Source organism: Oncorhynchus gorbuscha, linkage group LG05 (assembly GCF_021184085.1).
Source record: "Oncorhynchus gorbuscha isolate QuinsamMale2020 ecotype Even-year linkage group LG05, OgorEven_v1.0, whole genome shotgun sequence".
In the NCBI taxonomy this organism is placed as follows: Eukaryota; Metazoa; Chordata; class Actinopteri; order Salmoniformes; family Salmonidae; genus Oncorhynchus; species Oncorhynchus gorbuscha.
In genome coordinates, this window is record NC_060177.1 from 36772389 (window position 1) to 36915504 (window position 143116).

General features: G+C 42.5%; 3 protein-coding genes across 4 annotated transcripts; 2 read left to right on the forward strand and 1 right to left on the reverse strand.

The window, feature by feature from the left end:
• Positions 1-18361: 18361 nt before the first annotated feature.
• LOC124035909 (CD151 antigen-like) lies at positions 18362-74254 on the reverse strand. The gene is made up of 8 exons (XM_046349794.1): positions 74047-74254; positions 65611-65707; positions 52947-53138; positions 24357-24431; positions 23057-23161; positions 22369-22527; positions 21501-21587; positions 18362-19541 (listed from the first exon to the last, which is right to left on the reverse strand). Exons 2-8 carry the CDS (start codon positions 65704-65706, stop codon positions 19482-19484), a joined length of 774 nt encoding a protein of 257 aa, XP_046205750.1. The 5' UTR covers position 65707; positions 74047-74254; the 3' UTR covers positions 18362-19481.
• A 5286-nt stretch (positions 74255-79540) lies between these two features.
• Positions 79541-89824, forward strand: LOC124035105 (transmembrane protein 138-like). 2 transcript variants are annotated; one of them, XM_046348529.1, is made up of 6 exons: positions 79541-79670; positions 79830-79883; positions 86543-87182; positions 87480-87651; positions 88635-88710; positions 89095-89824. In XM_046348529.1, the coding sequence occupies exons 3-6, from the start codon at positions 86989-86991 to the stop codon at positions 89211-89213; spliced, it is 561 nt and encodes a 186-aa protein (XP_046204485.1). In that variant the 5' UTR covers positions 79541-79670; positions 79830-79883; positions 86543-86988; the 3' UTR covers positions 89214-89824. The 2 variants fall into 2 exon arrangements, with proteins under 2 accessions (XP_046204485.1, XP_046204484.1); XM_046348528.1 differs by lacking the exon at positions 79830-79883 and having other exon boundaries at positions 79544-79670.
• A 1427-nt stretch (positions 89825-91251) lies between these two features.
• On the forward strand, positions 91252-119230 carry LOC124035910 (DNA damage-binding protein 1). Its single transcript, XM_046349795.1, has 26 exons — positions 91252-91413; positions 92329-92477; positions 92760-92876; positions 93034-93255; positions 93567-93681; positions 93923-94020; positions 94202-94360; positions 94801-94884; positions 96161-96380; positions 100502-100577; positions 104582-104690; positions 106340-106518; positions 109912-110072; positions 111074-111181; positions 111814-112021; positions 112312-112407; positions 112563-112674; positions 113164-113287; positions 113476-113640; positions 114138-114232; positions 114889-115059; positions 115437-115546; positions 116458-116627; positions 117458-117560; positions 118418-118541; positions 118755-119230. Exons 1-26 carry the CDS (start codon positions 91353-91355, stop codon positions 118836-118838), a joined length of 3420 nt encoding a protein of 1139 aa, XP_046205751.1. The 5' UTR covers positions 91252-91352; the 3' UTR covers positions 118839-119230.
• Positions 119231-143116: the final 23886 nt, after the last annotated feature.

Sequence of the window (143116 nt, forward strand, 5' to 3'; positions counted from 1 at the left end):
CCAGAGAGGACTGCGGGAAGAGGTCCAGTCGGTGTAGGCAAGTCGGGATGACAACCTATCAATGGACGCCCTCATCGTTGGCCATCTGTCTGGATAATCTTCTTCGGGGAGCGCCGGTGCCCACCTCACCACTCGCCTCCCTCCTTTGGCTGTCCGGATACTGAACCCATGGAGGTAGGGGCCACACACACCTCTCCACGGCAGAACAGCATCGCCGGAGACAGCTGGGGCTCTGTCCCTATTGTGGCCAGAAGGGGCACCAGCTTCAACAGTGTCCAGTGCGTCCTAACCGAGGGTCCACTAGAGCAGAGGGGCGGCCCTGTGATCTTCCGTCTCCCAGGTAGGCCTGAGTATTTCATCATCATAATTTCCCGCCAAACCCTTTCTGGTTCCCATTTCACTGCTGGCTGTCCTTCAGGTGTTGTTTCTACAGCTCTAGTGGACTCCAGTGCTGCCGGGAATTTCATCGACCAGGCCCTCACCTCCTCCATGAACATAACTTCATACCCTCTCTCCTCTCCTTTTCCTGTCCAAGCCCTGGATAAGCGATCATTGGGATCCGGCACATCACACCTCCACTCACCCTCAATGTAGGACTCATGCACCAGGAAAGCCTTCCCTTCCTTATCATCACCGCACCCGTACAAATCATCCTCAGCCTCCCGTGGCTTCAACTTCATAACCCCACTATCTCCTGGTCAAGGATGAGAATCACCGCCTGTGGACCAGGATGCCGGAGGACTTGCTTGCCCGCACCCTGTGGTTCCACGTTGGTGGAGGGTCCTGTGAGTGTCCTCCAGCTCATCAATCTGTCCTCCTGTATATTTGGCCCCGTGTTTTGGGACGTAGATGTGAACATCCGTCTGGGTCTGGAGAGGGATCCCGCTCCTACCCTCCAGAGCGCATCTACGTCTCTATGGGGTGAGAGATCGGCTGTTGACCTGGGCACACACATCCCTCACCCCTGGACACCCAGCACCATCCAATCCCTCTCCGACAAATACTGTTGGCCCACCTTGGCGCAGGACGTTGCGCACTGTCAACTCATGCTCCGTATATTCCCAATCAAAGTCTCCCCTGAACGCTCCAGCAGGGATACTACTTCCCCTTCCCGTGCATCTGTGGCCTTGGTCACATTTGTCCATAGACTTTGTAATTGATCTTCCTCTTTGGTTTTCCACTATTATGGTTGTTGCTGACATAATCTCTAAATCCTGCTGTTTTATCCCTCTCTCTGACCTACCGCTCTCCAGGTCGCTGAGGCACAATTCCAGCAGGTCGTCCGGCACTATGGCCTTCCGGAGGACATCATTTCCGACCATGGTCCCCAATTTAACGTCACAGGTCTGGAAAGCCTTTATGGAGAAGCTGGGGGCCACGGTCAGCCTCACATCCGGGTATCGTCCTCAGTCCAACAGGCAGGGGGACAGGACCCACTGCAGTGAGGCGCCTGTGTTCCATCCTGGTGATCGCGTCTGGCTCTCCACCAGGAACCCCCTGCTCCGCCTGCCCTGCCGGAAGCTGAGCCCCTGGTTTGCGGGGCCCTTCAAGGTCCTTTGGATGGTCAATGAGGTAACCTATCGCCTAAAATTCCCCACAAACTACCGGATCTCACTCTCCTTTCATGTTTCCCTCCTCAGGCCGGTGGTTCCTGTTCCCCTGTCTGATGCCGTCCCCTGCGACACCCTTCTGCCTCCCCTGGCGGGTACTGTCATGCTTGCTCCTGCTCCCTCCCTCCCCCCGCCACTCGACGTCATTGGTCTACTAACCACCGGTCCTGGCAACTATTAATATGCACACCTGTTCCCCATCATTACACACACCTGGTCATCATTTACTCCGCAATTACTCGCCCTTTATTTAACCTTCAGTTGACATCAGTCATTAGAACTGTTATCTCTCACGTTCTGCCTGCTTCTCATGTTTGTTTTTTGATGTTGTTTCTTTATTAAAAATTCACCTTCTGCACCTGCTTCCTGACTTCCAGAGGAAGACGTCGAAACGTCAGTCACCTGTCCACATCCTATACAATGGATTAAAGTGAGCAATAAGAAATCAATCTCTGCCTTTTTTTTGTGTTGAGTGCTCCAACTCCATTTTACCTCGAATTTGTCCTTTTGGAAGTCTTGGTAAGCCCTTCTCATGATTTTTGTCATTGTTGTTGAGCACACCTCCTTTCCTTTGTTTGCTGAAGCGCGAAGGCCCACCTGAACTCTGTGATATTGTAATGTTACTCACATATTGGTCACAAGGAACGCATTTAGGTTAGAATTATACAAATCAATTCTTGGGAGTGCTTTAAAAATAGTGGACTGTACCAATATTGATTTTCAGGACTTATCTCTAGTTGCCCTGCTAGAGATTGGCACTTGAAATTATTTTACTATTCAAATAATTTCAGGGTATTTTTTAAAATATAAATTCAAAAAAATATATAAATAATTAGCTACTGACTCTCGAGCAATCAGAATAATGTACTGTAAATGCACATGGCAAAGGTAAACAGCGGACATAATGCCTCCAGACAAACTAAACACCTTCTTTGCCCGCTTTGAGTATAACACAGTGCCACCGTTGTGTCCCGCTAACAAGGACTGCGACCCCCTCCCCCCTCCTCTCCTTCTCCGTGGCCGATGTGAGTAAGACATTTAAACCTCGCAAGGCTACTGGCCCAGACAACATCCCAAGCCGCGTCCTCAGAGCATGCGCAGACCAGCTGGCTGGCGTGTTTACGGATATATTCAATCGCTCCCTATCCCTGCTGTCCCCACATACTTCACGATGGCCATCGTTGTTCCTGTAGCCAAAAAGGAAAAATAACTGAACTAAATTACTACCGCCCCGTGGCACTCACTTGTCATCATGGAGTGCCTCCACATCACCTCCACCTTTGATGGGCCGCCCCCAGGTGGTGAAGGTAGGAAACAATATTTCAACTTCGCTGATCCTCAACACTGGCGCCCCACAAGCGTGCGTGCTCAGCCCCCTCCCGTACTCCCTGTTCACCCATGACTGCGTGGCCATGCACACCTCGATCGGGAGCATTCTGTCGGGCTGTATCACCGTCTGGTACGGCAACTGCACCTTCCTCAACCCCGAGGCTCTGCAGAGGGTGGTGCAGTCTGCACAACGCATCACCGGGGGCAAACTACCTACCCTCCGAGACACCTACAGCACCCGATGTCACAGGAAGGCCAAAAATATAATCAAGGACAATAACCACCCGAGCCACAGCCTGTTCACCCTGCAACCATCCAGAAGTCGAGGTCAGTACAGGTGCATCAAAGCTGGGACCGAGAGAATGAAAAACAGCTTCTATCTCAAGGCCATCAGACTGCTGCCTACATAGAGACTCATATCATTGGCCACTTTAATAAATGGATCACTAGTCACTTTAAACAATGGCACTTTAATAATGTTAACATATCTTACATTACTCATCTCATATGTATATACTGTACCTTATACCATCTATTGCACCTTGCCTATGCCTCTCGGCTATCCATATATTTATATGTACATATTCTTATTCCATCACTTTAGATCTGTGTGTTTTAAGTAGTTGTTGGGGAATTGTTAGATTACTTATTAGATATTACTGCACTGTCGGCACTAGAAGCACAAGCATTTCGCTACACTAACATATGCTAACCATGTGTGTGTGACCAATAAAATAAAATAAATATATTTTTTTTTTACGGTAGTTTGAAAAGCAACAGCGAAAGAGAAGTCAGATTTTCGCCCTGATATAACTGACTCTGTTACAAAAATGTTTTCTGGTGAGTGTTTTGCAGTGTGTCAAGATTTGTGGAAACTCTGTTAGGTGAGCGTCCTGTGATTGCTATTTGAAGTGGGGGAAATAGCATACTGATGTCAGGGCCGCCTGGAGGGAATGTAGTTTGTCAACTACATTCAAAAGTTTTGTTGTTTTATTAAAGTAAGAATTTCAAATATTATGGTATGTCATTGTCAGTAAAAATGTTACAAGGATGATTCTTTATGAACACTCACTCAAGTAATTGAGTACTAACGTCCGTTCGGATATCCGGATATTCGATTAACCATGCCCATCCCTATTGCCCACTGCCAAGTTAAATGGGAGTGTCATTCAAATCTTGGAGCAAAGAGATACAACTTCCACTTCAGGGGACTGCCAACACCCCAAGGGAGCCGGCCAGCAGATGCGATCATCAGTCTTTCTGATACAATCAACCAATATTGGTCATTGCCATTATAAACTGGGTGGTTCGACCCCTGAATGCTGATTGGCTGACAACCAATTGGCTGTATACCAAGGTTATGACAAAACTTTTCTTTTTACTGCTTTCATTACGTTGGTAACCTGTTTATAATAGCAATAAGGCACCTCAGGGGTTTGTGGTATATGGCCAATATCCCACGGCTAATGGCTGTATCCAGGCACTTTGCGTTGCTTCATGCAGAAGTGCAGCCGTTAGCTGTAGTATATTGGTCATATACCACACCCCTCTGGCCTTATTGCTTAAATATATCAGTTGCTGTCTAACCTAACAGCAGCAGAAGGTGATGGATGGCCCCACTATCCTTCCTCCCCATTCTTAGTGATGCCAGCCCTTCTTTAGCCAATGTGTCTGATTGTTTTTTTTTGGAATAACACAAGATGTAATTTAATGTATACAATATGTTGACTGTAGCATGTACTGGCAGAGAAGGACTATGTCACACAGGCTTTCAGATTCAAGGCGGTCCTTTCGGCTCAACGGTCTCTCTCACGAAGAGTAGAGTACAAACTGAATAAATGTTTTCAGGTTACTTTTCAAAGCATGTTCAGAGACATTTATACAGTAAGCCATCTCTCAAGTCTCCAGGCTGCTTGTTGGATGAGATCAGTTTTATTTGCAGTATGCAGCTTTGTACGGTGTGACCAAAATCCGTTTGTCATCCACAGCATCACAATAAGAGCATTAGGAGACGACTGTGTGTTGTTGTGTTTCGTGAGACCAAAGGACACAGAGACACACAACAATGCTGCTGTTTGGTTACAGTTCGATGATCCCTTCGGGGGGTCACGGCTTGTATAACAGTTTTGGGATTCGGGGCCCTCACAGTGCGTGACATGGCCAAACCCTTGAAATAACAACTGTCACAAAGCCTGTCCTTCAAACATCCCATGAGCTGGATACAGTACACAAAGGGACAGGGGTCACTCTGGAAAGGAGAGCGATAAGTGTTAGAGGTCATAGGCTGAGAGGGATATTGAGTAGTGCAGGTCAGCTCAGTGTCAGAGGGGATGCTTAAAATGAGCTCAGTGGAAAGGATCAGGTTAAAGGTCATAGAGATGCACATACAGTACCTGTGTGTGTGTGTGTGTGTGTGTGTGTGTGTGTGTGTGTGTGTGTGTGTGTGTGTGTGTGTGTGTGTGTGTGTGTGTGTGTGTGTGTGTGTGTGTGTGTGTGTGTGTGTGTGTGTGTGTGTGTGTGTGTGTGTGTGTGTGTGTGTGTGTGTGTGTGTGTGTGTGTGTGTGTGTGTGTGTGTGTGTGCATGGTTGCGTTCGGCATGCATAAGTGCGTGAGTGAGTGAGAAAGAGAAAAGTAAGTAAAGCCCCCTACTCCTTTACTTAAAAAAAAATGAGGCCCTTCACCTAGATTTACAAAATTATAAATAAATGATATTAACACTGAATGATCTGCATCCATTCCAAAAAAAAAGAAAAACAACATTTAACATGATTGACAAATACACCACATCCCCTAGAATCAACACGACAAGCTATTAATCACAGCCTGTCATTTTCCTGGAATACTTCACCTTAGTTTCAGGAAAGAATGTGCACTCCCACAACACAGTCAAAGTCAAACAGATACTAACCTCTGGCTGTATATGCCCTAAAATCAAATGTACAAACACTAGGTCATCCACAAAGCAAAGGCGTTCGGAGTCATCCCTTGTACTTTGCACGACGATGTCATCTCTGTATTTTGAGGGACGAAACGATGCCTACACGCCGAATTGATTTGATTGACCCTGACAGAAGTGTTTCATAGAATAGTCTGCTGCCCTGTTTAAAAGTTACAAACTGCAGATGGGGAAAGGGCCCCTAAAATACAGAAATGACGTGTAAAAAAAAAAACACAGACAATGATGTTTTTCAGTGAGAGGAATGTATTGGTTGAACCCCCCCCCCCCCCCCCCCTAGACAAACTCAGCAGACAATCCATGGCCAATAACATCTGATAGCACAAAGGAAAGGGGCATGAATTCAAATTTCACCAAAGTACTGTATAATCTAGAGCCCCATTGACAATCGTCTGGATTTATTTAAACCTGCACTGCAGTTATCCTGCGCCTCCAGAAATCATTTAGCACATCCCCCAACTGCTCCTTTTTGTCATATCAAAACACGGTCTGTTGTGGTTAAACCAGTCAACACTGTCAACCTAATCACATTACTTGCCCATTAACAATGTTGAACCCTATACATAAACTCAGTATAGCCAGTCAGTAGCCTTTAGTAAAAGGTCTGGTCAAAAATAAAGCTTTCATCGTGATCATGATGCAAATGATTAATCGGAACCTACAAATCACACAATACTAGTCTTGCAAATGACAAAGAAGGTCAAAGGTGGGGTGAGTTATCGCGGGGTTGTTGTCGGAACCACACTCGGTGATGAGTAACCTTGTCTGGGACCTAAAAACATACCTACTGTAGCTCAGCAGGCTAACACAGTCCTGTGGCAAGCAGGAGAACCAGGTTCGAATCCTGATCAAACGCACATGAACAACCACATTGCAGTATTGCACCGGCATAGCACAATGTTAATGCATCTAAATATCTCCCACTGAATTAGCCATAATGACGTGAGTCATGTGTCTGGCTAGGCAGTTATACTGTCAATGCAGATAGGATGCACAACACTACGTGATGGATGGATGGAGGCAGAGTTCAATGAGCTGGGGACGGACGAAAGGATGGCAGTCAGGCTACTCCGTCAGAGTCAGCCCTCACATGTCTGGCGGTTTCCATATAGTCAGCCAGAGATATTTTGTTTTGCAAGGCTGATTCCTGTATGAATCAGCCTGACCTACATTAGATATCATTAGTGCCTTCTCTCTTCCACTTGTTCAAAATTACAGCCATCTAATTTGGCTTCTCCAGGGAGACGCCAGGGGCTGATTCCATGAGTCTGTTCTGGAACAAACCAACACAGCAGGCCAACAGATCCTCCATCAACAGGGTCGCATTCAGTGTAAAAGCACATGCAATGGAAAAGCGCATGTAATGGAAAAGCGCATGCAATGGAAAAGCGCATGTAATGGAAAAGCGCATGCAATGGAAAAGCGCATGCAATGGAAAAGCGCATGCAATGGAAAAGCGCATGCAATGGAAAAGCGCATGTAATGGAAAAGCGCATGTAATGGAAAAGCGCATGTAATGGAAAAGCGCATGCAATGGAAAAGCGCATGCAATGGAAAAGCGCATGTAATGGAAAAGCGCATGTAATGGAAAAGCGCATGCAATGGAAAAGCGCATGTAATGGAAAAGCGCATGCAATGGAAAAGCGCATGCAATGGAAAAGCGCATGCAATGGAAAAGCGCATGCAATGGAAAAAGCGCATGCAATGGAAAAGCACATGCAATGGAAAAAGCGCATGCAATGGAAAAGCGTTTTGAAACGTAATCCAGCCCTGTTTCAGTCCGTTCTCTTCCATTTGGTACCAAATGAATACAACCAATGCAAGTTAAAAATCTGACTTATTGTCGGAATGTATATATTTTTTATTACAAAAACGAATCAACTCAAAATGTAAGATAGCATGTGAGAAGACCTTGTTTTCAAACGCAATTAACATTTAGAGGCAGTCTCGACAATATCACTCTTGGAGGTCTAAAATCTAACTTGAGATCAGCTCACTCACTCCAAACTTAAATATGGTTATGCATCAAATGTCAATCGGTGCATATTTCAATAAGTAAGTATTTGACCCTCTATGAAATACTGTACCTTAAATTCCAAAGAGTTGGAAAATATCAAAATCAGCAAAAAAATATATAAGATCATTCCCCTTCTGCATACGATGCTGTGAGTCATACTTTTCATCGTTGACTGATTGACATCACAGTATGCTCCCTCTACTGCGAACAAAAAAAAATAGGCACTCACAACAGGCACCCCCCCCCCCATTTTGAAATAGGTCTCCAAAACGACAGAAGGGTATGACTGTGTTGGAAACAGCGCGGTTGTTTGAAAAGAAAAATGAGTTTGAACCAAGCATGAGTAGAGTGCTGGAGGCCACATGACCGAGTGAAATGAAATCTGGGGGAACTGTGGTCGTGTTTTCCATTGTGGACCACTAAACTAACCTAGCCCCTCGTACACCCTACACATACACACATTGGATAATAAAGCTGTATTATATTATATTCTGACACACACACATGCACGCCCACCCACCCGCCCGGGCGCACACACACTCCTCCTCTCAGTCTATGCTGATATCAGTCAGAGCAGTGACAGCTTCCAGCCCCCCCCCCCCCCAGTTTGTGGTCAGTCTAACATGTCTCAACATCACCATTGAGTTGGCTTTATCCAATGAATATCATGTTTTTATATATTGTCTGCTTTCCAAGCAGAAAGTGACACGAACAGTTTACGGCTCCGTTTTCTAATGCTGTTATTTGGAGTATGTCTAGATAGTTTTGTGCGCAACACAAAGACAACAGCATTTTTCTAGCTTGCCATTCTTTCCAGTTACCATAGGAAAGAATTCAGACCATGGAACAGTTTGGGAGTTTGATTGTACTGAATTTCCTTCCAAATCGTACGTTTCCAATGTTTGAACAGAAAATTGCCCTCTTTCACCTTTCAAATGCAATCTGCTGCTCTATTAAAAAAATATAGTCCGTTTACATATAATATCACACATTTAATATATACACTACCATCTTGAAAAAACACAAACTTTAAAAAATGACTTTAATGAAACAATTCAATTATCAACAATAATATCCCATTTATGTCGCTTCCTGCCTCCTCCTCTGATCTTGTTCTTTGAAACCCTCCAATGGGCATGCTAGTATCGGAGCGTAACCATAAACCGAAGGATAGAAGTCGAGCTAGGCTATAGGCTTACCCTACGCCTCCTACACACAGTCGGGTCGCCCTCCATCTCCCACTGCCTCAATTATATAATCTTAATGCAAGAGACAGCTTGACTAAGACGTCACGGGCCCATCTTGTGATTGCAGTTTAATTCAGCATGCTTTGGAATTCATTCATTACCATGTTGAGGGAGCCGATGACCTGTGTGTTCGGGAGTGACTCATGTGGAAGGGGAGGAACTGGCCTAAGGGGGAGACAGGCAGGCGGGCTCCCTCCCTCCCTCCTTGCCAGCCTGCCCTGCTTGACTACATTAACCTCCAACCCCCTCCTCCCTCCTTTCCTCATTTACCCTCACCACCTTCTTTGTGCCCCTGTACCATGCCCATGAGGGGGGTGGGCATGTGTGTGTGAAAAGGGGGGAGAGGGTTAGGGTTGTGGGGTTCACAGTGCAACAGGTCAGCCCAGCCCGGGTTCTGTGTGGCAGATACACAACGGTGGAGGTGCGGGCTCCCAGAAACCCTTGGTATAGCGTCCGTTCGGGCAGAGCAGCGGGCAGAACGGGCGGACGCAAGTCGTCTCACGGGAGTCGGCGGTGACAAATAGAAGCGGACGGGTTCTGCCCCAGTGGCATTCCCGCTCTCCCCTTTGCTTTCTCCCTCAATGACACAGAGAAGGGAAGCACTATAGTCAGATCTCAGCAGCTCTCTGCTACCCAGGGCAAAAAGAAACATCTGAAATATTGTTCTCAAAATAAATAGTATGTAAATTGGAAAAGTGAGTCACATTTGAAACATCTTGAAGTACATCTAATGGAGGCTTCATTAAACATACTATACAGAACTAGTATTGTCTCTGGGGGGGCTCTTGCAAAACTCTGAAATGGACACAAATATTGTCCGTAAATTACTTCATTGGACAGAAAGGGCCAGACCGCCCCACTCATGAGCAAAATATTTCACAACATCATAACATTTTACAATATAATTACATATCATATATATAGGTGACATAAACGTTATGCCACATTTGGCTAGGGCACACTAGACAAAAATACCTCGTGTCACCCTATCCTCTTTGTAGCAGTGTTTTGGCTCGTCTGCAGGGAGCTTGAGGGCTGCCATCATGGCTCAAACTCGAACACTTAGCAGAGCCAGTCACTCTCCAATTGGTGAAATGTAAATAAGTTACATAATCAGCAGCAAAATGTGAAGTCAGCGCTTCACAACACCCTTGATAACAGTGTAAAAATAGCCAAAAATACAATAAGTAGTCCTAATGTTGAGGCAGTCAACTGAAGTTGGACCAGACAGAGTGGAAGGAAATTGACGGATCTTCTTTCAGGGATAATGAAGCCTGTCCTATCCCCGGCCTCATGTTCATCATCCACTTTGTGTAGCGGACCCCTTACTGGGATTGTTTTAGTCTGTGTGTTAGTGATTTAAGTTCGTTTTTAAATGTGTGTGAATGCATTTGGTCTGTTTTTAAGTATAAGACATTGAGAGTATGTTCCGAAATAACGTGTATGGACATTTCTACTTTTTAATGATGGATAGTGTGTCTCTGTATAATAAACACGTGTATGTGGGCCTGTGTGTGTGTGTGTGTGTGTGTGTGTCTATTAATAGCAATGGCAACGTCTCTTTGGGTGAATGTATGTGTGCAATGTGAATGTAGTTCATGAGGCTAGACAGGCTGAGCCTTGCAGATATGTAGATTTATTTCACGACTAAGGTTGAAATAGATTTTCTTCACGCTAGATATTTCAATTAAATTTCAATTTCAAGTCTGCAGCTCGACAGCCAAAACAAGAGCATCCTTTTTTTCATTTTATAGACTGAAGGCTGCCATCTACAGGGCACAAGATAAACATACACAAGTCTCCACTGAATTATGCAAAAGTACTGTATCTTAAACAGTAGGCCTCAACTCCGTAAATCCTAAATAAATTAACACATGGCCAGCTTTTTCATAACGGTCTTTTAGTGAAGCTGTATAAAAAAAAATACATTAAAAAAATACAACGCTTTTAGAATTTAGAATAAGATGGAAGATATGCTTAGGTGACACACACCTCTGCGTCGACCCTCTTGCACACCATGGCCCAAGACCCCTCCCCCTGGCTGGTGAGTTACCCTGAGGGGGAATGCCTGCGGTGACACCGAGTCTCCGTCCCCGTTACCAACCCCTGACAACAACTCCAGGACAAATTATACAAGCACGTTATTGACCACAACACCTTCCAATAAAGGTCAAAGGTGAGGAGTATAGAAAGGGAGCCCCACCAAAAAAATAATTTCCAAACACGTTTGACCTACAGATCAAGATACACTGTTTGGCGTGGTGGGTGCAAATTACTGGACAACTGCCCCGTGAGGTATGCTTCTGTCCGGATGAAATATTTGCAAATTGTCATGCATGGCATTTCCAGCTTGCTGATGGTGCTTGATTTAGGGCTTCGGAGTGTTGGACAAGTAACCCGCATTCTACTGGCAGCAGGGCTTAGTGGGCTTTCATCCAGAGAAACAGCAGAATGGCAATATAATCAGTACATTTAAACTCAGATGTTCACAATTCCTGACATTTCATCCTAGTAAAAATTCCCTGTCTTAGGTCAGTTAGGATCACCACTTTACTTTAAGAATGGGAAATGTCAGAATAATAGTAGAGAGAATTATTTATTTCAGCTTTAGTTTCTTTCACCACATTCCCAGTGGGTCAGAAGTTTACATACACTCAATTAGTATTTGGTAGCATTGCCTTTAAATTGTTGAGCTTGGGTCAAACGTTTTGGGTAGCCTTCCATAAGCTTCCCACAATAAGTTGGCTGAATTTTGGCCCATTCCTCCTGACAGAGCTGGTGTGACTGAGTCAGGTTTGTAGGCCTCCTTTTCTGCACACACTTTTTCAGTTCAACCCACACATTTTCTGTTGGATTGAGGTCAGGGCTTTGTGATGGCCACTCCGATACCTTGACTTTGTTGTCCTTAAGCCATTTTGCCACAACTTTGGAAGTATGCTTGGGGTCATTGTCCATTTGGAAGACCCCTTTGCGATCAAGAATTAACTTTCTGACTGATGTCTTGAGATGTTGCTTCAATATATCCACATTATTTTCCAGCTTCATGATGCCATCTATTTTGTGAAGTGCACCAGTCCCTCCTGCAGCAAAGCACCCCCACAGCATGATGCTGCCATCCCCGTGTTTCACGTTTGGGATGGTGTTCTTCGGCTTACAAGCCTCCCTCTTTTTCCTCCAAACATAATGATGGTCATTATGGCCAAACAGTACTATATTTGTTTCATCAGACTAGAGGACATTTCTCCAAAAAGTACAATCTTTGTCCTCATGTGCAGTTGCAAACCGTAGTCTGGCTTTTTTATGGTGGTTTTGGAGCAGTGGTTTCTTCCTTGCTGAGCGGCCTTTCAGGTTATGTCGATATATAACTTGTTTTACTGTGGATATAGACACTTTTGTACCTGTTTCCGCCAGCATCTTCACAAGGTCTTTAGCTGTTGTTCTGGGATTGATTTGCACTTTTCACACCAAAGTACGTTCATCTCTAGCAGACAGAACACTTCTCCTTCCTGAGCGGTATGACGGCTGCGTGGTCGCATGGTGCTTATACTTGTATACTATTGTTTGTACACATGAACGTGGTACCTTCGGCTTTTTGGAAATTGCTACCAAGGATGAACCAGACTTGTGGTCTGCAAATGTTTTTCTGAGGTCTTGGCTGATTTCTTTTGATTTTCCCATGATGTCAAGCAAAAAGGCACTGAGTATGAAGGTAGACCTTGAAATACATCCACAGATACACCTCCAATCGACTCAAATGATGTCAATTAGCCTATCAGAGGCTTCTAATGCCTTGATTTTCTGGAATTTTCCAGGCTGTTTAAAGGCACACTTAACTTACTGTATGTAAACTTGACCTACTGGAATTGTGATACAGTGAATTATAAGTGAAATAAATCTGTCTGTAAACAATTGTTGGAAAAATTACTTGTGTCATGCACAAAGTAAATGTCCTAACCGACTTGCCAAATCTATAGTTTGTTTACATGAAATTTGTGGAGTGGTTGAAAAACGACAATGACACCAACCTAATTGTATGTAAACTTCCGGCTTCAACTGTAGATAGAATCCAAGACCAATTGTCTTCTTCCTTTTCCCCAACACCCCGAGACAGACAGATACACATTTTGAAAGCCACAGGATCAGTCGATGTGCAGCTCCCATGGATGGGGAGCACCAACCTGGTCTCAGGGAAATTCATAGGACTTGGTATGTCAATCTCTTCCCTCCATTAAGTACAGTGTAATTCAAACTTTTTCAGCAGGGATTCAATCTTTCCTGGCAGAATATCTGGGAACCCCATTTTAACCTCGAGAATTACTCTCAACCCCACCCCAAATCTAATGACACCCTAAAAATCTGTACAATTCGATTTTTACATCAACAAATAACCTTCTAATCTCTTTTCAAAATGAAAAGAAACCAATTAATGCATTTACTCAATCAAATTACATTTTTTCAAATATTCTTTCTTAAAATGTTTTATCTTGTTCCATATAGTAATCTGTACTGTTAATTTTTTTGTTCCCGAAACAAATTATACAGATTTCAGGGTCGCAACTCCACCTTTGAATATCACTAATTTAGTATGGTGTGTTAAGTCACATTATGAATTTAATAGGTGCTCTTACAATATCATACGAATTAGAGGTATAGTATCATACATCTTACCTGGTCGTACAGAAGCATATACATTGGTGACGTATAGTATTATGGTATATTTTATGTCGCAGGTTAGGTGAAAAGGGTTAGCTAAAATGCTACAGTTGTCCCCAATGTGACCCAAACACGCAACCTTTGGATTGCTAGTCGTTTGCTGTATGTATAGTATATTCCGCAGGGGCGCAACTTTCACTGAAATTGCATTTTTGTCCCCCCAAAAGCTTTATCATTAGAATGTGATACAAAATGAGGCAACGGTATGGTTTAGGACCATGCGGACGCTTCCGAGCGGTCTGGTAGGCTGTTTGTGGAGTGTTTATCAGACTTAATAAAATGTTATGTCCCCCCCTTTCTAAAACCAAAGTTGCACCCCTGATATTACATATGGCTCAGAGTCTAGGCTGGTTCTACAGATGGTCAGCCTCAGAAGGCATCCTACATTGGTCCATGTGCTGCATTACTTTTTATCCAATGAAAATTTAAAACCATTTTTCCCCCCTTTACACGCTTTGCCTCTAAGAAACTATTATAGTCATGATTAAGCAAACAATGACTCACCTTGCGGTGTTCACATGAATGTGTGCTATTCAAAAGACCTCGATTCATAATTGGCTTATTGTCAATAATGGACGGATATTGTTATTTTTTTCTGGACATTAGCACAGTAATAATTAGCGCAGTGTAATTTGACCTTTACTTAAAAGGTTTTGTCATATTACGCAGGGGGTATGTTCTTTAGCGTGTTACGCAGGGGGTAGATTCAACAGAGGAATTCCTTGTTCACCTACAGAATTCATATTGAAGATTTGGAGGCACTCTTTCCAGTTGTTTTCATCAGACTGTGTCACAAGGGACAAAGCTCGAGAATAATACTGTACGTTCCAAGATAATTATCTGGCAAGTGCTGCCTCCTGGTGTTTGGAAAGAGTGATTGCTTTTTGGGCTGCTGCTGAGTTCATTACAGAGACCCACAGGCTGTGTTTACACTGGCAGCCCAACTCTAACTATTTTGACCAACCAGATCAGCTCTGAAAAAGATCTGATCTTATTGGTCAAAAGACCAATTAGTGGAATAAATGTCAGAATTGGGCTGCTTGTGTAAACGCACGAGTCGTATAAGTAAATCGCATGGCCTGAAAGTCAACAACTTGTAATACAGCCGTCATCTCAACGTCGGCTTACATGTCAGTTCTCCTCTTGTCAGAGGAGACAAGAGGGACATGGCCTAAATGGCAAATAATACACAAGCACAGTGCAGTTGGATGAGCTTATTGATATTAGGGCTATTGGCTAATGTAAACTGGTTCAACTTCAAGAAGGCTGCTATGCCAAGGGGGGGGGGCGGAACTCAGCACCATTAATACAATTTTAAAAAGACTAATAAATATATTTTCTGTCAACTTATCATCGCATACTAGGCTTGGGCGGTATACCGTGCTATTTGGAAGTCGCCACAGTATGGTTTTTCCAATTGCGTCAATACTGTTGTAACTATTTTTTTTTAACTAAAAAAAGGTTCCTCTACATTTAATATTTGTAGCTACTTTTTAAGTAAATACCTGCAATCAACTTACGAAATATGTTAGAAGATAAAGCAGATTGCGTTTTTTCAATTCACTGGTCACATTATTATACATTATGAAGTTTACCATAGTTCCCCAGAAGAGTTGAGTCAGTCACGTCTGTTTGTCAGTTTCACAACTGGAGAAAGCAGGAGCAGGTGAATCCTGCTGTGAATTGACAGGGGTCCCAGGAGCAGGTGAATCCAGCTGTGAATTGACAGGGGTCCCAGGAGCAGGTGAATCCAGCTGTGAATTGACAGGGGTCCCATTGTATATTGACAGACCAGTTTTGTTGTTGTTGTTGTTGTTGTTGTTGTTGCTTCAATCGAGTGATCAGGGACATGCAACGACAGTTTTCCTTCACAGAAAATACATTAGTGCAACACATTGGAGAGAAAATATCTTCAGTTATCAGATGACAACAGAAGTGCAACGCTTTTCGTCTGGCAGCCACACAAGTAGGCTAAATCAGATTACAATGAAAAAGCAAGGATTTTTTGTTGCATATTTCTGTTTATCATAGAAAGAATGTAACCAGCTACTTTTCCCTAATGTTTTTCTTAAAGTTAGAAATCACAATAAGCATTTTAGATCTGCGTTTGCAAAACAAAGCAAGATATTTCTTATGAGTTTAATATTTTGTTTCCTGCATGAAAAATGAAGAATTCTGAAAGTTAAACTAAGTTATCTAAGTGGCTGAATTATTAAGGTGACGGGGGAATCATATTGTGTTGGTTTTCCGCCATGTTTGAGAAGTCAAAGCTCTTTGGATGAGTTATCTGTACAGCTGCCACTGCTATCTTTTCAGCCTGTCTGCACCCCCCCCTCCTACCAAATAATATAATATATGACTTTGACTCCCTTTGACAGTTAATTTGACATACCATAGCTACCTAAAGTGGGGCAAAAAGTATTTAGTCAGCCACCAATTGTGCAAGTTCTCCCACTTAAAAAGATGGGAGAGGCCAGTAACTTTCATCATAGGTACACTTCAACTATGACAGACAGAGTAAGAAGAAAGAAATTCCAGAAAATCACATTGTAGGATTTTTAATGAATTTATTTGCAAATTGTGGTGGAAAATAAGTATTTGGTCACCTACAAACAAGCAAGATTTCTGGCTTTCACAGACCTGTAACTTCTTCTTTAAGAGGCTCCTCTGTCCTCCACTCGTTACCTGTATTAATGGCACCTGTTTGAACTTGTTATCAGTATAAAAGACACCTATCCACAACCTCAAACAGTCACACTCCAAACTCCACTATGGCCAAGACCAAAGAGCTGTCAAAGGACACCAGAAACTAAATTGTAGACCTGCACCAGGCTGGGAAGACTGAATCTGCAATAGGTAAGCAGCTTGGTTTGAAGAAATCAACTGTGGGAGCAATTATTAGGAAATGGAAGACATACAAGACCACTGATAATCTCCCTCGATCTGGGGCTCCACGCAAGATCTCACCCCGTGGGGTCAAAATGATCACAAGAACGGTGAGCAAAAATCCCAGAACCACACCTAGTGAATGACCTGCAGAGAGCTGGGACCAAAGTAACAAAGCCTACCATCAGTAACACACTACGCTGCCAGGGACTCAATCCTGCAGTGCCAGACGTGTCCCCCTGCTTAAGCCAGTACATGTCCAGGCCCATCTGAAGTTTGCTAGAGAGCATTTGGATGATCCAGAAGAAGATTGGGAGAATTTCATATGATCAGATGAAACCAAAATAAAACTTTTTGGTAAAAACTCAACTCGTCGTGTTTGGAGGACAAAGAATGTTGTTGCATCCAAAGAACACCATACCTACTGTGAAGCATGGGGGTGGAAACATCATGCTTTGGGGCTGTTTTTCTGCAAAGAGACCAGGACGACTGATCCGTGTAAAGGAAAGAATGAATGGGGCCATGTATCTTGAGTTTTTGAGTGAAAACCTCCTTCCATCAGCAAGGGCATTGAAGATGAAACGTGGCTGGGTCTTTCAGCATGACAATGATCCCAAACACACCGCCTGGGCAAGGAAGGAGTGGCTTCGTAAGAAGCATTTCAAGGTCCTGGTATGGCCTAGCCAGTCTCCAGATCTCAACCCCATAGAAAATCTTTGGAGGGAGTTGAAAGTCCGTGTTGCCCAGCAACAGCCCCAAAGCATCACTGCTCTAGAGGAGATCCGCATGGAGGAATGTGCCAAAATACCAGCAACAGTGTGTGAAAACCTTATGAAGACTTACAGAAAACATTTGACCTCTGTCATTGCCAACAAAGGGTATATAACAAAGTATTGAGATAAACTTTTGTTATTGACCAAATTCTTATTTTCCACCATAATTTGCAAATAAATTCATTAAACATCCTACAATGTGATTTTCTGGATATTTTTTTTTCATTTTGTCTGTCATAGTTGAAGTGTACCTATGATGAAAATTACAGGCCTCTCTCATCTTTAGTGGCTGACTAAATACTTTTTTGCCCCACTGTACACCTTGTTCATTTACCCGAAAAAATAGTCAAACAGGTTAAATTGTGTTTATTTCAGCTAAATACTTCCACGTATAGAGGAAAACCGACAGAAATACAGCAGTTTATTTGTTTGTGGCGTCTTTGAGGCACACTTATAATAAAATCCTCCTATTGGTCTGTTAAATACACAATAAAATAACATTTATGGTTTGAATAAAAGCAAAAGTTAATTTAAAAAATTATCTTCAAAGGCACACAAAGACAATCAGAATATATACTGAACAAATATAAAAATGCAACATGTACATGTAAAGTGTTTCATGAGCTGAAATAAAAGAGCCCAGAAATGGTTTAAATTCCTTTTTGTGAGCATTTCTCCTTTGCCAAGATAATTCATCCACCTGACAGGTGTGGCATATCAAGAAGCTGATTAAACAGCATGATCATTACACAGGTGCTGGGGACAATAAAAGGCTACTTTTAAATGTGAAGTTTTGTCACACAACGCAATGCCACAGATGTCTCCAGTTTTGAGGGAGAATGCAATTGTCATGCTGACTGCAGGAATGTCCACCAGAGCTGTCGCCAGATAATTACATGTTCATTTCTCTACCATAAGACATCGCTTTAGAGAATTTGGCAGTACGTCCAACCGGCCTCACAACCGCAGACCACGCCAGCAAAGGACCTCCACATCTGGCTTCTTCACCTGCGGGATCGTCTGAGGGGGAGGGGTGGAGTATTTCTGTCTGTCATAAAGCCCTTTTGTGCGGAAAAACACATTCTTATTGGCTGGACCTGGCTCCAGTGGTGCAGGAAGGGGTGCAGGCCCACCCTTGGCTGCACCCCTGCCCAGTCAAGTGAAATCCATAGATTAGGGCCTGTTGAATTTACTTCAATTGACTGATTTCCTTCTATGAACTGTAACACAGTAAAATCTTTGAAATAGTTGCATTTATATATTTGTTCAGTATACATGAAAAAGGCATGCAGGAGTAGTCAGTTTGATATGATGTTACACAAAGTCAGTGTTGATGACAACTTTGGCATAAGTGTAGAAATCCCTTGTGTTAAAACATTTTTTTTAAAAATTCAAATCAAATTCAAATTAAAAAGTTGAGAGGAACAGTGTGAAAGGCGTGTGTAGATGTATAAATAGCTACTTGATGAAAAATAACGTGTTGCTATGGTAATCGGCCCCAGAGGTCAGTTCTCGCTCATTAAGCCACAGTCATGAATATTGCAATGTTAAGGCAAGCTGTTCTCATGCACGGGCCATTTTGGTCCACTGATCTTTACATCACACTAGGTTACACCAACTGCTCTGTTTGTTGCACACTTCCAAAATATAGAGCATTGTGGATCCGATAGCATGTAACGGCTTGCATAAATCTGATTCTCCATTTTATGGGGAGGAGCCCTTGATTTTTTGAATCAGGGGAGTTAGTGCGAGGCTAGAACCAAAATGGTCCCCCCAAGGAATGGATTGAGAGACACTATTATAAGTGCATCCTTGACCATTACACATATCGTCATCTTCTGTTTGCATGGCACAGTGGTAGACCCCATGACTAAACGGATCGCTGGAATATGATGACACTGGGTGGCAGAGACTAGACCCCTCCCTTTTCCTTCTCTTCGTGTTCTACTCTCAGTAAGGCTCTGCCTTCAAACTCCGATATAGACAGCAAGTAAACACCATCCCCACAATCTGAGAGAGAGAAGAGAGAGGAGATAAATACACACACACACACACACACACACACACACACACACACACACACACACACACACACACACACACACACACACACACACACACACACACACACACACACACACACACACACACACACACACACACACACACACACACACACACACACACACACACACACACACACACAGTTGAAGTAGGAAGTTTACATACACTTAGGTTGGAGTCATTAAAACTAATTTTTCAACCACTCCACACATTTCTCCACAACAATTGTTTACAGACAGATTATTTCACTTAAAATTCACTGTATCACATTTACATTCACGAAGCTGACTGTGCCTTTAAACAGCCTGGAAAATTCCAGGCTTTAGAAGCCATGGCTTTAGAAGCTTCTGATAGGCTAATTTACATAATTTGAGTCAATTGGAGGAGTACCTCTGGATGTATTTCAAGGCCTCCCTTCAAACTCAGTGCCTCTTTGCTTGACATCATGGGAAAATCCAAATAAATCATTCAAGACCTCAGAAAAAATTGTAGACCTCCACAAGTCTGGTACATCCTTGGGAGCAATATCCGAATGCCTGAAGGTACCATGTTTATCTGTACATACAATAGTATGCAAGTATAAACACCATGGGACCAAGCAGCCATCATACCGCTCAGGAAGGAGACGGGTTCTGTCTCCTAGAGATTAACTTACTTTGTTGCGAACAACAGCAAAGGACCTTGTGAAGATGCTGGAGGAAACAGGTACAAAAGTATCTATATCCACAATAAAACAAGTCATATATCGACATAACCTGACAGGCCGTTCAGCAAGGAAGAAGCCACTACTCCAAAATCGGCATTAAAAAAGCCAGACTATGGTTTGCAACTGCACATGGGGACAAATACCGTACTTTTTGGAGAAATGTCCTCTGGTCTGATGAAACAAAAGTGGAACTGTTTGGCCTTAATGACCATCGTTATGTTTGGAGGAAAAAGAGGGAGGTTTGCAAGCTGAAGAACACCATCCCAACCGTGAAGCACAGGGATGGCAGCATCATGTTGTGGGGGTGCTTTGCTGCAGGAGGGACTGGTGAACTTCACAAAATAGATGGCATCATGAAGCCGGAAAAATATGTGGATATATTGAAGCAACATCTCAAGACATCAGTCAGGAAGTTAAAGCTTGGTCGCAAATGGGTCTTCTAAATGGACAATGACACCAAGCATACTTCCAAAGTTGTGGCAAAATGGCTTGAGGACAACTAAGTCAAGGTATTGGCATGGCCATCACAAAGCCTTGAACTCAATCCCATAGAAAATGTGTGGGTAGAACTGAAAAAGCGTGTGCGAGCAAGGAGGCCTACAAACCTGACTGTTACACCAGCTCTGTCAGGAGGAATGGGCCAAAATTCACCCAATTTATTGCGGGAAGCTTGTGGAAGGCTACCCGAAAATTTTGACACAAAGTTAAACAATTTAAATACTAATTGAGTGCATGTAAACTTCTGACCCACTGGGAATGTGATGAAAGAAATAAAAGTTGAAATAAATCATTCTCTCTACTATTATTCTGACATTTCACATTCCTAAAATAAAGTGGTGATCCTAACTGACCTAAGACAGGGAACATTTACTTGGATTAAATGTCAGGAATTGTGAAAAACTGAGTTTAAATGTATTTGGCTAAGGTGTATGTAAACTTCCGACTTCAACTGTACATCATGTTTCAGTTGGTGCCAGCACATTTCAACATATATGCCTGAGGCCACATAAGAATACACGCTTAAGTGTTTCAGTGTCCACATAATTCAGAATGAAACTGAAAAATGACTTTTGGTTGCTTTACACTTCTACCATTACCCCTGAATTTCCAGAGACCAGGGCAAGGATTCTGATGTTTACGGTGGCCATCTTGGGTCATCTCTGTGCTGTCAAACAGTGAAATGGCTTATTTTTGCTCACCTGTACACAGGCGATGCCCACGCCCACCGCTCCAATGATCTTCAGGTGGTCCAAAATGAAGTTTTCCAGTTTAGTGATACAACCCCCCTGGAGAGACAGGAAAGGTGTGTGTGACTTAAGGTGACTTTCAATCTTGATGTTAGCCACGGGAAGTAAGGGGGCTGAGGGTGCTGCAGCACCCCCCGAAAAATCGGAATTAAAAAGATGTATTAACAAATACAAAAATATATACTGGTACTGTAGAATTGTTTTGTTTTACTAAAGTAGTGCACTGGGCCTTTACTAGTATCAGAGGACCGATATAGATGTCCGTAGCGCGGGCAAAAACCTATTTTCAGCATCTGGGCTTTGTCAAAAAAAAGGTAGTTGTATAATTAAGAACAGTATCTTGTGGGCTTCAATAGCTGGAATTGTAAGAGTTGTTGCCCTGTCTTTTCCTCTGTGATTGTCATTCTAATGGAATCCAGAAAGAACAAAACCCTGTCCTCAAATATTTACGTCAAAAGGTGCAAAGTTATGGGCAAAAGACACAAAACATCCACGTCAAATGAAATACAACCACGTTACAATACAACCAACCATGTTGAAGTGTGCCCCTGGCTATCTGTAAAAATACAAATAAATTGTGCCGTCTGGTTTGCTAAATATAAGGAATATGAAATTATTTATACCTTTTCCCTTTACTTTTGATTCTTAGGTATATTTAACCCCCCCCGACGAAAAAAAATGACAGCACACCAACCCCCAAAGTTCTTCCCACAGCTATGATCTTGATTACAAAAACCTGAACTCAAGCAGAATTTGCACTATGAATTGCAAGCACTCTAACACTCAACAACACCAGCTGCTCCCTGTATCGGACGCTCACCTCCACTTTGTAGATGTTTGACGGGTGGTCCCTGTGGCCGCAGCCCAGCGTCTGGGTCTTACAGCAGCTGTCCGGCACCAACCTGCCATCCGCCTCATTGGTGCGGATCCACACGCTCTCGCTCCAGTCCGACGAGCTGTTGCTGCCACAGCACTTAAACTGGCGGGAGAGGGAGAGGAGAGGAGAGGAGAGGAGAGGAGAGGAGAGGAGAGGAGAGGAGAGGAGAGGAGAGGAGAGGAGAGGAGAGGAGAGGAGAGGAGAGGAGAGGAGAGGAGAGGAGAGGAGAGGAGAGGAGAGGAGAGGAGAGGAGAGGAGAGGAGAGGAGAGGGAGAGGGAGAGGGAGAGGCATTTCACAAACAGGGTGGTGCATTCTTTCCCAGTTGTCTTGCAGTTGTTTCAGAAGATGAGCTGAATGATACTCAGTTCAGGAACCAAATCCTTATACAAAACAACGGGCTCTCTTTCAAATCAGAAGGTTTCATAATGACGAGATACGTGTAGGGCTAATAACATACTGCAACCATGCATAATGAAAACACATATCAGTGCCCGTGTAAATAATAGTAGATTCAATGAAAGTAAACATAAAAAAGCTGAATATTAATGCACATTGGAGAAAAATCGACAAATTCCCGCAGGAATATTTCCAAAAACATCCAACCAAACTGCTTCTGGTGCCTTCTCTTACCTCCTGCTGCAGCTTGTCCACTGCTTTGGTGATGTGCTCCTGCTCTGGCTGCCTGTACTTCTGCACTATGGTCTCCCGCAGGTTCTGTTTCAGCTCCTCATTGAGCTGCAGAGGAAGACGGGACACAGGGGATATGAGAGAACGGACACAGTAAACATGACCTTGGTCAGACTACAACACAGCTATCCAGCAGACGGTAGAAACATAAACATATACAATACCGAGGAAGGGGAAACTATGGTATTTGAGCGCAGGCTTTTGTTCTAGCCTAACTCTAACACACCCTGTTGATGACTTCAATCAGGTATGTTAGCACTAAGCTGGAACAAAAAGGGACATTTGTCTTTCTGAATAGGACTAAGTGGAAGCATGAACATTGAAAATAAGGTAGTGGGAGAAGCAGACATAAGCTCACCAATGACTGTGAATCTTCTATCAGTAAAGTAATACTTGAAGGAATGTAATGCATCTCATTGTCGATTTAATAGAATAGAATGATCCACTGTATCAAAAGGTCCAGAATAGCTAAAACTGTCATTACAGAAGGAACTTCTCTTGAAAGAGGAAATGATATACATAAAATGTAAGAAGAAGTACATTTTCATTCATTTATAACAGTAGTGCAAAACTTAGGCAAGAGCATAGGCCTACATCTAGCTGGTCCACAGTTTCTATGGCAACCACAGAATGTAGAGGCAAGTCCGAACGTAAAAAGAGAGATAAAGGGAATATATGAACGAGGGAGGGAGAGGAAGAGAGAGAAATATAATAGGTTTCTATTTGACCTGTTGACAGCGTGGGAAACATTGCAGCAGTGAGATGAAAACAGGGTGACGAGGCCAAAGGAACATGAGCAGACAATTACACAGAGAGAGTTCAAATGACACACAACAAGCTTGGTAGGATAACATTCCTTCAGGTCTAACATCGACACAGCAGGGGTGTGTGGTAGTGACAGGGACAGTAGTGGGAATCACATCTTAGTGCTATTATCACACCACAGAAATGCTACAACAAGATGTGGCAGGCATGGGAAAGCAGAGCTGGAGAGAGAGAGAGAGAGAGAGAGAGAGAGAGAGAGAGAGAGAGAGAGAGAGAGAGAGAGAGAGAGAGAGAGAGAGAGAGAGAGAGAGAGAGAGAAGCAACAGATGGAGAAAGAGAGTGGGGAATTATCCGTGAACCTTTCCTTGTTTGGGTTTCAGTTTGTACAAACAGACACTCTTCTGTCTCTGGACAGGCTCTGGGAATAGATAGGTGTTCCTGGCGGTGGAATCAGGTGGTGAATCAAGTCATTCATTACCTGCTGGTAATAGATGTAGGCCAGGACACCGGCGAGGATCTCCAGGAGGAAGATACACAGCAGCAGGACAAAGTACTGTGGGGAGACAATGCAAGGTAGGGGATTAGGTTGATATGGATGGCCCTCTGTTTATGGACTTCACAGGTGAAACAGGCAAATCTAATTTAGACGCACTGGAGTTCAATTTAGCAGAGCAGTCGATTGGTGGTAGTGGGGATCACCATTGTCGTTTTGTTATTATGAGAGAATGGACTAAGAATGTCCGCCAATCGTAGTTTTAATTTGTGGCGTATTGATTATGTGGGGAAATGTCAACGGAGCTGTACAAACACTATGTCGCCCTTAAAGGGATGCTTCAGGATTTTGGCAATGAAGATCCAAAGCCAGATGAACTCGTGGATACAATTTTTATGTCCCTGAGTGCAGTTTGAAGTTACTGACTGGCGTTAGCGCAACTGCTAACTAGCGTTAGCGCAATGACTGGAAGTCAATGGTAACATTTATAGCGCAATGACTGGAAATCAATGGATGGTAACAGCTAGCATGCTAACTGTTATCTTAGACTTCCAGTCATTGCCTTAACGCTAGTTAGCATTGGGTCGCAAAACTAACTCCAACTGCCTTCACACTGGATGCAGAGACATACTGTAAAAATTGTATCCATGAGTTCATCTTCATTGCCAACATCCCTGAACAACTGGCCCAGACAGTTTGCCCTTCGATGATAATGGTTAGCTAAGTTTAACAAGTTGGTAGGGAGATGATTCAAAATCAGTTATGAAAAGGCATAAAGTTATCACAACTCCTCTGGGTCCAAGCTATGGTTAGAATCATGGGAAACATCTGTTTATCGGGCTGGAAGTGCACAGGGTTACTACGCAAAGGAGTGTGAGCGAACACTCCTTTGCCTGAATGGGCGTGTATTTGTTCCCAAGACATCTCCTTTAAAAAGTTTCAATATTGTTAATTCAAATAGCTCTAAATGGCCATAATAGAGTGGCAAGGATTAGAGGATAAAATGCTTTCAAGATAACATGATATCTTTAGACCACAGATCAAGACAGTCATGGTCAACAAGCATGGACGACATTAGCTATGGAGAACACGGAAAAAAAAGTTTAACCAAGGACTATGCTGTCAACATCAGACAGACATTTACATTTGAGTCATTTAACAAAGCAATTAGGGTTAAGTACCTTGCTCAATGGCACAGACAGATTTTATAACCTAGTCGGCTCTGAGAATCGAACCAGCAACCTTTTCGTCACTGGCCCTACGCTCTTAATCATAAGGCTACCTGCTACTTCAGACAGCAATAATCTGCTAAAAAATAAGTTTGGTCATCCAAAAGGTAGTTTGATGAAGGTTGTGGAAAGAAAGACCAGGGTGTGATCGGATGGAGTGGATAGCTACTTCGGTCGGGAACTGATGGACCGTAACATTAGTGCACTAATGTTAGCTTACTAGCTATTCCTCTCTGTTATAAATCATAGCTTCTACACTGAGTACACAAAACATTAAGAACACCTGCACTTTCCATGACAAAGACTGACCAGGTGAATCCAGGTGAAAGCCATGATCCCTTATTGACGTTACTTGTTAAACCGGCTTCAATCAGTGTAGATGAAGGGGTGGAGACACATTAAAGAAGTATTTGATTGTGTATGTGTGCCAGAGGGTGAATGGGCAAGACATAAGACTCAAGTTCCTTTGAGCGGGGAATGGTAGTAGGTGCCAGGCACACCAGGTTGTGTCAAGAACTGCAACATTGCTGTGTTTTTCACACTCAACAATTTCCCATGTATATCAAAAATGTCCACCACCCATAGGACATCCAGCCAACTGGACACAACTGTGGGAAGCATTGGAGCCAATATGTGCTAAAAATCCATGTGAAACGCTTTAGAAACCTTGGAGTCCATTCCCTGATGCATTGATGTTATTATGAAGGGGGGGGGTAGTCATCTAATGTTATTTGTACTGTTTCAGCAAAGCGTTAGGCTATATTTTTTTTTCTTACACATTGAGTGATTTTTGACAGATTGTAGAAAGTTAGCCAGCCTACTTTGCTTAGCACCACATGAATTCGTTATGCAGTCTGTCGTGTAATTATATTGACAAATTGGATCTTTATTAGGTCAATTTCAGCCCATGCAATGTATTTAGCTAACTAGCTTCCGCATTTATACTTCGCCTCAGCCATAGTGGTGACTGAAAGTCAAGTGGGGCTAATTACACTAGTTAGCTATAGTGGTCTGGAAATACAATGACATTGCTGAAGAATACAAATAGTAAATAGGAAACAACTTTGCCATCATTATGATGTGGTCAAATGTACTTTAGAGAGATGGCAAAGTGTGTCAAAAATAGCTAGCAACGCTAACATAAGTTAGCTAAAGTTATACTGCATCTACAGAAAATCTTGCGACATCCCAATGATGACAAAAGGTTTTCATACTAAATTATTTTCCTCCTTTGGAAATATCTATATTGAATCGAACGCTCAGTCTTCAAAATAACACTCATTGAAACAAACGTGCAAGCCATGAATAGCAAGTGTTGATGTGTGAAGAGATGGTCTCTGTAGTAATGCAGAGGGGATTCAATTTTGAGTCGGTATTTCTATATTCCAGAATCAGACCCCCATGTTGGCTACGCAAGTGCTAAATGTTTGCGTTTGCCTTCTATCCTCACTGCTGCCACTGTTGAATTATAACCACCACAGATCAGCCAAACAGAATTCAAAATGTCTAGCGCAGAACATTCCTAAATAGTCAGAAATACTAGGATGTTGAGTTGTGGGTGGTGGAGAGTTGACGATCTATTGTTGTGTATCTGTATACTTTGAATAAAAACGAAACAATGGACTTGCTCATCTTCTTTATACAATCTCTTTTTCATGCAATATAGGCCCATACGGCTAATAATGTATTGACCACTTGTAATTTGAAAAAAGTTAAATCATTGCTAAAGTACGAACATATTTGGTATTAGATTGGGCTCATATTAAGAGGTCTTCGCGGGTCAAACAGACCCAAAATTCCAAGATCCGACCCAGGAGCCGAGCGGGTCCGGGTTCTAAATTATGACTTTTGTTTCAGACCTAAGTCGGGTCTGATATAGTTGCCACGGGTTTCGGGTATGTGCAATTCAGATGTATTTACCGACTGGACCAGTCCTCTGTTAACTTCATGTGTGAGGTGATGAGAACTGTGCGAGCTTGTCATCTGTGTCAGCCAATTGCAACTCAATAAAACGCATAGCTTATGTCCAGCTTAAACTGGTTCCCGGCTGCTCACCTCACATGCGGCTGCTGCTGAGGAGAGATTAAGAGAACGCAAGTGAAAGGAGCCTTGGCCTAGGTTACTGTTGATTGTCAAGATGGACTCCTTTTTCACTTTCTCACTGAAGTAGAACGAAAGTTAGAGGAGAAAGAGTATAGCGGAAAGAAGCAGGGGCCTGTCCGCTACGTACTTAGGTTAAAAGTAGGCCTGCTGTACATATGATTATAATAAGCCTATTGTTGTCATTGTGGGGTAGGCCTATAGGCACTCGCCTTTGTTTAATTGCTGCAATATAGGCCTCTGTTCAAAACTATTGTGAAGGTTTAAACCAGTTCTTTAAATATGGAACAATTGTTTTGTTTCATTCTTGAGCCATTTCCTTTGGCCAAATTAAGTTCCGCTGTAAAAGAAAAGGAAAAACCAAAGATGTCGAGATGCAAAACTTTATTTAATGCTGAAATATAATAACCTGTTCTTATTTTCCCCAAAACAACAATTTGATTTTATTAGGGTAATATCAAAAGCAAGAAACGTTTGTGAAAGTTTGGTGTGGTACGTCTATTAGGCTTAACTACTGCAGGCCTATGAAGGCAGTGCGAACCAGCGCTCCAACTACCCGAGTTACTCCTTTAATCTAACAATATAATGTTCATCTTTATAAAATATTCAGATAATAAAAAAACTAGAATTAGCATCTATGCATATACAGTGCATTCGGAAAGCATTCAGACCCCTTCCCTTTTTCCACATTGCTATGTTACAGCCTTATTCTAAAATGGATTACTTTTTAATTTTTTTTATCAATCTGCACACAATACACCATAATGTCAAAGCAAAAACAGGTTCGTAGAAATGTTTGCAAATTGAAGTCCACCAATGGTAAATTCAATTGACTAGACATGATTTGGAAAGCCACACACTTGCCTATATAAAGGTCCCACATTTGACATTGCATGTCAGAGCAAAAACCAAGCTATGAGGTCGAAGGAATTGTCCCGTTGAGCTCCGAGACAGGATTGTGTCGAGGCACAGATCTGGCGAAGGGTACCAAACAATATCTGCAGCATTGAAGGTCCCCAAGAACACAGTGGCCAACATTATTCTTAAATGGAACAAGTTTGAAACCACCAAGACTCTTCCTAGAGCTGCCCGCCCGGCCAAACTGAGATGGGACAACCATCTCTGCAGCACTCCACCAATCAGGCCTTTATGGTAGAGTGGCAAGACGGAAGCCACTCATTTTACATTTACATTTAAGACATTTAGCAGATGCTCTTATCCAGAGCGACTTACAAATTGGTGCATTCACCTTATGACATCCAGCGATACACCATCCCATCTGGTTTGTGCTTAGTAGGACTATCATTTGTTTTTCAACAGGACAAAGACCCAAAATATACCTCCAGGCTGTGTAAGGGCTATTTGACCAATGAGAGTGCATCAGATGACCTGGCCTCCACAATCACCCTACCTCAACCCAATTGAGATGGTTTGGCATAAGTTGGATCGCAGAGTGAATGAAGAGCCGCGAACAATAATTTTTGGTTACAACATAATTCCATCTGTGTTATTTCATAGTTTTGATGTCTTCACTATTATTCTAAAATCGTAAAAATAAAGAAAAAACCTTGAATGAGGTGTCCAAACTTTGACTGTTACTGTAGGTGTACACACACACTAATGTGCATCTGTCCTGACTCTCTGAATTCCTAAACTAGACCTCATATCATCACGGACACCTAATCGTCCACAGCTTCCAATTGGCTCATTCTTCCCCAGGGTGTTGCTGTAGAAGAGAATATGTTCTTAGTCAATAAATACATATGTTACTGTCTATTGGCTTGGAATGAATGCCTTCTGGGAAAATGTGGGCATTTGATTATAATTTTAATTAATACATTTACTTTTAGAAAATAACTTGACTTTATTTTCCGGATATCCTGAGAGTCTAAATAAAAATGCATATGACACTCCTCAGTAAAAGGCACATGGCAGCCTGCAAGATTCTCTGGTCTGATGAAACCAAGATTGAACCCTTTGGCCTGAATGCCAAGCGTGACGTCTGGAAAAAACCTTCCGCCATCCCTACTGTGAAACATGGTTGTGGCAGCATCACGCTGTGGGGATATTTTTCATTGGCAGGGACTGGGAGACTAGTCAGGATCGAGGGAAAGATGAATGGAGCAAAGTACAGAGAGACCCTTGATGAAAACCTGCTCCAAAGCGCCCAGGACCTGCGATTGTGGCGAAAGTTCACCTTCCAACAGGACAACAACCCTAAGCACACAGCCAAGACCACGCAGGAGTGGCTTCGGGACAAGTCTCTGAATGTCCTGGGGTGGCCCAGCCAGAACCTGCACTTGAACCCGATCAAACATCTCTGGAGAGACCTGAAAATAGCTATGCAGCAACGCTCCCCACCCAACCTGACAGAGCTTGAGAGGATCTGTAGAGAATGGGAGAAACTCCCCTGTTACTTTCCCCAGTTTCTGTGTTGTAGTTTGTGTATTTGCATGTGTGTATTTCAGGAAATGGCTTCCTGAAATCCCTCAAGTAGCTGATTGGTCGACTCCATGGCTAATTGGTGAGCTGACCCCGCCCCCTCGTCAAGACACATCTGTCTCCAATTACCCATTCCTTCTGAATCTATATAAAAGCCAGTGTTCTGTTCAGAAGGGAACTCATTGCAGAGATATAGATTGCAGAAAGATCATTGCTGCGAAAGGAGGCTGAGGGTGATATACTGTGTTGGTTGTTCTCATAGGGAGATGATTAGTGTATCCTGTATTGGTTGATTGAGAGAGCTGATTGGTTATGTCTGTGTGTCAATAGGACGCAGTGTTTTGGTTATTGAAATTGTTTGTGTTATTCTGTTTCATTTGTTCCCAGGGGGGGAAGGGACCTAGGGAGTGCTTAGGCAAGAGGCCCGCAGGCATAGATATACCCGTAGTGTTTTCAGTGTCTAGGCACACTAGGTAAGACCTGGGCGGACCATCCCCTTGTATTTTGGTTAGCGCACCAGGTGGTGCTAAGTTAGATAGGTAGTGAGTAGGCAGGTTAGATAGGAGAGGGGGGGCTTTGACATGTACTTTCTTTGCTTTGGTTCCGTCCAGCCCCTTTTCCCCATATTACCGTGTGACGGAATACATTCCTTGTAAACGGTACCACATTCTGCCTTTTGTCATCCTTACTCGCAGGGTGTTGCGTTCCCTCTTCACAGAGGCGTAACATAATGGGGGGCTCATCCGGGATCATTCCAATAAACCCACCGCACCCTGCTGCTCTGAGCTCTCTGTGATTTAGTGATTGAGGTGTGATGGTAGGTTTTGAGTTTGGATGACTCATTCAGTTTATGTTTAGTAGACTGCATTGTACAAGATGGCCTCCTTCAGCCATCCAAGTGTTTTGAAGCGCCCTCTTGATTGTTTGGTGAGGTTTTGTAAAGTAGACCTTTTTAGCTGTCGCTGTCCATGGATTCATTATCACTGAGAAAGCCCTAAAGGCTGAGCTTTTGGTGCTAGTCAGGGTTTAGTGAAAAGGAATTATCTCGTTGAAAGATGACGAGACGGGTAGATCTTCCGATGACAAGGCGGAGGAAGGGGTTGCTCGTACCCCCTTTACATTGCCCTGATTTGACCCTTTAACTTCTGCTTCAGGTCATGCCAACCTTATGTTGGCACGACCTTATGATGTTCGATTTCAGAATGGGTCCAACTTTCTGGACCTCTACTTCAAATCTATATTGATAGATATATTTTGTTACAAATGCAGGTTGACGTTCATTCTTTAGTTTAGCCAATGTTGTAACGACAGCCCCTCCACGCAAAGATTTACAAATTTGTTGTTGACAAATGCCCCTCAGTTATGGTGTATAACAGATATTGTACCACATTCCAGGCCAGATGTCCCCTGAAGGATGTCCAGGAACACACACTTTCTGCAGACCATCTTTGAGTTCCATGTGTTACTGGAGATTACGAATTAAACTGTGTGTGTGTGTGTGTGTGTGTGTGTAGGGGGGGGGGGGGTATTCTTCATGTAATATTTTTCTAACGATTTTTCTACTATGCCTTCAGAAAGTATTCACCTCTATTTACTTTTTCCACATTTTGTTGTCAGACTGCATTTAAAAATGTATAACATTGACATTTTGTGTCACTGATCTACACACAATACCCCATAATGTCAAAGTGGAATAATTTGTTGATTTTTTAATTATTATTAATTGTTCTGGCAAGCCTAAATAAGCACTTAACGAATCAGATAAGCTGCATGGACAAATTAAGTTCAATAAGTGGTAAACATTAATATTTTAATAACTATCCCATCTCTGCACCCCACACAAACAATGATCTATAAGGTACCTCAATCGAGTAGTGGGTTTAAATGACATTCAACCAAAGACCAAAAAGGGTTTTCAATGCCTCTCAAAGAAAGGCACGGCGTAGTGAAGTTAATTAGGTTTTAGATGGTACATAAATACACCCAGTCACTACAGGCATCCTTCCTAACTCAGTTGCCAGAGAGGAGGGAAACTTCAGCGATTTCACCATGAGGCCAATCGTGACTTTAAAACAGTTAGAGTTTAATGGTTGTGATATGAAAACATTGTAGTTACTCCACAATATTAAGATAAATGACAGAAAAAAAAGATTCCAAAACATGCATCCTGTTTGCAATAATGCATAAAATGTTGCAAATATTTTTGTCTGAACACATGGCATTATGTTTGGGGCAAATCAAACATCACTGAGTATCACTAATATTTTCAAGCATGGTGGCTGCATCATGTTATGGGTATGCTTGTGATTGGCAAGGACTACAGAGTTTCTTTGGTTGAAAATAAACAGAACCGAGCTATGAGCACAGACAAAATCTTAGAGGAAGACCTGGACCAGTCTGCTTTCCAATAGACACTGGGAGACAAATTCACCTTTCAGCAGGACAATACCAAAACGTCATTGTGGCCAAGTTACAGTTTCAAATTACATTGATCATTGCTCGACAGACATTTAAGACAATCAATCAATTTGATGGCGCTTGAAACTAAGAACAAATGGGCAAATATTGTACAATTCGGGTGTGCTAGACTCCTAACTCCTACTTACCCCAAAAGACTCACAGCTATAATCGCTACCAAAGGTGCTTCTACAAAGTATCGACTCACAGGTGAGAATACTTTCAAAAGACATTTCTTTATTTAATTTTCAATACATTTGCAAACATTTCTAAAAACATGTTTCATTGTCATTACATGGTATTGTGTGCAGATGGGTAAAATCAATCTATATTTAATCCATTTTGAATTCAGGCTGGAACAACAAAATGTGGAATAAGTCTAGGTGTGAATACTTTGAAGGCACAGTAGCAATAACTGATTGCCCTCTTAATATGGGAATAAAAAAATAAATCTAATCAAATCCCCTGTCCCTTTTAAGAAAGAAGCACAGTACTCATCTGTTCATTTCAGAATGTAGCGGTCCAATTCCATTTTAAATCCTTAGTGCTTAACGTAAGATACAAAGCAATATGTTTATAGCTCTACCTTGCCCTCTAACAAGCTCTGTGGAATTTTCACTTGATACCCATTAAATCCTTACAAATCTACACAAGAGCCAAGATGGTAAAGGGTATGATCCTAGGGGGATCTGCAGCAGAATATTGTATGTGGTCCTTCAATGTGTGCTCTGCATTTGCCCTGCAAATGGACTACATTTAAATTGTACGGATGCCTTGTACTTTAAGGGAGGCCATTTCCTTTCAGTCAGAGTTAGATTAGAGTTTTATCTCCCATCTGATTTAAGCAGACACAGAGGTAGGGCATGGGTCTGCATTCACCGCCAAGTTCCTTTAGCATTAGACAGACGGGCCGATAAAATCGAGGAAAACCTTGACCCAAATCTCCCGGCTCACCGCTGATCTTTGGTGTTAAGTGGAGTTGGTCTTTGTCTATTCTCAAAGTGGCTCTGATCTTGAATGCTGAGTAAGCAGACTGATCAATGCCTGTTGACGTGGTCACAAAGGTGTTGAAGAAACACACACAAAACACACTAGGGTCGGGCGATATCACGATAGCGTAGGGTCACTTGTGTGCTGCCCTGCTTTGCACTGCGAGAGACCGTTCTTTACTGCAGGGCGCCAACCATCGTCTGTCATCTCACGACGTCGTCACCGTTGACAATGGCCGTCAATCATCGTCGATGGCAACAACACCGTGATATGACAGACGATGGTTGGCGCCCTGCAGTAAAGAACGGTCTCTCGCAGTGCAAAGCAGGGCAGCACACAAGTGACGTTCTGAGTAATTTGACTATTCCTACTTGCTATTACCTTTTTAATATGTGACACAGAATGCTAGGAGCAATGTAGGCCAGACAGAGCGGAGAAGTCCGCCAAAGAAGCGCAAAATGTCCAGTCAGAAAACATTTGTTGGATGCATGGGCTTTAGACTGTAGCCTAAACTTTTTTTTTTATGTATAAATGTACACTCCTTAACCATCTTGTGTTAAGCCGTTGAAAAATAAATAAAACATAGCCTAGATTCTCTCCTCTCTCCATTCGATAGGCAAAATTAATATGACTGAAGGCTACGCTTCATCGTTTTATGCACGGCTTTTTATTTATTTATGCAAATCAAAGTGATTTGAATAGCCTAAAAACGTAACGCAGACAGGGGACTAATAATGATAGAGAACAAACAATATCAATAGCCTATAGTAAAATGTAATCAAGTTGCGAGCTGGGAAAATCCCTCCAAGTGTAGTATATAACCAAATGGCCAATAACCTCTCATAAAAGCTTTAATTCAGGTTAAAGTTATGAACAGTTGGCTTGGGCGGTATACCGTATATATCTTATACAGGGGTATTTGGAAAAAAGCCAAGGGATAGTTTTTCAAAACCATCCAGACAACTTATTTGAAGTTTTTCAATAAATTTGAATATTTGTGGCTACTTTAAGTTAATACCTCCAGTTAATACCTCCATTAATTTGTGCAATAAATTAGGTGATAAAGCAGATTGGGTTCTTCATTTGACCTGTCACATGATTTTATCTTATGAAGCTTACCATAGTTCCCCAGAACCGTACATCCAGTCGTGTTTGTTTATAAATAGCACAAAGGGAGACTTGTAGATACCACAAAGGGAGATGGCGGAGTCTGTTGTGCAGTGCACATCAGGTGATGAAGTATATTGCCCGAGATGGCATAGTAGTTCAGGCGTCTTTTGTCCTCGTCTTGTCTTGTCGTGTCCTGTATATATATATATATATATATTTACAACTTTTTTCACATACATTTTTTTTATTTTCCATCAACTCATCTTCAAAACACTCTCCTGCAACCCACCTCACCAATTTATATTTATAAATAAGTATTATTTACCTCAAATCTGCAATCCTCCAAGAAGCTAGCCAGAAGCTAGCCAGAAGCTAGCTAGAAGCTAATCAGAAGCTAGTTAGCTTCTTTACTGGCAAGTCGTTAGTGTTCAGCTAACCACGGTTTGTGGTCATCAGCTATTCTTTAGCTCGAAAATCTATCGCCAGTTTTGTACGGTGCAGCGCGGCTCGGAACGGAACCTACCGGACCAATTTTTCTCTCCATGTCCTTGGATTTCAACCGCTAACTCTGGACATTCATTCCCGGATCTCACAGCTAGCTAGCTGCTATCCGTGTGTCTATCTGCTCTCGTCGATTCCGGAGCAGACATCAATTACTCCGGAGCTAGCCAGCTCCGTCAATCACTCCTGAGCTCCGTCAATCACTCCTGGGCTGCAGTCACCTATCCGGACCCGTTTTACGGCCTACGCGGAGCCCCACCGGGCCTTCACGGCTGGACTGCCGACGTTATCTACCCGAAGGAGATCCGGCTGGCTCCTCCGTCTCGACGTTACCTGAACGCCCATCTGCGGCCTGCTAACCGTTAGCTGTCTTACCGGCTGCTCTCAGAATAGACAATCGGACAATTTATTTATTTTTATTATTATTATTATGTTTATTCTTGGGCCTCTATAACTATATCTATTGTTTTTATTTTATTTTTGTTGTTGTGTGATTTGGACTAATCCCCTCTACCACACGGAACCCCACTAATCTACTGACGGAATGCAAGAGGTGGCTAACAACAGACCCCCTTCCTATGCTAGCTTGCTACCGATGTCCTGGCTAGCAGTCTAAATCGCCTTGACCCCGAAACCAACCACTCCACTCACTGGACTCTTTTTTGATCACTCGACTAAGGATGCCTCTCCTTAATGTCAATATGTTTTGTCCATTGCTGTTCTGGTTAGTGTTTTTTGGCTTATTTCACTGTAGAGCCTCTAGTCCTGCTTACTATACATTATCCAATTTATTAGTTCCACCACCCACACATGCAATGACATCTCCTGGTTTCAATGATGTTTCTAGAGACAATATATCTCTCTTCATCACTCAATACCTAGGTTTACCTCCACTGTATTCACATCCTACCATACCTCTGTCTGTACATTATACCTTGATGCTATTTTATCGCCCCCAGAAACCTCCTTTTACTCTCTGTTCCAGATGTTATAGACGACCAATTCTTATTGCTTTTAGCCGTACCCTTATTCTTCTCCTCCTATGTTCCTCTGGCGATGTAGAGGTGAATCCAGGCCCTGCAATGCCTAGCTCCACTCCTATTCCCCAGGCGCTCTCTTTTGATGACTTCTGTAACCGTAATAGCCTTGGTTTCATGCATGTTAACATTAGAAGCCTCCTCCCTAAGTTTGTTCTATTCACTGCTTTAGCACACTCTGCCAACCCGCATGTTCTAGCTGTGTCTGAATCCTGGCTTAGGAAGACCACCAAAAATTCTGAAATTTTAATTCCAAATTACAACATTTTCAGACAAGATAGAACTGCCAAAGGGGGCGGTGTTGCAAAGATAGCCTGCAGAGTTCTGTCCTACTATCCAGGTCTGTACTCAAACAATTTGAACTTCTACTTCTAAAAATCCACCTCTCTAAAAACAAGTCTCTCACCGTTGCCGCCTGCTATAGACCACCCTCTGCCCCCAGCTGTGCTCTGGACACCATATGTGAACTGATTGCCCCCCATCTATCTTCAGAGCTCGTGCTGCTAGGCGACCTAAACTGGAACATGCTTAACACCCCAGCCATCCTACAATCTAAACTTGATGCCCTCAATCTCACTCAAATTATCAATGAACCTACCAGGTACACCCCAAAGCCTTAAACACGGGCACCCTCATAGATATCATCCTAACCAACTTCCCCTCTAAATACACCTCTGCTGTCTTCAACCAAGATCTCAGCGATCACTGCCTCATTGCCTGCATCCGTAATGGGTCAGCGGTCAAACGACCTCCACTCATCACTGTAAAACGCTCCCTGAAACACTTCAGCGAGCAGGCCTTTCTAATCGACCTGGCCGGGGTATCCTGGAAGGATATTGATCTCATCCCGTCAGTAGAGGATGCCTGGATATTTTTTTAAATGCCTTCCTAACCATCTTAAATAAACATGCCCCATTCAAGAAATTTAGAACCAGGAACAGATATAGCCCTTGGTTCTCCCCAGACCTGACTGCCCTTAACCAACACAAAAACATCCTATGGCATTCTGCATTAGCATCGAACAGCCCCGTGATATGCAGCTATTCAGGGAAGCTAGAAACCGTTATACACAGGCAGTTAGAAAAGCCAAGGCTAGCTTTTTCAAGCAGAAATTTGCTTCCTGCAACACTAACTCAAAAAAGTTCTGGGACACTGTAAAGTCCATGGAGAATAAGAACAACTCCTCCCAGCTGCCCACTGCACTGAAGATAGGAAACACTGTCACCACTGATAAATCCACCATAATTGAGAATTTCAATAAGCATTTTTCTACGGCTGGCCATGCTTTCCACCTGGCTACTCCTACCCCGGTCAACAGCACTGCACCCCCAACAGCAACTCGCCCAAGCCTCCCCATTTCTCCTTCTCCCAAATCCATTCAGCTGATGTTCTGAAAGAGCTGAAAAATCTGGACCCCTACAAATCAGCCGGGCTAGACAATCTGGACCCTTTCTTTCTAAAATTATCTGCCGAAATTGTTGCCACCCCTATTACTAGCCTGTTCAACCTCTCTTTCGTGTCGTCTGAGATTCCCAAAGATTGGAAAGCAGCTGCGGTCATCCCCCTCTTCAAAGGAGGGGGACACTCTTGACCCAAACTGCTACAGACCTATATCTATCCTACCATGCCTTTCTAAGGTCTTCGAAAGCCAAGTGAACAAACAGATTACCGACCATTTCGAATCTCACCATACCTTCTCTGCTATGCAATCTGGTTTCAGAGCTGGTCATGGGTGCACCTCAGCCACGCTCAAGGTCCTAAACGATATCTTAACCACCATCGATAAGAAACATTACTGTGCAGCCGTATTCACCATCTCATCATTTCCATTGGGCTTCAGGTCCACTGCTGAGAACCCATGCACTTTGGATGAGGGGCAGAACTGGAAATTTGATCTGGCCAAGGCTTTCGATTCTGTCAACCACCACATCCTCATCGGCAGACTCGACAGCCTTGGTTTCTCAAATGATTGCCTCGCCTGGTTCACCAACTACTTCTCTGATAGAGTTCAGTGTGTCAAATCGGAGGGTCTGCTGTCCGGACCTCTGGCAGTCTCTATGGGGGTGCCACAGGGTTCAATTCTTGGACCGACTCTCTTCTCTGTATACATCAATGAGGTCGCTCTTGCTGCTGGTGAGTCCCTGATCCACCTCTACGCAGACGACACCATTCTGTATACTTCTGGCCCTTCTTTGGACACTGTGTTAACAACCCTACAGGCAAGCTTCAATGCCATACAACTCTCCTTCCGTGGCCTCCAATTGCTCTTAAATACAAGTAAAACTAAATGCATGCTCTTCAACCGATCGCTACCTGCACCTACCCGCCTGTCCAACATCACTACTCTGGACGGCTCTGACTTAGAATACGTGGACAACTACAAATACTTAGGTGTCTGGTTAGACTGTAAACCCTCCTTCCAGACCCATATCAAACATCTCCAATCCAAAGTTAAATCTAGAATTGGCTTCCTATTTCGCAACAAAGCATCCTTCACTCATGCTGCCAAACATACCCTTGTAAAACTGACCATCCTACCAATCCTCGACTTTGGCGATGTCATTTACAAAATAGCCTCCAATACCCTACTCAACAAATTGGTTGCAGTCTATCACAGTGCAATCCGTTTTGTCACCAAAGCCCCATATACTACCCACCATTGCGACCTGTACGCTTTCGTTGGCTGGCCCTCGCTTCATACTCGTCGCCAAACCCACTGGCTCCATGTCATCTACAAGACCCTGCTAGGTAAAGTCCCCCCTTATCTCAGCTCGCTGGTCACCATAGGATCTCCCACCTGTAGCACACGCTCCAGCAGGTATATCTCTCTAGTCACCCCCAAAACCAATTCTTTCTTTGGCCGCCTCTCCTTCCAGTTCTCTGCTGCCAATGACTGGAACGAACTTCAAAAATCTCTGAAACTGGAAACACTTTATCTCCCTCACTAGCTTTAAGAACCAACTGTCAGAGCATCTTACAGATTACTGCACCTGTACATAGCCCACCTATAATTTAGCCCAAACAACTACCTCTTTCCCAACTGTATTTAATTTATTTATTTATTTTGCTCCTTTGCACCCCATTATTTTTATTTCTACTTTGCACATTCTTCCATTGCAAAACTACCATTCCAGTGTTTTACTTGCCATATTGTATTTACTTTGCCACCATGGCCTTTTTTGCCTTTACCTCCCTTCTCACCTGATTTGCTCACATTGTATATAAACTTGTTTATACTGTATTATTGACTGTATGTTTGTTTTACTCCATGTGTAACTCTGTGTCGTTGTATCTGTCGACCTGCTTTGCTTTATCTTGGCCAGGTCGCAATTGTAAATGAGAACTTGTTCTCAACTTGCCTACCTGGTTAAATAAAGGTGAAAAAAAAAATATATATATACTTGTTTGTTTTTCTGCCAGAAGTCAAAGAGCTCTGGGTGAGTAATCTGCACAGCTGTCATTCTTTCCCTGTGCTTCCAACTAGCGTTTTATTCCTCCTCCGAACTTTTCTCCTCTGCTCCGTGTACACATGCTGCTATTACTCCAGAAAAGCTTCATAATTTTCAGTCTCCCTCTTTCAATTTAACTTGTAAAATGTCCACACTCACCGAAAACGACATTCGGCAGCTACTAGCTATGCTTGTATAACTTTATGAGCTGGATTTGCCTGTCTTGATGTTCGTTTACGCTCGTTAGCATTTATTTAACAGCGTCGATGTGAATTCGCTATTAGGTTTTGCTAATTTTGTTAGCATTTTGGTACTAGAGGCACAATGGGCTTTTCTTGCATTATTTGAGCCCTCGTGTGCTATGCCGGTAATAACATAAATCCTGGGATGAGCGAAGGACAGTTTGACGATATGAAAATCTGGATATCGCCCAAGCTTAATGAGCAGTTCTGTATTTCCCAAATATTCTAGCCTATAGTTGTCCTAAAGTTGTGACTTTCAGAAATAACAATGAAAGTCTATAGCTTTGGCTATTCTCAATAAAAGCTTTATGATAGAACAAACTAAATTATCTTCGTAGATAGAAGGTGCTCTTTGGTAAAAGGGGTCAATTTGTCATCAAAAAGAAAGGAGAATCAAAGCACTCTTCATATAATTCATTAAAATACCTTTATTTGTATGGCATGTTCAATGGAACAAAGATTTTAAAACTCCAGCGCGGTTCAGCGGCATGGCCGAGACTTCTTTTGAACAAAGCATTTTCCACCCCTGATTGAGGAGGGAGTGGTCACAGAACAGCCAAAATTAATTACACAACACCTAGTAAACAACAATGTACATTCAAAAGTGAAAAAAGGTATGGTATCAAAATGCACATCAAAATCGGAAGCATTAGAACCCCTAGAAGAAGAAAAAGTAGTTCTAGCCTTGAATAGAAGTGGGCCAAAGTGAGAAAAGGTGAGCCATACATTTCATACACTGAACAAAAACAAACTCAACGGAAAGTGTTGTTCCCATGTTTCAAATAAAAGATCCCAGAAATGTGGTTCTCTTTTCTTTTATGAGGCAAATAGCAATAAATATTCAGTTCTGAAGACGGTAGACCAGTCATATATACAGTTGAAGTCGGAAGTTTACATACACCTCCGCCAAATACATTTAAACTCAGTTTTCACAATTCCTGACATTTAATCCTAGTAAAAATCCCCTGTCTTAGGTCAGTTAGGATCACCACTTTATTTTAAGAATGTGAAATGTCAGAATAATAGTAGAGAGAATTATTTATTCCAGCTAGAATTTCTATCATCACATTCCCAGTGGGTCAGAAATGTACATACACTCAGTCAGTATTTGGTAGCATTGCCTTTAAATTGTTTGACTTGGGTAAAACGTTTCGGGTAGCCTTCCACAAGCTTCCCACAGTAAGTTGGGTGAATTTTGGCCCATTCCTTCTGACAGAGCTGGTGTAACAGTCAGGTTTGTAGGCCTCCTTGCTCGCACACGCTTTTTCAGTTCTGCCCACAAATTTTCTATAGGAATGAGGTCAGGGCTTTGTGATGGCCACTCCAATACCTTGACTTTGTTGTCCTTAAGCCATTTTGCCACAACTTTGGAAGTATGCTTGGGGTCATTATCCATATGGAAGACCCATTTGCGATCAAGCTTTAAATTCCTGACTGATGCCTTGAGATGTTGCTTCAATATATCCACAATTTTCTTTCCTCGTGATGCCATCTATTTTGTGAAGTGCACCAGTCCCTCCTGCAGCAAAGCATACCCACAACAAGATGCTGCCAAACATAACAATGGCCATTATGGCTAAACAGTTACATTTTTGTTTCATCAGACCAAAGGCCATTTCTCCAAAAAGTATGATCGTTGTCCCCATGTGCAGTTGCAAACCGTAGTCTGGCTTTTTTATGCCGGTTTTGCAGCAGTGGCTTCTTCCTTGCTGAGCAGCCTTTCAGGTTATGTCAATATAGTACTCGTTTTAGTGTGGATATAGATACTTTTGTACCGGTTTCCTCCAGCATCTTGACAAGGTTCTTTGCTGTTGTTCTGGGAAAGATTTGCACTATTTCTTTTCCTGAGGTCTTGGCTGATTTCTTTTGATTTTCCCATGATGTCAAGCAAATGGGCACTGAGCTTGAAGGTAGGCCTTAAAATACATCCACAGGTACACCTCCAATTGACTCAAATGATGTCAATTAGCCTATCAGAAGGTTCTAAAGCCATTACATAATTTTCGGGAATTTTACAAGCTGTTTAAAGGCACAGTCAACTTGGTGTATGTAAACTTCTGACCCACTGGAATTGTGACGCAGTGAATTGTAAGTGAAATAATCTGTCTGTAAACAATTGTTGGAAAAATTACTTATGTCATGGACAAAGTACATGTCCTTTCCAACTTGCCAAAACTATAGTTTGTTAACAAGAAATTTGTGGAGTGGTTGAAAAACCCATTTTAATGACTCCAACCTAAGTGTATGTAAACTTCCGACTTCAACTGTATACTGCAGACATGGGTCTGCGGAAGATTGCTTCCATCCAGCCCACGTTACTACGGTAACACAGCCCATTCCTCATCAGACAGTCACTGCTCCATCACAGCGCGCCAAACTTACACACACACGCTCCATGCTTACACTCATCCACCAGAAAGCAATATTAGAAAAGATGTGCCTGCACTTAGCCTCTGCCCAGGCTTTCAACAACATATTTCGTTCAGTTGCATTCAATTTCCTCACTGTAGCCCTACTTTAATTTTTGCCATTTTTTTCATACCTAGAAATACATAATTTGGCCAATAGGGGGCGATCGCATCGTATATCACTGTTTTATTGGTACATGATCATGATAGGAAAAGACTGATATTGCCCAACCCTAACACGCACACAGAGAGACACACAGACACACCTGTGATATACATTGAGTTTGACAGAATGCCAATATAGCTGCTGAGTCAAACATCGGAGGTAGTTCACACAGATTCGACAGCAGTCTTCTCGCCTCTCGTTGCCAGGGTTAAGTCACACACACACACACACACACACACACACACACACACACACACACACACACACACACACACACACACACACACACACACACACACACACACACACACACACACACACACACACACACACACCTTCCTCACCATCTCTCCCCTCCCTCCTGACAAGTTCATTCCTTCAGCATGATTCATCTGCCTAATCGTAACTCCTTGGGATGCACTCTCCAACACACGCACTTGCACACAAAAGCCACAGCATATGTTTGGGATCAAAAGTGGACATACAGCAAAGGACCATCTAGAACAGGAGCAGATAACACAATAGTTTGAGAAGCCTTACCCAAAGTGAATGAAAAATACTGGATTAGGCCGTTTCAACTACTCCTCCCTTGTCCCTTCACTAAGGAATATAATGCACAAAAGGTCAGGGTAAGGACTGGATAGAGATCCTATTATTACTAAATAACTAAACTCATTGAGGTTTTAGTATTGGTTTCCTCAAAATTCCATGTTCAATTTGATATGGGAAAACAAATTGTCCTATGTGAATACCTAGATATCACTTAAATTCACATTTTTGCATGCAGGTCATCGCATGCCAAAATCACACGCACACCATACAGGCTCCGTTTACCTCGTGTCGTGTCTCTGACTGATTAAATTATACGACATGCTATTTTATCAAATCGATTGCCTAACGTTTGATTGATCACGTGATTGAATTAAACCATGCAACAATTAACTTGTTAATAACCTGGGGCACCACGGTGGCATTAGTTTATATAAAGCGGCTATCTCCCGAATCCACTCCAAGATCTTTTATATCAATAGCAGTCAATTATTTATCGTCACCTTATTCAATCTCATCTGAACGTCGTAAAATTCTTGGTTATCATCACGAACCAGGTCTAACGAGTTGAATCAGCAATTCAAAAATTGGCTTAATTATTTACTAACTACCTAAATAAATCACACAGATTTGCATATACACAGGATGGATCATATATCGATTACTAATCATGTCATAAAATAAAAAGTCCCTGGTGGACGAAACCGATATGAATGCTTGTTACACAAAGAAAGGGTGTTGGGTTTGAATGAAAGAACGGGAAGACTGAGGTAGAAAGGAGTTTGGGTCTCTATCGGACCTTAAAGCTATGCTGACGTAAATACAGAATCTTATGCATTATAATAACCGCCCATGCGGAAAAGGAAAATGCAAGATATATATTTACACTGAGCTGCGCTTCGATAGATGGGTCGAAGATGGAAGACTGGTTTGCCCAGCGGAGATCGCCTTTGTCCTTTGTAGAATCTGTCTGGGCTTAGCGGATACGTTGTACCCCGTCTTCTCAGGAGATGGTCTGTCCTTTCCTAGGCCACGTACGTTTACAGCTGCAGCTGATAACTCAACTTCTAGAATGTATTCTTCATAAGTGAATAAGAGTTCAAAGTTCATACCATTTTGCCATACTCAGCTAGTGCTGTATTCCGGCTGGTCTTGTCAGAATTCATCCTTCCAGCGTGGTGATCGTCACCTCCACAATGAAATTAGCCCTTTTAAACGTATGGGACACCAGTCCTCACGTCGTCGGTAACTAAGGTTTGACTCCCATCAACGGATTTTGTATCGGGGGAGAGAAGGGCATGCGCTTCATAGTTCTCAATCAATGTTTGTTCACTTGGGCATGGCCACTGAGTGAGCAGAGTTTACTTTATGAAAACAATTCTCTCATTTAGAAGCTAAAAATACATTTAATCTTTTCACAAATAGTTTCATATTTAAACATTTAAATTGCACAATAATTCCATCTGAATCTGATAACTAGAATGTGTAGACTTTCCAAGATACAATTTATGTCATCCTATCATCAGATATGTCCAAGACACCAACTGATCGGACATCATATTTTTTAAGTACCAAGGACACTTTCAACTGGTTGGATTACAGAAATATTGTACCTTTCCCAAACCTTTTGATGTCACCATACTCTCTCTATGTTAACAAAGGGATTTTCAAGAAACAATTCTGTAGAGTGGAGAGGGGAAAGGTGTTTATGGGGGTCATAAACCACCCCCAACAGGATAACGTCATAACACTAGTTATGTTCCTCACCGAATGAAAATGACTTGGCAACATGTTGTCAGCAGGCATTGGTGTAGACATAATTTACACCATGTTTAAATAAAGAAGAAAACAAGTCTACAGGGTATTCTTCTCATTCTGAGACAAGGGCACCTTACCAACTATTACTTTAGAGTAATCAATGTGAATGTTAGCCATGGCCACTACAGGCTAAGTAATGAAAGTGTTATTGTAAATTACAGTCATTCATATTGAATTACTTCAAAAGGTGAGGAAAGGAAGAACAAATTATGTCATTTGGGTGCACTACCTCTTTAAGTTTGGCTCAGCTTCCACCACAGTTCAGCTGCGTCTATGACAGCCTTGTAGGGCTCTGGTCAGTGAGAGTGTGCGGTCAGTTTCTCCACTCATTGCCTCTGGGGTTTTATGACTCAGCCGTGGTATAAATTGTGTCTGTTTGGAAGGGAAACAGGTTCCCTCCACTCTCTGTGCCACCTCCCTTTCAATTCTGCCCCAGAACAATGGACAGTGCTCATACCAAACCCCTCTCTCACCTTCTGTGAGCGCATGCTCTCCTTCTGCGAGCTCTCTCGCCCCCCTTCTGTGCTATCCTTCTGTGAGCTCTCTCCTTCTGCGAGCTCTCCTTCTGCGAGCTCTCTCGCCCCCCTTCTGCGAGCTCTCCTTCTGCGAGCTCTCCTCTCGCCCCCTCTCTGTGCTCCCTTCTGTGCTCCCGCTCTCCTTCTGCGAGCTCCCGCTCTCCTTCTGCGAGCTCCCGCTCTCCTTCTGCGAGCTCCCGCTCTCCTTCTGCGAGCTCCCGCTCTCCTTCTGCGAGCTCCCGCTCTCCTTCTGCGAGCTCCCGCTCTCCTTCTGCGCTCCCGCTCTCCTTCTGCGCTCTCCCGCTCTCCTTCTGCGCTCTCCCGCTCTCCTTCTGCGAGCTCGCTCTCCTGTGCTCTCCTTCTTCGTGCTCGCTCTCCTGTGCTCTCCTTCTGCGAGCTCTCTCTCCTGTGCTCTCCTTCTGCGAGCTCACTCTCCTGTGCTCTCCTTCTGCGAGCGCTCTCTCCTGTGCTCTCCTTCTGCGAGCGCTCTCTCCTGTGCTCTCCTTCTGCGAGCGCTCTCTCCTGTGCTCTCCTTCTGCGAGCGCTCTCTCCTGTGCTCTCCTTCTGCGAGCTCTCTCTCCTGTGCTCTCCTTCTGCGAGCTCTCTCTCTGTGCTCTCCTTCTGCGAGCGCTCTCTCCTGTGCTCTCCTTCTGCGAGCGCTCTCTCCTGTGCTCTCCTTCTGCGAGCGCTCTCTCCTGTCTCTCTTCTCGCTTCTCCTGTGCTTCTCTCTCCTGTGCTCTCCTTCTGCGAGCGCTCTCTCCTGTGCTCTCCTTCTGCGAGCTCTCTCTCCTGTGCTCTCCTTCTGCGAGCTCTCCTGTGCTCTCCTTCTGCGAGCTCTCTCTCCTGTGCTCTCCTTCTGCGAGCTCTCCTGTGCTCTCCTTCTGCGAGCTCTCCTGTGCTCTCCTTCTGCGAGCTCTCCTGTGCTCTCCTTCTGCGAGCCCTCCTGTGCTCTCCTTCTGCTAGCTCTCTCTCCTGTGCTCTCCTTCTGCTCTCTCCTGTGCTCTCCTTCTGCTCTCTCCTGTGCTCTCCTTCTGCTCTCTCCTGTGCTCTCCTTCTGCAAGCTCTCTCTCCTTCTGCAAGCTCTCCTTCTGCGAGCTCTCTCTAGGCATAGGCTAAGATGCAGTAGATGTAGTAGTGTAGTGTCGAATACAGTATAAACACAACAGTTCAAAAGTTTGGGGTCACTTAGAAATGTCCTTGTTTTTGAAAGAAAAGCACATTTTTGTCCATTAAAATAAACATCAAGTTGATCAGAAGGCCAGAATCCCGGAGTCGCCTCTTCACTGTTGACATCTATTTTGTATATCTGACAGATTTTGTATTCTCTTTTGAGCAATTTAGTTTATTCTGTGTTTTTGTTACATTTTTCAAATTTGTCAAATAGGAGGTCATGACTTTGGTTCTGGTTGTTTTTTTAATTGTGTGTTTCTAATGAGCTGAGTTTTTCTTGCATACTTTTTTGGTTTAAAGTAAAGTCTTCTGATGGAATTATTCCATAGAGACTTTCAAAGAGATCTTCCCAAATGTTGCCATTTTGAATGGCTCGGTAGTTTCTCTATTTTCCATTTACACCATTCCATTTCTCCCAGAACTGGTATGCATCAATGGAGTCTTCAAACCTCTTTCAGAGTGATCTCAAAATTCTTCAGTTTTTTTACATCTTAGGTTTTGTTTGTATTCTTTCGATGTGTCACAATATTTTGCTGAACGTCTCCATCTTGTATTAGGTGATGTTTTCTATTTGACAAAGATCTAAATAAATAGATGCACTAACGCCTTTCCATTGTTGTTCACTACCTGGTCAGGGCTTTTTCTATTACTAGGGATAGGAATCGGGTATAAGGAGGAATGTCCAAATATACAACATGTCTATTACCCTCAGGGTCTACACATTCAGGTTCAGAACCTGTTCTAGCATTAAAATCCCCATACAAAAGCACATTTCCCTCCACTTCAAAACTGATTGGTCTCTTTCTGGCGAATATCATCAGGGAGAAGCATACGCCACAACTATATATAAATAATTGTCACTAAGGATTGTTCCTTTGTTGAATTAACCAAATGTGGGTGTTACCCTTATGGATTTGGCTCCGTGAAAGGTCCTGTTTGCACCATATGATAATTCCTCCAGAGTCCGTGCCCCGTTTGATGTTTTGATGTTTTAATGATGGAAGTAGAGTTTCCCTATAGCCTGAAGGACATTGAGTATCTATAATCACCAAGAAATGATTCTAGAAGTATTAGCCGCCTTGACAGTTTTGCACACTCTTGGCATTTTCTCAACCAGCTTCACTTGGAATCCATTTCAATTAACATGTGTGCCTCGTTAAAGTCAATTTGTGGAATTTCATTCCGCAACACGTTTGAGCCAATCAGCTGTGATGTGACAAGGTAGGGGTGGTATACAGGAGATAGCCCTACTTGGTAAAAGACCAAGTCCATATTATGGCAAGAACAGCTCAAATAAGCAAAGAGAAACAACATTACTTTAACATTACTTTTAGACATGGTCAGTCAATACGGAAGATTTCAAAAACTTTGAAAGTTTCTTCAAGTGCAGTCACAAAAACCATCAAGTGCTATGAAACCTGCTCTCATGAGGACCGCCACATGAAAGGAAAACCCAGAGTTACCTCTGCTGCAGAGTGTGACAACCCTCCCACTCTGTCTGTCGTATTCTTTCTCTTTGCTCTTGTTTTCCTTATTAGGATGTCAGTGGGCGGAGCCGGGAGGGTCGCCCACCGACATCCTAATAAGGAAAACAAGAGCGAAGAGAAAGAACACAACAGTGGGAGGGCCGTCACAAGAGGACATGTTAATTAGTTACCAGCCTCAGAAATTGAAGCCCAAATAAATGCTTCAGAGATCAAGTAACAGACACATCTCAACATGAACTGTTCAGAGACTGTGTGAATCAGGCCTTCATGGTCGAATTGCTGCAAAGAAACCACTACTAAATGACACCAATAAGAAGAGACTTGCTTGAGCCAAGAAACATGAGAAATGGATATTAGACTGGTGGAAATCTGTCCTTTGGTCTGATGAGATTTTAGATTCCAACCGCTGTGTCTTTGTGAGACGCAGAGTAGGTGAACAGATGATTTCCGAATGTGTGGTTCCCATCGTGAAGCATGGAGGTGGTGTGATGGTTCCACTAAGCGCAGCAAAGCACCATTTGTTTTTCAACAGGACAATGACCTAACACACCTCCAGGCTGTGTAAGGGCTATTTGACCAAGAAGGAGAGTGATGGAGTTCTGTATCAGATGACATGGCCTCCACAATCACCCAACCTAAACCCAATTAGGATTGTTTGGGATTAGTTGGACCGCCGAGTGAAGGAAAAGCAGCCAACAAGTGCTCAGCATCTGTGGGAACTTCAAGACGGTTGGAAAAGCATTCCAGCTGAAGTTAAATGGAGAGAATATGCCAATGGTGTGCAAAGCTGTTATCAAGGCAAAGGGTGGCTACTTTGAAGAATCTAAGATATTTTTTGACTTGTTAACACTTTCTTGGTTACTACTTGATTCCATATGTGTTATTTAATAGTTTTGATTTCTTCACTACTATTCTACAATTAAGAAATTAGTAAAAATAAATTACCATTGAATGAGTAGGTGTGTCCAAACTTTTGACTGGTACTGAAAGTATTAAGACCCTTTACTCCCCTTGACTCAGTATTTTGTTGAAACACCTTTGGCAGCGATTAAAGCCTCAAGTCTTCTTGGATATGATGTTACAAGCTTTGCACACCAATATTTGGAGAGTTTCTCACAATCTCTGCAGATCCTCTCAAGCTCTGTCAGGTTGGATGGGGGGCGTCATTGCAAAGCTATTTTCATGTCTCTTCAGATATGTTAGATCGGGTTCAAGTCTGAGCTCTGGCTGGGACACTCAAGGACAGTCAGAGACCTGTCCCAAAGCCACTCTGGCATTGTCTTGTGTGTACTTAGAGTTGTTGTCCTGGTGGAAGGTGAACCTTTGACCTAGTCTGAGGTGCTGAGTGCTCTGGAGCAGGTTTTTATCAAGGAGCTCTCTGTACTTTGCTCCGGGATCTCACTGTACTTTGCGCCGTTCATCTTTCCCTCAATCCTGACTAGTCTCCCAGTCCCTGCCACTGAAAACATCCCCAAAGCATGATACTGCCACCACCATGATTCACAGTAGGGATGGTGCCATGTTTACACCAGACGGGACACTTGGCATTCAGGCCAAAGAGTTCAAGCTTGGTTTCATCCGACCAGAGAATCTTGTTTCTCATGTCTGAGAGTCTTTAAGTGCCATTTTGCAAACTTCTAGTGGGCTGTCATGTGGCTTTTACAGAAGAGTGGCTTCCGTCTGGCCATTCTACCATAAAACGCCTGATTGGTGGAGTGCTGCAGAGATGGTTGTCGCATCTCCACAGAGGAACTCTAGAGGTCTGTGAGAGTGACCATTGGGTTCTTGGTCACCTCCCTGACCAAAGCCCTTCTCCCCCAATTGCTCAGTTTGGCCAGATCTAGGAAGGGTCTAGGTGGTTCCAAACCTTTTCCATTTAAGAATGATGGAGGCCACTGTGTTCTTGGGGACCTTCAATGCTGCAGAAATGTTTTGGTACACTTCCCCAGATCTGTGCCTTGACACAATCCTGTCTCGGAGCTCTATGGACAATTCCTTCGACCTCATGGCTTGGGTTTTGCTCTGACATGCACTGTCAACTGTTGGACCTTATATAGACAGGTGTGTGCCTTCCAAATCATGTCCAAACAATTGAATTTACCACAGGTGGACTCCAATCAAGTTGTAGAAACATCTCAATGATGATCAATGGGAACAGGATGCACCTGAGCTCAATTTCGAGTCTCAAAGCAAACGGTCTGAATATTTATGGAAATAAGTGTTTTTAATTTTTAATTAATTTGCCCAAAACAATCTTAAAACCTGTTCTCTGTCATTATGGGGTGTTGTGTGTAGATTGCTGTAGATTTTTATTTTTTAGAATAAGGCGGTAATGTAACAAAATGCGGAAAAGGTCAAGGGGTTGGAATACTTTCCGAAGACACTTTATATCTATATATTATTTGCTTAGAGTAAAGTACATAGGAAAATAATACACAAGCAAATATATAACAGGACAATCCAAATGTGTGTGTGAGAAACCCCCCCCCCCCCCCCCAAAGAACTACAGAATCGTATTTTTCAATTTAGATAATAATCAAATAAAAAAGGTGTGTGTGGAATATTTTTTTTTTTAAAGGTTGGGGTGTGCGTGTGAGAGAAATACAAACACAATAATACAATAAAAAGGGTTGTGTGTGTGTGTGTGTGTGTGTGTGTGTGTGTGTGTGTGTGTGTGTGTGTGTGTGTGTGTGTGTGTGTGTGTGTGTGTGTGTGTGTGTGTGTGTGTGTGTGTGTTTTCCAGCAGTTGATGTGTCGGAGGATATATTAAGTATGGCATGTCTCTTGTATTGTGTGTGTGGTTGATGCACCCCCACAGTACTTAGACTAAGCTCACCAACCATGCCCAACGCAAGAGTAGATGTTGTGCTGTGTGTGTTTCAACAAAGAGCATTCTTCAGTAGCAGGAAAGAAAAATTATATAAATCGTAAACAATAAAATTATAACATACAGTGGGCAAAAAAATATTTAGTCAGCCACTAATTGTGCAAGTTCTACCACTTAAAAAGATGAGAGAGGCCTGTAATTTTCATCGTAGGTACACTTCAACTATGACAGATAAAATTAGAAAAAAAATCCTGAAAATTGTAGGATTTTTAATTAATTTATTTGCAAATTATGGTGGAAAATAAGTATTTGGTCAATAACAAAAGTTTCTCAATACTTTGTTATATACCCTTTGTTGGCAATGACAATGTCAAACAATTTCTGTAAGTCTTCACAAGGTTTTCACATACTGTTGCTGGTATTTTGGCCCATTCCTCCATGCAGATCTCCTCTAGAGCAGTGTTGTTTTGGAGCTGTTGCTGGGCAACACGGACTTTCAACTCCCTCCAAAGATTTTCTATGGGGTTGAGATCTGGAGACTGGCTAGGCCACTCCAGGACCTTGAAATGAGTCTTACGAAACCACTCCTTCGTTGCCCAGGCGGTGTGTTTGGGATCATTGTCATGCTGAAAGACCCAGCCACGTTTCATCTTCAATGCCCTTGCTGATGGAGGTTTTCACTCAAAATCTCACGATACATGGCCCCATTCATTCTTTCCTTTACACGGATCAGTCGTCCTGGTCCCTTTGCAGAAAAACAGCCCCAAAGCATGTTGTTTCCACCCCCATGCTTCACAATAGGTATGGTGTTCTTTGGATGCAACTCAGCATTCTTTGTCCTCCAAACAGGACAAGTTGAGTTTTTACCAAAAAGTTATATTTTGGTTTCATCTGATCATATGACATTCTCCCAATCTTCTTCTGGATCATCCAAATGCTCTCTAGCAAACTACAGATGGGCCTGGACATGTACTGGCTTAATCATGGGGACACGTCTGGCACTGCAGGATTTGAGCCCCTGGCGGCGTAGTGTGTTACTGATGGTAGGCTTTGTTACTTTGGTCCCAACTCTCTGCAGGTCATTCACTAGGTCCCTCCGTGTGGTTCTGGGATTTTTTCTCGCCGTTCTTGTGATCATTTTGACCCCACAGGGTGAGATCTTGCGTGGAGCCCCAGATCGAGGGAGATTATCAGTGGTCTTGTATGTCTTCCATTTCCTAATAATTGCTCCCACAGTTGATTTCTTCAAACCAAGCTGCTTACCTATTGCAGATTCAGTCTTTCCAGCCTGGTGCAGGTCTACAATTTTGTTTCTGGTGTCCTTTGACAGCTCTTTGGTCTTGGCCATAGTGGAGTTTGGAGTGTGACTGTTTGAGGTTGTGGACAGGTGTCTTTTATACTGATAACAAGTTCAAACAGGTGCCATTAATACAGGTAATGAGTGGAGTAGCCTCTTAAAGAAGAAGTTACAAGTCTGTGAGAGCCAGAAATCTAGCTTGTTTGTAGATGACCAAATACTTATTTTACACCATAATTTGCAAATAAATTCATAAAAAATCCTACAATGTGATTTTCTGGATTTCTTTTCTCATTTTGTCTGTCATAGTTGAAGTGTACCTATGATGAAAATTACAGGCCTCATCTTTTTAAGTGGGAGAACTTGCACAATTGGTGGCTGACTAAATACTTTTTTGCCCCACTGTATGTATATCCTACTACCAGTCACTTTTATGTATAAACCTACCTCAACCACCCCAGTCTCCCTGTACATTGAATAAGGTACTGGCTCTGACATGTATATACTTGCATTCTTATGTTTCTTTGAGTTTAAGTGTTTATTATATTCTTGATTATTATCTATATCATTCTTATCACTACTTTGTTGGGAAAGAGCTCCTCAAGGTAAGAATTTTACACCGGTTGTATCCTGTGCATGCCGCAAATAAACTTTTATATGTGTTACGGTGTGGAGGATTGGAAGTTTGCGTCCCGGTTGGGACAGAATTTCCACGTGTCACACGTGTGTGTGTGTGTGTGTGCGCATGCAAATGTCTGCATAATTGAGGGTGACCACTCACCACTCTCAGCAGCCTCCTCTGCTCCTTGAAGGTGGCGCAGCAGCCCAGCACTCCAGTCACCATGACGATGGCCCCGGCTAGGATAAGGATGTAGGCGGAGGCGGCGTAGGTCACGGAGGAGAGCAGGCTGATGTAGTCGCTCTTCTCCACCAGCGTCCAGATGCCCACCGCCATCACCACGCCCCCTGCCAGCTGGGAGGACAAAGATATCACATTGTAGAACTGCACAAGTGTTGCTCTCCACTTTCTGGAGGACTGAGTTATGAAATCAATGCAATCAAAATTCTGGCGTTTGATCGCAAATATGCAGATGGAGTCGAAAAGAGAACATACAGAAAAGTGTTGTATAAAACACCTGTCTCCGGATTATATCTTCAAACTAAGGGCAACCATGGCATCCGTGACAGAGCGGGAGAAGTGTCCATCCATGTATACAGTTAAGATAGTACACTTTAACTTGAAATGAAAACGACTTTTACCTAACTAGCTAAAGTTAGCTGGCTGGCTCGCTAGCTAGCTAAAGTTACGTGTATGATCTGTGTAGTTATATTATTCGTATCACAGAGCCATTTGTATTGCTAGTTATAGCCTAATGTTAGCTAGCTAACATTGAACCTGGTTGGTTAGTTACCTGCAGATTCATGCAGGGTAGTAACATGAGTTGGTATTATGGTTCATGTCTAAACAAAAGACTCCACTATGCAAGTAACGATTTTAATACAAATAGAATGTTCATGATGTCACTGCGACAACTGCCGATCGACGTGGCTGGTAAATTCACTCTGGCTATCTACTCTGATTTGAGAACACTCTCTTCTGTGTGCCAGAGTGCAGAATAACTGACGAATTTACGAACACATAACATCCATTGAATATGGCCAGTGTCAGTAAACATTGGCTAAACAAGCGTAATTAAATTGTTGCCAGCAGCACATTTGCAGTCACCAACGCTCTGGATAACATAAAAACAGCCTAACCAGCTCTGCTAGGGTGAGTAAAATGGTCAGAGTGAGCTGTTCTCTCATTTGTGTCTGGAAGTAGCTAGCAAACTATCCAACATTAGCTAGTTAGCTTGGGTGCTTGACTGCTGTGGTTAGGTCGGCCAGATGTGAATCCTTAAAAAGAGATGGGTGGGACTAAGGCTTTAGAGGGTGTGAACGATGGTGAATGGTTGTTGACAAAGAAGTGCACTCCAGTAGGTGCTGAAAGAATACAAAGAAGTGCTCTCCAGAAATAAATTTGCTGAAAGATCTAAAATCCTGTTTTTGCTTAGTCATTATGGGGTATTGTATGTAGATTGATGAGGGGGAAAAATATTTAATAAAGGCTTATTCTAAAATGTAACATAACAAAAAGTGGATAAACGGGTCGGAATACATTCCGAATGCACTGTATGCTCGAATGGAGGTTTTAAATAACAGCTGCATTTGCATATTAGCCAATACATATGACATAGCCTACACATATAGCATAACTTGCAATAAAATATTATCTAAAAACTGTTGTACAATGGGCTCTGCAATAAGATTCTAAACCACAGAAGTCCTCAAATAGCAGCTGGCCAATACCATGGTGGGCATTGCGTGATGTCGGATGCATTGTAATATAAGGAATAGCGAATGATACAGACCCTGTGGGATTATAGAAAAAGGAGTTGAGAAACTAATGTTTGAGTTTCAAATACTAAAATGTTTACATGCACACTAATCATTTGATATTAAACTGATTATGGCATTAGTCATGTAGACACCTTACTCTGCTTAAATCACATAAGGTCATGATCGAAGTAAGCATATGCTGATTAAAACCTGCTTTTCTGAGCAATATTTTGAATTATTAGGACATGTAAACACCTAAATCAGAGTTACAGTGGCTTGTGAAAGTAGTCACCCCCCTTTGGCATTTTTCCTATTTTGTGACTTACAAACCCTCCAAAAAGTCCAGGTTGTATCATTTGATTTACACAACATGCCTACCAACATGCTGGTGTACATCAATATTTAAGTCATACCACAGATTATCAATTGGATTGAGGTCTGGACTTTGACAAGGCCATTCCAAGACATTTAAATGTTTCCCTTTAAACAAATCGAATGTTGCTTTAGAAGTATTCTTAGGGTCATTGTCCTGCTGGAAGGTGAACCTCCGTCCCAGTCTCAAATCTCTGGAAGACAGAAACAGGTTTCCCTCAAGAATGTCATTGTATTTAGAGCCATCAATCATTCCTTCCATTCTGACTAGTTTCCCCAGTCCCTGCCGATGAAAAACATCCCCACAGCATGATGCTGCCAGCACCATGCTTCACTGTGGGGATAGGGATCTCAGGGTGATGAGAGGTGTTGGGTTTGCGCCAGACATAGCGTTTTCCTTGATGGCCAAAAAGCTCAATTAGAATCTCATCTAACCAGAGTACCTTCTTCCATATGTTTGGGGAGTCTCCCACATGTCTTCTGGCAAACACCAAATGTGTTTGCTTATTTCTTTAAGCAATGGCTTTTTTTGTCCACTCTTCCGTAAAGCCCAGCTCTTTGGAATGTACGGCTTAAAGTGGTCCTATGAACAGATACTCCAATCTCTGCTGTGGAGCTTTGCAGATCCTTCAGGGTTATCTTTGGTCTCTTTGTTGCCTCTCTGATAAATGTCCTCCCTGCCTGGTCCGTGAGTTTTGGTGGGTGGCCCTTTCTTGGCAGGTTTGTTGTGGTGCCATATTCTTTCCATTTTTTAATAATGGATTTAACAGTGCTCCATGGGATGTTCAATGTTTCTGACATTTTTTTATAACCCAACCCTGATCTGTACTTCTCCACAACTTTGTCCCTGACCTGTTTGGAGAGCTCCTTGGTCTTCATAGTGCTGCTTGCTTGGTGGTGCCCCTTGCTTTGTGGTGTTGCAGACTCTAGGGCCTTTCAGAACAGGTGTATCCGTTATATTGGGTTTATCACAGTAGGACTGGTGAGGTTAATATGTAGAGTCGTGGCCAAAAGTTTTGAGAAAGACAAATATTAATTTCCAAAGTTTGCTGCTTCAATGACTTGATATTTTTGTCAGATGTTACAATGGGATACTGAAGTATAATTACAAGCATTTCATAAGTGTCAAAGGCTATTCTTGACAATTACATGAAGTTGATGCAAAGAGTCAATATTTGCCGTGTTGACCCTTCTTTTTCAAGACCTCTGCAATCTGCTCTGGCATGCTGTTAATTAACTTCTGGGCCACATCCTGACTGATGGCAGCCCATTCTTGCATAATCAATGCTTGGAGTTTGTCAGAATTTGTGGGTTTTTGTTTGTCCACCCGCCTCTTGAGGGTTGACCACAAGTTCTCAATGGAATTAAAGCCTGGGAAGTTTCCTGGCCATGGACCCAAAATATAGATGTTTTGTTCCCCGAGCCACTTTAGTTATCACTTTTGCCTTATGGCAAGGTGTTCCATCATGCTGGAAAAGGCATTGTTCGTCATCAAACTGTTCCTGGATGGTTGGGAGAAGTTGCTCTCGGAGGATGTGTTGGTACCATTCTTTATTCATGGCTGTGTTCTTAGGCAAAATTGTGAGTGAGCCCACTCCCTTGGCTGAGAAGCAACCCCACACATGAATGGTCTCAGGATGCTTTACTGTTGGCATGACACAGGACTGATGGTAAGCGCTCACCTTGTCTTCTCCAGACAAGCTTTTTTCTGGATGCCCTAAACAATCGGAAAGGGGATTCAGAGAAAATAACTTTACCCCAGTCCTCAGCAGTCCAATCCCTGTAACCTTTGCAGGATATCAGTCTGTCCCTGATGTTTCTCCTGGAGAGATGTGGCTTCTTTGCTGCCCTTCTTGACACCAGGCCATCCTCCAAAAGTCTCACTGTGCGTGCAAATGCACTCACACCTGCCTGCTGCCATTCCTGAGCAAGCGCTGTACTGGTGGTGCCCCGATCCCACAGCTGAATCAACTTTAGGAGAGCCATGAATAAAGAATGGTACCAGCACATCCTCAGAGAGCAACTTCTCCCAACCATCCAGGAACAGTTTGATGAATTTGTTCTTAACTGACTTGCCCAGTTAAATAAAGGTAAAAATATACATTAAAAAATGTCATTAATTGTTTATGGTTCATTGAACAAGCATGGGAAACAGTGTTAAAAACCCTTTACAATAAAGAGCTGTTATATGAGTGGCGCAATTAATGTATTATGGATCGATTGTGACATGTGTAAAGAAGTTGTGCACCAAAGATGTTGACATTATTCTCAGCATGCCCTGGTGGATGGAGAGGGTGAACGCTGATCCTAATCTATTTGACCTATATCCATTTATTATTTTTTTATTTCACCTTTATTTAACCAGGTAGGCTAGTTGAAAACAAGTTCTCATTTGCCACTGCGACCTGGCCAAGATAAAGCATAGCAGTGTGAACAGACAACACAGAGTTACACATGGCGTAAACAATTAACAAGTCAATAACACAGTAGAAAAAAAAGAGAGTCTATATACATTGTGTGCAAAAGGCATGAGGAGGTAGGCAAATAATTACAATTTTGCAGATTAACACTGGAGTGATAAATGATCAGATGGTCATGTACAGGTAGAGGTATTGGTGTGCAAAAGAGCAGAAAAGTAAATAAATATAAACAGTATGGGGATGAGGTAGGTAAAATTGGGTGGGCTAATTACCGATAGACTATTGGGTGGGCTAATTACCGATAGACTATGTACACCTGCAGCGATCGGTTAGCTGCTCAGATAGCAGATGTTTGAAATTGGTGAGGGAGATAAAAAGTCTCCAACTTCAGGGATTTTTGCAATTCGTTCCAGTCACAGGCAGCAGAGAACTGTAACGAAAGGGGGCCAAATGAGGTGTTGGCTTTAGGGATGATCAGTGAGATACACCTGCTGGAGTGGGTCTGGCGACGAATATGTAGCGAGGGCCAGCCGACTAGAGCATACAGGTCGCAGTGGTGGGTGGTATAAGGTGCTTTAGTAACAAAACAGATGGCACTGTGATAAACTGCATCCAGTTTGCTGAGTAGAGTGTTGGAAGCAATTTTGTAGATGACATCGCCGAAGTCGAGGATTGGTAGGATAGGCAGTTTTACTTGGGTAAGTTTGGCGGCGTGAGTGAAGGAGGCTTTGTTGCGAAATAGAAAGCCGCCTCTAGATTTGATTTTAGATTGGAGATGTTTGATATGAGTCTGGAAGGAGAGTTTACGGTCTAGCCAGACACCTAGGTACTTATAGATGTCCACATATTCTAGGTCGGAACCATCCAGGGTAGTGATGCTAGTCTGGCGTGTGGGTGCAGGCAGCGAACGGTTGAGAGCAGATGGAGGCCATGGAGGGAGTGTTGTATGGCATTTAAGCTTGTTTGGAGGTTAGATAGCACCGTGTCCAAGGAAGGGCCAGAAGTATACAGAATGGTGTCGTCTGCGTAGAGGTGGATCAGGGAATCGCCCGCAGCAAGAGCAACATCATTGATATATACAGAGAAAATAGTCGGCCCGAGAATTGAACACTGTGGCACCCCCATAGAGACTGCCAGAGGACCGGACAACATGCCCTCCGATTTGACACACTGAACTCTGACTGCAAAGTAGTTGGTGAACCAGGCAAGGCAGTCATTAGAAAAGCCGAGGCTCCTGAGTCTGCCGATAAGAATATGGTGATTGACAGAGTCGAAAGCCTTGGCCAGGTCGATGAAGACGGCTGCACAGTACTGTCTTTTATCGATGGTGGTTATGATATCGTTTCGTACCTTGAGCGTGGCTGAGGTGCCCCCGTGACTGGCTCAGAAACCAGATTGCACAGCGGAGAAGGTACGGTGGGATTCGAGATGGTCAGTCACCTGTTTGTTGACTTGGCTTTCGAAGACCTTAGATAGGCAGGGCAGGATGGATATAGGTCTGTAACAGTTTGGGTCCAGGGTGTCTCCCCCTTTGAAGAGGGGGATGACTGCGGCAGCTTTCCAATCCTTGGGGATCTCAGACGATATGAGAGGTTGAACAGGCTGGTAATAGGGGTTGCGACAATGGCGGCGGACAGTTTCAGAAATAGAGGGTCCAGATTGTCAAGCCCAGCTGATTTGTACGGGTCCAGGTTTTGCAGCTCTTTCAGAACATCTGCTATCTGGATTTGGGTAAAGGAGAACCTGGAGAGGCTTGGGCGAGTAGCTGCGGGGGGGAGCTGTTGGCCGAGGTTAGAGTAGCCAGGCGGAAGGCATGGCCAGCCGTTGATAAATGCTTGTTGAGGTTTTCGATAATCATGGATTTATCGGTGGTTCTCCATGGACTTCACAGTGTCCCATTACCAAATTGCAATGTTTGATGATAATACTCAGGAACTATAGCAGGTTTATGCTACTGGGACATAGAGTCCATAGGTGGTGCCTTATGAATAGGAGGATCATGATGCTTGTCCTTTATCACCGGAAAAATGAAGCAGCCCCAAACCATGATGCTCCCTCCTCCATACTTTACAGTTGGGATGAATCCACCCATGGTGTAGATTCATCTGTCCACAGAATATTTTGCCAGTAGCACTGTGGAACATCCACGTGCACTTCTGCAAACTTCAGATGTGCAGCAATGGGTTTTTTTGGACAGCAGTGGCTTCTTCTGTGGTGTCCTCCCATGAAAACCATTCTTGTTTAGTGTTTTAGGTATCGAAAACTCATCAACAGAGTTGTTAGCCTGTTCCAGAGATTTGTGTAAGTCTTCAGCTGACACTCTAGGATTCTTCTTAACCTCATTGAGCATTCTGAGCTGTGCCCTTGTAGTCATCTTTGCAGGACAGCCACTTCTAGGGAGAGTAGCAACAGTGCTGAACTTTCTCCATTTATAAACAATTTGTCTTTTAGAGAGACTTTTGTAACCCATTCCAGCTTCATGCAAGGCAACAATTCATAATCTTAGGTCTTCTGAGATCTCTTTAGTTTGAGGCATGGTTCATATCAGGCAATGCCTCTTCCGAATAGCAAATTAAAAATTTGAGTGTTTTTTTATAGGGCAGGGCAGCTCTAACCAACATCTCCAATCTCGTCTCATTGATTGGACTCCAGGTTAGCTTTTGGTCATTAGCCTAGGGGTTCACATACTTTTTCCAACCTACACTGTGAATGTTTAAATGATATAGACAAGAAAAATACAATAATGTGTGTGTTATTAGTTTAAGCACACTATGTTGGTCTATTGTTGTGAAGATCAGATCAAATGTAATGTCCAATGATTGCAGAAATCCAGGTAATTCAAAGGGGTTCACATACTTTTTATTGCCACTGTAGGAACATGGTCTAGGAAAAGGAGCCAATTCAACAGCGACCACTATCCATTGCGGGAGAAAGTGCATTTGTTATTAAAAATATATCCTTTGTATTGGTATTGCACCATTGTTCTTATGTAATATAACCATATACATGTCTCAGACTGATGTAAACAGTGCCACCCCCACGGCCTTCACAATGGAACAATCCACTACTGCTTAACTAAAAAAATCTTGGTCGACCAACAGCCTATTGACAAAACAATAAACCAGCCGACTAAATGGGATGAACCCTATAAACAATATGCAAAAACCAACTCCTCCCTTGACATAGATCGATCATCCCGAACACCAAAGCAGATAACTTGCTACAGCACACCACCTACAGTGGCAAACAAATGAACCACTGTCGGATTCAACCCTTATAGCCATTCATTCTTGTGTAGTATTAAAAACTGTGGAATAGTTCCCATGAGTGTTAACTAAGATGCCAGTGTTTGGTGTGTATTCTTTAAAAACGCAACATAATAATTTCCTCTAGAAGTGTAGGCCTATATCAACAACTTAGAAAATACATCACCGTCCACCGTTTGAATATTATGACAAGTGTTTAAAATCGACTGTATAATACATATACACTTGTACTGTCAGCAGATGTTGCAGCACTGCGCCAGAAAACGTGTCCCCGTGCCAACTCAATCACTTACACAGATACTGATCTCCTTGTAATGCAGGGTCATTCATGCACTAAGGGAGCAAGAGGAGATGGGTGGCAATACACTCGATGTCAATGACATTCAGTCTGTGAAACATACACAAACACACGCGCAGACAGTCCTGCTGATGTTTATGTACTGTACACTGTAAGACTGTTCCCGACCCCCCTCCTCATCACATTTCTTTCCGCTTTCATGCTGAGTGGTTATCGAAAAGGAGAGAGCTGGAAAGATGGTCCAAATAGGCTACATTGAGGAATTATGGTCATTCTCAATGGATGTAAAAACAGACTTCGTTTACTTGCTGTTTGAGGCACTATTTGGTAAACGACCAAGTCCATATGGCAAAAACAGCTCAAATAAGCAAAGAGAAATGACAGTCCATCATTACTTTAAGACACGAAGGTCAGTCAACGCAGAAAATGTCAACATTTCTTGAAGTGCAGTCGCAAAAACCATCAAGCTCTATGATGAAACTTTCTCTCATGAGGACCGCCACAGGAATGGAAAACCCAGAGTTACCTCTGCTGCAGAGTTCAAGTAACAGACACATCTCAACAACTGTTCAGAAGAGACTGAGTGAATCAGGCCTTCATGGTCAAATTGCTGTAAAGAAACCACGACTAAAGGACACCAATAAGAAGAAGAGACTTGCTTAGGCCAAGAAACACGAGCAATCTTGAGATTTTAGGTTTTTGGTTCCAACCGCCATGTCTTTGTGAGACGCAGAGTAGGTGAACGAATGGATGATCTCCACATTTGTGGTTCCCACCATGAAGCATGGAGGAGGTGGTGTGCTTTGCTGGTGACTCTTAGTGATTTATTTAGAATACAAGGCACACTTAACCAGCATGGTTACCACAGCATTCTGCAGCGATACACCATCCCATCTGGTTTGTGCTTAGTAGGACTATCATTTGTTTTTCAACAGGACAAAGACCCAAAATATACCTCCAGGCTGTGTAAGGGCTATTTGACCAATGAGAGTGCATCAGATGACCTGGCCTCCACAATCACCCTACCTCAACCCAATTGAGATGGTTTGGCATAAGTTGGATCTCAGAGTGAATGAAGAGCCGCGAACAATAACAATAATGAAAAATAATTATTTCATAGTTTTGATGTCTTCACTATTATTCTAAAATCGTAAAAATAAAGAAAAAACCTTGAATGAGGTGTCCAAACTTTGACTGTTACTGTAGGTGTACACACACACTAATGTGCATCTGTCCTGAATCTCTGAATTCCTAAACTAGACCTCATATCATCACGGACACCTAATCGTCCACAGCTTCCAATTGGCTCATTCTTCCCCAGGGTGTTGCTGTAGAAGAGAATATGTTCTTAGTCAATAAATACATATGTTACTGTCTATTGGCTTGGAATGAATGCCTTCTGGGAAAATGTGGGCATTTGATTATAATTTTAATTAATACATTTACTTTTAGAAAATATCTTGACTTTATTTTCCGGATATCCTGAGTGTCTAAATAAAAATGCATATGACAGAGGTAAAACAGCAGACAGGCTGCATTTCTCAGATAATTTGTCAGCAACAGCCAAAGAAGAGTCTGATTTTCATCATGGTAGAACCGACACAGTGTTTCGCATTGATCTGTTTCAGGTCTTGTGGAAACTACGTCAGGTGAGCGCCTGTAATTGCTATTTGAAGTGTGGAAAACAACATACCGATGGCAGGGCAGCCTGGAGGAAAGGGATGGGGATCCGGATAGTAAAAATGACAGAAGTCCTGAAATTTGAAATGATCTTCTTTGAACGACTACATTGTTCTTTTGTCTAATTAGGCCTCATTTATTATGCAGCTTGTCAGACCGTGTAATGAATAAAGTAAGATGTCACATTCAAACTGAACAAAAACACAAAGTAAATTGCCGCTGGTGTTAGAGTCCAGGGAAAGTGGCAGTGCAAATTTCATGTTCTCATGGAGGTCTTTTAGACCGAAAGCTTAACAAATAACCTAAAACTGGCATCGATTCTATGTGTGCACAAGTCTCTTTCCTTGAAGTGTGCAGGGTGCACCAAATCACATCTCATCAAATTGCTGCGATACAGCGTTGTAAAATAGCTGTGACGTGATAATAACATTAGATTAGATTAATGCCCGACATCAAATTACAGCCACATGGTTCGCTTGTTAAAACTGCAATGTCGGACAAAACACACTTATTAAAGTGTCAGAAAAGAATTCTCTCCATCCTCGTCTGCCTTTATGCAGATGAAAATCCAATACACATAGATTTTGCACATAGTTAACAAAGAAAATGAATTACTGTGGCTAATGTGGGTGGGGTAGGCTAAATAATTACAACCCGAATAGTCCAAACTAAAAAAACTGTGATAAAATAATTGAAAAATGCTAGCTAGAGCATGTCTAGAGCTTGTGGCTAAGCCGTACCAGAACAAAAATGGAGCAGGAGAGAAGGCCGACACCATTTGTGTACTAAATCTTTTAAATAATAATAAATACATATATTTGTTTTACTTCAATGGGGACCTGCTTGCGCGACTCAGAAGAGGTGCACTCTGCCTGTTGTTTCAGCACAGACGTGTGGGGGAGAGGTGCGGGAGGAGAAGGGCCAGTATGTCTGACACAGAGGGAGATAGAAAGCGAGAAAGTAGCCTAACCGACTCATGCAAGTTAGATAAAAACTTGTTGCTGCGATAGTTTATCTATCATTTCATCTGGTAGTGTCGGTCACGACTGCATCAAATCGATTGAGGTTATTTTGCTGCGTCCCTGTGTTCTTGTCTACAACAAATCCATTTATATTAAACAGCCTACCGGTTGGTTGATCATTGTAGTCTACTCCTTCTCATTTATCCATTCCATATTGCATTGATTAGAAATCTCACTTGCTACACATGGAGCCTCTGATGGTAGTACTGTTTTGATTGACCAACAATAACAAGCTACACACGTAAAAAGTCTGTAGGCTACCGGTACATTTTTTTTGTTGTATTATAAAAATAAAATAAAATGGGGCACACTTACAAGAACTATCATAAAACAGTTGTTTTACAGATACAGTACAGATTTGACTGAGTTACAGATCATATAAGGAAATCAGTCAAAGGTGAATTTGTCTCCCAGTATCTGTTGGCTAGGAGACAACCAGGTTTCCTTAAGAGTTTTTCCTGTGTTTAGCTCTATTCCGTTTCTCTTTATCCCCCCAAAATCTCCCTTGTCCTTGCCGATGACAAGCATGAACATACCCTGCTTGAAAACATGAATGCTTGAAAACATGAAGGGTGGTCCTCAGTGATGTGTTGTGTGGAATTTGCTCCAAACATAACGCTTTGTATTCAGGACAAAGTTTCATTTCTAAGCAAACATTTTTTGCAGTTTTACTTCAGTGCCTCACAAATAGGATGCATGTTATTATGTAAAGGCTTACTTCTTTTCAAGCTGTCATTTAGGAAGGTATTTGTGGAGTAACTACAATGTTGTTGATCTATGCTCAGTTTTCTCCTTTAACGGTGATGGTTCTGTCAGAATATGTTATTGTTCGACATCAGGGATCCTATGGGAAGGAGAATGGCAACAGACTGGTACAAGTCAACAGGACAGCTGTGAGTTGGGGAGTAGTGCAGAACTTGGGCAGAGGTCAGGTCAGATGAAGTGAGGGAGTTCTGTCAAGCAACAGAGGTGTATTGCTGTTCAGATGTGCAAGGAGACTCAGCAGAGGAGAAAGGGTTAAATACCAGCAATTGTGTAAATAGTTTTAAACGCAGTAACTGTTTTAAAGTCACCACTGGCCTCATGGTGAAATCCCTGAGCGATTTCTTCCTCTCTGACATCTGAGTTAGGAAGGACGCCTGTATCTATCTAGTGACTGGGTGAACTGATACACCATCCAAACAGTAAGTAATAACTTCAACATGCTCAAAGGGATATTTAATGTCTGCTTTTTATATTTTTACCCATCTACCAATAGGTGCCCTTCTTTGCGGGTCATTGGAAAACCTCCCTGGTCTTTGTTTGAAATTCACTGCTCGACTGAGGGAACTTACAGATAATTCTATGTGTGGGGTACAGAGATGGGGACGTTATTCACAAGTCATGATAAACACTATAATTGCACACAGAGTCCATGCAACATGTTAAGCACATTTTTATTTCTGAACTTATTTAGGCTTGGGGTTGAATACTTAACTCAAGACATTACAGCTTTTCATTTTTAATACATTTGTAAAAATGTCCAATATCATAATTCCACTTTGACATTATGGCGTATTGTGTGTAGGCCAGCGACACAATCTCGATTTAATCCATTTTAAATTCAGGCTGTAACAACGAAATGTGTGTGGGGGGAAATCAAGGAGTGTGAATACTGTCTGAAGGCACTGCATTAGATATATTCAGAGGAAAATACAGTAGCTGCTGCTGACTTAAATATCGCCCAGACATAATGTTATCTTGACACTGACAACATTGTAAAGAAACAGATTCGTAATTGTAGTAGAATTTGAGATTTCCCTGGTGACTTCCCCCAGTGTGGCTGACGAGCTGTTCAGTCTAGTGGGCTGGGTAGCACAGTTGTGTGATAGGGAATGTGGGATGAAATGCCTGGTGGTGTTGTGTTGGTCTGTGGACACCGGAAAGCTTACAAAAGACCATATTTCTCAGAGGGGTTGTCTTCCCCAGCATGAAAGTCACAGGCAGGCAGGCAGGCAGGCAGACTCACCCAGAAAAGGAAGTTGAATGTGAATAGGAGGTACTTCAGACAGACGGTCCCACATGTTTCCTTCTTCTCGTCATAAGCTGTTGGTGGTGCCCCCATGCTGCAGGAGAAAGACATAGGTGGATTTGAAAATGTTCAAACAGTTAACCTTGAGTCTGTTGTTGTTTCTTTTTGGGCCAGTTTCCCCAGACACAGAGTAATCCTATTTTTGCTATCACAGTTCGTTCTGGCAATTCTCAAATAAAAACTTTATTGGAGTAAGGATGTTTAACATGCTTTTTACATTCGTATCACAAACCACTATTGAGAAAATCAATTTTTGACATATACAGGCCTCCTTTAAGGCCCTATGATCCGTGAGCCATACAAGGTAGGAACAACATCTTGGTGTCATTATACTCCTTATAGTGTGCTCTAAAATATGGGGTATGTTTATACTATGAAAACATGTTAAATAAGATTTATTCAATGTAAAAAATATGATTATTAATAGCTCAAAAGTGAACTGTTTGATTTAGCATATTTTTAGATAATGTCTTAAAATATTTTTAACACACTGCCCTAATTTTTATGAAATATACATTTTTCATGGGAACTTGTGACTTTATTTACAATATGATTTAATTAGACATACACATTTTTGATAATAATATATGAAAAGTCAGCAATGGGCTTTAAACCCATGGGTGTTCCAAATAAACCCACCTCTTAATAATCTATTTTAATTCATTTCCAAATGTTCAAAACTTAAACTGACATTTCTTATGTACAATTAGATTATATTCTAATCTATATTCTAAAGCTACTGATCATTACTTTTATCGTGAAAGTAGCACTCATAACAGGATCCAATCGTATCCACAGAGATCAATGTGAACTTAGGCTTATGTTCTTGCCAACCAGTACACATCTGATTCAACCAATGATATACTTCAATTAAGAAATTATTAGTTGAATTGGGTGTTATTGCTTGGTAAAAATAAAAATAATCTGAAAAAAAATAACTTTCTGGATAACAAGCCATACACCAAGACCATAACAACACACACACACACACACACACATTTATATGAATTAACTGAGAGCTCATTCACATTTGCTGCACTGCTATTTTAGTTAATTAGTTCAACTTGACTTCCCAAAGCCTATCTGAAGAAAGTTTAAAATCTCAACTGTTGTATTACAAAGGAATAAAAACAGAAACACCTGGGTGAATGATGACAATATAACAATGCCCCCAACCGAAGGTGCACGTGCAGTCACACAACAGTCATCTTCTTGTCCCTCGTTTGTTTGCATTTTTCTCCACCACTTGTCGGTCTTCTATCCCTGAACCCTGATCTAATTCTTCTCTCTCTGCATCAACTACTACCTGTCCACTCCAAACGTCATGGAGTACAGAAGTTTCTACAAGTTTCTAATTGTTCCTAATCTTGGCAGATGGCTAGATGTATTTTTGTTAAGATTTAAGTATGCATGTATGCTTGTGTTCATTCAAATATTAGGGATATCAACACACTATCCCAATGTTTCAATGCAAACTGGGCTTAAAGGGTAAGTTGCCCCAAACACACTTCTGGGCCCTTTATAAACATTTAAGTCATTTAGCAGACGCTCTTATCCAGAGCGACTTACAAATTGGTGCATTCACCTTATGACATCCAGTGGAACAGTCACTTTACAATAGTGCATCTAAATCTTAAAGGGGGGGGGAGAGGGAATACTGGACATTTGTCAGTAACGCTACCCCAGACAGTTTTTAGGTTTCTGTATTTTTAAAATGTGTGACAAACAACGTCTATTTATCGTAACATAAACAACCACTGGTGTCTCTGCATTGAACAGCAAAATACATTTGTTTAATGTAAAATGTAAAAAATAAAAGACATACTTTGTTCTAGCGCAAAGCTCTTCCATATTTCCTGTAATCCATTGATACGCTGCTTTGTGGTTCTAAGATTGATGATTAGAAGAGGCGGGACGAAGGAGCGTCTTACTAGACTTCAAGAAAAGAAGCCAAGACAACAGGAAGAAAACAAAGTAACTAATAGCTAGGCTAGTGGTTTCCGATCTCTGAAGTAAAGTAATAGGGGAATAGTAGTCGAGTCTGAGTCACTTTAGGGAACTAAGTAAGCAGAATATCTAGCCAAAATGAGGTGCATTGTATCCAGGCGCAATAACATCCCATTTTCACTCTTTTCCTGTCCGCGATAGAGCTTTGTGTCAGGCATAGCTGCAGTCCATCCAGCATCTTGATTATGGTGTAGATACAAACTCTGAAGTGATCCAACAGCTGCAGTTGTCCGTGTGCAGTGATCACTTTAAATCTTGGGACCGGTTGAAACCGGGTTCTGTTCCCAACTGAGCCAATTGATCAGTTCAGTAATTGCCTAAATTAAATTTCAGCAATTTCCAAACGCCTGAAGGTACCACGTTCATCTGTACAAACAATAGTACGCAAGTATAAACACCATGGGACCACGCAGCCGCCATACCGCTCAGGAAAGAGACGTGTACGGTCTCCTAGAGATGAACGTACATTGGTGCGTAAAGTGCAAATCAATCCCAGAACAACAGCAAAGGACCTTGTTAAGATGCTGGAGGAAACAGGTACAAAGGTATCGATATCCACAGTAAAAACGAGTCCTATATCGACATAACCTGAAAGGCCGCTCAGCAGGGAAGAAGCCACTGCTCCAAAACCGCCATTAAAAAAGCCAGACTACGGTTTGCAACTGCACATGGGGACAAGATCGTAGTTTTTGGAGAAATGTCATCTGATCTGATGAAACAAAAATAGAACTGTTTGGCCATAATGACCATCGCTCTGGATAAGAGCGTCTGCTAAATGACTTAAATGTAAATGTTATGTTTGGAGGGAAAAGGGGAGGCTTGCAAGCCAAAGAACACCATCCCAACTGTGAAGAACGGGGGGTGGCAGCATCATGTTGTGGGGGTGCTTTGCTGCAGGAGGGACTGGTGCACTTCACAAAATAGATGGCATCATGAAGCTGGAAAATAATGTGGATATATTGAAGCAACATCCCAAGACATCAGTTAGGAAGTTAAAGCTTGGTTGCAAATGGGTTTTCCAAATGGACAATGACCCCAAGCATACTTACAAACTTCTGGCAAAATGGCTTAAGGACAAAGTCAAGGTATTGGAGTGGCCATCACAAAGCTCTGACCTCAAGCCCATAGAACATTTGTGGGCAGAACTGAAAAATCATGTGCGAGGCCTACAAAACTGACTCCGTTACACCAGCTCTATCAGGAGGAACGGGCCAAAATTCAGCCAACTTATTGTGGGAAGCTTGTGAAAACCTACTTGAAACATTTGACCCAAGTTAAACAAAAAACCGTGGTTCGAGGCTCCGTATGGAGGGTGTGACGCAATTGCGGAGCCTCCGGAGGCATGCAAAGGCCAAATTGAGCTCCGTACCACATCGCCGTGCACCTCCCAAATTTTCTAACAATGCAGAGGGCTCTGCATTGATGTGATTGTTTGACGTTAGGTGGGGGCGGGAGGTCCTGTATAAACACAAACTCACCTTCTTGACAACTTCCTTCACAACATCTCTGCACTGCTCCGAAGTGCAAGACGTATGAATACTGTGACATCTGCCTAGGACGCATCAACGTAAATGCTGCACGGCCAAAGCAGACGTTAGATTGACCATACAGCACCTTTAACTCATCGGTCAAGTCTGGACCTGCCCTCTCCCCCTCCTCCGTCTGTCTCTCCCACACACACAGGCCGCACCAGAGTGTACTAGTCTAAGCTTTCTGTAATACAAATATAAGAGCCTTCTCTACTGTAATTTCACTGCCTTCTCTACACCACTCATGCACACACAGACACAAATGCAGACAGCCTTCTCAGAGCCTAATGTAACAGGCTACTGCCGGCCAGCATAGGGAAGAGGTTACAAAGCAAAAACAGCTGTGGAATGAAGACGCATTTGCATTGTGCTGTAACTGAGCTGTTTGAATGGGCTTACATTCACTATAACACCGAGCACAGCAGCATCATGCGTTCTCATGTTGCATGATCCGACCATTACCGTCTTTTACTGTGAGAGTGCATACTTAATTAATGTGACCAATAATTGATTTGGATTTATTTGATAAAAGGTCATATCTATAACATTATCTCTCCATATACAATATGAAAAGTTGGCCTGAACATATATAGTCAACACCCCAATGAGTTACACGCTTAGTCATTGAGTTCATTCGTGTCTGTGGATGTCCTTTCAGTTGGGTTGAGGAGCATAAAACCAGTGAGATCATACAGAGTTTATATCCACAGGCAAAAAGAGGGCATGGTCACCAAAAAAATACATAAGTTTTTTTTTTTTTTAAGTGACACACGGCCCACAAAGATGATGCGGGCATGAATAGGACTTGCTGACATTAACATCCCTATCACACTTGTGTGTCTCCAAAACCAAAATGTTAATACATACAGTAGCCAAAGCTATTTCTGGTGGAATAATGTTTCTGGCATCTAATATAGAGAACTCCATATCCAGCAACTTATTAAATAAGCACACCATGCTTACATTTGGCATTAGCAGACAATGTAGAGTACGTCATCAAGCATTCGTGGTTTTACAGTGTGTGTAGGCCTGTATTTGTGTGGGGGTCAGTTGACTGAACCTGCCCTGTGTCTGTTGACCATCTGTTAGGGTGGACCCCTTTAGTGTGTCCCTGTCGATGAAATTCAAACAAACCTTTGACAGGAACTCATTCTTGTATTATGTACATAAATGGTGCAGCTGAGTAAAGAAAACAAATGTATACAGGAGGAGGACAATGCACTAAAGAGGTCCAACTTAAAATTCCAAATCTGAGACATACAAAAATCAAAATGCTCTTTCAATACACAGGGTTCAAAACACTGAGAACGTACATGAATGTTCAAATTTTGAACACTGAAATCCCCCCTTTTCCTTCAAATCTTAATTGAGCCTACTGCTCAATACAAGACCGCTAGCAAGCAGAAATACCCCCAGACACACCACACCTGTATGAAATAGGCTCCCAACTTACCCCCCATGAGTAATCACTGACTTCTCTCCTGTGCATGACAGATCATTCAAGTATTTGAAGGCATTGAACCCTTCCAGTTCCAGACATGTTTGGGACTTGACGAAATTCCTTCAGAATTTGCATATTTTTATATTGGTTATAGGCCGGTACATGTTTAGTCAAACTAATATTAATTAGATTAATGATAAATAAAAGACATTCAAATAATTAATATATAGGTTTTGGGGTATTTTGTAAATGACTGGCATATTAAGAAATGGCGCTGAAGGAGATGGCTGACGTTTTACAATCCCGTAACCAATTGTACATGTTTTTTTGCATTATATGTGACTTATTTTGTACATAATGTTTCTGCCAATGTGTCTTATGACCGAAAAGAGCTTCTAGAAATCAGAACAGCGAGCAACATTCACAAGGCCGCAGGGCCATATGGCTTATCATGCGCTGACCAACTGGCAAGTGTCTTCAGTGACATTTTCAACCTCTCCCAGTCTGAGTCTGTAATACCAACATGTTTCAAGCAGACCACCATAGTGTTCTTGGGCACAGGGACTAAGGTAACATGCCTAAATGACTACCAACCTGTAGCACTCACATCTGTAGCTATGAAGTGCTTTGAAAGGCTGGTAATGGCTCACAACAACATTATCCCAGAAACCCTAGACCCACACCAATTTGCATATCGCCCCAACAGATCCACAGATGATGCAATCTCTATTGCACTCCACACTGCCCTTTCACACCTGGATAAAAGGAACACCTATGTGAGGATACTATTCATTGACTACAGCTCAGCATTCAACACCATAGTGCCCTCAAAGCTCATCACTAAGCCAAGGACCCTGGGACAAAACAACTCCCTTTGCCACCGGATCCTGGACTTCCTGACGGGCCGCTCCCACGTGGTAAGGTTAGCTAACAACGCATCCGCCACACTGATCCTCAACACAGGAGCCCCACAGGGGTGTGTGCTCAGTCCCCTCCTGTACTCCATGTTCACTCATGAATGCACGGCCAGGCACGACTCCAACACCATCATTAAGTTTGCTGACGACACAACAGCCTAATCAATGACAACGACGAGACAGCCTATAGGGAGGTCAAAGACCTGGCCATGTGGTGCCAGGACAACAACCTCTCCCTCAAGGTGATCAAAACAAAGGAGATTATTGGTATTTATAGCAGATTTTGAAAAGGCATTTGATAAAGTAAGCTTGGATTTTATTTATAAATGCCTGAATTTTTTCAATTTCAGTAATTATATATATATATTTTTTTAAAGGAGATTATTGTGGACTACAGGAAAAGGAGTTCCGAGCCCGCCCCCATTCTCATCGACGGGGCTGTCACGGGGCAGGTTGAGAGTTCAAGTTGCTTGGTGTCCACATCACCAACAGTCTAACATGGTCCAAGCACACCAAGACAGTTGTGAAGAGAGCATGACAAAACCTATTCCCCCTCAGGAGATTGAAAAGATTTGGCATGGGTCCTCAGATCCTCAAAAGTTTCTGTCTGGTTGGTATGGCAACTGCTTGGCCTCAAGGCACTACAGGGGGTAGTGCGTAAGGCACACTACATCACCGGGGCCAAGCTTTCTGCCATCCAAGACCTTTATACCAGGCGGTGTCAGAGGAAGGCCCTAAAAAAATTGTCAAAGACAATTGGCAAGTGGTACAGGAGTGCCAAGTCTAGGTCTAAGAGGCTTCTAAACAGCTTCAATTACCTCAACTAACTGGTGCTCCCGCACCTGTACCCCCTACATATAGCCTCGCTATTGTTGTTATTTTACTGCTGCTCTTTAATTATGTTACTTTTATTTATTTTATGTATTTTTCTTAAAACTGCATTGTTGGTTAAGAATTTGTCAGTAAGCATTACACTATAAAGGTGTACCTGTTGTATTTGGCACATGTGACAAATACAATTTGATTTGATACTTATTACAGTGTACAATATTTTCTTAACAATTCCAAACATAATTATTTTGATGGAGGTTGTAGGAAATTCAAATGAAGCGCCTCATTGAAACTCCATAAATGACAATTATAGCCTTTGAATTGCATGCAACTGTCATACAAAATAGGCTACATGACAAAGAACAAAAGAAAATAGGTTGGGTAATAAGTCATGTTCTCAAGCAGGGATCCACCACTGGCGGACAGCAGGTGATTTTATTTGGCCCCACAAGTTCTCATATTCTTATTTTGGAAATCTACACCAAAGTGTTACCACGCATGATAGAGAGATATACAGTGCCTTGCAAAGGTCTTCAGACCCTTTGGATTTCTTCACACTTTATTGTTTTACAAAGTGGGATTCAACTGTATTTGTTAAGCCGCATTGTACTCCTGAACTCATTTAAATGTCTAAACAAAGGGGCTGAATACTTACACAACGACGATATTTTAGTTATGAATTGTGTATTTACCCCCCCCAAGAAACAAAAAAATCTTACACTTTGACATTAGTGTTTTGCGTAGATTGTTGACAAAAAAAAAGACAATAATATACATTTTAATCCCACTTTGTAACACATTAAATGAAAATAATTCCAAAGGGTGTGAATACTTTTGCATGGCACTGTATGTAACCATACAACATGTGAGCCAAGGTTTGAAATAACGAAATGTTTTAGTCAAATATTATATCTGTTCTGGCTTCTTGCAGTCAATTTGCAGTCTACGAATTATTTACAATTATATGCTCCGCCCATAGAGGGAGTAATGTAGGCAAGCAATAAACATTTCAGAACAACAACTAGTCGAATAAGACATGGGGGAGATGACGAATTTTGCAAAGAGATTTATTTATAGACTAATACACTTGAAACAAATAGCCAAACCGAAAATTGCAGACATTGCTAGTGCCTCCCCCGCGATCAAACAGCCATAAAAAATGAAACGCAGCATAATCATTGACAGCTGCCTTGAAGGACACACACAACATGCTTTCTGCTACGAAGATCAGTGAAATGTAGGCTAAACTGACAACGGAGTGAAGAGCGGAAATCTCCACTAACAAGCAAGTCTGGCAGGGGGAGATTTAGTTGATGATCCCTGTTCTAAAGAATATTTGTCGTACCTAATCACAGCAGTTGACTGCGTAACTCCGATTCACAAATAATATATAATTACTGTGTTCCTGTAAACTAACCTAGCCTACATGCTAACGTTAGCTAGACAGTCACTTTCCCGCAGTAATACGTTCAAATTTACATTTAAACCTTGCTTGGTATCACTAAAATAATAAATACATAGGCTGCCTTACAATCCAAAACGGAACGTTTAAATTAAACTTTTCTGTGAATTGCAACATTGTGGCTGTCGAACATGTTCATGTTTTACAAAGTAACAAACAAGCTTGAAGCTGCTGCTCCGTACCTACCTGCGGCTGTGTTGTTACAAGTAGCAAGGCGTTGATGTATCCAAAATAATAGATAGAGACGTTTAAAACTATATTTTTTCAGGGATTCCTTCAATTGTCCAAACCAATGCGCAAAATGCTAAACTTGTGAGTAGCTAGTCCACTGGAGTCTGTGACTGCAGAGTAGGTCGTGTCGACTCCACCCCAATCACCTTGCTTTTTTTCTGCCCTGAGGCAGTTCTGTTCCTGGTTGCTGCTTTGCGAACGGGGAACGGATTTTTTAAACGTATTGCCAAACACAAAATATTGATTTCAAAGTTGAACAAACCATAGGCTACAACTCTATGCACAATGACTACTTTTAATAATGTTCACTGTAAATGTTAATATTTACTGGAAGAGCTGTGCGCTCTATTCTGTGTGTTCCCGTTTTTTCCCCAAAACTCTGTTAAATATCTGCTCTGAATTAAGATTCAAGGATGTCTGCAGAAATAATGGGGTGTCCGCTGGCTATGACATGACACATTGACTTTGAAAAAAATCTATTTTGCTTATTGAACTATATAGTAAGTGAACTGGATTTTCACCAAGTAACATAATTGAGGTAACTGAATTTCATCATGTGTCCCTGATTTATACTACACAGAAATGCATAGTTATGAATACGAATATCATTCTCTTAATGGTGATGTATCCTAAATAGGTACACAAATGTAAAAATATGCAATATCCTCCTTTGCATGTTTGGGTATTATTCTACACACTGGCTATTATTTGAACGGGCTCTGTCCCCAAAAAAGACCAAATTTGGTTGGACCAAGTCTGAACCAATCATAGACATCTATGTTTCACAAGTTTGGACATCCAAGAACAGCAAAGTAGAGTAGAGTGTGTCTCTTCATAAACACATCATGAAGGAAATCACAACCTTTTTCTCACCTGATATAGAATACCTCATGGTAAACTGCAGACCCTTTAATCTACCAAGAGAGTTGTCATCCATATTCATCAAGGCTGTATACATCCCTCCACAAGCCAACACCACTTTGGCACTCAACGAACTGCATGGGGCCGTAAACAAACAAGAAACCGCTCACCCAGAAGCAGTGTTTCTGGTGGGCGGAAACTTTAATGCCGGGAGTCAAATCCATTCTACCTCACTTTTACCAACAAGTCTCCTGCGCCATCTAGACCACTTTTATTGTACCCACAGAAACGCTTATAAGGCCCTTTCTCCTCCTCCCTTCAGCAAATCTGACCATGATTATATACTCCTGCTTCCTGTTTACAAACAAAAGCTCAATTAGGAAATATCAGTGATGCGCTCAATACAGAAGTGGTCCGATGAACTAAAAACCATGGAATACAGGCAATATCCGCGCGGGGCTAAACGCTACGATCTCCGACATCAAAAGGACAAATATAGGAGGAACGTGGAATTCTATTACACTGGCTCCGATGGTCGTCGTATGTGGCAGAGCTTGCAGACTAAAACGGATTACAAAGAGAAACCTGGCCGTGAGATGCCCAGTGATGCAGAACTCTCAAATTAATTAAATGCCTTTTATGCTTGATACAAAGGATACAACACTGAATGTTGTGTGAAAGCCACTGCGTTCCGGATGACTGTTTGATCTCACTCTCCATGACCAATGTAAGTACATCTTTCAAACCGGTTCCGTGGCAGACGGAATACCAGGGTGCGTTTTCAAAGTGTAACCGATGTGAACTGGCTAGCTAGTTAGCGGTGGTGCGCGCTAATAGCGTTTCGATCGGTGACGTCACTCGGAGACGTCACCATCCACATCGACATCGACAGGGCTGTAGTGGAGCTGATCGAGAGCTTTAAGTTTTTTATTGTCCACATCGCTAAGGACTTAACATGGTCCACAAACACACCCGCCCAGTCGTGAAGAAGGCTCAACAACTCCTCTTCCCCCTCAGGAGGCTGAAAGGTTTTGGCATGGGACACCGGATACTCCACAAGTTTTACAGCTGCACCATTGAGAGCATTTTGACTGGCTGCATCACAGCTTGGTATGGCAAATGCACCACTCTCAACCGCAAAGAGCTACAGAGGGGGATGCAGACAGCCCAGTATATCACTGGGGCCGAGCTCCCTGCCATCCAGGACCTCTGTATCAGCCGGTGTCAGAGGAAGGACCGAAAAATTGCCGAAGACGCTAGTCAGCCAAGCCATATACTGTTCACTCTGCTACCATCCAGCAAACAGTACCATAGCATCGGCTCACGGACCAAGATCCTCCGAGACAGCTTCTGCCCCCAAGCCATAAGACTGCTAAATAGCCAAACCTCAAATACCTCATACCCCTGCACATTGATCTGGTACTGGTACTCCCTGTATATACACTAAACAAAATATAAACGCGACATGCAACAATTTCAAAGATTTTACTGAGTTACAGATCATATAAGGAACTCAGTCAAATTAAATAAACTCACTAGGCCCTAATTTATGGATTTCACAGTACTGGTAATACAGATATGCATCTGTTGTTCACAAATACCTTTTTAAAAAAGGTAGGGACGTGGATCAGAAAACCAGTCAGTGTCTGGTGTGATCACCATTTGCCTCATGCAGCACGACACCTCTCCTTCACATAGAGTTGATCAGGCTGTTGATTGTGGCCTGTGGAATGTTTTCCCTCTCCTCTTCAATGGCTGTACGAAGTTGATGGAAATTGGCGGTAACTGGAACACGCTGTGGTACACGTCGATCCAGAGCATTCCAAATATGCTCAATGGGTGACATGTCTGGTAAGTATGCAGGCCATTTCTTTCTTCTTTTTTTCCCACCTTTATTTAACATTACATTACATTTAAGTCATTTAGCAGACGCTCTTAACCAGGTAGGCTAGTTGAGAACAAGTTCTCATTTCCAACTGCGACCTGGCCAAGATAAAGCATAGCAGTGTGAACAGACAACACAGAGTTACACATGGAGTAAACAATTAAAAAGTCAATAACACAGTAGAAAAAAAGAAAAAAAGGGGAGTCTATATACATTGTGTGCAAAAGGCCATAGAAGAACTGGGATATTTTCAGGTTCCAGGAATTGTGTACATATCCTTGCAACATTTATTATTATTATTATTATTATCATACTGAAACATGAGGTGATGATGGCGGATGAATGGCACGACAATGGGCCTCAGGATCTCATCACGGTATCTCTGTGCATTCAAATTGCCATCGATAAAATGCAATTGTGTTCGATGTCCGTAGTTTATGCCTGCCCATGCCATAATCACCCCGCCACCATGGGGCACTCTGCTCACAACGTTGACATCAGCAAACCACTCGCCCACACAACCCCCAGTACAGTTGAAACCGGGATTCATCCAAGAAGAGCACACTTCTGTGGCATTGTTTTGTGTGACAAAACTGCAGTTTTTAGAGTGGCCTTTTATTGTCCCCAGCACAAGGTGCACCTGCGTAATGGTCATGCTGTTTAATCAGTTTCTCGATATGCCACAGCTGTCAGGTGGATGGATTATCTTGGCAAAGGAGAAATGCTCTTTTTGTGTGTATGGAACAATGTCTGGGATCTATTATTTCAGCTCAGGAAACATAGGACCAACACTTTACATCTTGCATTTATATGTTTGTTCACTGTAGCTCAATTTTTCTTTTCATTATTATTTTTTAAGTCTGCATCATTGGGAAGGGTTAGTAAGAACGCATTTCACGGATAAGTCTACACCCGTTGTATTCAGCGCATGTGAGAAATACATTTTGATTTGATTAGTACAGCACAGAACAGTACAGTAGAGTTCCGTACAATACAGTACATTATAGTGTACTCAACTCCAGTGTGCTCTGCTGTGTACTGTACTGAACTCTACTCTATTGTACTGAAATACACTCTACTTTTCTTTACTGAACTCTACATCGCAGTATTTTACTGTCTGTGCTGTCCAAACTTATGAATCCAACTGTGGTTTGTGACTACTATGGTTTCCCATTGTAGCCAATTTAACAGCAGATATTCCCTTACAGATTTGTCAGAAATTTGAATACCGATTTGGTTTTAATCACTAATTGATATCCGTAAAAACACTATAACTAATTGATAGTTCTACCTTTACTTGTTATTTCTGTGAACTTTCATTATCCTGTTTCTTATTTTTTATACAATTTCAAAAATTTCTAAACCAGATTTTTCTCTGTAATTAGGGGGTATTGTGGGTAGATTGATGAGGGGGGTACTGAATTTTAGAACAAGGCTGTAATGCAACAAAATGTGGAAAAAGGGAAGGAGTTTGAATACTTCCCGAATGCAATGTATATACTTTTTCTGGTAGATGTTTTCTAAGACCTGTTTCCATCTGTTTTACCAGAAATCAAAGCCTTTGCTTTATTCCACATTTTTAGGATGGAAACGGTTGAAAAATGTATATTCCTTAATTTATTAATGATATAGACTTCATTTGACATGCTCCTATGAACTTCACATGTATGTGCTAATGGGTCATTTTTACATGGAAATGACTTGCTACTGATTTATGATCTTTCAAAAAGGTAACAAAACATACTATCAGATAGCCGAGTGGTTAGAGCGTTGGATCGTTGGTTAGAGCGTTGGATCAAATCCCGGAGCTGACAAGGTCTGTAGTTCTGCCCCTGAACAAGGCAGTTAACACAAAGTTGAAATTAAGAATTTGTTCATAACTGACTTGCCTAGTTAAATAAAACAAATAAATGATATACTAAAAGTAAGCAGGCAAACACAAAATACATTTATATCAATCGAAAAAGCATATGCGCCTAACCGTATAAAGAAAATTATACAAGCGAGTATGGGAGCCAACAGTTGGAACTGAGTATGATGGCATCTACATAATTATTGGTACTGATTTTGTGCACATTCTTTCTTTTTAGACTGACATCCCATATCATATCATTATGCTCTATGTTCATTTAATTTTAAAGGAGACAGATTGACTGATTGTTTCATTGTAAAATTAGACTGACTTGAAATGGGGTAACATATTGCCTATGTGCAACAATGTTTGAACTCTAAATGCACTGGAAGCACACAGCCTACTAATCGTCAAGTCTAAACGTTGTATTACCACTAGATGGCAATGGTTTACCTTTGGGTCGGTTTCATGTTATGCATTACCGTAATATTGTATATAGGGCCGGCTATATATGCAAAGCTACTGTCAGCATCATCTGAAATGTAAGGATATTACGTTTAAGATATTTGCAAACAGACCTTCATCACATTTGAAAACCCCATGAAGATACCCTTTTGTTTATCTTACTTTAAGTTTGATCTATTAAATGATAATAACCCATTTGTTCCTGTTGCTATACAAAAATATTGTTTAAGTAGGGCCTTGGCTGTTTGCCTATTACATTTGGAGCGCAATATATTTGCAATAGAAAAAGGCTGCAGAGGTTTGTTCCATAGTACAAAAATTAACGCCCATCTATTATGGATGTAGCGCGGCAAAAACCTGTCACCAAGGGAGACGCGCAGGTTGAGTATGTGCGGATGGTCTGTGCACTGCTTGTGTTGTGGATGGTCGGGAGAGCTTGCGTAATTTGGAGAGAATTAACGCGTGGGTAGACGCCACGTAGAGAAATCTTCAACATCTCAAAAAGGGACATTTCAGGTACTAGCTTAATTCTATCATGTGTTTTAATTTCAATGTGGTGCTTTTCAGAATATTTTAAACTTGACACTACTGCTCACCATTTCCCGTAGACAACAAGCTGTCAGGTTGCTTCTTAAGGAGATTAACTACCTAGCCCTCACAATCTTTTTTGCTAAGGCTTTGAAAACAAGGCAGAAGCCGAAAAGCAAAATTTGACAACATCGTTATCAGGTACAAGGTCAATATAAGGTTGTAGGCCTAACTAACTCAAATATAGTAAACTGAACAAAAATATCAATGCAATATGTAAACTGTTTCCATGTTTCATGAGTTGAAATAAAAAAATCCCAGACATTTTCCATATGAACAAAACTCTTATTTCTCTAAAATGCTGTGCACAAATTTGCTTACATCCCTGTTAGTGAGCATTTCTCCTTTGCCAAGATCCTCCATTCACCTGAGAGGTGTGTCATATCAAGAATGTGCACATCAACATGTGCACCTTGTGCTGTGGACAATAAAAGGTCACTTTTAATGTGCAGTTTTGTCACACAACACAATCCCACAGATGGGGGGTTGTGGAAGTGTGCGATTGACATGCTGACTGCAGGAATGTCTACCGGAGCTGCTGCCAGGGAATTTCATGTTAATTTCTCTACCGTATGGCGCCTCCGTCATTTTAGAGAATTTGGCAGTACGTCCAACCGGCCTCACAACCGCAGACCACGTGTAACCACGCCAGCCCAGGACCTCCACATCTGGCTTCTTCACCTGCGGGATTGTCTCAGGAGGGGGAGGTTTTGGAGTGCTGAGGAGTATTTCTGTCTGTAATAGAGCCCTTTTGTGGGGATAAACTCGTTCTGATTGCCTGGGCCTTGATCCCCAGTCTGTGGTCATGGCTGCCAAGTAGGTGGGCCTATGCCCTCCAAGGCCCACCCATGGCTGAACCCCTACCCAGTCATGTGAAATCCATAGATTAGGGCCTCATTTATTTACATTTCCTTATATTTATTTATTTATTTATTTTACCTTTATTTAACTAGGCAAGTCAGTTAAGAACAAATTCTTATTTTCAATGACGGCCTAGGAACAGTGGGTTAACTGCCTGTTCAGGGGCAGAACGACAGATTTGTACCTTGTCAGCTCAAGGGTTTGAACTTGCATCCTTCCGGTTGCTAGTCCAATGCTCTAACCATTAGGCTACCCTGTTACTCAGTAAAATCTTTGAAATTGTTGCATGTCGCATTTATATTTTTGTTCAGTATACATCGACATAGTTTAACAGCACAATGACAATAGTAAACCTTACTTGGCTTGGCTAGATGGCTTGTTTTTTGGCTTGTAACCAGTAGCTTTTCACTCCCTATTTACACAGTCAAGTGTTTTGTTGTTTGAATGAGAGTTGCTATTCAACTTCCAATCCGAATGGAAAATAAATTAAATCAATACATCAAATATGTAATTACAATCTTTGTCTTATGGCGTCAACTTTCCGTATGTATAAAATTATAATGATGATACAAAGTGTAGCCTATTATTGTTATTATTGGGCACAGTTTATTGGGATTTAGCCTATGCCACTGGTTACAACAACAGCAACAGTTTGTGCATCAGACCAGCAAGGCTTGGCCTAGAGTCTTCAATGTGTGAAACTAGTTCTAATCCACCTCACACCTGCCACAGTGTGAGGCTATAAATATGTTGATTGTGTCTCAGGTCATTAAAGTCCACGTGGAGTCATTAGGAGGTTTGTTGGGACAGTGAGCCAGCCTCACAGGATGCCATAACAGCAAGTGTAAGGACTATAGTGCTCTACCTGGCTTTGTCATAAGCCACAGTAGCACCAACACTCCGTAATGGTTTGATTGTATCAGTATGAGAAGGCGACAGTGGACGCTGCCTGTCTACTCAACAAGCAGACATCTCTGCGTTTACACAAGCAGGCCAATTCTGATATTTTATTCACTAATTGGTCTTTTGACCAATCAGATCAGCTCTGAAAAAAAGATCTGATTTGAAAAGATCTGATGTGATTGGTCAAAAGACCAATTAGGCTTTGTTTACACAGGTAGTCTAATTCTGATCTTGTGCTACTTAATTGGTCTTTTGTCCCATCAGATTGGATATTTTGCCACTAATTGGGAAAAAGATCAGAATTGGGCTGCCTGTGTCAACACAGCTTTTGACTGGCCAAGAATGATATGACTAGGGGCCTGTGTTTTGCACAATCATGTGATATAGCAAAATGTTATCCTGTATTTTAAGCCTTATCCAGAAATGAGAATTACACCACAAAACGAAAGCAATTGTCTGAAAAGAATACGGGACAGTTTCATGAAAAGCTATAAATAAATTCTGTGAGCATGGCATTGGGCAGCATAGACACACAGTCACAATCCGTTCACCTGTGTGAAACACACCCAGCGGGTGACAGCGGCAGTGAGGTTGCCAATGTGCCACTCAGACCAGACAAGTGACTTTTACAAGGTGCAAAAGCTCAGGTCTTGTTAATTGTGTTGAGATGGACCAGTTTACTTTAATTAATTAAGTTAAAGTATGCAGTGCCTAAACCAACCCTGTTAAGAAGTGATCTTAGTTTAGACAGCCAGTCAGACATGGGTCTATTGTATTTTTTTTTTTTTCAGTTACTTTAGGTGCACGTGGTTTAGCTCACCTGGTGTCAGTGTCGGATGGTGAGGGTTTGCACTTTTAGAACTATCCCATGGTTGCTATTGTGCCTGGAAAGCCAAATGAGGCACACCTAAAGTATTGTACACACCTACGGAAATACAGCATAATTTAGACCCAAATATAATGCCAGTTCTTGTTATTTGTATCTTGTCAGCCATGGACTATTTAGGGCCAAATCGTCAACATAAAGTATTTGCCATGTATCTCTTTTGTTTACACTTGACACTTACATGCGACATCTGCTATTAGAATACGAAGATTGCATTGAAAAGAGAGGTCTGAAAGTCGCTTTGTGGTCTGATTGTGTTCAGATCTGGTTGACCACTTCAGGAGTTGGTCTGGGATGCATTGTGTGCGGATTTCTCCACAGTCTGGATGCAATCAGGCTATCGAAAGTGCATAGGGTGGGCGACGTCATCGGTGGAATAGGCTAAATATAATAATGACACAACAACTGATGGGTACTGCTAACTACTGTAGCCAACTAATCTCTGGGAAAAATGTTCCTAGCGCGTGAGGAATCTGTTTGCTGGCCTCAGAAATTCTAGCGAATATTTAGAAGAAAAAAAAAGGTTTTGTTTGGCTAAAGTTATGCGAACCTGTTGCGATCCCTTTAGAATTGCTAGCTTGCCAGCTAGCTACAGAGGTTAGTTGGCTATTTAGCTACAGTAGTTAGCTACTGCCATCAGTTGTGTTATTATCATATTTAGCTTATTCCACCATTTGTAGAATGCATACTGGCATTTGAAAATACTGCGGGAAAAGGGAATCCGGACGCGGTAGACACATTGTGTATATATAGGTGTAGATGCATGACGCGTTCGGAATTCCGTGATCAGAATACTAAAGCTGCATGAAATGTCAAGTCTCGACACGGCCTTATAGCTCTACATCCACACATGTCATGTCACATTTAGTCCAGTTTAGGGTATTAATATTTTGGGAAATTAAAAACAGACTGATTTAAGATGCGTATGATTGGAGCACTCAACGATACTGTCCTGGATGTTGCAACATAGTCAGTGGCGGTTCTAGCCTGTATGGCTTCCTGTGCGACCCCCCCCCCCTTCAGCACCATTCTGCACTACTTGTAATTTTTATTCAGACATTTGGAACAACACAAATAAATAATCATAACATTTAAAACTATATAAATATAAAAATATATACAAAAATTAGACTCATACATATCAAAAAGAAGTAACAAAGACAAATAGAAAGCATAGCATATAAATACAAATAAAAAAGCAAATTGAATTATTACACTATTACCCTATTGCTAACAAAAACACACAAATAAAACTAAATTGCACAAATCCCAAATCACACAAATACACAAAATAGAATAACACATTTATAAAGAAGAGATCCTGGTTTATTTGGTAGCATTTCTTAATGTGACTTTTTTTACTAATTTGTATTAGTACTGTACAAAGTTAGAGGTGCGCTATTTGATAGATGACCCGCTCCCCCTACCTTCCAGTGGGGAGACCTGAGGTCAACCTACCCCTCCCCATCTCGTACTTCTGAGTGGGAGACCTTCCCAGGCAGTAGCCTGCCAAGCTCACAAAATAGAATCAGGGCGCCCACTCCAACAAGGTTAATTGACCCACAGTCCCACACAGTGACATGATATCATTGACGTGAAGTGCAAATGAGCAATAGAAAACTGACTCACTATTCCAAATGTGTTGCTGCGTGTGCTCCGTGCAGCCCCAGGGAAGATGCCGCCCTGGGCGGCTGTCCATGTCGCCTTTACCTCAATCCGCCACTGAACATAGTCATATCAAGTATCTTGAGTAACCCTTTGTGTGCGTGTGTGTACATGTGTTTGTGTTTGGGAAACAGACCTAAGCGCCAGGTAGTGACAGTAAGAAGGGGAATAGTTCATACAGTGAAGATTTTTCCACTCAGTGGGTTACACCTGTCATTTGCCTGCTTGCCTTCCTGCCTGCCTGCCTGTCTATGTAACAGTCTTTACCCTCCAGTGACCTTGTGTAACACTACAATATGTTCAAACAAAGTTGGATCAACCAAGACTATTAATCCCTCTCATCAATCAAATGTATTTATAAAGCCCTTCTTACATCAGCTGATGTCACAAAGTGCTGTACAGAAACCCAGCCTAAAACCCCAAACAGCAAGCAATGCAGATGTAGAAGCATGGTGGCAAGGAAAAACTCCATAGAAAGGCCAGAACCTAGGAAGAAACCTAGAGAGGAACCAGGCTATGAGGGGTGGCCAGTCCTTCTGGCTGTGCCAGGTGGAGATTATAACGGAACATGGCCAAGATGATCAAATGTTCATAGATGACCAGAAAGGTCAAATAATAATAATCACAGTGATTGTCGAGGGTGCAACAGGCCAGCACCTCAGGAGTAAATGTCAGTTGGCTTTTCATAGCCGATTATTCAGAGTATCTCTACCGCTCCTGCTATCTTTAGAGAGTTGAAAACAGCAGGTCTGGGACAGGTAGCATATATAGTGAAAACAATAGTGGTCCTAAAATAGAGCCTTGAGGAACACCAACATTTACAGTCAGAGGGACAAACCATCCACAGAGACAAACTGATATCTTTCTGACAGGCCAGAACTTGTCCGTGTAGACCAATTTGGGTTTCCAAGCTCTCCAAAAGAATGTGGTGAGCGATGTTATCAAAAGCAGCACTAAGGCCTAGGAGCACGAGGACAGATGCAGAGCCTCGGTCTGACCCCATTAAAAGGTAATCTACCACCTTCACAAGTGCAGTCTCAGTGCTATGATGGGGTCTAAAACCAGACTGAACCGTTTCGTATGCATTGTTTGTCTTGAGGAAGGCAGTGAGTTGCTGTGCAACAGCTTTTTCTAAAGATTTTGAGAAGAATGGGAGATTCGATATAGGCCAATTTAGTTTTTTATATTTTTTGGGTCAAGTTTTGGCTTTTTCAAGAGGCTTTATTACTGCCACTTTTAGTGAGTTTGGTACACATCCGGTCGATAGAGAGCCGTTTAATATGTTCAACATAGGAGGGCCAAGCACAGGAAGCAACTCTTTCAGTAGTTTAGTTGGAGTAGGGTCCAGTATGCAATTTGAAGGTTTAGAGGCTATGATTGTTTTCAGTAATGTGTTGAGTTATAGTACTAAAAAACTTGAGTGTCTCCCTTGATCCTAGGTACTGGCACAGTTGTGCAGACTCAGGACATCTGAGCTTTGGAGGAATAAGCAGATTTAAAGAGGATTTGCTTTCTAATGATCATGATCCTTTTTCTCAAAGTTGTTCATGAATTTGTCACTGCTGCTTTTTAGTTAGCTTTGCGACAGTATCAAAAATACATTTTGGATTGTTCTTATTTTCCTCAATTAAGTTGGAAAAATAGGATGATCGAGCAGTAGTGAGGGCTCTTCAACACTGCACGGTACTATCTTTCCAAGCTAGTCGAAGACTTCCAGTTTGGTGTAGAGCCATTTCCGTTCCAATTTTCTGGAAGCTTGTGTCAGAGCTCGGGTATTTTCTGTATACCAGGGGGCTAGTTTCTTATGAAAAATGTTTTTATTTTTAGGGGTGCGTCTGCATCTAGGGTATTGCGAAAGGTTAAATTGAGTTCCTCAGTGAGGAATTTTTGTACTCTGACCTTAACTGCCTTGGAAGTGAGGGATCTAACATTAAGTAGCCCTATTTTGAGATGTGAGGTATCACAATCTCTTTCAATAATGGCAGGAATGAAGGAGGTCTTTATTCCAGTAAGATTGCTAAAGCGAACACCGCCATGTTTAGGTTTGCCCAAGCTAGGTCGAGGCACAGACACGGTCTCAATGGGGTTGGCTGAGCTGACTACACTCACTTGTCTTCCTCTCACACTATTTCCACAAAAAAAAACATCTGGTCAGGGGGATAGATTTCCATTCTCTCTCTCTCTCTCTCTCTCTCTCTCTCTCTCTCTCTCTCTCTCTCTCTTTCTCTCTTTCTCTCTTTCTCTCTTTCTCTCTTTCTCTCTTTCTCTCTTTCTCTCTTTCTCTCTTTTCTCTCTTTCTCTCTCTCTCTTCTCTCTTTCTCTCTCTCTCTCTCTATATATATATATATTTCCATTCTCTCTCATTTAAAAAAAAACTCTACCTGGGTTATTTGGTTCTGCAGTTTAAAGGTATTACTGATTATTATAATTGTTTTACCACTGTATATTGTTTACTCTCTGCTCACTCTGTTTTTCTCTACTACAGAGTCTATGTGGAATGGATTTACAACCAGTAGAAAGATGATGTGGGTAGAATACCCTATTGGAAAGCGACTGTCGCCTTTGCCTGTAGGTTCTCAAAGCTAACACCATACCATAAGGAACTGTGTGCGACAACGATTTTACTGTGGGCTGGAAAGATGACCCTCTCCACTTTCAACATACTGATAGCTAACAATAGCATTTTCAGAGAGCTCTTCCAATGTCTCTGGCCGACAGCAGGCCTCCGAGCTCCTCAGTCAGTGGAATAGTCCTTAATTAGGAACAACAAGCGCACTGCACCGCCATCTGCTCTACATAAACAGATATATTGGACACATCAAGCTGCTGTGCAGAAGCTCAAACTGGCAGCTGGCAGCTGGCACTTCTGTATGTGTGCACCTGTGTCTGTATAGTTAGTGTGTATGTTTCCCTGTCTGCATGTGTGTGTGAATGTGCGCCACCTTGGATCCTGCTCGGAGCCACACACAGCCCGGGCGCCCAGCCTTCGGCCCGGAGATGCTACAGACCAACAACTACTCCCTGGTGCTGCTGATCCAGCTGAGCTTGTTGACCTTTGACCTGTTCGTCAACTCCTTCAGCGAGCTGCTGAGGGCCGCGCCCGTCGTCCAGCTGGTGCTCTTCATGTAAGACACGGGGAAGGATGGGAGAGCCAGGGGGTAGACTCTGATGTAAATTCATTATTCAAAGCTTCTTCATTTAAGAGGTAGAAAGTGTGGGAGAGAAAGGGGATTGGCACAATGTAAAAAAGCAGTGTTTCTCAACTCTGGATCCTCGGCACAGTGTGCATGTGTTCATTTTTGTGTCTTCGTTCGTTTAACGTGACTGTAACTAAATGGAAGCTCCTCTCTCTCTCTCTCTCTCTCTCTCTCTCTCTCTCTCTCTCTCTCTCTCTCTCTCTCTCTCTCTCTCTCTTTTCTCAGTATGCAGGACATAGCCATCCTGTTTAACCTGATCATCATTCTGCTGATGCTGTTCAACACCTACGTGTTCCAGGTGGGCCTGGTGTCCTTGCTGCTGGAGCGTTTCAGGGCCCTGCTGCTGCTCTCCGCCCTCTACCTGACCTTCAGCATCTCCCTACACTCCTGGATCATGGTACGCTGTGTGTGTCAATACAAATCAAACGTTTATTTGTCACATACACAGTTTACAGCAGGTATGAAAGGTGCAGCGAAATGATTGCGTGTTAGCTCCCTCGACAATGCAGCACATTAGTCAATATCAACATCAAAAAGAGTCAAGTCAAAAATAACAAGTAAGAGAGATAATATGCATAGTAATAATGGACTGTATTTACACTTCATTTAAAAATATAAAGTAGGCAGTGAGGGACTTGGTCTAGCAGTGGAATAAATAGTATTTAATAGAACAGCAGGGTTGACTGTGTGTGTTCCACTCGCACTTGTCTTTCTCCCCCCCCAACTAGCACCGACTTTGTGATTAGCTACTTTGAGGAAAAATGTGATTGTCCCACTATCACTAACTGTAAGTCCCTCTGGATAAGAGCGTTTGCTAAATGTACATACGTCAAGTGTGTGTGTGTGTGTGTGTGTGTGTGTGTGTGTGTGTGTGTGTGTGTGTGTGTGTGTGTGTGTGTGTGTGTGTGTGTGTGTGTGTGTGTGTGTGTGTGTGTGTGTGTGTGTGTGTGTGTGTGTGTGTGTGTGTACGTTTTTGTGTAAGGGATGGATGTGTGAGTAGTCGGTGCAAATAATCTCTAAAGTGCGGATCATCTCTGAAGTTCAAATAGTCTCTAAGGTGCAGGTCTGTGCAGGCAGACAGCTAGGATTAGCTGTTCAGCAGTCTGATGGCCTGGTGGTAGTAGCTGTCTCAAAGCCTGTTGTTCTGAGACCCGATGCTCCGATACCGCTTGCCAGGCGGTAACAGAGTGAATAGTCCGTGGCTCAGTTGACTAGAGTCATTGACGAGCTTAATGGCTTCAAGTTTTCTGTAGGCCGTCAGAATTGTTTATTACATGTGTGTTGTAATTTACTATCAAATTATGGTTCATTTATATGTTTTAGTGAAAGAATGCTATCCCTCAAACTGTGTGGTGTATTGGGTTGTGTCTATCTCTGCAGAATCTACGCTGGCTAAAATCAAACCGCTATGTGTGGACTGATGGTCTCCAAGTGCTTTTTGTCTTCCAAAGAATAGGTGAGGCTGTCTTTTCCTCACACGTTTACTGAAACACATTTTAGGAAACCTTTTAGGCCTGAAACGCAATCCATCTTGGGTGCCTTCATTGAATCAAATAAGGTGGAGATCAGTGCTACAACGGTAAATACTTATTGAAGGCGTGTACTACTACATCTGTCATACACACGTGCACAAACAGACGTACACCCAGCTCTCACACTGCTTATTTGTGTAGCGTCGTAGATGGGTACCAGGTTGACCCTTGAGGGCCATATGGGTCTGCTTTTCATTCCCTTCATCTCCTAATTGGTTAAGTGGATTTATTGTTTGTTGTCGTGTTTTCTGTTTCAAAACCAAATGACGTCTGTATTTCATTGGCGTGTGATGTGTGTTTATGTGCAGCGTCCGTGTTGTACTACTACTTCTACAAGCGCACCACAGAGTACCTGGGTGACCCTCGGCTCTATGAAGACTCGCCTTGGCTCAGAGACGCCTTTGCCAATGCCAGGGCCCGCCAGTGAGCAAAGAGCAGTGTGTGGACATGAAACTGGCATGGACAGGTCCAAAATAAAGCCCTCCCCATCCCGCGGACACAGAGAGACACTGCTACAGTATGTGCAGAGCTGAAATGGACGCTACAGTGCACAGGCCTGAGCTTATGTGGAGGGGGAAAACCAGAGGGAAGACCTCCGTGCTCTATCAGACATGGGTCAACTTTAACAAGGAGGGTCAAAAATTAGATTCTGCTTGGATACGGCAAGCCACTTTGCAGAGCAAGCCAGATGTACAGGCAAACTGGTTTAGGGCCTTGATTAATGGACAGAACGTTATACCATGATGACTTTGATGCTAACATGTGGGAACTCATAGTTTGATGTGACATTCACACAACAAGTTGTATTTTTGTTCACACTTTGAAACTGGGTTTGTCTGTGTCGTTTATCGATCAATGTAATCAGTGTGTTTTTTTTTATGTGGGATGATTTGTGAGTTTGTGTGCCAGATTTTCTTGTGAAGATAACTGGAAAAGAAAAACCAATAATGTTTTATGTGTTTTAAAATGCTTACTTTTTTCCCCTGCTTTTTGTACTAATGTATTAAACAAAACCCAGACAGTACATACACTGATAAACTGTGTCTGTGCTCAGTATTCCTTTCAGTAAATACTTCCAATGTTAATCCTATATCACGCGCATGCGCACACATGCGCTCAGCATAAGCACACATTTATGTGACACATCAATTTACGTCACAAGCACTCAGCATTGTGACTGAGCTTACCTTTTTCGTATGACCCCATGCAGTCATTGCATTGACGTAAACCCACTGGATTGAACAGATGGAAAAAGACAAACCGTTAAAGAGTCACATGCAAAATCTCAAAACAATTTGGGTGAACAGGATGTATGCTGTGCAGATACAATATGTCTCAGAATAGGGGACTAAAGACCTACGTCAGTCTATATACTACTGAAGGTAGAACTGGATGTTGTCAGTCAATTTATCACCACATCTCTCCTAACCCACCCCATAAATAGTGCTCTACAGTAAAAATACACACCAAAAACACACACCAATACACAGTACGCATGCTTGCTTTCAAGGAGCCACAGACAGGGCTCTATTCTTATAACTGGGATTAATCAGGGATTTAGTCTTTAGCCTACAGTCCACAGGCCAGTGTTTTTGACGGCTTTGATGTCACCTCAGGCCATGTGTTTATGAAGGTGTCAGCAAAGATGGTGGATAAACCAAGATGTCTTACTCAGGCAGTTTACCATTGGAGAAAATGGTCAAGGTTCCTTTCTGTGTAAGTGGGTGTTCCCTCTCTCGCGTGAGTATGCATTTTCCAGTGTGAGACCAATGGCGCTGGTCTACTTATTGTCCTCTCCCCACTCTCCTCATACACCCTGACTAGAAAAAAACTGCCAGGGAGATGTCTCGCTTCTGGCACCCCATCCGTGGGGTGGGAACAATAAGTAGACCAGAGTGGCCCGTGCCCGAAAAAAAATAAGGAGGGAGTTGTCTCGCTTTCTCTACCATATCTGGTGTCAGTCATTACATTTACATTTACATTTAAGTCATTTAGCAGACGCTCTTATCCAGAGCGACTTACAAATTGGTGCATTCACCTTATGACATCAGTCCTATGTTAACCTAACTGCGTATGTGCGCACACACACAGTAGTAGAATGCCTGCCACTTTGACCATTATGGATTGATACAGTAAGTCGATTAAGTTTCGTTTACAGGGGTATTTTGCTTGATCAACCGTGAGCAACAATGCCATGGCTCTGAAAGATGTCTAGTCCTCCTCAGTCACTTGGCTCTCTGCTGCTGAGGTTGACCATTTAAAGACCGATGTGAAAAAACGTCATATTACAGCGGGGTAAGCGAAATAATTGAAGTTATGGAGCCCTCGTCTTCTGTCCAATGCAGATGGACATTGCACACCGTATTATACAAATAAACGCACCAACGACAAAATTCGACATCCGAGCCACATGGGGCGCTGTGAAAGTAAATATCGATCTAGAGCTTTTAGCAATCCACTTCCGCTTTTTTATTTTTTTTAATCATCATTTTAATATCCATGGTTTCAACACTTGAGAAGGATTGATACAATTTCGCTGGTGTTTCTTATTCTGTCCTGGAACGCCATGTCGTATAATTACGTGGTAACAGCGCAGAAACCGACGGCAGTCAATGCCTGCATCACCGGTAAACGTGTTGTTCTTGTTTCTTGTTAGCTTCGCGCACCAGCATATCGTGGCAACCTCATCCACTACAACGTTAAGCTGAAGCCAAGCTACAGGCACTTGCAGGCCAGGCTCCCTTTGATATTGCCAGCAAGTCTATCAAGTCCCTTAAATAAACATTTTGAATAACCATCCACGGGACACATGGTCGACTAATATCGTATGTCTAGTTATCAATTGTCATTCAAGTGAGCACAAAATAGCACTAGTCAGTGGGTGCTCCTGCGCAGCCGGGATGTTTTGAAGCCAGCGCAAGCTGTCTTCAGTTGTTTGTCGATGTCAATTTGTTTGCTATCAAACGTCAGTCAATTGGATTGCAATTATCTTCTTGTTTATCAGTTTGCCAAGTATCTTAAAACATGTTTGGAACTTCAGTGTTGCTAAATTACACAGGTAGCAGACAAGCCACTGCAGTGCCAGTCAATATGTCCACCTACATAATACATTGGCAAATTATACAATCGGGAACACTAGCTAACGTTACCCTGCATTTATTTTGATTGCCAATATATTGGTTATAGCTAGATAACTATTCAATGTATTATTTTCTAGGTTAAAATCACGTGTGATTAAAAACAAAACTTAATTTAAGGCATTATGACACTAACAAATCCCATATTATTAATTCAATAAATCACGCTGTCAATGCAGTGCAACTTAGTGCATATTTTGTGAGTAGAAATGGTCTGCCTAGCTAGAAAAGTATTCCAGGTTTATTCCTAGTATATAGAAAAACAAATACTTGAACTCCAGAAATGTGCCTTTTCAAAATACAGGAACGAGATCTGCTAGTCATATGGAAAACACTCCTAAGAAATACTCATTTCACTATTAGAAAAAGTTAGTCCGACTGACCAGACCACCCTCTCTTCTCCAGGCCACTTCACCTCTGCGGAGGACCTGAATCTGCTCATAGCTAAAAACACACGCCTGGAGATCTATGTGGTCACAGCGGAAGGGCTCCGGCCTGTCAAAGAGGTGGGCATGTACGGCAAGATCGCCGTCATGGAGCTCTTCAGGCCAAAGGTGATTCTACTACTACCTGTATGTTTGTGTGTGCATGTTAGTCATTTCAATAGAGAGAGAACATTTTGAAACAGGGAGGAACTACCTGAACTTGTTCAATAAGAACACCAAATTATGTTTTGCGCTGCAGAAGGTTCCACTACGGTGTGCCCTTCTGAACAAGACCCTGGTTTCTTTCTGTAACTGCAATACTAAAACTTCTCCTGATGCCAAACGTGAACATGGACATATGTTTTCACTGACTTCAATGGAGAGGAACCTTTTTGTCTGTTTTGACTGCAGGGCGAAAGCAAGGACCTGCTGTTCATTCTCACTGCCAAATACAACGCCTGCATCCTGGAGTACAAACAGAACGGGGAGAGCATCGACATCATCACCCGCGCCCACGGCAACGTGCAGGTAGGAGAAAAAATAAATACGAGCATAGCCAGTGTCTTTGAGCTGTTGGAAATCAAAGTATGTTCTGCAAAACTACAACAGGAATACTCTGCAGACTGAAACAATAGGATGCCGTGAGACTCCTCTTAACTTGACCGGCTTATTTATTTTTGCGTAGGACCGCATCGGGCGTCCCTCGGAGACGGGCATCATCGGCATTGTCGACCCTGAATGCCGCATGATCGGCCTGCGGCTGTACGACGGCCTATTCAAGGTGATCCCGTTGGACCGGGAGAACCGAGAACTCAAGGCCTTCAACATCCGCCTGGAGGAGCTGCAGGTCATCGACGTCCACTTCCTGTACGGCTGTCAGGCGCCCACAGTCTGCTTCATCTATCAGGTAGGGAGGGGAGGAGAGGAGGTAAAATAGGGTGGGCGAGGCACAGGTAGGAAGTGGTGGATGAAAGGGGTACAATGTTGGAGCGGTTGTGTGTATGCATTTATATGGGTGTATGTTTAGGGGGTGGTTGTGGAGGAGTTGAAAACAATGCACGAGTAGGAATTTCATGCTGGTGAGAGAACATTGGGGAGTCAGATGGGATGTGGCTATGAGACAGAAGTGCCTGTCTGGTGAATGGGGGAATGTGTGCTTTAGTTAGCAGAAACATCTGCGAGTGTCAGTCTGATTGTATCTGTGTGTTTGTGCTGTAGGACCCTCAAGGACGGCATGTAAAGACCTACGAGGTGTCGCTGAGGGAGAAGGAGTTCAACAAGGGGCCATGGAAACAGGAGAACGTGGAGGCGGAGGCTTCTATGGTTATCCCAGGTGAGGAAAGAGAATGTTCAGGCAGGTTTCGACAATGGTCATCAGGGCTGTCATCCAATCCTCATGAGATTGACTGTGTTCTGATGTTCAAAACTCTTAGATGAGTGTTTAAAGATCACTTCCACTGGAACTGCAGCGCCCAAGGGTCCTCTTCTAATTCTTTCTCTTCGAGCGTATTTGAATGTGACTCCCTTGTTCATTGATTGACTTGGTTGTTTATGTATTTGTCTGTATATTTTAGTCCCAGAACCATTTGGGGGGGCTATAATCATTGGACAAGAATCCATCACCTACCACAACGGGGATAAATACTTGGCCATCGCACCTCCCACCATCAAGGTAAGGTCACCCTAAATCAAAACAATGCAGAGGCTTTCAACTCTTTTCCAACATCATGCACCTTCATAGCAAGGATGAATTGGATATGGAGTACGTCACTTCTCCAGATGCTCAAAGCACTTTACGTAGATCAGAGGGAAACTCCCCTCATCCACCACCTCTGTTCCTTTTCCCCCAACAGCAAAGCACCATTGTCTGTCACAACCGTGTGGACCCCAACGGCTCGCGCTACCTGCTGGGGGACATGGAGGGCCGCCTGTTTATGCTGCTGCTGGAGAAGGAGGAGCTGATGGACGGGGCCGTGGTGCTCAAGGACCTCCGCGTCGAGCTGCTTGGAGAGGTACGTGTTGTAGGCCTTCTGTCTCTTTCTCGTGATATGTCTCCCTTGCTCTGTGTTTCTTGTTGTTTTCTCTTTTTTTTGTGTGGTCTGTCTCATTTCTTCTCAACATCTGTCTTTTGTTCTTTTTATCTGTCCTTCTCTCTTGTTCTTTCTGATGTCTCTTGCTTTTTCTGTTTCCCTATGATCTCTTGTTCTTTTTTATCTGGCTCTGTCGTCTCATATCTTGCTTTCAATGATGTCTCTCTTGAACTCCATTTTCTCTGCTTCTTTCCTGTTTGACATTCAACCTCTACATTACACAATTGAGTCTCAATGGCAGACTTATCCTTGAGTGTGTGTTGTAAAAAACAAAAAGTGTACACTGGGCACTTTTTGTAAGTTGCTGATATATGAGATGCGCTCAAGAGTAATGACTGTGTGCATCCCTCCCTCCCTTGCAGACGTCCATTGCAGAGTGCTTGACCTACCTGGACAACGGTGTGGTGTTTGTGGGTTCCAGACTGGGTGACTCCCAGTTGGTCAAGGTAAGGCTGGTCATATAGGAAACCTCTTCAAAGGGTGAGACACTCTAGACCCAAACTGTTATATTCCGAGCTGGTCACGGGTGCACCTCAGCCACGCTCAAGGTCCTAACCGCCATCGATAAAAGACAGTACTGTGCAGCCGTCTTCATCGACCTGGCCAAGGCTTGACTCTGTCAATCACCGCATTCTTATTGACAGACTCAACAGCCCTGGTTTCGCAAATAACTGCATCGCCTTGCTCACCAGGCAATTTGACACACAGTGTGTCAAATCAGAGGTCCTGTTGTCCAGACCTCTCGCTGTCTCTATGGGGGTACCACATGGTTCAATTCTCGGGCCGACTCTTCTCTGTATATATCAATGATGTCGCTTTTCCTGCGGGTGATTCTTTGATCCAACTGTACGCAGTCGACACCATTCTGTATACATCTGGCCCTTCTTTGGACACTGTGTTAACAAACTTCCACAGGAGCTTCAATGCCATACACCACTCCTTCTGGGGCCTCCAACTGTGCTTAAATGCTAGTAAAACTAAATGCATGCTCTTCAACCGATTGCTGCCCGCACCCACCCGCCCGACTAGCATCACTACTCTGGACGGTTCTGACTTAGAATATGTGGACAACTATAAATACCTACGTGTCTGACTAGACTGTAAACTCTCCTTCCAGACTCACATTAAGCATCTCCAATCCAAAATTAAATCTAGAATCGGCTTCCTATTACGCAACAAAGCCTCCTTCACTCATGTTGCCAAACATACCCTCGTAAAACTGACTATCCTACCGATGTCATTTACAAAATAGCCACCAACACTCTACGCAGCAAATTGGATGCAGTCTATCAGTGCCATCCGTTTTGTGCCATCTGTCTTATCTACCAGTGAACTGAGATAAGGTGGAGCTTTACCTAGCAAAGACTTATAGATGACCTGGAGCCAGTGGGTTTGGCGACAAATATATTTGTCGCACTGCTTTGCTTTATCTTGGCCAAGTCGCAGTTTTAAATGAGAACCTTTTCTCAAATAGCCTACCTGGTTCAATAAAGGTGAAAAAAATTAAAATGGCCATCACTCAGTAATCGAAAGGTACAGATCAAACCTGTTTTGAAATTCAAGAGTATATGAAAGGGTAAGCAAGCCTCACTATATTTTTTCTGTACTGAGTGGTGGACATCATCCCCTTTGTTTCAAAGAAAAATAAGTATGGTCAAAGTCCACATGTTGTTTATCTGGAGTTGTCACATTATTGTAATGGAAATTATTATTCCCCTCCAGCTCAATGTGGACAGTAACGACTCCGGGTCGTACGTGGCGGTGATGGAGACCTTCACAAACCTGGGGCCCATCGTGGACATGTGTGTGGTGGACCTGGAGAGACAGGGACAGGGCCAGCTGGTCACCTGCTCTGGAGCGTTCAAGGAGGGCTCCCTCAGGATCATCCGGAATGGTATCGGGATCCACGAGCACGCCAGCATTGACCTGCCAGGGATCAAAGGTCAGTGTGAGGGCTTCTGGGTCCTCTGGGGGGGGTGCTGCTCTCTCTGGACAAATACCCAATGAACCCTTAGTCCCTATACCCCTGGACAGTTGAAGATCTGAAGGAGTTGAGTTGGTATAAGCAATATATGGAAGTGCCTCTACCTCTTGATACATTAGGGCCAAATTCGAGTTGGCTTGAATGGAATTCTCAAATTCAAGCTGGGTAGAGGGAAACCCAGGCCAGCGCAGCCCAGTTTCACAACTGGTGCCAGCTCAATTAGAATTGGGGGTTGGTGACGCGTTTACTATACAACCACCAAGCTGATCACTGCCCGAAGCTGACACAACATTTAGCTAGCTTGTCTGAGCTTGTTGCTGTTAGCTAGCACAGGGACATGCAGTTGTCAGACATGATGTGAGTTACCACCATAGCTGGATCCTTCATTCATTAGCTTTAATTAGTATTAGCTTGCAAATCAGTTGAAATTAGTTAACGTGAGCTAGCAGGAATTTTAGCTGACCAGGCCGTATTTAATGTTCGCTAGCTACATCATATCAAACCTGTCGTCTGGCTTGCTTGGTTAGCTAGCTAGCTAATAGTCAATGCCATGGTAAGCAAGGTAGGAATTAAGCTAGCTAGCTAGCCTCTTGTATGTCAATCCCATATATTTTTGGACCTTATTAGATTTTTTATTTGTAATTCAGTCTGGTATTAGAAGATAGCCCCTATCTGCAAAAGCAGGGTGTCTGTGGAAAGCTGAGTATCTTGGCTATTGATCTGTGCCTTAAAGTCTTTGGTGTGACTTACTACCATATATGAACATACGAATGTGTAAGGGCAGGTGAGCCGATGACCTCATTTCAAGATGGTTGCTACCTACAATCCGGTGTTGTGTCTTTGGCTATGCCGGATTAAGTGATATGACATGCTATTCTATAAAATAATTTCTCCGTAATTAATATCACCTGATTGAGCTAATCATGTACTAGAGTCGGGCACCACAAAATAATATTTATAGAGCTGTTATCTTCCGAATAAACTCTTCAAGACCTAGTAAAATATTACATCAATAGCAGTCAATATTAATCGTCGTCTTAATTCAGTCTCATCTGAAAGTTGTAAATTCTTAGTTATCTGCACGAACCTTGGCTAACAAGTTGAATCAGCAATACAAAATTGGGTTTAATTATTTATTTACCAAATACCTAACTAATCACACAGAATTACACATACACATATTTAAATCATAACTTGATTACAAATTACGTCATAAAGGAAAACGTCCCTAGCGGGCGGAACAGATATGACAGCTGGTTACACAAAATAAAAGGGGCTGGGTTTGAGTGAAGGAGCGGGAAGACTGAGGAACAAATGGCGAAGCTGTGCTATCGTAAATACAGTATCCTATGCATTCTAAATTACCTCCCATTTGGAAAAGGAAAATGCAATAAATATTTACTCTGAGCTTCGGTAGGTTGGTGGTAGATGGAAGTCCGTGTTGCCCAACCGAGTCCTTTGTCCTTTGAAGAATGTCTCTGCTGGTAAATTGAATACGTTGTAGTAACGTCGTTGTGTGGTAGACGGGATACCCTGTCTGTTCCTTCCTAACCCTCGTTTGCATCTGCTGTTGCTAACTCAACGGCTAGGAGGTATCACTTCTGTAGTGAAAAAGAGTTCAAAGTTCATACTATTCGCAACCAAAGCTCACGCTGATGTTGGCTTCGTTCTATTGTTATTATCTGAACCATTCTGACATTGGACCGTCGTCCTCGGAACAGGAGGTTCCATTGTCGTCAAGGCTTTATATAGGAAGGGAGAGGAGGGTGTGTTTGAAAAGTTTCATAGCCCATGTCCCTTCACAGGGGCGGCCAACTGATTGAGCAGAGCCCTACCTTATGAAAACCCAAATATCACATTTTAGAAGCTAAAATCACATTTCATCCCATCACGAATAATTTCATTTTCAAATGTTTAAATTGAACAACAATTCCATGTGAATCTGATAACTCTGATGTGTAGACTTTCCACTGTAGAGTTTGTCATCTTATCATTGATGAGAATGTCTCAGATGACAACTGAACTGACATCATATTCATTAAGTACCACAGCATATGTTCAATTGGTCGGATTACCAGAATATAGTTAATTTCCCCCCACCTTCTGATGTTCCCAGAATCTCTATGTTAACCAAGGGTTTTTGCAAATGTAACATCAGTAGGGTAGAGAGAGAAAAAAGGGGGGGAAGTGGTATTTATGACTGTAATAAACCTATCCCCCCGGCCAACGTCAGACACCGGTTAGCGTTGTGAAGCATTAACGAAATAGACACGAAACGCGTTGATTCACACCGAAGGCTGGGACTCCACAGATCACGAGGATGTCTTATTTGTCTGGCTGTGACCTACCGTTATTGATCACCAGCCCCGAGAGACAAAATGTTTATTTTACACAACATTTTCACCAAACGGCAAACATCTTACAAGATAAGCTTCGATTTGGTCTGTGTTTGAGCCTTATCTACTTGGGGGTTATGACATTCATCCTTAGGTTGGTCAGAACAATTCTAGCCTATTGTGAATGGTATCTGATGATGTATGACCTAATGGCAACATCGAATGTCCGAGTGACTATCTTTGTTTATGAAAAATATGATAAACACTTGGATATCTCCTGTATGTTCCTTGACACCACCACAGAGAGAGAGCGGTTTCTGTTCTAGAAATATAGTTTTTTTATAGTGAACAATCACTTTTAGGCACATCCAGTGTGCCAAAAAAGTACAATTACCACATTCGGACACTTCTACCCTTGATACCCCATAACACCAGCACAATGTTTGAGTGAGGTTGATACAGTAGCAATTGTGTTTTTATACTTAACAAATAGCATTTAGGGATTGCAAATATGTAATAGCACTGGAATTATCTCATTTACAGACATATGCCACTTTGGAGAGGGTTAGGGACACTTGGAAATGTCCTATGACCACACCTGACACCACTTACTAAGATATCTGGCCATTTCTAGTTGTTAGGTCTATCAATCCCATTTTCTTATGATATTGTTCAATTTTTTGGAAGCCATGTGTTGTTTTTCCAAGTCTGGGCATCAATAATTCTCTTATAGCTTGTCAATGAAAGATTAGTTTCAAAATAAAAAAACTATTCAATTTTTTTTGTTGTGTGTGTGCTTGATCTTGTATATTCTGAACTATAATTCCTATCTTCTGATAATTTCCTCAATCACCCAGCTGTCTTTTTTCCAAATACAAGTTTTGACTCGTCATAATCATGTAATTACACATGAATAGCAGTTACTTTTGGGGTATGTCGATTTATGCAGAAATCTACATTTTCCCATTACGTCTAAGAGGCTAGCCTGTTATGCTAGAGAAGACACTAACCGTTTAGCTAACATCAGCAAGCTAAATACATGGCTCTGAGTCTGACTGGCACTGTCAGGAGTATGGGATAATGTGAGTTACAGCATGGTGAGGCTGAATTAAATTCTTCAATGTCTTGCTAGCTAGCAACATTAGCGAAGCCAGCTGCAATCACATATTGGCTACCTGGCAACATGACATTTCTCATTTCTTCAGGCAGTGAAAATGCAATTTGAGCTAACCCACCAAGGCCACCCCAACCTAGGTAGACTTCAAAGTGCCAATGGAAATGGGGCCTCAGTGGGATTTTCTCCATATTGTTTGCATCTGTCTAATCTTTGCCGTTTTTGATTGTCGTAGTTAATTTTTTGTTTTATCGTCCTTTTACTCGTGAACATGATTATGAGACGCAATTCGTTTATTTTGGCAATCAATGAGGCCCAGATAGAGAACAAAATCCTTAAGAAACTCAATTAAGCTACAGCGTTGACTCTTTTCTAGTTCAGGTTCCTGTTTACTTGGCACCTAAATGGAAGAAAACCGACTAAAACCGGGAGGGACTACCTGGACTTAATCCAATAGTAGTCCAAATAAGAAACTCATTCTTGTTTTCTGTTGCAAAATACTTTGAAACATTTTCTGTTGTTTGTCCTAATGAAACACCACCTAGATAGTAGAATGCTGCTTGTAATTCGAGTTCAGTGGAACACTTGACACATTATTTTCCTCCATATTTATTTTGTTGTCCTCCCAGGTTTGTGGCCCCTTCGCTCAGAGGCTGGGAGGGAGACAGACGACATGCTGGTCCTGTCTTTCGTCGGCCAGACAAGGTGAGACAACCAGTGGTCGCCTTATAGAAAGGTTCTGCTCGTGTTGGCCACAATACAATCACTCCCTGTCCAATCTGGTGACGCCTTACCTAATGCCAACATATCTTGTTTATATGATCTTGTTGTTGATTTGACACCTATTATAACAAAAGGGGGAATAGACAGACAAAACATTTATTTAATTTTGAGCGTCAGACAATGACATGGATTTATTTATTTTTATTTTTATACCAATTATAACAAATAAGAAGTTTACAAAGGTTGAAATGATCAAAATTGCACGAAGAAGCTGTTGGTCGCTAAATCCGGCGACGACTTGGACTATGAAAATTCTGGCAGCTGGGTCTTGTCTGAGCGGTCGACTGTGAATGTCCTCACTTACTATTACACTTAAACTGATTCACTAAGATCTTCCCACTATGGTGCTGTCTGGTCAGAACAACATGTTGGGGCTCATACTGAACACTTTGTCGCACCACGCAAACACAGACACAGCTGATTCTAAAAGGGGAAACAATATAATCATTAGAAGATACTACAATACATATGCAATATGACAATAAGCAGATAAGCAAACTGTGGCATAATATAAACATATGAATGAATTCAATAGGATTGCATCTAGACGCCTGGATCTTAATTTAGGGCTACTGCGCATGTGCTGGGGCACAGAAAGAGCTGGAAACTTCTAGAATCTGTAGAATGGTACCGGCTAATACACAAGTAACACAAGGCTAAATATATTGCAGATATAAACATACAAAATAGCCTCCAATACCCTACTCAACAAATTAGATGCAGTCTATCATAGTGCAATCTGTTTTGTCACCAAAGCCCCATATACTACCCACCATTGCCACCTGTACGCTCTCGTTGGCTGGCCCTCACTTCATACTCGTCGCCAAACCCACTGGCTCCATGTCATCTACAAGACCCTGCTAGGTAAAGTCCCCCCTTATCTCAGCTCGCTGGTCACATAGCATCTCCCACCTGTAGCACACGCTCCAGCAGGTATATCTCTCTAGTCACCCCCAAAACCAATTCTTTCTTTGGCCGCCTCTCCTTCCAGTTCTCTGCTGCCAATGACTGGAACGAACTACAAAAATCTCTGAAACTGAAACACCTGTCTCCCTGACTAGCTTTAAGCACCAACTGTCAGAGCAGCTCACAGCTTATTTATTTTGCTCCATTGCACCCCATTATTTTTATTTCTAATTTGCACATTCTTCCATTGCAAATCTACCATTCCAGTGTTTTACTTGTTATATTGTATTTACTTTGCCACCATGGCCTTTTTTTGCCTTTACCTCCCTTATCTCACCTCATTTGCTCACATTGTATATAGACTTGTTTATACTGTATTATTGACTGCATTGTTTGTTTTACTCCATGTGTAACTCTGTGTCGTTGTATCTGTCGAACTGCTTTGCTTTATCTTGGCCAGGTCGCAATTGTAAATGAGAACTTGTTCTCAACTTGCCTACCTGGTTAAATAAAGGTGAAATAAAAAATATTGCAGCGGTAGTATGCATATAATATTAACATTGCTAATACAATACTAATGATAAAGCTAGTTGCACTTAATAAACACACTTGTGACAATAATAACAAAACCACTCTTATTGCAATGGACGCACACAACACTTAGTTAGGAAAGGGCATGTGAACAGTTGCTCAGCACTTCCTCTTTCTTGCAACGGCATGTAAACACTTTCTAACATGAGGTGTCTAGGGCGGAGCCCTGCATTGCGTCCAAGCATCCTTATTGGTTGGAAAAGCCAAATCATATTGAGTGAGCCAGCCATTTTTACAATGTAAATTGCTTATTTCCACTGAATAACAATATAAATGCATCATGCAACAATTTCAAAGAGTTACAGTTCATTCAACAATCAGTCAGTTGAAATGAATGAATTAGGCCCAAATCTATCGATTTCACATGACTGGGAACACAGATGCCTTAAGCAAATAAAAAGTAGCAATGTAGATCAGAAAATCCATACGTATCTGGTGTGACCACCATTTGCCTCATGCAGCGCTACACATCTCGTTTGCATGGAGTTGATCAGGCTGTTGATTATGGCTTGTGGAATGTTGTCCCACTCCTCTTCAATGGCTATGTAAAGCTGCTGGATGTTGGCAGAAACTGGAACACGCTGTCATACACGTCAATCCAGAGCATCCCAAACATGTTCAATGGGTGACGTATCTGGTGAGTTGTGCAGACAATATTTAGCTTCCAGAAGTTGTTTACCGATCCTTGCGACATGAGGCCGTGCATTATCACGCTGAAACATGAGGTGATGGCAGAAGTTGAATGCAGGGCTCGACATTAAGTTTTGTCCGCTTGTCCGTGGTAAGTCAAATAAATAGTCGCACAACCAGAATGTAGATTTCAGTTGTCGGGATGGACACATTTTTAAAAAATCACAACATCAAACAATTACTCTGACCTTAATCGGATCAGGCGGCGGCACTGCTACAGGACAGTGCGTGCTCGGCATTCTGAGTAAATTGCCTGTATTCCTATTTGCTATATCCCATTTCAATTCATGTTATATTTACACAAAGCAAGAGAATAATATATATGTGACATGAACAAAAGCCTAATCCTAATAACTGAAATCTCATAAAGCAATTAAGACAAATTAAAGTTATGAGTAGTATTTTCGGAATTATTCTAAAAGTGTTTAATGTCCTAAAGTTTGCAGCTTTTAAATGTGAATTATTGTGACATTTGGAGTCTATACTATTCTCATATTTATTTTGAGTGACATATTTTAGGCCACAAGAAGTGAAACAATAAGACGATGGAGAAATCAAATGAGGAGTCAAAAGGAAACTTAGGCAACAGCTGAGGAATGCTAATGAAAGAAATGCATAGTTGGCCGATGCCGATTTCCGTGGTATTCTAGCAATGTGCAACCTACAACAGCACATATAAGTAGTCTAGGCCTAATAAGAGAGGAGGATGGGGTACAAATGTGAATCGGTTTATAATTATCAAGTTCTGAGGACAGCAGAGTTGCTCTACAGCCCACGATGATTTAAAACCCAGCACAGGACCGCACAGCTAGCCAGGCACTGTGACACTCGCTCCATCTTCGAGCTTCATCTTTTGTACTTCGCTCATTTTCAGTCACTCCTTTGGCCGATTGTGTTTACGGACCGTTGTTGTTGGGTCAAGTGACTTCAGCTTTCGGACAAGTAAAAAATATGTCCTACTAAAATATGTCCTACTGACAAAAAAAGTTAATGGCAGGACAATGAGCCTCAGGATCTCGTCATAGTATCTCTGCATTCAAATTGCCATTGATAAAATGCAATTGTGTTCGTTGTCTGTAGCTTATGCCTGCCCATGTCATAACCCCACTGCCACCATGGGGCACTCAGTTCACAAAGTTGACATCCGCAAACCGCTCACCCACATGACGCCATACACGCGGTCTGCCCGGTACAGTTGAACCGTGATTAATCGGTGAAGAGCACACTTCTCCAGTGTGCCAGTGGCCATCGACTGTGAGTATTGCCCACTGAAGTCCGTTACGACACCAAACTGCAGTCAAGACCGTGGTGAGGACGATGGACACTCAGATTAACTTCCCTGAGGCCGTTTCTGACAGTCTGCAGAAATTATTCTGTTGTGCAAACCCATCAGCTGTCTGGGTAGCTCGTCTCAGACCATCCCGCAGGTGACGAAGCCGGATATAGAGGTTCTGGGCTGACGTGGTCACACGTAGTCTGCAGTTGTGAGGCCGGTTGAATGTACTACCAAATTCTCTAAAATGACATTGGAGGCGGCTTATGGTAGAGAAATTTACGTTAAATTCTCTGGCAATAGCTCTGGTGGGCATTCCAAATTTGTGCACAACATTTGAGAGAAATTAACTTTTTGTGCATATGGAACATTTCTGGGATCTTTTATTTCACCTCATGAAACATGGTACCAACACTTTTATATTTTGGTTCAGTATATAATAAGTTGTTCTGTGTTTGTGTGTCAGGGTACTGATGCTAAACGGGGAGGAGGTGGAGGAGACTGAGCTGCCTGGCTTTGTGGACAACCTGCAGACCTTCTACTGTGGCAACGTGGCCCACCAGCAACTCATCCAGGTATATACACACACACACACACACGCACACTAATTATGATGGGAAAAAATCGATAGCTACATATTGGGATACTATTTTTGACAATATATGGTATCAATTTGACTCGTAATATTATTTTTTGGCTAATTGGCTGTACCTGCACAAACTCCTATTTCCATGACTGATCAACACTTTTCTCATTGCTCTCTTATCCCTCTGAGGCAGACGTATAGTGAGCAATATGTTTGGAACATCGAAATGAAATACAATCGCAGTATTGATTCGCAATACAGTGCCTAGAAAATATTTATATATACCCCTGGACTTATTCCACATTTTGTTGTTACAGCCTGAATTCAAATTTGATTAAATTGATTGTTTTTCTCACCCAGCTACACACAATACCCCATAATGACAAAGTGAAAACATTTTTGGGGCTAATTTATGGAAAATGAATTACAGAAATATCTTAATTGACATAAGTATTCACAGTCCTGAGTCATTACTCTGTAGAAGCACCTTTGGTGGCATTTAAAGCTTTGAGTCATCTCGGTTATGTCTATCAGCTTTGCACATCTGGATTTGGGCTCCATGCTGGCCGGGAAAATTCCTCCACGAGAGGTTGAAAACCAAATGGCCAATAACCTATCCTCCTACTAGGCCTATCGTAAAATATATGTCAGTTACGAACAGTAGCTTATTTCCCAAATATTCGAAACAAGAAGATGTCCTAAAGTTGTGGCTTTCAAAAATAACAAGAATGAAAGTCGATTGCCTCAGCCTAGGAATAGGCTATTCTCAATCACAGATTTATGAGAGATGGGACAAACAATATTATTTATTGTTCTATTATTTCGAAGCAAATTTAGCAATTGTTATCCAGTACTGCAGACTGCTTCTATCCAGCCCATGATGTAGGCCTATAACCTAGCTCACTACGGTAAGACAGCCCGTTCTTCATCAGACAGTCACTGCTCCATCATGTGCGTCTGCCACAGACACGCAAACACACAAACCGGTGCCACGCACACACACAAATGCAAGGGCACCCGTGCGATTTTTCTTTGGGGCAGAATCTTCTGTTTTCTCTGCACAACTGATTGAATGGCATTTTTTTTTTTTTACCCAAGATGCACCTGACACTTACCACAAGTGAGAAATTACACATATATATATATATATATATATGCCATTTAGCAGACGCTTTTATCCAAAGCGACTTACAGTCATGTGTGCATACATTCTACGTATGGGTGGTCCCGGGAATCGAACCCATTACCCTGGCGTTACAAGCGCCATGCTCTACCAACTGAGCTACAGAAGGACCACATAAAGAAGAATCACTTGCCATAAACCAAATTAATTAGAATTTTGAATAATTTAATCCACACCATTTTTTTTTACTTTGAAAAAATAGATAATTAGATTTTTATGTGCTGTTGTAAATCAAACAAATACACGTGTGAACACAAAGTTTTCAAATAGTGAATTGTACAAAGGTGCTGATATATTTATGTACCCGTGTGTGTGTGTGTGTGTGTGTGTGTGTGTGTGTGTGTGTGTGTGTGTGTGTGTGTGTGTGTGTGTGTGTGTGTGTGTGTGTGTGTGTGTGTGTGTGTGTGTGTGTGTGTGTGTGTGTGTGTGTGTGTGTGTGTGTGTGTGAGATTCAGATCACGTCAGGCGGTGTGCGTCTGGTAATGCAGGACAGCAAGGCCCTGGTGTCTGAGTGGAAGGAGCCGCAGGGTCGGAACATCAGCTTGGCCGCATGTAACTCCTCCCAGGTGGTGCTGGCCGTGGGCCGCGCCCTCTACTATCTCCAGATCCTCTCTGGGGAACTCAAACAGATCAGGTACACACAACTCAAATCCATTCAGACTTTATTGACAGTGTTGTTAAACAGCACCAGAAACTTGGTGAGCCCCATACCAACTGAATTGTAAATACGTGTGAATCAACAGAAATGACAGTGCCTTCAGAAAGTATTCATACCCTTTGACTTGCTCTACATTTTATTACAGCCTGAATTCAAAATAATTTAACTTAATGGGGTATTGTGTATGTAAATTGATCGACACACAATACCCCCATAATGACAGTAAAACATTTCTGCATAATTATTTTGCAAATGTATTGAAAATGAAATCTAAGTAAGTAAAAGTAATTCACAACCCTGAGTCGATAGTTTGTAGAAGCACCTTTGGCAGTGATTACGGCTGTGAGTCTTTCTGGGTAAATCTCTAGCTTTCCACGCCTGGATTGAGCAAAATCTGCCCGTTTATTATTTTCAAAATTCTTCAAGCTCTGTCAGATTGGTTGTTGATCATTGCTCGACAAAAATGTTCAGGTCTTATCATAGATTTTCAAGTAGATTTAAATCCAAACGGTAACTTGGCCACTCAGGAACATTCACAGTGTTCTTGGTAAGCAACTCCAGTGTAGAGCTGGCCTTGGGTTTTAGGTTATTCAAGGATTCAAGGAGCTATCATCTTAAGTAGCACAGCAGATGCAACGCATTGAATATTTACATTCACTCAATTCAAATGAATTTTGTAACTTTGTCCCAGAAGCGTTTAACTGCCACCCACTCTCACATCATATGAAGGAGTCTGTCTACCTGATTTAGGGGACACAGTCAACAGTTGGGAGTTGGGACCATTTTCATCCTAAAACTTTTCCTTGGTGTTAAATACGGTCAGGGAACAAACTTTAAAAAAATATTACTGGTTCGTATTACGGGATGCCAAGGTCGTATTTCTCAAGATTCTGTTCCAGTTAAAGTGCTGTTCAGAATCACTTATCTGTGGATCATACTTTTTTATTGGCTAGCTCAGCATATAAGCTTTCCAAACGTTTTTTAAACATATATTATAGTGATCGGTCCTTTCGGGAGCCTAGATAAATTATTTATATATTCCATAATCGGATAGGCCAGTAGTTTTGATTCCCAAGGGACTCCTTAGGCCAACATAGCTGACTAAAGTTTAAAATAGGTGTGTGTGGGGGGGGGGGTACCTGGTAATGTGTTGTCTTACAAACCTTAGAATGTTCTCAAACCATTGCTATCCGTATATATGCAAGGGTACGGATTCCGCATGTGAAACATGGGGGGGTGCAAAATGCTGCCCTCCAAATCGCAAGGCATTATTGACTATGAACATGCCATTTCGATGACCTGTTCCATTGTTTTTCAAGTTTCTGATAAAGAGAAATTGTGTGAGCAATAATAAAGCATAGGTTAACATTGTTTAAGGGATATGTCAGTTAAGACCTCCACTTCCAGTGCAATAGGATACATCATATTTCTCTCCATACTCAGCCAGTGGGGGTTAGAAGAATCATGTCTAAACAAATTTAGGATGGGATGAAATGCTAGTGCCTGGAAATACAATTTAAAATGTATTTAAACTGTATTAAATAAATGTTTTTCCTCATCAATCGATACACTACCTTATAATGACAAAGCGAAAAAACTGTTTTTTAGAATAAAAAAAAACCCAAATAGCTTATTTACAGAAGTATTCAGACCCTTTGCTATGAGACTCTAAATTGAGGTCAGGTCCATCCTGTTAACATTGATCATCCTTGAGATGTTTTTACAACTTGATTGTAGTCCACCTGTGTTAAATGCAATTGATTGGACATGATTTGGAAAGCCAATACCTGTCTATATAAGGTTCCACAGTTGACAGGGCATGTCAGATCAAAAATCAAGCCTTGAGGTCAAAGGAATTGTCTGTAGATCTCTGAGACAGGATTGTGTCGAGGCACAGACCTGGGGAAGGGTAGCAAAAACATTCTGCTGCATTGAAGGTCCCCAAGAACACAGTGGCTTCCATCATTCTTAAATGGAAGAAGTTTGAAACCACCAAGTCTCTTCCTAGAGCTGGCCGCCAGGCCAAACTGAGCAATCGGGGGAGAAGGTCAGAGAGGTGACCAAGAACCCGATGGTCACTCTGGCAGAGCTCCAGAGTTCCTCTGTGGATATGGGAGAACCTTCCAGAAGGACAACCATCTCTGCAACACTCTACCAATCAGGTCTTTATGGTAGTGTCCAGATGGAACCCACTCCTCAGTAAAAGGCCAAAATGCACCTAAATGACTGACCACGAAACAAGATTCTCTACTCTAATGAAACCAAGATTGAACTCTTTGGCCTGAATACCAAGTGTCACATCTGGAGGAAACCAGGCACCGCTCATCACCTGGTCAATACCATCCCTATGGTGAATCATGTTGGTGGTGGCAGCATTATGCTGTGGGGATGTTTTTCAGCGGCAGGGACTGGGTGACTAGTCGGTATCGAGGCAAAGATGAATGGAGTAAAGTACAGAGAGATCATTGATGAGAAACCTGCTCCAGAGCGCTCAGGACCTCAGGCTGGGGCAAAGGTTCACCTTCCAACAGACCCTAAGCTTACAGCCAAGACAACTCAGGAGTTGCTTCAGGACATGGGTTGCCAACATTTCTAAAAACCTGTTTTTGCTTTGTCATTATGGGGTATTGTTTGTAGATTGATTGAGGGATGCGGAACTATTTGATTAATTTTAGAATAAGGCTGTAACATAGAAAATTGAAGGGGTCTGATTACTTTCCCGAATGCTCTGTATGTACACATACACATACACACACACACCACTTTGAACCCAGTTGGAGTCAGCTCTACAGGCCATCACCATGCCTGAGGATAGTCTTACACTGCTGGCCAAGGAAGGCTCTACTAATGTGGTCTGGTCCAGCAATCACTGTTGATGCTGAGCTGTAGCAAAAGCCGTTCCTTTGTGAGAGTGGGCTGTACCCACACACTGGGGCAAAACAAATATCCAATGAAGTCAAACTCAGTTACACAACGTTAAAGTGCTTTGAGCACCTATAAAAGCACTTCATAAATCCAATCCCATATGAGGATGTAGTGAGATACCCAATGGGGTGGACTATTCTCTTCATCACTCATCTTGAAAAAACGTTAAAATTAATCCGGCGTCATTAACACAATGGAAAAATCAAATTATTTATTATTGAAATCGCAGGGGAGACGGAGGGAAAACTAATTGCTACAATTTAAGGCGTATAATGTCCGGCCAGGTGAGATGTAGTCGTTGTTTCTGTGTGTCTGTAAGTTGTTTTGTATTTGAAGTAAAAAATAAAATAAATAAATATTAGCTATAGTCGTTTTTTTGTTGTTGAACTAATTGAATACTAAAATGAATCCAATCCCATGCCCTTCTCTCTGTCCCCCCCTCAGCACGGTGGAGATGGAGCATGAGGTGGCCTGCCTAGACATCACGCCCCTGGGGGAGGGCGGAGAGTCGCCCCTCTGCGCCGTGGGCCTGTGGACGGACATATCGGCCCGGGTCCTCAAGCTGCCCTGCTTCACCGCCCTGCACAAGGAGATGCTCGGAGGAGGTGAGATGGAGATTCAACTGTGTACTTAAAGGGATAGTGAGGGATGGATAGATGGAGGAACTGATTTGAACCTTTTGTGTAGCCAGGTAAGTCTGTGAAACTGACAAAAAAAAAGCCCATTTCCCACTGGGGATGGGTACTAGTACTCGGTTCCAGATTTTGTATTTGATAACTATTAATTGACAACATTTTAATAAATGTAATTATTTAGCAGGTTCAATTCATAAGCACTGACAACATTTCTAATGCTAAGATGTGTTTGTTGTTTGGAGTCTGTCATTGAAAATATTAGTTTAATTTTCAGTTGAGTATCAGAACAACCAGTAATTGGAGCAACTGTTATTGCAGCCCCATTTCACGCTAACATGCCAGTATGCAACATTTATTTTCCAGAGTACTCAAATCCAGACATTCTTTCAAATGCCCGTCCCTAATGTCCGCCCGCTGTTTTGTTGCTCCCGACCAATGTCTTTTAATAAAGCTTCTCAAATATCAACATTTTTTATAAAGATATCATGATTGGGAGCAGCGAAGAATTGGCCACACATTCTCTCTTTTTTCTTTTCTGTATTGGACATTCTCTCTGTCCTTCTGTTACTATTTTTGGATGTGTTAATATACCCCTCCTATTGAAAGCCTGTGTGACTTGGCCGTGAAAGGGGAGGGAATCCTCAGGGACTGAAGCACTCTACTGCTGGTTTCACACGTCCTCGATCCATTTTTTGCAATGTTGCACAACCACGCGGAAGATGTTATTGTGAGACCTAGCTGTCGATTCCTTCTTATTTGTTCCCGGAGGATGAATAATAGTTGTTTTTGAATTGACAGTGGAATTCTGCTGCTATTCTGAAGCTTTTCACACATTTGACGTGTGTGTGTGTGTGTGTGTGTGTGTGTGTGTGTGTGTGTGTGTGTGTGTGTGTGTGTGTGTGTGTGTGTGTGTGTGTGTGTGTGTGTGTGTGTGTGTGTGTGTGTGTGTGTGTGTGTGTGTGTGCGTACAGAAATGATCCCTCGCTCCATCCTGATGACGACGTTCGAGGCCAGCTACTACCTGCTGTGTGCCCTGGGAGACGGAGCGCTCTTCTACTTCGGCCTGGACCTGACGACAGGTCAGGCTGCTGGAGAAACACATACTTCTGTTGCCTTTCGAGTCAACATTTTCATAAAGATTCCAGACAGTTAACTGCACCATCATCTAATTAATTGATGGAACAAATTAGGTTAAGATGTGTCAAATAGGAGGCCGTTCATAGGCCCGTTCATTTGTCTTCACAGCTGCAGTTCGATTCGGTTTCGGAATTCTGAAAATGGATTGAGAATGTCAAACTCTTCATTGGCAATACAATTGAGTGTACAAAACATTAGGAACACCTTCCTAATATTGAGTTGCACCTGCTTTTGCCCTCAGAACAGCCTCAATTGGTCAGTGCATGGGCTCTACAAGGTGTCAAGCATTCCGCAGGGTTGCTGGCCCATGTTGACTCCACCCTCAATGGGACAAACACAATCCCCTTTCATGTGCGCTGATTAATAAGAGATTCACCTGGTCAGTGTATGTCATGGAAAGTGCAGATGTTCTCAATGTTATTGACACTCAGTGTATATTAAAAATGGAAAGGGTTTTGGATTGGAATTGCCACTTATCTCCTGAGCAGACTGAATTGAAAGTGCACTTACCCCCTGGCAGGGTTGCAAACTTATTGTTAAACTGTTGGCATTGACCCCGTTGTGTTGCCAACAGGCGTGCTGAGCGAGCGGAAGAAGGTGACTCTGGGCACTCAGCCCACGGTGCTGAGGACCTTCCGCTCCCTGTCCACATCCAACGTGTTTGCCTGCTCCGACCGGCCCACCGTCATCTACTCCTCCAACCACAAGCTGGTCTTCTCCAATGTCAACCTCAAGGAGGTCAACTACATGTGTCCGCTCAACTCCGAGGGCTACCCCGACAGGTTAGTCAGTCACGCTCGTCTCAATAGTCCAAAGTGGCATCCTTAGCACGTCTTCTCCGTTTGTACTGATGTGGGGACGAATTCAACAGAAACCTCTTTTCCCCCTGTCATCTGTCCTGTGGTTTCAGACCAGTGCACGTGTTGGAGAGGAGACGGAGTCGTGCGTTGATTATTTTTCTCATTCAACGACTCTAAAGCAAGAACAGGAATGATAGCAAAGCTAGACATAAATATGTAACGTACCTGTTGTTGGTGTGTGGTTGTAACCTGCGCTTCTGTGTCTTTGGCAGTCTGGCGCTGGCCAACAACAGCACTCTCACCATCGGGACCATCGACGAGATCCAGAAGCTCCACATTCGCACGGTTCCCCTCTACGAGTCTCCCAGGTAAGAGGGAGCAAGACCCATAGAAGTAGTTAGAGTAGAAGTTTATCTATCCAATGGATTTACCCCTCGGGTAAATCAAGAGTGAAATATTTATTTGTTTCTTTTTTACTCTTTCGCTCTCTGTCTCCACTTTATTCTCGCTCCCTCCCTCTCAGGAGGATCTGTTACCAGGAAGTGTCTCAGTGTTTCGGGGTGCTGTCCAGCCGCGTGGAGATGCAGGACGCCAGCGGGACCACGGCAGCGGTGCGCCCCAGCGCTAGCACTCAGGTAGCTGCACACCATCGGGTATTTCAGTGTACCACTGCCAGGATCTCCTGTTCTGGGCCCCCCGTAGTCGTAAATATTCTCAGGGTAGGAGTGCTGATCACGGATTAAGACCTTTTTGAATATGGGCCGTGAGCCTCGTTTCCCGTATTCAACGCCGTTTTCATGATGCATCGTGACTCTGAAAGCTGATGCTTTCAGAGTGTTACTGTATTTTATTTAGCAGTTTTAGTGCAATTATGTTAGTTTTTTTTTGGGGGGGGGGGGTGCCTTGAATGGTAGTAGTGCACATCGCTTGGCTGACAATGTGTCCAGATGACTTAGTTTAGTCTAGGTTTATTGCACAAAAAAACAAGAAAAAAAAAGAACTTGTAGATGAGGAAAAACCAACTCCCTTTTTCCCCTGGCCTTGTGGGTGTGCATAGTCTGGGTTTTCATATTTTCCCACTTCCTCTGCCTTTCATATCGCCTCTCTCCCTACCTCTCCCCCAGGCTCTGTCTAGCAGTGTGAGCTCCAGTAAGCTGTTCCCCAGCAGCACCTCCCCACACGAGACCTCCTTCGGGGAGGAGGTGGAGGTGCACAGCCTCCTGGTGGTCGACCAACACACCTTCGAAGGTAAGCCCCCCCCCCCCCCTTTAAAACGTCTTGAATAAAGAAAACATTTCCAAGTGAGTTAATGGTGACTGTGCTGGTGATTGAGAAGCTGGTGATTGTACTCTTGGAGGAGCACACCAAATTCTCACTTTTTTTGTGGTGATTTGTCCTCAATTGCGTGATTTTCACACGTGTGTTCGTCCTCCCAGTGCTCCACGCCCACCAGTTCCTCCAGAGTGAGTACGCCCTCAGCATGGTGTCCTGCCGCCTGGGCAGGGACCTCTCGGTCTACTTTATCGTTGGCACAGCAATGGTCTACCCAGAGGAGGCGGAGCCCAAGCAAGGCCGCATCATCGTCTTCCACTACACTGACGGTGAGGGCTGACTTCTTCTTTCTTCCATCCTCATTGTTCTCGCTCTCTCGTTCCCATCATTCTTCTCCTGTTATTCTTTCTCACCCCCTCATCTTTTTTTGCTCGCGCTTTCTTCTACAGTCTTTCTTCCCCTTGTCTTTTTCTCACTCATTCTCTCACCTTTTTCCTCACTCGTTCCATGTCTCTTCCTCCCTTGATAGTGCCTGATAGCACCTTCCTATCGATAATCATCTCAGTCACGAAGATGAATGACTCCGAGTGAACAGATGCTGTGAAAATACTGTATCAGAGAGCTATAACACGAGCCTGAAAACCAAACTGATGTGCTACTTTTCTCCGTTTGTTTAAAAGACTTGCCTGGAATCCAAACCATTATGCTCAGTTTCACCTTTCTTTCACAGTGAAACAAATGGTTAAACAAAACGTATCCGTTTGGATTTCAGGCTACTGCAGCACCAGCTCTGACCCAGACTGTTATTTCTTCTTCTTGTGTGTAGGTAAGCTGCAGACGGTTGCAGAGAAGGAGGTGAAGGGAGCCGTCTACTCCATGGTGGAGTTCAATGGCAAACTGCTGGCCAGCATCAACAGCACAGTGAGCATTTCACTTTTGATGGTTTGAAAGTAGATGTTTTTCAAGGCCAGCTCCTATTTCACAGGCTACAGTTGTAGACACTCGCATGGAGGGGAAATGTTTACCTCCACTTAAATTAAAACTTTCACGATGTCTCTCGTTGCCATTTAATGCATCACTAAGTGAATATTTGATTTAAGTGAAAGTTAGGATTCGCCCTATGGTATTTGGCAATAAGAAATTTTAAAAACAAAGAAAATTAAAGGAGACATTTCGCGATTTCAGTTTTATTTCTCAATCCTGATGTTAAAATGAGTTGAAAACACCTTGGTGTTGCTGCCTTGTCAAATTCAGTGCTTCCTCTACAATGACCCGTACTGACCCGTAATGGCTGCTGCGGTGAAACTAGTTATGGGGCCCACAACCATACTGTGAAAGGGTGTTGGGGATCATTTATGTCTATCCAGTATTTTTCTTTCTTTTGGAACGTTGGAATCTAAAGGAACATTGAAGGGTGTATTTCTTGTAGTTGTATGATATGCATGTCTCCTACAAAAACAACCTCGGTGCTTTCGAGTCCTTGTTACTCCGAAACTACACTGCAGCGTCCGGACTCTGCTCCTCGACAATTGTGCATGTCAATATCAACGCATCGTCAATGTGCACACGCCCCCCAGGTGCGTCTGTACGAGTGGACCGCTGAGAAGGAGCTGAGGACGGAGTGTAACCACTACAACAACATCATGGCACTCTACCTAAAGACCAAAGGTGACTTCATCCTGGTGGGAGACCTGATGAGGTCTGTGCTGCTGCTGGCCTATAAACCCATGGAGGGCAACTTTGAGGAGGTAAGGAATGATACTAAGAGAGGCCCTGCTGGTGTCCACCCTTTTTCCTTAAGAGGATGGTGGATGTGCTCAACGCCACACTTCAAGGTCTAAATGACAATTTGTTTGGTTTTGCTCAAAAACAGTTTGTTCCCCCTTGGATACAACATTCTCCAAAATATAGATTTGAATACTTTTATTTTGTCACCCTCATTTCTCATGGGCTTTATCAAGGAGGATTCAACACCAAACACTTGCAATGAATAAGAACTTGAGTGATGAGTTGGAACCATTGTTTGTTATCAATAATTGCACCTCTTGGGTGAATAAAGTTTATTGAATGGAATTGAATTGAGGCACTGGTGATAAGCCTGCTTTTCACCTGTCACTCTTCTCAGATTGCCCGTGACTTCAATCCCAACTGGATGAGTGCTGTGGAGATCCTGGACGATGACAACTTCCTGGGGGCGGAGAATGCCTTCAACCTCTTTGTGTGTCAAAAAGACAGGTGCGGTGGGAGTCTTGACCTCTTTCTGGAATCCTCTCGCCTCCGAAGGAAGAGAGACCTCTAATACCGTTTAGGAGGCAAATAAGTAGTATGCGGTAGAATCGCAGAAAGACTCATTGAGATGGAGCCCGGGCCTAGACATGTCCTCACACTCTCACCGCCATCATCCATAAAGCCCTCAAGTTAATCATCCATGGATCACTGAATTCCTTTGTCTTTCTCTCACGTGTTTGTTGATGCCACCCTTTCTGTCTTCTCTCCCTCGTTCTTCCTCCTGTGCTGTTTTGCTTTGGGTGATCATCATTCTGTTTGTCACCATCTTATTTCTTACTACCTCTTCCCTCACGCGCTCGTTTGTTTCTTACTACCTCTTCCCTCACGCGCTCGTTTGTTTCTTACTACCTCTTCCCTCACGCGCTCGTTTGTTTCTTACTACCTCTTCCCTCACGCGCTCGTTTGTTTCTTACTACCTCTTCCCTCACGCGCTCGTTTGTTTCTTACTACCTCTTCCCTCACGCGCTCGTTTGTTTCTTACTACCTCTTCCCTCACGCGCTCGTTTGTTTCTTACTCATTGCCACTCTACATCTGCTGCTGTTGCTTTTCCCCATTTTTATATATTTTTCTGCCTGCCTCTATCAGTCGCTCTATACCTTTCTCGCATCACTTCCTCTCAATTATAATAAATTCAATGCTACTTTATTGGTACGAAATAAATGGGTACACATTGCCAAAGCAGAAATGTGTAGATAAATGGGTACAATAATTAGCACTTTTTAAAAATATATTTTTGACTCTCTCTGAAATGTAGCTTTTTTTTAGAATGAAGTGAATGGGTACACATTGCCAAAGCAGGAAATAATTAGGACCAAAATAGATGTTGAGCTCTCTCCCCCTCTCTCTCCCTTGGCAGCGCGGCCACGACAGACGAGGAGCGACAACATCTGCAGGAGGTGGGCGTGTTCCACCTGGGGGAGTTTGTCAACGTCTTCTCCCATGGGTCACTGGTGCTGCAGAACCTGGGCGAGAGCTCCACCCCCACGCAGGGCTCCGTGCTCTTCGGCACCGTCAACGGCATGATCGGTAATGGCCCCCCCCAGTGCCACATGCCAGGGCTGTATTCACTAGAAACAAAATGGAAGCACGCGGGATGAATCAGGGAAGGCCTAACCTGCATTTGTACAATGAGAAACACTTGTTTTTTTTCCCCATTGCAAAACATTTAACTATGGTTTGTTAGTTTGCCGTAATGAATACACCCCAGGGTCGTAGAGTATGCATTAGCACAAAACAAGAGAGATCTGTGTTCTTATTGGACATGTTGCTGTAGCAGCACTTGGGTTTCAAAATGTTGTTTTTCTGGTACAGACTGTACTGATGCCAATTTCAAGGTCCCGAATTCCCCCGTGTCTTTTTAAATATTTTTTAGGCTATGTACAGTTACAGCAAAGATGTACAGATTTTCCTCAACTACATAAGCACCCATCTTCAGGATGAGAGGTGGGGGGGCAGTGGAGAGGATGCATCTCCCAGTAATTTCCATGTGACTTCCAAAATCAAAGTCAATTTACTTTCTCAATTTCTTTCATAGCTGCGGTCATAAAGAAAGGGGAATGATGATTGGAGTGTTCAACAAAGTTCTGCAATGACTATTCCCTCCCGCAAAAAGCTGCACAAGGCATTTGTGTTCGTGGACAACAGCATATTCAGTAGGCACAAACTGGAGCGGGGGAAAAAATGTCACCTTCCCTCAGTCAGTCAACCCACTCTCAAATTCCCTCATCTTCCATCTTTTCCCCTCCAATAGGTATGAGTGACGAGCACCACGAGCGTACGAGCGTCTGCACATATCTATTTCGGTTCTCCTTTTATTTTCTCCCATAAATGACAAGCCACCTGTCTTATGTCTCTAGGTCTTGTGACCTCTCTGTCCGAGGGCTGGTACAGCCTGCTGCTGGACCTGCAGAACCGACTCAACAAGGTCATCAAGAGCGTGGGCAAGATCGAGCACAGCTTATATCCTTTCCTTCTGGTGTGTGTGGACCTGCCCCTATGAAATCACAATGAAAGTGCCTTTTCGGAACCGGTGAGCACCACTGTCATGGGTGGCAACTTGGTACCACCGACCTCGACGTGCGCTGTCCGAATGGTAATGGTTGTCATAACATGCCTAAGCCCGTAAATAAATGCATGACAAGGCCCTGTGTTTTACCGTGTCATGCGTGAATGAAGCGACGGCATGAAGTTGACAAGTAGCCGTGTGTAGGTGATACGGGGAAGTAACAATAGGGTTGACGGCCTTGGGATTTTGGATCACGGTAATTGGCCAGCCAAATTACCGCGGTCACTGTAATAACCATTCGAATAGGCACTCCTTCGCTCCTGACTGCATGTGCTGCCATAAAAATAGAATGAATAGAACGGGCGTCCCAATTCAAGTCAATGATGGCATAATGGGTGGCCATTGCAAGGCGCAAAGCAGGAAGTGTAGCCATCAATATGTGCTGTGATTTGTTGATTTAAACTCATATATGACTGTTTTATTTTCAAGACAGTCTTCATCCATAACCATCAGTTTCACGGTTATACACTAATTGTGCCAGCCCTAAGAATCACACGTTTGAGAGACTCTTATTGTGGTCTAAAATCACTTGCACTGTACTTTCCTTTGAAAAAGGTGCCAGTTCTCATTTCAGGGGCTGCTACTCATTTAAATTATTCAGTACCAGGTGCTCATATTTTAGAGTGAACATTCTATGAGTACTCAAACCCCCAAATATGCAGGTTCTGGTACTCAAAAGGACAGAGTTCTCGGTAAGAGGACTGGCTTTGCTGTAGGGGTGTGTGTTATTTGTCTTCCTTGACTCTGGCACCTGGAGGTCCTTCCATACGGAGCGTAAGACTGAGCAGGCCACGGGCTTCATCGACGGGGACCTCATCGAGAGCTTCCTGGACCTGGGCCGCGCCAAGATGCAAGAGGTGATCAGCACGCTACAGGTACGGACACGCATACACTCTCACACATGCACGCTTTCACACTCTCTCAAAAACACACACACACACACACACACACACACAAGCTCGCTCGCACTTCTTGGACTGCAGTAACGCTTGATAAAGGTACCACTTAGATGCACGTGTCCCATAGCTTTGCGGGTTAATGCAAACTACTGGGACAGTGAGCTGACTGCACCGTCTTCTGCATTTCAGATTGACGACGGCAGCGGAATGAAGCGCGAGGCCACCGTGGACGAGGTCATAAAGATTGTGGAGGAGCTGACAAGGATCCACTAGCCCCTCCCACTCAGACTCCGGCCATTACGGAGGGGAGTCAGGGGGGGGGGGGGGCTAGGGCTCTGTAAATACTTATAAATAAAAAGGTGTTTGCATGACCGTCCTCCGGACATCAATTTAATTGACAATGTTTTTTAAATCCGATCCCACATCAATACTTCACAGGTGCTTGGATAAACAAAAATGGTCTGTCGACCATAACGATGACAGGCAAAGGGACTGGTTAGAAAGGGTATGGGGGGAGGGGGGCAAATCACTGCAGTGCGAGGACGAGGAAAGATGACTCATGGATTTGACAGGGATCCACTAAAGTAGGATAACGATACCTTCGCTATTTTGTCATTGACGTTTCTCCATGTTCCTTTTAATAAAGGTTGCTTTAGTACTGTGTACCTCTTGAGTTCGGGTCTTCAATCTTTCCACAGAATGACGATATTCATTTAATTTTCACCTCTTGAGCATTAACTTAAGTCGGTTTCAAAGTATGTCCAGAGTCCTACACCACAGTATAATTTCAAAAGCAATTTATAGAAGCGCACATGCCAACCAACAGTGACATTCTTATCGAATATGTATGCACTCACTACTGTAAATAGCTCTGGATTAGAGCATCTGCTAAATGACAAATGTATCACTGCGTGACTTAAACGATGTCACTGAGTGCAGTAATGGTCCTTTGTGATAAATTACTACTACAATGCACTATGAACTTTTTTGTTGTTGCATTGTCTCCTGTAGAGGAATTATTCTCTTAACTCTATTTTGACTATGGCATAAGAAAGGGGTGAATGCTAATAAAAGTCAAGAGTTTGTAGTTGGTCATGGTGCATATTGTGACAGTGTGCAGAGACCTCAGGGTTCCAAAGGAACCAGAATGAGCTATGCTTGGGCTATGAGATAAGTACTTAGCTATAATTATTACATGACAGTTATCTACAGCGTTTCTGGGCTACCAGGTTGTAACTCTGGTCAATCCAATGATTAATTAACTGCCGGGGAGAAAGTTGGAATTGAATAGCGCTGGGCCCGTATTCATTTAGCATTTCGGGCTCATCTATTTTTGATGTGGTCTAAAAGGGAAAAACTGATCCTAAATCAGCACTCCGACGCTTGATATTACATACGGTCCCTGATGTAGGCTAGACCCTTGACAGAATTACATCTACTAAGATGGTGGTGCCAGACTGCCAGCAACCAACTGATGCCCTAGAACAGATAAGCACTACTGCCGACACGAAACTGGACCACATGTCCACTGTATCTGAACAGAGGTGCTTAAGTGTATATGTAGTTACACGGGCTCTTAAGAAACCCCAGAGAGGCATCAACTGTACACCAGAACGTCAGTAACATCCTCCGCCAGGACCAAACCTCGTTGTTAAATCCAACAGCATGCCTAATTTATTTTCTCTCTAGGCAGGTTCTCCCTTGTCTGTCAGTGCTTTGTTTTGATGGCGAACATGCGTTACAGCAGCTGAGTGGGTGATCCGAGCATTGTTGCGTCTATCATCCGATGAAAGCTTATCCATTTTGATTGAGGTATTGCAGCCATTTGGCTTTGAAATGATAGTGACTATGAGGTTAAAGTGCATTTTTTTATTTTTCCTTTATTTAACCAGGCAACCAGTTAAGAACAAATTATTATTTTCAATGACGGCCTAGGAACAGGAACGTTCTGCCCTGAACAGGGGGCAGAATGACGGATTTTAATATTGTCAGCTCGGAGGTTTGAACTTACAACCTTCCGGTTATTAGTCCAACGCTCTAACCACTAGGCTACCCTGCCACTCCCCAGAAACTTGAGGGTATTTTAATCCATATCGGGTGGCAGGTAGCCTAATGGTTAAGAGCGTTGGGTCAGTAGCTGAAATTTTTGAATCCCCCAACACAACTAGGTGACAAATCTGTTGACGTGCCCTTGAGCTAAGTACTTAACCCTAATTGCTACTATAAATCGCCCTGGATAAGCGCATCTGCTAAATGACTAAAACGTAGAAATTACAGCACTTTTTGTACATAGCTCACCCGCCTCTCCCTCCCCCCAAATACCAAAGTATTTGGACAAAATTAACTTGTGTATTAAAAACTTCTTATGGCTGGGGGGCAGTATTGAGTAGCTTGGATGAATAAGGTGCCCAGAGTAAACTGCCTGCTACTCAGGCCCAGAAGCTAAGATATGCATATTATTAGTATATTTGGATAGAAAACACTGAAGTTTATAAAACTGTTTGAATGATGTATGTGAGTATAACAGAACTCATATGGCAGGCAAAAACCTGAGAAAAAAATCCAACCAGGAAGTGGGAAATCTGAGGTTTGTAGTTTTTCAACTCTTTGCCTACCCAAGATAGTGTAAATTTGGTCCAATTGCATTTCCCAAGGCTTCCACTAGATGTCAACAGTCTTTAGAACCTTGTTTGAGGCTTCGACTGTGAAGGGGGTGAGAATGAGAGCTGTCTGAGTCAGGTGTCTGGCAGAATGCCATGAGTTCAGTCTCGCACGTGCCCGTGAGAGTTAGCTGCGTTCCATTGCATTTCTAAAGACAAAGGAATTCTCCGGTTGACATATAGTTGAAGATTTATGTTAAAAACATCCTAAAGATTGATTCTAACCTAGTGGTTAGAGTGTTGGGCCAGTAACCAAAAGGTTGCTAGAACGATTCCCTGAGCTGACAAGGTAAATATCTGTCGTTCTACCCACTCTTCCTAGACTGTCATTGTAAATAAGAATTTGTTCTTAACTGACTTGTCTAGTTAAATAAAAATGTTTGAATATTACATGTACTGTTCTGAGGGTTGAGGTACATACAGCAAATATCAAATTTGACTACAAGTCATTGTCATAATTAGCTTGGATGTTTTGTGAATAGCCACATAAAATATTCAGTGACGGCCTGCTTTGTCAATTGCTTTAAATATTACATTTGGCGGCACGAGGGAGGATTACTGGTGGAATAAGCTTGTCCTCATAGTCAGGCTGAGTTTTATGGTCTGATGGTTATTCCACATAACCATAAAAACAAAAAGTGGATGGAATATCCATTTATATGCAGATGATACAGTCTTATACTCAGCTGGCCTCTTCCCGGTGTCATGACGTTGGCCTGGGGGTAGGTTTATGACAGTCATAAATACCTCTTCCCCCCCTTTTTCCTCTCTCTACCCTACTGATGTTACATTTGCAAACCCCTTGGTTAACATAGAGATTCTGCGAACATCAGAAGGTGGTGGGAAATTAACTATATTCTGGTAATCCGACCAGACATTCTCATCAATGATAAGATGACAAACTCTACAGTGGAAAGTCTACACACCAGAGTTATCGGATTCACATGGAATTGTTGTTCAATTTAAATGTTTGAATATGAAATTATTTGTGATGGGATAAAATGTGATTTTTAGCTTCTAAAATGTGAGAATTGGGTTTTCATAAGGTTAGGGTTCTGCTCAATCAGTGGCCCGCCCCTGTGAAGAGTCATGGGTTATAAAACTTTTCAGACACATCCTTCTAACTCCACTATATAAAGCCTTGACGAAAATGTGACCTCCTGTTCCGAGGATGTGACGGTCCGATGTCAGAATGGTTCAGATAACTACAGAGCGAAGCCAACGTCAGCGTGAGCTTTGGTTGCGAATAGTATGAACTCTTATTCACTACAGAAGTGATACCTCCTAGCCGTTGAGTTAGCAACAGCAGCTGCAAACGAGGGTTAGGAAGAAACAGACAGTATTCCGTCTATCACACAACGACGTTACTACAACGTATCCAATTGACCACCAGAGACATTCTTCAAAGGACAAAGGACTCTGTTTGGCAACACGGCCTTCCATCTACCACCAACCTACTGAAGCGCAGCTCAGAGTAAATATTTATTGCGTTTTCCTTTTCCAAATGGGCGGTAATTTAGAATGCATAAGATAGCACAGCTTCTTCCTTTATTACTCAGTCTTCCCACTCTTTCACTCAAACCCAGCCCCTTTTATTTTGTGTAACAAGCTGTCATACCTGTTCTGCACGCTAGGGACGTTTTCCTTTATGATGTAATTTGTAATCAAGTTATGATTAATTATTTGTATGTGTAATTCTGTGTGATTAGTTAGGTATTTAGTAAATAAATAATTAAACCCAATTTTCTATTGCTGATTCAACTTGTTAGCCAGGGTTCGTGAAGATAACCAATAATTTACAACTTTCAGATGAGACAAAATTAAGGTGACGATTATATTGACTGCTATTGATGTAAAGTATTACTAGGTCTTTAAGAGTTTATTCGGAAGATAACAGCTCTATAAATATTATTTTGTGGTGCCCTGACTCTCTAGTTAATTACATTTACATGATTAGCTCAATCAGGTGATATTAATTACGGAGAAATTATTTTATAGAATAGCATGTCATATCACTTAATCCGGCATAGCCAAAGACACGACACTGGATTTTGTGTTAAACACTCTAAAACAAAGATTTCTTAATGTCCAACAAGCTTTCTCTGCCCTTAACACCTCCAAAACAAAGGTAATGTGGTTTGGTAAGAAGAATGCCCCTCTCCCCACAGGTGTGATTACTACCTCTGAGGGTTTGGAGCTTGATGTCGTCACCTCATACAAGTGCTTGGGATTATGGCTAGACGGTGCACTGTCCTTCTCTCAGCACATATCAAAGCTACAGGCTAAAGTTAAATCTAGACTTGATTTCCTTTATCGTAATCGCTCCTCTTTCATCCCAGCTACCAAACTAACCCTGATTCGGTCCGCAAAGCACACACATCCCTGGGTCGCTCATGTTTTCAGTTCACTGCAGCTAGCGACTGGAACGAGCTGTAACAAACCCCCAAACTGGACAGTTTTATCTCAATCTCTTCATTCAAAGACTCTATCATGGACACTCTTACTGACAGCTGTGGCTGCTTTGCGTGATGTATTGTTGTCTTTACCTTCTTGTCCTTTGTGCTGTTGTCTGTGCCCAATGATGTTTGTAGTAGAGGTCACCGGATTATGATTTTTCAACGCCGAAACTGATTCCAATTATTGGATGACGAAAAAAAGCCGATACCGATTAATCTGACGATAAAATTTGTGTTTATTTATTTATTTGTAATAATGACAATTACAATACTTTTATTTTAGCTTAATATAATACATCAATCAAATCAATTTAGCCTCAAATAAATAATGAAACATGTTCAATTTGGTTTAAATAATGCAAAAACAAAGTGTTGGAGAAGAAAGTAAAAGTGCAATATGTGCCATGTAAAAAAGCTAACGTTTAAGTTCCTTGCTCAAAACATGAGAACATGTGAAAGCTGGTGGTTCCTTTTAACTTGATTCTTCAATATTCCCAGGTAAGAAGTTTTAGGTTGAGGGAATTATAGCACTATTTCTCTCTATACCGTTTGTATTTCATATACCTTTGACTATTGGATGTTCTTATATGCATTTTAGTATTGCCAGTGTAACAGTATAGCTTCTGTCCCTCTCCTCGCCCCTACCTGGGCTCGAACCAGGAACACATTGACAACAGCCACCCTCAAAGCATTGTTACCCATCGCGCCACAATGCCATGGCCCTTGCAGACCAACTACTCAGAGAGAGTGACGTTTGAAACACTATTAGCGCGCACCCCGCTAACTAGCTAACCATTTCACATCGGTTACACCAGCCTAATCTCGGGAGTTGATAGGCTTGAAGTCATACATTGCGAAAAGCTGCTGGCAAATGCACGAAAGTGCTGTTTGAATGAATGCTTACGAGCCTGCTGCTGCCTACCACCGCTCAGTCAGACTGCTCTATCAAATATAAAATCATAGACTTAATTATAACATAATAACACACAGAAATACGAGCCTTAGGTCATTAATATGGTCAAACCCGGAAACTATCATTTCGAAAATAAAACTAAATAATATCCTTTCAGTGAAATACGGAACCATTCCGTATTTTATCTAACGGATGACATCCATAAGTGTAAATATTCCTGTTACATTGCACAACCTTCAATGTTATGTCATAATTACATACAATTCTGGCAAATTAGTTCACATCGAGCCAGGTGGCCCAAACGGTTGCATATACCCTGACTCTGTGTGCAATGAACGCAAGAGAAGTGACACAATTTCCCTAGTTTAATTTTGCCTGCTAACATGAATTTATTTTAACTAAATATGCAGGTTTAAAAATATACTTTGTGTATTGATTTTAAGAAAGGCATTGATGTTTATGGTTAGGTACATTCATGCAACGATTATGCTTTTTTCGAAAAATACACTTTTGCTAAAACATCCCCCGTTTGGCGATGCTGGCTGTCTTTGTTAGGAAGAAATAGCCTTCACAGTTCGCAACGAGCCAGGCGGCTCAAACTGCTGCATATACCCTGACTCTGTTGCACAGAACGCAAGAGAAGTGATACAATTTTCCTAGTTAAAATAAATTTGTTAGCAGGCAATATTTACTAAATATGCAGGTTTAAAAATATATACTTGTGTATTGATTTTTAAAGAAGGTGTTGATGTTTATGGTTAGGTACACATTGGTGCAACGACAGTGCTTTTTTCGCGAATGCACTTGTTAAATCACCCATTTGGCGACATAGGCTATGATTCAGTGATAAATTAACAGGCACCGCATCGATTATATGCAACGCAGGACAAGCAAGATAAACTAGTAATATCATCAACCATGTGTAGTTAACTCGTGATTATGTTAAGATTGATTTTTTTATGAGATACATTTAATGCTAGCTAGCAACTTACCTTGGCTCCTTGCTGCAGTCGCATAACAGGTAGTCAGCCTGCCACGCAGTCTCCTCATGGAGTACAATGTAATCCGCCATGATCGGTGTCCATAACTGCAGATTACCGATTGTTATGAAAACTTTAAATCGGCCATTCCAATGAATCGGTCGACCTCTAGTTTGTACCATGTTTTGTGCTGCTACCATGTTATGCAGCTGTCATGTTGTGTTGTCATGTGTTGCTGTCTTGATATGTTGTTGGCTTTAGTCTCTCCTTATGTAGCGTTGCGTTGTCTCTCTTGACGTGATGTATGTTTTGTCCTAGATATAAATATTTTTTTATCCCAGCTCCCGTCCCGTCTGGAGGCCTTTGGTCATTCAGTAGGCCGTCATTGTAAATAAGAACTTGTTCTTAACCTACACAGACTTATCTGGCTACACAAAAGGTTCAAATCAGTTCCTACATCTATCCATCCATTCCTCCCTCACTATCCCTTTAACCTCTTTGGGATAGGGGGCAGCATTTTCACTTTTGGATAAATAACATGCCCAATTTCAACTTCCTGCTACTCATGCCAAGAATATAAGATATGCATAGTATTAGTAGATTTGGATAGAAAACACTCTGAAGTTTCTAAAATTGTTTGAATCGTGTCTGTGAGCATAACAGAACTTATGTAGCAGGCAAAACCCCAAGGACTAACCATTCAGATTTCGTTTTTGAGATCACTGTCTATTCAATGAGTTTTCATTGGGGAACTAGATTTCTAAGGCACTTGTTTGGCATTCCTACCACTTCCACTGGATGTCTCCAGTCTTTGGAAAATGGTTGAGGTTATTCCTTTGGGAAATGAAGAAGTACGACCATCTTGAAACAGTGTAAGAGAGTTGGGCAAGACTAGGAAAGTAGCGTTAGTTTGTTGTTGTCCTGTATTGAGCTCACAGAACAGGGCTCCGGGCAGCCGAGCGGAAATGGAGGAAAACTCGCCTCCCTACGGACCTGGCATCCTTTCACTCCCTCCTCTCTACATTTTCCTCCTCTGTCTCTGCTGCTAAAGCCACTTTCTACCACGCTAAATTCCAAGCATCTGCCTCTAACCCTAGGAAGCTCTTTGCCACCTTCTCCTCCCTCCTGAATCCTCCCCCCCCTCCTCCCTCTCTGCAGACGACTTCGTCAACCATTTTGAAAAGGTCGATGACATCCGATCCTCGTTTGCTAAGTCAAACGACACCGCTGGTTCTGCTCACACTGCCCTACCCTGTGCTCTGACTTCTTTCTCCCCTCTCTCTCCAGATGAAATCTCGCGTCTTGTGACGGCCGGCCGCCCAACAACCTGCCCGCTTGACCCTATCCCCTCCCCTCTTCTCCAGACCATTTCCGGAGACCTTCTCCCTTACCTCACCTCGCTCATCAACTCATCACTGACCGCTGGCTACGTCCCTTCCGTCTTCAAGAGAGCGAGAGTTGCACCCCTTCTGAAAAAACCTACACTCGATCCCTCCGATGTCAACAATTACAGACCAGTATCCCTTTCTTTTCTCTCCAAAACTCTTGAACGTGCCGTCCTTGGCCAGCTCTCCCGCTATCTCTCTCTGAATGACCTTCTTGATCCAAATCAGTCAGGTTTCAAGACTAGTCATTCAACTGAGACTGCTCTCCTCTGTATCACGGAGGCGCTCCGCACTGCTAAAGCTAACTCTCTCTCCTCTGCTCTCATCCTTCTAGATCTATCGGCTGCCTTCGATACTGTGAACCATCAGATCCTCCTCTCCACCCTCTCCGAGTTGGGCATCTCCGGCGCGGCCCACGCTTGGATTGCGTCCTACCTGACAGGTCGCTCCTACCAGGTGGCGTGGCGAGAATCTGTCTCCTCACCACGCGCTCTCACCACTGGTGTCCCCAGGGCTCTGTTCTAGGCCCTCTCCTATTCTCGCTATACACCAAGTCACTTGGCTCTGTCATAACCTCACATGGTCTCTCCTATCATTGCTATGCAGACGACACACAACTAATCTTCTCCTTTCCCCCCTTCTGATGACCAGGTGGCGAATCGCATCTTTGCATGTCTGGCAGACATATCAGTGTGGATGACGGATCACCACCTCAAGCTTAACCTCGGCAAGACGGAGCTGCTCTTCCTCCCGGGGAAGGACTGCCCGTTCCATGATCTCGCCATCACGGTTGACAACTCCATTGTGTCCTCCTCCCAGAGTGCTAAGAACCTTGGTGTGATCCTGGACAACACCCTGTCGTTCTCAACCAACATCAAGGCGGTGGCCCGTTCCTGTAGGTTCATGCTCTACAACATCCGCAGAGTACGACCCTGCCTCACACAGGAAGCGGCGCAGGTCCTAATCCAGGCACTTGTCATCTCCCGTCTGGATTACTGCAACTCGCTGTTGGCTGGGCTCCCTGCCTGTGCCATTAAACCCCTTCAACTCATCCAGAACGCCGCAGCCCGTCTGGTGTTCAACCTTCCCAAGTTCTCTCACGTCACCCCGCTCCTCCGTTCTCTCCACTGGCTTCCAGTTGAAGCTCGCATCCGCTACAAGACCTTGGTGCTTGCCTACGGAGCTGTGAGGGGAACGGCACCTCAGTACCTCCAGGCTCTGATCAGGCCCTACACCCAAACAAGGGCACTGCGTTCATCCACCTCTGGCCTGCTCGCCTCCCTACCACTGAGGAAGTACAGCTCCCGCTCAGCCCAGTCAAAACTGTTCGCTGCTCTGGCCCCCCCAATGGTGGAACAAACTCCCTCACGACGCCAGGACAGCGGAGTCAATCACCACCTTCCGGAGACACCTGAAACCCCACCTCTTTAAGGAATACCTAGGATAGGATAAGTATTCCCCCCCCCCCCTTTAAGATTTAGATGCACTATTGTAAAGTGACTGTTCCACTGGATGTCATAAGGTGAATGCACCAATTTGTAAGTCGCTCTGGATAAGAGCGTCTGCTAAATGACTTAAATGTAAATGTAATGTAAATGTATTGAAAACAGATAAGCCCGTTTTCAATTAACTGGCTTGCCTAGTTAAATATAAAAGAAATATGCAACCTTGATAACTTTGAAGCATAATTAATGCACTCACTAACAACTGTTATATGTAATACATGGAGATATTAACACTCACCAGCCCAAATGTCTCTGTAGATGTGACCACAGATGGGTTTCAGCAGCTACAGTTGAAGTCGGAAGATTACATAGACTTAGGTTGGAGTCATTAAAAGTTGTTTTTCAACCACGCCACACATTTCTTGTTAACAAACTATAGTTTTGGCAAATCGGTTGGGACATCTACTTTGTGCATGACACAGGTCATTTTTCCAACAATTGTTTACAGATTATTTCACTTATGATTCACTGTATCACAATTCCAGTGGGTCAGAAGTTTACATACACTAAGTTGACTGTGCTGTTAAACAGCTTGGAAAATTCCAGTCATGGCTTTAGAAGCTTCTGATAGGCTAATTGACAATATTTGAGTCAATTGGAGGTGTTCCTGTGGATGTATTTCAAGGCCTACCTTCAAACTCAGTGCCTCTTTGCTTGACATAATGAGAAAATAAAAGAAATCAGCCAAGACCTCCACAAGTCTGGTTCATCCTTGGGAGCAATTTCCAAATGCCTGAAGGTGCCACGTTCATCTGTAAAAAACAATAGTACGCAAGTATAAACAACATGGGACCATGCAGCCATCATACCACTCAGGAAGGAGATGCGTTCTGTCTCCTAGAGATGATCATACTTTGGTGTGAAAAGTGCAAATCAATCCCAGAACAACAGCAAAGGACCTTGTGAAGATGCTGGAGAAAACTGGTACGAACGTATCCATATCCACAATAAAACGAGTCCTATATCGACATAACCTGACAGGCCCCTCAGCAAGGAAGAAGCCACCACTCCAAAACTGCCATAAAAAAGCCAGACTACAGTTTGAATCCTCACATGGGGACAAAGATTGTACTTTTTAGAGAAATGTCCTCTGGTTTGATGAAACATAAATAGAACTGCTTGGCCATAAGGACCATCCTTATGTTTGGAGGAAAAATGAGGAGGCTTGCAAGCCGAAGAACACCATTCCAACTGTGAAGTACGGGGGTGGCAGCATCATGTTGTGGGGGTGCTTTGCTGCAGGAGGGACTGGTGCACTTCACCAAATAGATGGCATCATGAGGTAGGAAAATGATGTGGATATATTCAAGGAACATCTCAAGACATCAGTCAGGAAGTTAAAGCTTGGTTCCAAATGGGTCTTCCAAATGGACATTGACCCCAAGCATACTTCCAAAGTTGGGGCAAAATGGCTTAAGGACAACAAAGCCAAGGTATTGGAGTGGCCATCAAAAAGCCCTAACCTCAAACCTATAGAACATTTTTGGGCAGAACTGAAAAAGCGTGTGCGAGCAAGGAGGCCTACAAACCTGACTCGGTTACACCAGCTCTGTCAGGAGGAAGGGGCAACATTCATCCAACTTATTGTGGGAGGTTTGTGGAAGGCTACTCAAAACGTTTGACCAAAGTTAAACAATTTAAAGGCAATGCTATCAAATACTAATTGAGTGTATGTAAACTTCTGACCCACTGGGAATGTGATGAAAGAAATAAAAGCTGAAATATATAATGCTCTCCTATTATTCTGACATTTCACATTCTTAAAATAAAGTGGTGATCCTAACTGACCTAAGACAGGGAGTTTTTACTAGAATGAAATGTCAGGAAATGTGAAAAACTGAGTTTTAATGTATGTGGCTAAGCTGTATGTAAACTTCCGACTTCAACTGTATGTGTTAAAATAGCAGCATTCTGTGGGCTATTTTAATCCTCACAAGTTGGCACATCAAATGTAGGTATATTTTTTATTAAACCTAAAGTCCCTATGTTCTCCTATGTGAAAAACTATTTTTTGTTGTTAACAGCTTTTGATTATTATAATTTTTCAGATCACAGACGGGCAATAATATTTAAAGGTACATAGATCCTCCCTCCTGTAACCCTATACAGGCAACCAGAGACAATCCTCCCCATAACACCCCTTTCCTGTGGGCCTGAAAGCAAAGAAATGAAAACAGTGTATACAGTGCCTTCAGAAAGTGTTCATAGCCCTTGACTTATTAGTAAAAGGGGTGTAAATACTTTCTTCAGTCACTATATACAGTAACCGTCAAAAGTTTGGACACACCTACTCATTCAATGTTTTATTTTGACTATTTTCTACATTGTAGAATTTCAGTGTTCAAGTCATCACTATTATTCTACAATGTAGAAAATAGTCAAAATAAAGAAAAGCCTTGAATGAGTAGGTGTGTCCAAACTTTTTGACTGATACATACAAACAATAATAATACAAAGATATATGCGTCCTTATTGACTCAGTTGCCGGAGAGGAAGGAACCCACTCAGGGATTTCACCATGAGGCCAATGGTGATTTTAAAACAGTTACAAAGTTTAATGGCTGTGATAGGAGAAAACTGAGCATGGATCAACAACAATACTAAGATAATTTAAAGAATACAAATATTCAAAAACATGCAACAAGGCACTAAAGTACAAAGAAATGGGGGCAAAGCCAACACAACACATCACTGAGCACCACTCTTCATATTTTAAAGCATGGTGGTGGCTGCATCATGTTATGGATATGCTTGACATTGACAAAGACTAGGGAGTTTTTTGTTGTTGATACAAATAAATAAAATAGTGCTAAGCATAGGAAAAATCATAGAGGAAAATCTGGTTCAGTCTGCCTACACTAGGAGACAAATTCATCTTTCAGCAGGACAATAACAAGGCCAAGTATACACTGGAGTTGCTTACCAAGACAACCTTGAATGTTCCTTAGTGGCCTAGATACAGTTTGGATTGAAATCGGTTTGAAAATCTACGGAAAGACTTAAAAATGTCTGTCTAGCAATGACGATTACCAACTTGTCAGAGCTTAAAGAATTTTAAAAAGAATGTGCACATTTTGTACAGTACAGGTGTAAACATCTCTTAAGAGACATATCCAGAAAGACAGGTGTAATCGCTGCTAAAGGTGACTAACATGTATTGACTCAGTGGTGTGAATACTTGTGTAAATTAGAAATTTCTGCATTTCATTTTCAATAAATTTGCAAAAATGTCCAAACACATTTTCACTTTGTCATTCTTGTGGTATTGTGTGTAGATGGTAGAGAAATATATTTTGATTTCAGGCTGTGACAGCAAAATGTGGAATAAGTCAAGTGGTATGAATACTTTCAGAAGGCACTGTATGTGTAACAAAACTTTGTTGCGTTTATGTTTTGCGTGTATATTTTGCTTCAGTGTAGATTGTTTATTTGTATGTATTGGGCTTTAGCTGAGATTATTCTTTACAGAGTCAAGTATATTTGTCCAGGTCTAAAATTGTTCCTTAACTAGTTCTTTGATCTAAGAGCCAACATCTTTTTTTGTGTGTCAGCGCTGCCTGCCAGTAGTAATCGTCTCTGATCGAGAGATTCAAGGAGCTATCATCTTAAGTAACACAGTAGATGCAACGCATTGAATACTTACATCCATGCACTTTGAAATGAATTTGGGAGCTTTTTCCCACAAGCATTTAACTATATGGCACTCTCACATCATATGAAGGAGTCTGGCTAACTGATTTAGGGGACACAGTGAACAGTTGGGTGTTGGGGCCATTTTCATCCTAAAACGTTTTCTTGGTGTTACATACAGGATATGAACTAACTTAAAATGTATAAGGTTAACGGTTCGGATTACGGGATGCCAAGGTCATATTTCTCCATATTCTGCTCCAGTTAAAGGGTTGTTTGGGATTCACTTAATCTGTGGACCATAGTTTTTTAATGTCTAGATCAGTATATCAGCTTTCCAAACTTTAAAATAAATAAATAAATATATTATAGTGATCAGTCCTTTTGGAAGCCCAGATAAATGATTTATAAATCCCATCATTGTAAATAGCTGACCTAAATTGTAAATATGAAGACAAAAAAGGAGTTACCTGGTAATGTGTGTTTTCCAAATCTTGGAATGTTCTCCAACCATTACTGTCAATGATATTAGCAAGGGTACAGATTCCACATTTGGACCTTTGCAAAAGGCTGCCTTCCAGATCGCAAAGCATTATTGAATATGGGCATGCCATTTAGTTTCCCAGTTACATTGTTTTGCTATTTTGTGCCAAATAGAAATTGTGTGAGAAATAATAGAACCAACATGTAGGTTAACATTGTTTAAGGGATATATCCATTGCAATAGGAGAGACATATTTCTCTCCATACTCAACCAGTGGGGGGCAGAAGAATCATGTCGAATCACATTTAGGGTGGGACGAAATGCTAGTGCCTGGAAATACAATTTAAAGTTTGGTATGGATAGTTCTCCTATGCATTTCCCTCTTTGTAAATGTGTTAATTTGATCTCACTTACCTTGCCATATACATTTTGAAACCACACTCTGGATTGTATCCCAAGAGCCAGAAGGGGGAGACAAGGGAAGCATTAAACTACAGAAATTCAGCCATGGCAATATATACATTTTGACAATAAGACAATCTGCCGGTTAAAGCCTTAATTTGGAAATGTCATTATTCTATAGCAGGCGTGCAGAACTCAGGCCCTTAAGTCCAACAAGGGCTGCACCGCGTTCAGTTGCCAAACGTTGTCGATAGAAAGGCCACGAATAGAGCCGACATGATTCCTCATCGTGTCAGAGGCATGTTTGTCCTAGATAACATATGTTATCTTCCAAAATTGTGAGTCCTACTGAATGCGCACCTGACTTTAGTTTCTATCTGGTACTTAATTGGTACTGTATTGTGATTGGCCGGAGAGTGTGCACCTCTGTTTCCAATGTGGAAATCAGTCCCTATAAAAAACAATGATGGAAATCTGCATGCAGCATTCAAGAAACAGAGCTGTGCACCGTGTAGCTTAGGGCTATACCACCTTTTAACAAATTAAGCAGCTGTAATTAACGAACACTGACAAAACAATTGGGAAAGCAACTCTACTAGATGACCTCAGTCTCCAGGACAATACCATGGATGTACTCCCAGGCCAATAATCTTCGTAGATACAAGCAGACTCTGAAATATCTCCAGTTCAACCATTGTCATGTTTGCACTCCGAGTCAGCTCTCCGTCTTTAATGTTTCATTAACTGTCAGCGGCTTCAGAGACGCAAAAACGAGGGAGTGGAGAGGTGAAAGAGGATGACCGCGAGCGCACGTATGTTTTATTGGTCAAGTGCGGGAAAGGAGAACGCAAGCGAACATGGGAATGAATTATGGATCCGCTGAGTGGAGTGAGAGGTTTGCAGAAAGTAGGTCTATGATGAACTCGAGGCGCAATAGCGGAGGTCTCCAAAGAGTAGGGGGGAGAAAAGCATGTGTGGACATTTGTTCAAAGGAAATAACATACAGCCCTTTTGATATGTGAAACATTTTATTCTCAGAGACCAATTGGTAAACTCTGATTTACCACCCTAAGATATTCCTGAACAACGTCTATTTGCGCCCCTACAGGATGGAAATTACAAATGTAATGGCTGTGCTCAATGCAGTGGCACTTATAAATGTAGATCCTTCAAACACCCACAAACAGGGAAATCGATCCCAATAAAAGGTGTTATTACGTGCTCCACTAAGGCAGTTATCTTATAACTTGTCCTTGTGGTATAAATGATGTAGGTAAAACAAAGCGCGAATTAAAAGTACGTATCTCAGAGCATCGTAGCACCATTAGGTGTAAAAACGTTACTTATCCAGTTGCGGCCCACTTCTTGGAGGCAGGCCACTCGATTTCGTCTCTGCGTTATATTGGCATCGGACATGTCACCCTCCCTAGGAGAGGGGGTGACCTTGATAATTTATTGTTAAAACGAGAGGCTACCTGGATCTTTAATTTAAAGACCCTTGCGCCCTTCGGTCTCAACGTAGACTTTGATCTGAAGCCATTCTTGTGATTATTGTGACTTTGCCATTGTAATTGTGTGTACATTTGTATAGTCAAATTAATCTATGATCGTATGCTATCCATTAGTTTGTATGCTGTTCTTTGTATGACAGAGCTGGTGTAACTGCTTCAGGTTTGAAGGCCTCCTTGCTCACACACGCTCTTTCGGTTCTGCCCACATATTTTCTATTGGATTGAGGTCAGGGCTGAACAGTAGTACTAGACTGTAATTGTTTCGACGTCATTTCCGGTCACAACTTGCAGGCTTGTTTTCGAATTGCTGTGCGTTTTGTTGCCAACCTATTTTTCTACCTGACAACTTTACGGGTCTCACTTTTTAATTACCGTTCATATATTTATTTTTTCCTCGACTTTTCTTTCCTCGACTTTTTCACTCCGGACGCTTTATCTGGACACGATTCGTGAGGACCTCCAACAGCCGAAGCTAAGTAGTAACATTAACATGATGCCTTCTAATTGCAGCCGCTGTGCTCGCCTTACGGCGAGGATAGCTGTACTGCAAGCCCAGCTTCAGACGCAATCGTTAGGCAAGGGTAATTTCAGTGTAGGAAAGGATGAAACAGCGTCTGTGCCACCAGTAAGTACAGATAGTAGTATAAATCCCCTGGCACAGTCCCCGCAGCCGGACAACTTTCTCACGGTTTCTGGAAGGAAATGCTGTAGGAACGCTCAACTGGTGTCGCTCATTCAGCAGACAGAAACTTTCAACCGGTTTTCCCCATTAAGCAGCGGGTCGGTGTCAGAGGCCGAGTCTTATCTGGTCTCTACTCCTCCGTTACGGGGTCTGAGACGCCGAAGCTTCCCACCATTAGCTCTGACAAATTGAAAACTCTAGTCATTGGCGACTCCATTACCCGCAGTATTAGACTTAAAGCGAATCATCCAGCGATCATACACTGTTTACCCGGGGGCAGGGCTACCGACGTTAAGGCTAATCTGAAGATGGTGCTGGCTAAAGCTAAAACTGGCGAGTGTAGAGAGTATAGAGATATTGTTATCCACGTCGGCACCAACGATGTTAGGATGAAACAGTCAGAGATCACCAAGCGCAACATAGCTTCTGCGTGCATATCAGCTAGAAAGATGTGTCGGCATCGAGTAATTGTCTCTGGCCCCCTCCCAGTTAGGGGGAGTGATGAGCTCTACAGCAGAGTCTCACAACTCAATCGCTGGTTGAAAACTGTTTTCTGCCCCTCCCAAAAGATAGAATTTGTAGATAATTGGCCCTCTTTCTGGGACTCACCCACAAACAGGACCAAGCCTGACCTGCTGAGGAGTGACGGACTCCATCCTAGCTGGAGGGGTGCTCTCATCTTATCTGCCAACATAGACAGGGCTCTAACTCCTCTAGCTCCACAATGAAATAGGGTGCAGGCCAGGCAGCAGGCTATTAGCCAGCCTGCCAGCATAGTGGAGTCTGCCACTAGCATAGTTAGTGTAGTCAGCTCAGCTATCACCATTGAGACCGTGTCTGTGCCTCGACCTAGGTTGGGCAAAACTAAACATGGCGGTGTTCGCCTTAGCAATCTCACTAGGATAATGACCACCTCCATTCCTGTCATTACTGAAAGAGATCATGATATCTCACATCTCAAAATAGGGCTACTTAATGTTAGATCCCTTACTTCAAAGGCAATTATAGTCAATGAACTAATCACTGAACATAATCTTGATGTGATTGGCCTGACTGAAACATGGCTTAAGCCTGATGAATTTACTGTGTTAAATGAGGCCTCACCTCCTGGCTACACTAGTGACCATATCCCCCGTGCATCCCGCAAAGGCGGAGGTGTTGCTAACATTTACGATAGCAAATTTCAATTTACAAAAAAAAAAATGACGTTTTCGTCTTTTGAGCTTCTAGTCATGAAATCTATGCAGCCTACTCAATCACTTTTTATAGCTACTGTTTACAGGCCTCCTGGGCCATATACAGCGTTTCTCACTGAGTTCCCTGAATTCCTATCAGACCTTGTAGTCATTGCAGATAATATTCTAATCTTTGGTGACTTTAATATTCACATGGAAAAGTCCACAGACCCACTCCAAAAGGCTTTTGGAGCCATCATTGACTCAGTGGCTTTTGTCCAACATGTCTCTGGACCCACTCACTCTCACAGTCATACGCTGGACCTAGTTTTGTCCCATGGAATAAATGTTGTGGATCTTAATGTTTTTCCTCATAATCCTGGACTATCGGACCACCATTTTATTACGTTTGCAATTGCAACAAATAATCTGCTCAGACCCCAACCAAGGAACATCAAAAGTCGTGCTACAAATTCACAGACAACACAAAGATTCCTTGATGCCCTTCCAGACTCCCTCTGCCTACCCAAGGACGCCAGAGGACAAAAATCCGTTAACCACCTAACTGAGGATCTCAATTTAACCTTGCGCAATACCCTAGATGCAGTTGCACCCTAAAAACTAAAAAAATGTCTCATAAGAAACTAGCTCCCTGGTACACAGAAAATACCCGAGCTCTGAAGCAAGCTTCCAGAAAATTGGAACGGAAATGGCGCCACACCAAACTGGAAGTCTTCCGACTAGCTTGGAAGGACGGTACCGTGCAGTACCGAAGAGCCCTTACTGCTGCTCGATCGTCCTATTTTTCTAACTTAATTGAGGAAAATAAGAACAATCCGAAATTCCTTTTTGATACTGTGGCAAAGCTAACTAAAAAGCAGCATTCCCCAAGAGAGGATGACTTGCACTTTAGCAGTGATAAATTCATGAACTTCTTTGAGGAAAAGATTATGATTATTAGAAAGCAAATTACGGACTCCTCTTTAAACCTGCGTATTCCTCCAAACCTCAGTTGTCCTGAGTCTGCACAACTCTGCCAGGACCTAGGATCAAGAGAGACGCTCAAGTGTTTTAGTACTATATCTCTTGACACAATGATGAAAATAATCATGGCCACTAAACCTTCAAGCTGTATACTGGACCCTATTCCAACTAAACTACTGAAAGAGCTGCTTCCTGTGCTTGGCCCTCCTATGTTGAACATAATAAACGGCTCTCTATCCACTGGATGTGTACCAAACTCACTAAAAGTGGCAGTAATAAAGCCTCTCTTGAAAAAGCCAAACCTTGACCCAGAAAATATAAAAAACTATCGGCCTATATCGAATCTTCCATTCCTCTCAAAGATTTTAGAGAAGGCTGTTGCGCAGCAACTCACTGCCTTCCTGAAGACAAACAATGTATACGAAATGCTTCAGTCTGGTTTTAGACCCCATCATAGCACTGAGACGGCACTTGTGAAGGTGGTAAATGACATTTTGATGGCATCGGACCGAGGCTCTGCATCTGTCCTCGTGCTCCTAGACCTTAGTGCTGCTTTTGATACCATCGATCACCACATTCTTTTGGAGAGATTGGAAACCCAAATTGGTCTACACGGACATGTTCTGGCCTGGTTTAGGTCTTATCTGTCGGAAAGATATCAGTTTGTCTCTGTGAATGGTTTGTCCTCTGACAAATCAACTGTACATTTCGGTGTTCCTCAAGGTTCTGTTTTAGGACCACTATTGTTTTCACTATATATTTTACCTCTTGGGGATGTTATTCGAAAACATAATGTAAACTTTCACTGCTATGCGGATGACACACAGCTGTACATTTCAATGAAACATGGTGAAGCCCCAAAATTGCCCTCGCTAGAAGCATGTGTTTCAGACATAAGGAAGTGGATGGCTGCAAACTTTCTACTATTAAACTCGGACAAAACAGAGATGCTTGTTCTAGGTCCCAAGAAACAAAGAGATCTTCTGTTGAATCTGACAATTAATCTTAATGGTTGTACAGTCGTCTCAAATAAAACTGTGAAGGACCTCGGCGTTACTCTGGACCCTGATCTCTCTTTTGAAGAACATATCAAGACCATTTCGAGGACAGCTTTTTTCCATCTACGTAACATTGCAAAAATCAGAAACTTTCTGTCCAAAAATGATGCAGAAAAATTAATCCATGCTTTTGTCACTTCTAGGTTAGACTACTGCAATGCTCTATTTTCCGGCTACCCGGATAAAGCACTAAATAAACTTCAGTTAGTGCTAAATACGGCTGCTAGAATCCTGACTAGAACCAAAAAATTTGATCATATTACTCCAGTGCTAGCCTCTCTACACTGGCTTCCTGTCAAAGCAAGGGCTGATTTCAAGGTTTTACTGCTAACCTACAAAGCATTACATGGGCTTGCTCCTACCTACCTCTCTGATTTGGTCCTGCCGTACATACCTACACGTACGCTACGGTCACAAGACGCAGGCCTCCTAATTGTCCCTAGAATTTCTAAGCAAACAGCTGGAGGCAGGGCTTTCTCCTATAGAGCTCCATTTTTATGGAACGGTCTGCCTACCCATGTCAGAGACGCAAACTCGGTCTCAACCTTTAAGTCTTTACTGAAGACTCATCTCTTCAGTGGGTCATATGATTGAGTGTAGTCTGGCCCAGGAGTGGGAAGGTGAACGGAAAGGCTCTGGAGCAACGAACCGCCCTTGCTGTCTCTGCCTGGCCGGTTCCCCTCTTTTCACTGGGATTCTTTGCCTCTAACCCTGTTACGGGGGCTGAGTCACTGGCTTGCTGGGGCTCTCTCGTGCCGTCCCTGGGGGTGCGTCACCTGGGTGGGTTGATTCACTGTTGTGGTCGGCCTGTCTGGGTCCCCCCCCCTTGGGTTGTACCGTGTCGGAGATCTTTGTGGGCTATACTCGGCCTTGTCTCAGGATGGTAAGTTGGTGGTTGAAGATTTCCCTCTAGTGGTGTGGGGGCTGTGCTTTGGCAAAGTGGGTGGGGTTATATCCTTCCTGTTTGGCCCTGTCCGGGGGTGTCCTCGGATGGGGCCACAGTGTCTCCTGACCCCTCCTGTCTCAGCCTCCAGTATTTATGCTGCAGTAGTTTATGTGTCGGGGGGCTGGGGTCAGTTTGTTTATCTGGAGTACTTCTCCTGTCCTATTCAGGTGTCCTGTGTGAATCTAAGTGTGCGTTCTCTAATTCTCTCCTTCTCTCTTTCTTTCTCTCTCTCGGAGGACCTGAGCCCTAGGACCATGCCCCAGGACTACCTGACATGATGACTCCTTGCTGTCCCCAGTCCACCTGGCCATGCTGCTGCTCCAGTTTCAACTGGCCTGGGCCCTAGGACCATGTCCCAGGACTACCTGACATGAGGACTCCTTGCTGTCCCCAGTCCACCTGGCCATGCTCCTGCTCCAGTTTCAACTGTTCTGCCTTACTATTATTCAACCATGCTGGTCATTTATGAACATTTGAACATCTTGGCCACGTTCTGTTATAATCTCCACCCGGCACAGCCAGAAGAGGACTGGCCACTCCACATATGCTCTCTCTAATTCTCTCTTTCTTTCTCTCTCTCGGAGGACCTGAGCCCTAGGACCGTGCCCCAGGACTACCTGACATGATGGCTCCTTGCTGTCCCCAGTCCACCTGACTGTGCTGCTGCTCCAGTTTCAACTGTTCTGCCTTATTATTATTTGACCATGCTGGTCATTTATGAACATTTGAACATCTTGGTCATGTTCTGTTATAATCTCTACCCGGCACAGCCAGAAGAGGACTGGCCACCCCACATAGCCCGGTTCCTCTCTAGGTTTCTTCCTAGGTTTTGGCCTTTCTAGGGAGTTTTTCCTAGCCACCGTGCTTTTACACCTGCATTGTTTGCTGTTTGGGGTTTTAGGCTGGGTTTCTGTACAGCACTTTGAGATATCAGCTGATGTACGAAGGGCTATATAAATAAATTTGATTTGATTTTAATATTTGATTATTAACCAATGATATTAGGCCACTCCTGACCATGATTAGACACCTGTGTCTTTTGACACTATATAAACGAGTCATCCCGCAGTGTTTGATTATACCCTGATGAAGACAGCTTGGCTGACGAAACGTTGGTATTACATTTTTGCATCTGAGCTCCAAGAGTATGCGGCTCTCTTTTATTTTCAAACATTTAGATATAACCTTTAGGGTGCCTGTAGTGACTGGGGGAGGTTTAAGCGTGCTGCAGTTTGGTGATCATGCAGTGTATACTGAACAAAAATATAAAAGCAAAATGTAAAGTGTTGATTTCATGAGCAATGGCAATTTTAATGCACAGAGATACTGTGATGAGATCCTGAGGCCCATAGTCGTGCCATTCATCCGCCGCCATCACCTCATGTTTCAGCATGATAATGCACGGCACCACATCGCAAGGACCTGTTCACAATTCCAAGAAGCTGAACATTTCCCAGTTCTTCCATGGCCTGCATACTCACCAGACATGTCACCCATTGAGCACGTTTGGGATGCTCTGGATTGCCATGTATGACAGCGTGTTCCAGCTCCTGCCAATATCCAGCAACTTTGCCATTGAAAAGGAGTGGGACAACATTCCACAGGTCACAATCAACAGCCTTATCAACACTATGCAAAGGAGACGTTGCGCTGAATGAGGCAAATTGTGGTCACACCAGATACTAACTGCTTTTTGGATCCATCTTTTTTCTAAGGTACAGTATCTTTGACCAACAGATGCATATCTATTCCCATTCGTGGAATCCATAGATTAGTGCCTAATGAATGTATTTTAATTGACAGATTTACTTGAATTGTAACCCTATTTTTTTATTGTTTAATTTGAACAAAAATATAATTTAACTTAATAAGGAAGTGAAATGTAATCACCAAAGCGTGTTAACTTACTACACCCTCTAGATAAGATATTTATAAATATGTTTGCATGCAGGCTATATATTATAGGTACTTAGGTTTATTCATTTTATTAGTAGTTTAGCAGTGGTTTCTATTCGTTGTAGGCCTGTTAGTAGTTGTACATAACATTTTTATGCTATTTAGGTTTTAAATTACTATTCAATTATTAACCAGTAGTTGCCTTACTATTATTGTTACAAAGTATTGTTTTTTGTTTATTTTATTTGAACACCTTAACATGAGATGGTGCACCTCATTTCATTCTGCAAAACGTTGTATAAACAATACCTTAGAAAAATGAGGGGGAAAACATTATAATTCATAGTTTTGAATGCTAATATAAAATAGGCTATATGAATTTGTCTATTCCATTTTTGGTCAATATGATGTGCCTAAAAGATCAAATGGAAATATGTCAATTTAATGTATTTTCCAAATATCAAAATCATAACATTTTTCAATTACCACTCATTTTTACCATTGAAGACATTGTTATAGTTAACCTCTAGAAATGCAGAGATATGTATGTTGCTGATGTAAAAAATATTCTAACTCCAATATTTTCCCCGTGTGTGTGTGTGTGTGTGTGTGTGTGTGTGTGTGTGTGTGTGTGTGTGCGTGTGCGTGCACTCCTGTCCAGTCAAAAATGTTGAGGTGGACAGGAAATAGACCTGTTACCTTCCACTGGCTAGTGTTTAACTGTAGCATCTGAAGACGTAGGAGGTTTCCCATTTTTTATTGTATTTTTTTTGGGGGGGGGGGTTGATTTAATATTGTAGCTTCCATCAATGTAATTGTCTGCATAATTTCCAATCTCCCATATACTTGTTTTGTGTGTGTGTGTGTATATCTATATATATCTCTATGTATATATATATATATATATATCACTTAGAAATGTCCTTATTTTTGAAAGAAAAGCATAACATTTTGTCCCTTAACATCAAATTGATCAGAAATGCAGTGTAGACATTGTTAATGTTGTATTGTAGCTGGAAACGGCTGACCTTTAATGGAATATCTACAGAGGCGTACAGAGGCCCATTATCAGCATCCAATGCCACATTTAAAATGCTAAACTTGGATTAGCTAACAGGCTAATTGGTCATTAGAAAACCTGTTTGTAATTATATCAGCACAGCTGAACACTGTTGTTAAAGAAGCAATGAAACTGGTCTTCTTAAGACTAGTTAAGTATCTGGAGTGTCAGCATGTGGGTACAGGCTCAAAATGGCCAGAAACAAAGACTTTCTTCTGAAACTCAGTCTGTTCTTGTTCTGAGAAATGAAGGCTATTCCATGCGAGAAATTGACAAGAAACTGAAGATCTGGTACAATGCTGTGTACTACTCCCTTCACAGAACAGCACAAACTGTCTGTAACCAGAATAGAAAGAGGAGTGGGAGGCCCCGGTGCACAACTGAGTAAGAGGACAAGTACATTAGAGTGTCTAGTTTGAGAAAGACACCTCACAAGTCCTCAACTGGCAGCTTCATTAAATAGTACCCACAAAACACCAGTCTCAATGTCAACACTGAATAGGCGACTCCGGGATGCTGTCTTTCTAGGCAGAGTTGCAAAGAAAAAGCCATATCTCAGACTGGCCAATAAAAATAAAAGATTAACACAGACACGGGACAGAGGAACTCTGCCTAGAAGGCCAGCATCCCGGAGTCGCCTATTGACGTTGACACTGGTGTTTTGCGGGTACTATTTAATAAAGCTGCCAGTTGAGGACTTGTGAGGCGTCTGTTTCTCAAACTAGACACTAATGTACTGCCTGCTTAACCTGGAAGCCAGCTTCACCAATGTGTCGGAGGAAACATTGTTCAACTGAGGACCGAGGTCAGCCTACAGGTGCCCC

What these genes read in the sequence shown, in the direction of transcription:
- LOC124035909 (XM_046349794.1), bottom strand. Translation starts at nt 65,706, where the DNA reads ATGGGGGCACCACCAACAGCTTATGACGAGAAGAAGGAAACATGTGGG. An exon ending in CATTCAACTTCCTTTTCTGG is followed by an intron (nt 53,139 to 65,610) that starts GTGAGTCTGCCT and finishes TTGTCCTCCCAG; the next exon opens with CTGGCAGGGGGCGTGGTGAT. An exon ending in CAAACATCTACAAAGTGGAG is followed by an intron (nt 21,588 to 22,368) that starts GTGAGCGTCCGA and finishes CTGTCTCTCCAG; the next exon opens with GGGGGTTGTATCACTAAACT.
- LOC124035105 (XM_046348529.1), top strand. Translation starts at nt 86,989, where the DNA reads ATGTGCGCCACCTTGGATCCTGCTCGGAGCCACACACAGCCCGGGCGC. An exon ending in GTCCAGCTGGTGCTCTTCAT is followed by an intron (nt 87,183 to 87,479) that starts GTAAGACACGGG and finishes CTCTTTTCTCAG; the next exon opens with TATGCAGGACATAGCCATCC. An exon ending in TTTTGTCTTCCAAAGAATAG is followed by an intron (nt 88,711 to 89,094) that starts GTGAGGCTGTCT and finishes GTTTATGTGCAG; the next exon opens with CGTCCGTGTTGTACTACTAC.
- LOC124035910 (XM_046349795.1), top strand. Translation starts at nt 91,353, where the DNA reads ATGTCGTATAATTACGTGGTAACAGCGCAGAAACCGACGGCAGTCAAT. An exon ending in GCGCCCACGGCAACGTGCAG is followed by an intron (nt 92,877 to 93,033) that starts GTAGGAGAAAAA and finishes ATTTTTGCGTAG; the next exon opens with GACCGCATCGGGCGTCCCTC. An exon ending in GCGTCGAGCTGCTTGGAGAG is followed by an intron (nt 94,361 to 94,800) that starts GTACGTGTTGTA and finishes CCTCCCTTGCAG; the next exon opens with ACGTCCATTGCAGAGTGCTT.